General features: G+C 53.4%; 9 protein-coding genes across 11 annotated transcripts; 6 read left to right on the top strand and 3 right to left on the bottom strand.

Annotated features, from left to right (window-relative positions):
- Positions 1 to 1,753: 1,753 nt before the first annotated feature.
- On the top strand, positions 1,754 to 5,568 carry CTSW (cathepsin W). Its single transcript, XM_012462941.3, has 10 exons — positions 1,754 to 1,853; positions 2,102 to 2,186; positions 3,201 to 3,314; positions 3,994 to 4,148; positions 4,256 to 4,352; positions 4,435 to 4,515; positions 4,605 to 4,730; positions 4,904 to 4,968; positions 5,050 to 5,250; positions 5,333 to 5,568. The coding sequence occupies exons 1-10, from the start codon at positions 1,767 to 1,769 to the stop codon at positions 5,441 to 5,443; spliced, it is 1,122 nt and encodes a 373-aa protein (XP_012318364.1). The 5' UTR covers positions 1,754 to 1,766; the 3' UTR covers positions 5,444 to 5,568.
- A 179-nt stretch (positions 5,569 to 5,747) lies between these two features.
- FIBP (FGF1 intracellular binding protein) lies at positions 5,748 to 10,658 on the bottom strand. Its single transcript, XM_012462942.3, has 10 exons — positions 10,513 to 10,658; positions 10,113 to 10,311; positions 9,794 to 9,920; positions 8,490 to 8,590; positions 7,611 to 7,744; positions 7,168 to 7,276; positions 7,024 to 7,087; positions 6,662 to 6,748; positions 6,484 to 6,581; positions 5,748 to 5,870 (listed from the first exon to the last, which is right to left on the bottom strand). The coding sequence occupies exons 1-10, from the start codon at positions 10,595 to 10,597 to the stop codon at positions 5,801 to 5,803; spliced, it is 1,074 nt and encodes a 357-aa protein (XP_012318365.1). The 5' UTR covers positions 10,598 to 10,658; the 3' UTR covers positions 5,748 to 5,800.
- Positions 10,659 to 12,579: 1,921 nt separating this feature from the next.
- CCDC85B (coiled-coil domain containing 85B) lies at positions 12,580 to 13,551 on the top strand. The gene has a single exon (XM_012462945.3). It carries the CDS (start codon positions 12,701 to 12,703, stop codon positions 13,307 to 13,309), a length of 609 nt encoding a protein of 202 aa, XP_012318368.1. The 5' UTR covers positions 12,580 to 12,700; the 3' UTR covers positions 13,310 to 13,551.
- Positions 13,552 to 14,358: 807 nt separating this feature from the next.
- Positions 14,359 to 23,020, bottom strand: FOSL1 (FOS like 1, AP-1 transcription factor subunit). 2 transcript variants are annotated; one of them, XM_012462943.2, is made up of 4 exons: positions 22,922 to 23,020; positions 19,215 to 19,412; positions 16,370 to 16,477; positions 14,359 to 15,149 (listed from the first exon to the last, which is right to left on the bottom strand). In XM_012462943.2, the coding sequence occupies exons 1-4, from the start codon at positions 23,018 to 23,020 to the stop codon at positions 14,739 to 14,741; spliced, it is 816 nt and encodes a 271-aa protein (XP_012318366.1). In that variant the 3' UTR covers positions 14,359 to 14,738. The 2 variants fall into 2 exon arrangements, with proteins under 2 accessions (XP_012318366.1, XP_012318367.1); XM_012462944.2 differs by lacking the exon at positions 16,370 to 16,477.
- Positions 23,021 to 29,137: 6,117 nt separating this feature from the next.
- Positions 29,138 to 29,329, top strand: LOC110568740 (cytochrome c oxidase subunit 7C, mitochondrial-like). Its single transcript, XM_064365448.1, has one exon. The coding sequence runs from the start codon at positions 29,138 to 29,140 to the stop codon at positions 29,327 to 29,329; it is 192 nt and encodes a 63-aa protein (XP_064221518.1).
- A 12,053-nt stretch (positions 29,330 to 41,382) lies between these two features.
- CUNH11orf68 (chromosome unknown C11orf68 homolog) lies at positions 41,383 to 43,599 on the bottom strand. 2 transcript variants are annotated; one of them, XM_021673061.2, is made up of 2 exons: positions 43,458 to 43,599; positions 41,383 to 42,770 (listed from the first exon to the last, which is right to left on the bottom strand). In XM_021673061.2, the coding sequence occupies exons 1-2, from the start codon at positions 43,577 to 43,579 to the stop codon at positions 42,011 to 42,013; spliced, it is 882 nt and encodes a 293-aa protein (XP_021528736.2). In that variant the 5' UTR covers positions 43,580 to 43,599; the 3' UTR covers positions 41,383 to 42,010. The 2 variants fall into 2 exon arrangements, with proteins under 2 accessions (XP_021528736.2, XP_021528737.2); XM_021673062.2 differs by having other exon boundaries at positions 41,383 to 42,767.
- Positions 43,600 to 43,932: 333 nt separating this feature from the next.
- Positions 43,933 to 46,046, top strand: DRAP1 (DR1 associated protein 1). Its single transcript, XM_012462938.2, has 7 exons — positions 43,933 to 44,050; positions 44,287 to 44,359; positions 44,455 to 44,548; positions 44,830 to 44,949; positions 45,062 to 45,155; positions 45,376 to 45,464; positions 45,819 to 46,046. Exons 1-7 carry the CDS (start codon positions 44,009 to 44,011, stop codon positions 45,922 to 45,924), a joined length of 618 nt encoding a protein of 205 aa, XP_012318361.1. The 5' UTR covers positions 43,933 to 44,008; the 3' UTR covers positions 45,925 to 46,046.
- Positions 46,047 to 70,406: 24,360 nt separating this feature from the next.
- Positions 70,407 to 82,734, top strand: TSGA10IP (testis specific 10 interacting protein). The gene is given in 8 exon segments (XM_012462872.2): positions 70,407 to 70,562; positions 71,622 to 71,758; positions 71,852 to 72,573; positions 72,739 to 72,886; positions 76,715 to 76,885; positions 81,665 to 81,764; positions 81,964 to 82,088; positions 82,611 to 82,734. Coding segments are annotated over 8 exon segments (1,683 nt in total).
- A 1,535-nt stretch (positions 82,735 to 84,269) lies between these two features.
- On the top strand, positions 84,270 to 101,859 carry SART1 (spliceosome associated factor 1, recruiter of U4/U6.U5 tri-snRNP). Its single transcript, XM_012462937.3, has 20 exons — positions 84,270 to 84,597; positions 88,225 to 88,282; positions 88,672 to 88,727; positions 89,254 to 89,380; positions 89,499 to 89,604; positions 89,860 to 89,937; positions 90,052 to 90,151; positions 90,244 to 90,386; positions 90,510 to 90,716; positions 91,457 to 91,581; positions 91,669 to 91,784; positions 91,870 to 92,006; positions 99,178 to 99,351; positions 99,447 to 99,557; positions 99,824 to 99,911; positions 100,395 to 100,485; positions 100,584 to 100,719; positions 101,375 to 101,464; positions 101,568 to 101,689; positions 101,775 to 101,859. The coding sequence occupies exons 1-20, from the start codon at positions 84,285 to 84,287 to the stop codon at positions 101,791 to 101,793; spliced, it is 2,397 nt and encodes a 798-aa protein (XP_012318360.1). The 5' UTR covers positions 84,270 to 84,284; the 3' UTR covers positions 101,794 to 101,859.
- Positions 101,860 to 102,069: the final 210 nt, after the last annotated feature.

The raw sequence follows: 102,069 nt of genomic DNA, 5'->3' as shown, positions 1-102,069 counted from the left end.
TGTGACTGGTCTGGTTTTGTTTTTTCGACACAGGGTCTTGGACCCAGGCTAGAGTGCAGTGGCATGATCATAGCTCACTGCAGCCTTAATCTTCCAGGCTCAAGCAATCCCACTGGCCTCATCCTCCCCGGTAGCTGGGACTACAGGAGTGCACCACCAGGCTTGGCTAATTTTTTTTATTTTCAGTAGAGACGGGGCCTTGCTCTGTTGCCCAGGTTGATCTCCAACTCCTGCACTCAAATGATTCTCCTACCTCGGTCTCCCAAAGTGATGGGATTACAGGTGTGAGCCACTGTGCCTGGCCTGCTTTCCTGTTTAAAACTCATGATGATCAATTGTTCAGTCAACAAACACCTAGTGAGCCTGCCTCATGCCTAGCCCTGTACTGGGCACTGAGGACACAAGTGAACCAGACACTTCTGGTGTGGCTCGAGGCAGATGCCCAATGGGCACAGGTGCAGCTGGGCTCAAGGGGCTACAAAGCTTCTACCAGAGGTTGGGGAAGCAGGGAAGGCTTCTTGAAAGAGACAGCCCTGGGCTGGGAGTGGTGGCTCATGCCTGTAATCCAAGCACTTTGGAGGCCAAGGCGGGCTGATAACTTGAGGTCAGGAGTTCAAGACTAGCCTGACCAACATGGTGAAACCCCGTCTTGAAAAGGAAAAAAAAAAAAAGAAGAAGAAAGAGACAGCCCTTGACCTGACTGAGCTTTATAGGATGAGTAACAGTGGTTCCATTTGTCAGGTTCATGGCTCGCACCTGTTATCCCAGAACTTTGGGAGGGCGAGGTGGGTGGATTACCTGAGGTCAGGAGTTCGAGACCAGCCTGACCAACATGGTGAAACCCTGTCTTTACTGTAAATACCAAAGTTAGCCGGGCATGGTGGTGCACCCCTGTAGTCCCAGCTACTTGGGAGGCTGAGGCAGAATTGCTTGCAACCAGGAGGCAGAGGTTTCAGTGAGCCAAGATCACACCATTGCACTCCAGCCTGGGCGAAAGCAAAACTTCATCTCAGAAAAAAAAAAAAAAAAAGAGTGGTTCTGTAGTGGCTCCCTCCATCCCCACCCGATCATCAGGGGCCCGTGGCTCCTGCTGCCCCCTGGGATCCCCACTGATGTCACTGCCACTTAGCATCTATCTCACCTTCGTCTCCTTAAGGACAGATCCATCTCTGTAGCCGTAGAATTGCCCAGAACAGGGTGGGCCTAGAGCCTGTGCTGAATAAAGAAAAAGGAATGGACTGGGTGTGGTGGCTCACACCTGTAATCCCAGCATTTTGGGAGGCTGAGGTGGGTGGATCACGAGATCTGGAGATTGAGACCAGTCTGGCCAACATGGTGAAAACCCGTCTCTACTAAAAATACGAAAATTAGCCAGGTGTGGTGGCATGGGCCTGTAGTGCCAGCTACTCAGACAGGAGGCTGAGGCAGGAGAATCACTTGAACCCCAGAGGTGGAGGTTATAGTGAGCCGAGATTGTGCCACTGCACTCTAGCCTGGGTGACAGACAGAGGAAGACACTGTCTAAAAAAAAAAAAAAAACAATAAAACAAAACAAAAGAAAAGAATAAGAAAAAAGTAAAAGGAGTGGGGTGGGGAGCAGAGAGGCAGAGGACTGAAAGCCCGAAGGCCTGAGCAACCCATGCGCTCCAGGGGTCTGCCCACCCCCAGCCTGGCTTACCTCTCGTGGTTTCTCCAGCCCCGCCCTCACACCCTCTACCTTCATCTGCACGGCTTCCTGCCTCCACAGCACTTCAGACTGCACTGCCATGGCTCTGACTGCCCATCCCTCCTGCCTCCTGGCCCTGCTGGTGGCAGGCCTAGCCCAAGGCATCAGAGGCTCCCTTACTGCCCAGGTAAGTGCTCCCAAACCCTTACCTCTGCCAGTCCCACACCTGGTGTCACCCCTTCAGAAACAGCTGGCCTGTCATTCCCATTTTTCAGAGGGAGTCACTGAGGCTGGAGAGGGGGCTGATGTGCCCAAGGGCACATGGGAAGACAGAGAAAGCTAACTGGCTCCCCCTTGCACAGGTGGATGCTAAGGTGGGGTCCCCGAAATGATTCCTCTGCCCACTGCCCCTCTTCACCTTTGGCTCCTTGCCAGGACCTAGGTCCCCAGCCGTTGGAGCTGAAAGAGGCCTTCAAGTTTTTCCAGATCCAGTTCAACCGGAGTTACTTGACCCCAGAAGGTATCACAGGCCACGTACATCTCCAACCCCCACCTCCCAGGTTCAAGCGGGTCTCCTTCAGCCTCCGAGTAGCCCCGCTACTTTGTCATTTTTAGTGGAGACAGGGTTTCACCATGTTGGCCAGGCTGCTCTCGAACTCCTGACCTCAGGTGATCCGCCTGCCTCAGCCTCCCAAAGTGCTGGGATTACAGGCGTCAGCCACCGTGCCCATCCATCTCACTTTTTAATAGATGAAGAAATCGAAGCTCAAGGTGGAGAACAGGCATGGCCAAGGCCACTCAGCAGGACAGGGCAGGGCTGGGGGTGTACTCCCTGCTTTCCCAAGGGCATGAGTGGGTCCAGGATCATTCTTTGCTATGGATCTGGAGGGCAGTGGCAGGTGGTGGGGTCCTGCCCTAGTCCTGTGTGGTCCCCTGGCTCCACAGTCACTTCCCTGTGATTCTAGGCAGTGAGCAGGGGACCACCCCCTAGTCATGCACTCACTCAGCAAACACCCAAGGACACCCATTTTGTCCCCTAGTTGGGGACTTCTTCTCTATCCCATGATATAACCCCTGCCTCTGCCCTCTCGCTGTGCTGATCTCTCACAGGGGGCTGGTCTGTGTGTGCCTTTTAGCCCACGCTGCCTGTGCCCTGTCGTCTCCTACCCCCACCACGTTTCAGCTCTCCTCCTGTGGTCGGAGGTGTAAAGGAGGTAAAGGAGGTGGCCTGGCAGGAAGCTGGTCTCCAACCACAACCTCTTTCCTTGAGTCGCCGCCACCAGACCCCTTGCCTGGCTGCCCACCTAGGGTGACCAGAGATGGTCCTCTTGCTGCCTCTGGGGAAAACCTAACCCTAGGTGGGCTGGGTAACCACTTCCTTGGCCTGGGTGTCTGCAGTGGGGCCTTGTGGGGGCTACAGGAAAGGAGCCAGTGCTCAATTGGGTGGGTGTAGGTGGAAGGGTGCCCAGCCAGCGGCTACTTCCTGCCCCTGAGGGCCAGGGAGCCAGCCTAGGACAACTCCCTCTTGGTCCAGAGCACGCTCGCCGCCTGGATATCTTTGCTCACAACCTGGCCCAGGCTCAGCGGCTGCAGGAGGAGGACTTGGGCACAGCTGAGTTTGGGGTGACTCCATTCAGTGACCTCACAGGTACCATCAACCCTCCTGGCCCGTAGGTGGTGGGTGGGGAAAGGACTTTGGCAGCTGGACCGAGCGGACCTTCAACTTTCACTTCCCAGGGAAGGAAATTCATTTCCCTGACTACTGAGGGCTTAGGTGCAGGCATCAAATCACCCAGCGCAGGGGCAGAATCTCTGCAGCCCTGTGTTCCAACCCAGGCCAGCCCTGCCCTGGGGCCAGGGTAGCAGCTGCAGGGAAGCACCCAGCAGGGAGCCCAGCCCCTCTAGGCTCAGCACCCCTGCCTTTTTTGCCTTTTTTTTGAAGACAGGGTCTTTCTCTGTCTGTCGCCCAGGCTGGAGGGCAACAGTGCAATCTCAGCTCACTTAGTCTCCACCTCCTAGACTCACACGATTCTCCCCACCTCTTAGCCTTCTAAGTAGCTGGGACTACAAGCCTGCACAACCACAGCCAGCTAATATTTGTATTTTTTGTGGAGATGGGGTCTCGGACTCCTGACCTCAAGTGATCCGCCCACCTTGGCCTCCCAAAGTGCTGGGATTACAGGCGTGAGCCACCATGGCTGGCCCATCCTTGCCTTTTTGCCCCTTAGGGTATTATGGGACAAAAATGGCCAAGGGCTGGAGTGGGAGTGCGAGAACAGGAAGAAGCAGTCAAAACAGAGACCTCAGTGGCCCTGTCTGTTCCCCAGAGGAGGAGTTTGGCCAGCTCTATGGGCATCGGAGGGCAGCTGGAGGGGTCCCTGGCATGGGCAGAGTGGTAGGGTCTGAAGAGCCAGAGGAGTCAGTGCCTCACACCTGTGACTGGCGGAAGGTAGCCGGCGCCATCTCATCCATCAAGAACCAGGTATCTGCCCCTGGTTCTCACCCAGCTCACTCCAATTCGGCTTAGTGGTGGGAAGGAGGGGGACGTGGCCCGAACACCTAGCCCCGCCCTACCCTCTCGCCCTCCAGGGAAACTGCCAATGCTGCTGGGCCATGGCAGCAGCAGGCAACATCGAGGCACTGTGGGGCATCAATTTCTTGGAGTTCGTGAACGTCTCTGTACAGGGTAGGGCTGGGAGAGGGCTCGTGTGTGATAGAGGAGGGAGGCCTAGGGGCCTGGTCACCCACACTGTCCCTTCTTACACCAGAGCTGCTGGACTGTGGCCGCTGTGGGGATGGCTGCCATGGAGGCTACGTCTGGGAAGCGTTCTTAACTGTCCTCAACAACAGTGAGTGCACCACCCCTGCCACTCTGGACATCTGCCTGGGGAAGGGGTGGGCAGGATCGGATCCCCCTCCTTGTCTTGCTTATCTGCAGGCGGCGTGGCCAGTGAAAGGGACTACCCATTCCAGGCCAACTTCAGACCCCACAGGTGCCACGCCAAGACGTACAACAAGGTGGCTTGGATCATGGACTTCATCTTTCTGCCGGACAACGAGCAGAGTGCGGGCAGGGCGGAGACACGGGTGGATGGGAGGGACAGACACCAGTGCAGAGGCAGACATGCTGGGCTACCAGGCTACAGATAGAGACAAGATGGGGTGGACGGAGCAAAGGAGTGAGAGAGAGACCCACGTGCCCATGTGGCAAGGGTCTGATGATGCTCCCATCCTCAGGAATTGCCCAGTACCTGGCCACTTACGGCCCCATCACGGTGACCATCAACGCGAAATACCTGAAGGTAGGATGGGGAAGCTGATGGGAGAGGGGCATACAGGGGACTTGGTCCCACACTCAGCACCTTGGCCCCTACCCCCTGCAGCTATACCAGAAAGGTGTGATCAAGGCCAGGCCCACCACCTGTGACCCCCAGTTTGTGGACCACAGTGTCCTGCTGGTGGGTTTTGGCAGCGACAAGTCAGAGGGGATGGGGGCAGAGACAGTCTCATCCCAGTCTCGGCATCCACGCTCCACCCCATACTGGATCCTGAAGAACTCCTGGGGGGCCCAATGGGGAGAGGAGGTGAGTGTGATCTATTGGTGGAGGCGGGGCGCAGAACAGGGCTCTTCCCACCTGCCCACCCCCATGCCTCCTAACCTCCTAGGGCTATTTCCGGCTGCACCGAGGGAGCAATACGTGTGGCATCACCAAGTACCCAGTCACTGCCCGCGTGCAAAAACCGGATGTGAAGCCCCAATTCCCTTGCCCTCCCTAAACCCACCTGGCCTCTCAGCTCTGTCTTGTTAGGCCAACTGCCTCCTTGCCAGCCCCATGCCCAGGTTTTTGCCCATCCTCCCAATCTTCTCAATACGTCCTGAATAAACCAAGACAAGACCTCTGGCTTGTGAGTAGACTCTTCTAGTGGATGGGTCGAGCATAGACTCCATTCCCTGATAAATGTCCCAGTTCCCAAGAGGCTGCTGTGCATGTCCATCCTTGTACACGGACACCAGGTGCTCAGACACAGACACAGGCACATCTGCATGCCCCCCACCTGCTCCCCAGAGCAAAGACCAGTCTCCAAACTCAGGGCAACTTTATTGTCAGTGTGGGTGGGGTGGTGGGAGGGGTCTCAGTCATGATAGAGGCGCAGGAGGCATCCACGGAGGGTACCCATGTAGCGGTCCCAGAGGGTCTGGTGTCTGTAAGAACAGGAACAGTAACAGCTGAGTTTTCCCAATATTCACCATGGCGGGAGGCCCTGCCCTGAACAATTTCTACACCTTCATTCAATTTGCCCTCAGAAAATGCTTGTTCTTCCCATGATGAACCCCAGTTCACTGAGGAAGCTGAGGCATGGCGAGGTTAAGAAACCTGCCCCAAATCACACAGCTTTTTTTTTGTTTGTTTTTGAGATGGCATCTTGCTCTCTTGCCCAGGCTGGAGTGCAATGGTGTTATCTCGGCTCACTGTAACCTCCACCTCCCGGGTTTAAGCAATTCTCCTGCCTCAGCCTCCTGAGTAGCTGGAATTACAGGTGCCAGATGGGGTTTCACCATGTTGGTCAGGCTGGTCTCAAACTCCTGACCTCATGATCTGCCCGTCTCGGCCTCCCAAAGTGCTGGAATTACAGGCATGAGCCATCGCGCCCAGCAATCACACAGCTTCTAAGATGGGGAGCCAGAGCTTTGGTCCAGAGACTTCCCCCCACCCCTAGGGCAGCAGAATGGGGAACCCTGAGTCTGTAGGAGGCAAGTCCCTGGAGGTGGCTGGCTTGGGCAAGGCCAAGCTGGACAGGAGGCTAGGGTTGCTCACCGGAAGCCATCGAGGGAGTGGACAGACGCTGAATACTGATTTAGGAAGAACCGCACGTCGCTGAGTGGCCAGTGGTCGGAGCGGCAGGGTTCCACAAACTGTGGTCCCAAGGGAATACTTAGCACTGGTACAGGCCGGGGACAAGCCAGGTTGGGGGTCAGAGGGCATGACAGCTCACCTTCTCCACAAGGTCCACAAACAAGTCTCTGACATCCTTATTGTGGGTCAGCTTGGCGGCCACATTCACCAGCCCCCGGGATAGGTTCTGTGGGGCAGGGATCCTGGGAGTTCTGCTTTCTGCCCCAGAAGTTGGGAGCTGAGCACAGAAGCTGGGGGAGGAGCAGGTCCCTCCCCAGATCCATCCACCTCCCTCCATCAACCAAGTCCCCACTGTTTGTGAGCTGCTCCCCTCAGCGGCCGCCAGAGGGAGCAGTACCGCCACCTGCTGGCCAATCCCCTGCAGGGGCAGAGCTGCCTGGTAGGGGTGGTGATCTGGAGGCTGAAGATGCCAAGGGATAGAGGCTAGATGGGACCACAGACCTTGAAGTTGGCTTCCATCTCAGAGAAGACGCCCAGCTTTCCCCGGAGAGCAGTGCACACTAGGCTGCCGAGAGACAGGGTCAGGCCTACAGCCACTTGGGCCCCTACTGCAGGCCCTGCCCCAAGGACCCCCTACAAGGTCACCTCTTGTGCAGGTCCAGAAGGTCCTTGTCAGCCACCAGCACCTTGAGCTCCTTCAAGTCCTGGAGAAATTCCTTGTCTAAGTCCATGTCCATGTCATCCATCTGCGAGTCTGTGAGGCCAGGAAGGGAGTTGGGGTAGGTAATAAAAACCCCTCCCTCGATAGCCTCAGCCTTTCCTCACCAACCACCCCAGGGGGCAGAAGAGGAAATGGAGTGGCAGAGAGTGGGGAGTGACATGCCCTGGGCCACAGAGAGGCAATGGGACCTCTGTCTGCAGACAAGGTATGTGCAGGGAAAACATCCCATGAGCCAGGGGAGCCTGGTTGGGGGCTGTGAACACCAGCGGATGCCGGGAACTGGGGGCCTGTGGGAGAAACTATTGGTGGGGAACCAGGTCCTGAGGATGGGGAGGCGTCCAGGCACCTGGGACAGTGGGGGCCTCACCGACGGCTCCAAGGGTCCAGTTTTGGATCATGAGCTCAGCGCAGAAGGCAAAGTCGCCGAAGCTCAGATACTGCAGTTTTTTCTTCCCTGTCTCAAAGCGGTTGTTAGCAAAGAAGACAATGGCTGCATAGTCCCTGCACGGAAGAGAGGACAGTCCTCTCAGGGCTTGAAATTCCTTCTTATGAAGCAGCTCCCACCTGCAACCTCAGCTGGGTGTCGGAGTTCTGGTCTCTCTCTGCCTTAAGTCACTGTGTGATGTGTCTCAAGTCACCTCTCTATGCCCCTCCTCATCTATGCAAAGAGAAGTTTCCAGCCCAAGTTTTCTAATGGCAGCGTGAGACCATAAGGGTAACAGTTACCATTTACTGAGCACTCCCTAAGTGTGGCACCTCTCAACAGCCCAATTGGAAATTGCTGGACTATGCTTTGAATCCAGGTCAGTCTGGTCCAAAGATCAGACCAAGCTAGGTGCGGTGGCTCACGCCTGTAATCCCAGCACTTTGGGAGGCAAAGGCAGGTGGCTCACTTGAGGTCAGGAGTTCACGAGCAGCCTGGCCAACATGGTGAAACCCTGTCTCTACTAAAAATATAAAAATTAGCCAGGTGTGGTGGCACATGCCTGTAATCCCAGCTACTTAGGAGACTGGAGCAGGAAAACTGCTTGAACTGGGAGGTGGAGGTTGCAGTGAGCTAAGGTTGCACCATTGCACTCCAGTTTTACAAGAGTAAAACTCTATCTTAAAAAAAAGTAGAGGCCAAAAGTGAGATAATTATCCCCCCAGCATACTGAGGAGGTCAGAAGGGTTGGGGCAGGGAAACTGGACCAGCCTCAGGGCCCAGGGAAGTGGTGTGCAGGATGGGGAGGTGGCAGCTCCTCACCTGGCCAACCGGTCAGAGAGGAGGAAGTGCTGCTGAATATTGTCCACCAGGGAGCCCCGCATTTCCTCTACCACCTTGAAGACTCGCTTAAAGTTGTCAAACTGCAGGGCAGTTAGGGTAGGAGAGAGGATGAGTCAGAGTGCCCACCGTGTCGCTCACCCAATAAACCGCTTTTTGAACATCCCTCCCTTACCCACCCACGTATCCGTTCAGCAGAGACTGATTTAGCATTTGTCATTCCTTCAACCAACTATTAGTTATTAGTACTTGTTATCAACTCAAATGCTTATCATCTCCTGCTGTATCTTGCCCTGGATAAATGTTTACTCAATCTTGTCTCTAAATCCAACCCCATTTTAGCACCATGCTTTCTAGATCTTTAGGAGTTTGAATTGGAAGAGACTTTCCTGGCTAAGCCCCAGGAACTAAAAAATAAGCAAATGCTTATTTTTAAATTCCTATACACAGGAAGCTCACAGGAGTTACAAAAGAAAGGCATCAAAGGCCCAGAAGGGTTACTTCTTGCTGGTATTCCAAAAAGGCTGTGGAGAAGGTGGCATCTCACCTCCAGTCTTGGATTTCAAAGGGTAGATACTGCCATGAACAGTACCCTCCAGGTAGAAGCAATATGAGTAAAGGAAAGCCTGGGGCTGGAGAAATGTAAGCTTAGAAAGGTCTGCAGGGATGAGATCACAGGACAGTCCATAGGTTAAGGCCAAGGAGTGTAGCTGCCATGCAGGAGGCAGTGGGAGCCAATGGAAGTTTATAAGCCGGGGTCTGATAAACTTTCAGGTCAGATCTGGGCTTCTGAAAGATCACTCTGGCCATAGAGTACAGGATAGCTTAGAAGGGGCCAAAGGGAGCTGGGCACAGTGGCTCACACCTGTAATCCCAGCAGCACTTTGGGAGGCCAAGGCGGGTAATCACTTGAGGCCAGGAGTTCAAGATAAGCCTGGCCAACATGGTGAAACTCTGTGTCTACTAGCAATACAAAAATTAGCCAGGTGTGGTGGCAGGAGCCTATAATCTCAGCGACTGCAAAGGCTGAGGCATGAGAATCGCTTGAACTGGGGGCGGGGGAGGAGACTGGAGGTTGCAGTGAGCCGAGATTGTGCCACTGCACTCCAGCCTGGGCGACAGAGCAAGACACTGTCTCAAAACAAAAAGAAGGGGGAAAAAGGGAAAGGAGGAGAAGACCAGGTATGAAGCTGCTGCCACAATCAGAGGCTGGAGTTGCAGCAGTGGCCAAAGGGAGGGAGTGACGTGCAGATGGGATGCCGGGCCCGCGTGGGTGCAGTGCCCACCTGTCTCCGGCAGCTCTTGAGGGTGATGCCTGTTTTGGTGCTGATATCATCCAGGTCTTTCTTGGTGCCTTTGGACAGCTTCTTGCCCAGCACCTCCCGAACGAAGGCCTCGTCAAAGGCATAGTACCTTATGGAGTCAGAGAACACCACTAACCCTCCATAAAAGAGAGGAAAGGGGGCCTGGCAGGGCCTGGGTCTGACCCCTTCTGCTCTCAACTTTCTGATGGCTGGGTAAGTCTCATCCCTCCCTGGGCCTGTTTCAGCATGCAAAATACATGTCAGACTGGTTGACGTCCCCCCCATCCCACAGGGTGAGCACCTCTCGATGAGTAGCGCCTGCCGGGAGGGTGGGATCTGGAAGATGAGCTGGTGCAGTAGCTTGGGCGGTGCGTGCAGCAGCCGCTCCAGCATGTGGAAGGTGCGGTAGTGGTCCATAGTGTCGCTCTGCAGCACCGCTGCCGTGGCGCCCGTCTGCTCCAGGATTCCCGAGCGCACCCGCAGGGCCACCGCGTCGGTCACTGGAAAGTGGGGGCTTGCATCAGGCCCCGCCCCGCCGACGCCAGGGGCCCTTCAGGGATTCCATCCCCGATCATTATAAAACCCTTTATTCCCAGGCGGCTGCCCAGTTCCCTAAAGGATGCCCAAGTCCAAGCCCCGCCCTGTCTCCAATTCAAAACAACCGCTCCGCGTACGGGCTCCCCCACATGCTCCTCACGGACCCGAGTAACCATCTAGCCAGAGGCGATACACGTCCTCGTCGATAAGGGTCGTGTTCCCCACAAAGATGTCCAGCTCGCTAGTCATGGCCACGCCCGGGGCCGCAGCGCCCCGAGCAGGACAGAGTACTGCTGGGGCCTGGCGCGCCGCCTCCGGCCCACTTCCGGGAGCGCTGAGATTCCGCTCCCGGCACCCGGACCCAGCATAGGATCACTTCCGGGACACAGCCAGTGAGCGCGGGGACGCGGAGGGAGCGGTGAGGGAAGAGAGGGGGAGGCCTGCGCGGAGGAGCAGCGCCTCCTCCCGCCGGGAGGGGGAGTCCTGGGCTCCTGCGGGTTGTCGCCCCCAAGCCGTCTGCCGGAGCGCGAAGGGAGTGCCTCTTCATCGTCTCCACGGTCCCCGCAACTTCTCCCCTCACTTCCTCCTGGCTTTTCTCCCACCTCCTCTGCCCTTTTTGGGACCTCCTAAGTTTGACCTGTATCCTAAAATTAGGGGTTTCACAAGGCTCTATCCTAAATCTCTTCTCCGCAAAAGGGGTGTATGGCCCGACTTCCTCGGGCTCTTGCTGGAGACCCTTCTGTCCATCCTGTGCATGAGCACCTCTCCTGGGCTTGGGGCACCTGCTCCGACCTTGGTTTTAACCACACCCGCACCCCCAGGAGCTACTGACGTCTTTAATTCTGCCCCCCGGAGTTCTTCCTGGAAGTCCACATCCGGAGGGGCCGCCCATCGGCCAAGTCTGTCCACACTCTCTTCCCGTAAGCCCCTCAAAAGCTCAACATATTCTAGCCAGACCTCTCTCGCTGTCCCCATCTGTTTCTTTCCTGCATCCCTATCTCAGTGACAAGCCTAACATCCACCAGTTTTCATACGAGAAACCTGGGCGTTCTCCCAGACTCCTCTCTCTCCACATTCAGTTCGGCTGATTTGCCTCCTGAATATTTCTAGTATTTGTTTGTCCTCTCCACCGCCACTGACGCTGCCCCAGCCGTCTTTCTGCTTAGCTCTAATCTCCCTGCCTGTGTCCCCTCCCCGCAGGATCCGGCCCACACAGAGCAGCCCAATCTTTTTAAATGCATATTTTCAAATGTTACTCCCTTAACATCCTTACTGGCCTTTGGAAACGCTCCAACCTAGTACTGAAAGTTCTTAAGAATCTGGCTTTTGCGTACCCTTGAAGCCTCACTTTCTCAGCATTTTCTCCACACATCTGCTTTTCAAAAATCATCAAGCTATCCTCATTGTTCCTAAAGCAGCTAGGCTCTTTCAGGCACCGGTGTCTTTCACCATGCTGTTCTCTCTCCCTGAAATAGCTCTTTCCTTGGCAAAGTCCTGCGCATCTACCAGAGCCTCTTGGATAGAATCTCTTTTGAGAATCCACTTAAGGACCCTCAAACCATACTCCCCATCCCCCATTTGTTTCTTGCTTAACACAGCTTGTCTCCCCAGAAAGACTGCGATCTCCTTGAGGACGGAATCAGTATTTTGGTTAAATTTATTTTTGCATGGGGCTTGCACATAAAAAACGTTTATTGAGCAAACGAATCCTGTATGTTCCTCCCCCAAGGCAGGAAACGCTCCCTGGAAGGGAGAGTAGTCTAATGGTGAGCTAGGACGTTTGGACTCAGGGTTCCGAGGAACCGGGAGCGATCCTCAGTGAGCCAAGACTTCGGAATTTGACCAAAGGTAATGAGGGACTGGAGACCGGTCCATCTGACTTCCGTCGGGGATGGGCGGGAGTCAGGGGCAGACGCCTGCATGTTGGTTCTCACAAGAGCCGAGAGGCCTAGGCTCGAGCTTAGGGCTATCCGCAACTTGGAGGTTCGAAGCGCCCAGTTTCGGCTTCAGCCCAATTGCAGAGGGTGATGACGCGGGGGTTCCTTGGCATCGAGAGTCAGTAACACCCGGAGTGGGTGGGGAAGGGACCCTCTGAGCTCAGGCCCCGCCCCTTTCCGGGGGCGTTTCACCGGATTGGTTGTCCTTCCATAACGTCATGCGGCTCCGCCCCGGCGCGCGCGCCCCGCCGCGTGCCCAGCCCAGGTAGCTGCAGCAGCCTACGCTGCCTCGGCCACTGCCTGCCGCGCGAGGAGCCGGAGCCGGAGCCCAAGCCTGAGCGACGCCGGGCCCGACTTGGGGCTCTTGGGCCGCGGCGGCGGGCGGGCGGGCGATGCTCCAACTGCCTGACCAGCCATGGAGGCCGAGGCAAGCGGCCTGGAGGAGCTGACGGACGAGGAGATGGCGGCCCTAGGCAAGGAAGAGCTGGTGCGGCGCCTGCGGCGGGAGGAGGCGGCGCGCCTGGCGGCACTGGTGCAGCGCGGCCGCCTCATGCAGGAGGTGAATCGGCAGCTGCAGGGCCACCTGGGCGAGATCCGCGAGCTCAAGCAGCTCAACCGGCGCTTGCAGGCAGAAAACCGTGAGCTGCGCGACCTCTGCTGCTTCCTGGACTCGGAGCGCCAGCGCGGGCGGCGCGCCGCGCGCCAGTGGCAGCTCTTCGGGACCCAAGCATCCCGGGCCGTGCGCGAGGACCTGGGCGGCTGCTGGCAGAAGCTGGCCGAGCTGGAGGGCCGCCAGGAGGAGCTGCTGCGGGAGAACCTGGCGCTTAAGGAGCTCTGCCTGGCGTTGGGCGAGGAGTGGGGCCCCCGCGGCGGCCCTGGAGGCGCGGGGGGCTCAGGCGCCGGGCCAGCACCCGAGCTTGCCCTGCCCCCGTGTGGGCCCCGCGACCTAGGCGATGGAAGCTCCAGCACCGGCAGCGTGGGCAGTCCGGATCAGTTGCCGCTGGCCTGTTCCCCCGATGACTGAAGGCGCTGCTTCCTCCACGCCGACGCCCGACCGGATTGCTCCCCGAGCCCTGGGACTGCTGTGAACCTCGGGACCTGGACGCCGTCCTGGCTGCGCAGGAGGGGCCACTGGCATGGACTAAGAAATCCTGACACCGAGGAGGGCCCCTCGCTCTTGCAGGCAGGGCAGCAGGGGGACTGAAGGCTGGAGCGGAGGGACTTGCTGGGGGTTGGATTGGGGTAATAAACCGGGACGGAAGCGGAGCCCTTGGCCTGGGCAGCGTCTGTTTGGTATTCGCCGGGGTTGGGGCGAGGGTGGGGCACTGAAACAGGGTACCATTCCCATCCAGAGGGACTGCAGAACTAATGATCCCCTCATTACCTCGAGCCAGTGGTAAAAGACTTCCCCGATCGGGTGCTGGGACCCGCCATAATCCGGCCCCGAAGTGGCTCCAGCTCCCTTCCCGGCTCCTTCCTGTCCAAGACAATGGGACAGGAAGCAGGTGCTGGGGGCCTAGAACCACTCGGCTGCCTCCTCTGAGGCTGGAAGGGGCATAACAGCGCCCCCCGCCACGCCGCAGGAACAGGCAGCAGCACTATGGGCCCCGACGGGGAGAGGGACAAGCCTCTTCGCTTTTACCTCAGAGGACTCTCTCCTCTCAGTCCTGGAGATGGGGGCGAGCCAATGTAGCCCCACTTGTCAGATAAGACAAAGTCCAAAAATATCAAAGAATTTGTCCAAGGTCATGCAGTGAGTCTGTAGAGCTACGGCTGGGACCTAGGGCTCCAGATACTCTCCCGTTAGCCTCTGGGTCCAGTGAGGCACCCAAGCCACAGCTTCCAGCCTTTTATTCCATTTTGGTAGATTTGTATAAAAATACTCTCTTTAGGAAAATAAATAGCAGCTGCCCTCGCTGTGGAGGCTTGGATTCCCTGGAGCTAAAGGCTTCTCAGAGCTGAGATCTGCAGATCAGCTCATCACCGAAGCCTTGGGCGCCTCCTGAGCTGTGTGGTTCAGGAGGGGCCAGCAGAATGCCCTGGTCCAATCACCTGCTGCTGCTGGCAGTGGGGCTGGTGAGTTAGTGTTCTAGGTGGGTAAAATGGCACCTTCTGTCGGGGGTAGGATTGGGTGGATCACAGGAAGAGAGAGGGTGACGGAAAATGTGGCAGTGGTCTGGAGGGGTTAGGGCTCCAGAGGACCTCTAAGGATCTACAAAGTCTCTGGGCTGCCGGGATTCCTCTGGCACAAATGGGAAATACTTTGTCTCTGATTTAGTGCAAATTGTGCTCGAGAGGCCAGCTCTAGAGAAACAGTGGGCAAGTTGGCTCTACTGTGAAGCACAATATGGTCAGTCTCATTAGAGGGATGGAGAAGAAGCTGCTGGAGTTGGGTGTGGGATGCCGTCCAGGCCAGCTGGACTGGTGGGGGAAGGGGAGGAGACAATGGTGCTTCACAAAGCAAGGAGGGTTGGGGAGCCAAGGGGGTCAGAGGATGGGTCTCCGCTGCTGCTGCTACTCTTGCGATGAGCTGAGGCACAGGGCTCAGGAGTGCTGGGGTAGGTGAAGACCAGGCTGGGAGTAAAAGGAGTTAGGGAGGGTGTAGTCATGAGTGTGGGGGTGTGCAGTGCCTCAGGTTCAAGCACAGGCCCTGGGGAAAGGGAGATACAAGGTACAGGGCGGCAGGATGCTGGCGGGCTGCTGGTGCGCCTGGTACTGCCTGTGTCCCCCTCCTTGTCTCCTTCAGGGATTTTGCAGATGGGTCGGTGGGCTTCCAGCACCAGCTCCAGGCGCTCCTTCTGCTTCTGCAGCTCCTCAATCTCTCGCTGCAGCCCGGATTTCTCATCTTCCAGTTTATCAGTCTCCTGTAGATCAGGAGAGGAGTCAGGAAGGTGAGGGCTGAATACCTCAGAGCCTCAGATGTTTGAACTCAGGGTTCTGAGGAGCTAGGGTTGGCAGTGGGGGTGGGAGGTGATGGAGAGTCTCTAACAAGTCTGTACTGCAACTCCCATGAGCGCCTGGGAGAAAATGGGCACGACTCCCATCAGGCCCAGGCATTTTAGGAGATTGCTGGCACCAGGCGGTGGCTCAGGCCTGTAATCCCAGAACTTTGGGAGGCCAAGGTGGGCGGATCACTTGAGGCCAGTTCAAGACTAGCCTGGCCAACATGGCAAAATGCTGTCTCTACTGAAAATACAAAAAATAGCCGAGTGGGGCAGTGGGTGCCTGTAGTCCCAGGTACTCAGAAGGCTGAAGCAGGAGAAGTGCTTGAGCCTGAGAGGCAAATGTCACAGTGAGCCGAGATCACACCACTGCACTCCAGCCTGGGCAACAGAGCCAGACTGTCTCAAAAAATAAAAGGAGATTGCTGGCTGAGCTTCAGCTCTGCTCTGCTACAAGTGAGACCTGCTGCAGTCAATTTGTTTTTTCTTTTTTTTGAGATGGAGCCTCACTCTGTCACCCAGACTGGAGTGCAATCGCATGGTCTTGGCTCACTGCAACCTCCCCCTCCCTGGTTCAAGCAGTTCTTCTGCCTCAGCCTCCCAGTATCTGGCACTACAGGCACATGCCACCACACTCGGCTAATTTTTGTACTTTTAGTAGAGACAGGGTTTCACGATGTTGGCCAGGCTAGTCTCGCACTCCTGACCTCATGATCCGCCCACCTCGGTCTCCCAAAGTGCTGGGATTACAGGCATGAACCACTGCAACCTCTGCCTCCTGGGTTCAAGTGATTCTCCTGCCTCAGCCTCTGCCATCACGCCTGGCTAATTTTTTTTTTTTTTTTTTTTTTTTTTTTGGTAGAGATGGGGTTTCATCATGTTGTTCAAGCTGGTCTTGAACTCCTGACCTCAGGCTATCCACCCACCACGGGCTCCCAAAATGCTGGGATTACAGGGGTGAGCCACTGTGCCCAGCCCAACTGCAGCCAATTTTTAATTGATTTTTCCTCATCCTTTCCCCAGAGGGACTGCCCCTCGGACAAGGAGCAAGGATGGTGGGGAGGGGGCTACATATACTGGAGCTCTGGGGCCTCCAGGGAGACGGGTCCCTCTGAGCTTGGTGGGCCAGGGCCTGTGCTCACCGCCTGCAGGAAGTCGGTCAGTTCCTTCCTCCGGTTCCTGCACTTGGCTGCAGCCAACTTGTTCCTCTCGCGCCTTACTCGGCGGCGCTCCTCTTCCTCTGGACTGATCTGGGGGTGAGACCAGCAGTGAGGAGGACCCTGGGTGACTGGCTGCCCGGAACTCACCCCTCACAGTGGCCCAGTGGCAGGACCCTGGCAGAGGTCATGGCAACACAGGGGCCCCCTCCGCCTGTGATTTAGGGATCACTGCACCCAACCAGTTCCCTGCACTGAGGCACTGTCTTCTTGGATTGGTCAAATTTCCTCCTCACACTTAGCCTTAGTGCGCATTCCTCTCCCATAATGTCCTCCCCCTCCATAAACCATAACCCTCCTCATCTCCAAGGACTCAACTAAGATGCTCCTGCCTCCAGGAAGCCCTCTTATTCCCCAGCCAGAAGTGACCTTTCCTCCTCAAACCCCTCTTTGCAGCACCCTCATCCTTCTGCATCTCTGGACAACCAAGTCTCCTCTTACCCCATGAGTTGTAAGCACTAGGAGGGGCTAATGAGTGTTGCTGATTAAGTTGCAATTTGTTGGAAACCTACTATGTGCCAGCTAAGTACTTTACATAGATTCTTGTTTTTTCACTGAGAATATGCAGAACAGAAACTTTTTTTTTTGAGTCTTGCTTTGTTGCCCAGGCTGGAGTGCAGTGGCGTGACCTCGGCTCACTGGAACCTCTACCTCCTGGGTTCAAGCAATTCTCCTGCTTGCCTTAGCTTCCTGAGTAGCTGGGACTACAAATGTGCACCATGATTGTGGCTAATTTTTGAATTTTTGGTAGACACTGGGTTTCACCAGGTTGGCCAGGCTGGTCTCGAACTCCTGGCCTCAAGTGATCCACCAGCCTCAGCCTCCTAAAGTGCTGGAGTTACAGACACGAGCCACTGCACCCAGCCTTTTATTTTATTTTTTTTTTGAGACAGTCTCACGTTCTCCCAGGCTGGAGTACAGTGGCCTGATCTCAGCTCACTGCAACTTCCACCTACTGAATTCAACTGATTCTCGTGCTTCAGTCTCCCAAGTAGTTGGGACTGCAGGCATGTACCACCACATGTGGCTAAGTTTTGTATTTTTAGTGGAGACAGGGTTTCACCATATTGGCCAGGCTGGTCTCGAACTCCTGACCTCAGGTGATCCACCTGCCTTGGCCTCCCAAAGTGCTGGGATTACAGGCATGAGCCACTATGCTCGGCATTTTTTTCTTTTGTAGTGACGGGTCTTACTGTGTTGCCCAGGCTGGTCTGGAACTCCTGGGCTCAAGGGATCCTTCTGCCTCGGCCTCCCAGAATACTTGGATTACTGGTGGGAGCCACCATACCCAACCTTTTTTTTTTTTCTTTAACATAGATTCTTTTTTTTTAGAGACGGGGTTTCACCTTGTTGGTCAGGGTGGTTTTGAACTCCTGACCTCAGGTGATCCACTCACCTCGGCCTCCCAAAGTGTTGAGACTACAGGCATGAGCCACCATGCCTGGCCTTAACATAGATTCGTAACCCGACTTTCCATGAAAAACTGAAGCCCAGGGAGGATAACTTGCTCCTGGTTCCAGACCAGAACTTAGAACCCACTCACTCTATTCCACACTGAGTGACAAGCCAGATGAGGCAGACCATTTCGCCAAAAGGATCCAACTCACATCTCACAGACCTACTTGGGAGAACCCAGGATCAAAAGGTCACCCTCAGGACCAGGCTGAAAGAAGGACGTACAGGAAGGGTTACCCCTGGCCCGCTTCTGTGGTTCACACTACGGTCCCTTCTTACCACAAAGGTCAGACATTCTGTTCTGGGAAAGCTGTCCTTGGCTGATCTCTCATCTTTCCCAGGGCTCTAACCTCTCTCCCATCCTCTACCCAGCCTGCAGAGCAAGCTTTGTAACCACATCCCCTGGAGTCTCCTACACCAAAATGCCCCAGGAAGGTGAAAGACAAGCCACTCCTTTAAAGACTCTATCTCTTACTTATTTTGGTAAGGGCCTTGGGGAGCCAAGAGTTCTGTTACCTCTGCTTCGAGTCTTCTGTTAGCTCCCAGTGAGACTGAGTGGCTTGGTGATTTATTTTGGTTTTTTGGTAGAGACAGGGTCGCTCTATGTTGCCCAGCCTAGTCTTGAGCTCCTGGCCTCAAGCAATCCTCCTGCCTAGGTCTCTCAAAGTGCTGGGATTACAGGCATAAGCTACCGCGCCCAGCCCTGGCTTGGTGGTTTGTATCTGACTTCAGAGTTGGATAGACCTGGGGCCAAGACCGGTCCTATGTCATTACTCACTGTATGCCTTCATTTCCTTGGTGGAAGATGGGGAAAACCAGGTACATTCCCCAGAGGGATTTTGTGAGGATTAAATGAGACAGGGAAACTGAGACTAAGGGAGTAGCTGAAGGGAACCCTCTTATTCCTGTTCTCTTCCAGGCAACATAAGTGCCCCCTCTATGCATGTCAGCAGGTAGACACCCCCTCACCGTTCCATGTGCACATCTTACATGTTCTCACCTCCACCTCCATCCTTGATCCTGCCATCCCCTCTACCTGGAATGTCCTTTCCTTCATCTCTGCCTCTGCCAGTCCTACCCATCCTTCTAAACTCATATGCCACCTTTTCCAGGAAGCTTTCCCTAATCCAGAAGTGACTGATTTTACCCTCTGGGCCTCCGCTTGGGGCTCCGATCACTTTCAGCCTTGGGCAGTAGTCACCTGCAGCCTACCCTCCCCCCTCCTAAACCTGTACTCTTCTTTCCAGCAAGAGCTTCTCCACATCCTAGCACTCCCAGGAGCAGTTGGAACCACTGCAATGCCTCTGTGCCTTACCTGTTCACAAGGCCTTCGACGTAACCCTGGAGGCGGCCCCAGGGCCCGGATGACTCCTGGCCGGGGTTGTGGGGGGCTGTACTGAGGGTAGGTCAGAGGCCTGGGGTAACTGCTGGGCCCCAGGAAATGAGGCTGCACCATCCACTGCAGCTCCTGACTGCCACTCATGGTGTTGACGCTTGGCACGAGGTGGAACTTCTATGGGATAAGAAATGGAAGGCCACAGATGAGGTTCATGTGGATTGAGGGGCTCCCACTGGGCAGAGGCTACACCGCTGTCTACCTTCAATGTACTGGCTAGCTCTGGGAACAGAAAGAGCACAGCTTGGCAGTCAGAGTCTGACATGGTGGCAAATCCCTGCTCATAAGCTGTATGACTTTGGGCAGGTCACATAACCTCTCTGTGCCTCCATTTCCCCATCAGAGCTAACATCTATAAAGTATGAACTGCCAGGAACTGTCCTAACCACTGTACAAATACTCACTCACATAATTGGCATGATAGTGTCTTCATTTTTTTTTTTTAGAGTCTCACTCTGTTGCCCAGGCTGGAGTGCAGTGGCACAATCTCAGCTCACTGCAACCTCTGCCTCCCAGGTTCAAGCCATTCGCCTGCCCCAGCCTCTCAAGTAGCTAGTATTATAGGCATGCACCACCATGCCCAGTTAATTTTTGTATTTTTAGTAGAGACAGGATTTCACCATGTTTGCCAGGTTGGTCTTGAACTCCTGACCTCAGGTGATCCACCTGCCTCGGCCTCCCAAAGTGCTGGGATTACAGGTGTGAGCCACCACGCCTGGCATAGTATCTTCATTTTCAGATGGGAGAACAGCTGTCCACAGATACAGAGCCAGTGAGTAGGAAATGGGATTTGAGCCCAGCAGCTGGGCTCTTACCCACTCCTGCACTCATCCGCATGAAGAGGATAATTACAGCTCCCAACTCAGGGGAAGGCTGTGAGAATCAGATGTGAGAATATGTGTGACAGGCCGGGCATGGTGGCTCATGCCTGTAATCCCAGCACTATGGGAGGCCGAGGTGGGTGGATCACGAGGTCAAGAGATCGAGACTATCCTGGTCAACATGGTGAAACCCCATCTCTACTAAAAATACAAAAAAAAATAGCTGGGCATGGTGGCGCTTGCCTGTAGTTCCAGCTACTTGGGAGGCTGAGGCAGGAGAATTGCTTGAACCCAGGAGGCGGAGGTTGCGGTGAGCCGAGATTGCGCCATTGCATTCCAGCTTGGGTAACAAGAGCGAAACTCCGTCTCAAAAAAAAAAAAAAAAAAAAGAGAATATGTGTGACAGTCTGGTAAGTGGCAGGTGCCCAGTGCAGAGGGGCTGAGGCAGGAAAAATTCACTGCTCTGGGTTCAGGCTATCCCAATTTTTTTTTTCTTGAGACAGGGTCTCATTCACTCTGTCGCCCAGACTGGAGTGTAGTGAGCTGCAGTCTCAAGCAATCCTCCCACCTCAGCCTCCCAAATAGCTGGGACTAACAGTGTTCACCACCACATTTGGCTAATTTTTTTGTTTTTTTTTTTTGAGACAGAGTCTTGCTGTGTCACCCAGGTCGGAGTGCAGTGGCACAATCTCGGCTCACTGGAACCTCCACCTCCGGGGAACAAGCATTTCTCCTGCCTCAGCCTCCCAAGTAGCTGGGACTACAGGTGCCCATCACCACACCTGGTTAGTTTTTGTATTTTTAGTAGAGACAGGGTTTCACCATGTTAGCCAGGCTGATCTTGAACTCCTGGCCTCAGGTCATCTGCCTGCCTTGGCCTCCCAAAGTGCTGGGATTGCAGGTGTGAGCAATCGTGCCCAGCCTCACTAACTTCTTAAAATTTTTTGTAGAGACAGGGTCTCACTAGGTTGCCCAGGTGGTCTCAAGCTCCTGAGCTGAAGCAATCTTCCCACCTCAGCCTCCCAAAGTGGAGATGATAGGCATTCTGGCATGAGAGGCCGTCTCAATTCTAATCTCAGCTCTCAGCCACTTACTGGCTGTGTGACCACGGGCAAGTTACTTAACCTTCATGTACCTCAGTTTCCTCATTTTTAATAGTGTTACAGATGAGGATTACAGGATTTCATTGATGCTAAGAAGTACCCTTTAATAGGTGTGAAATCATAGCTTAATTGGCAATTTAAAAAATTTTAGTGGGCTAGGCATTGTGGCTCACACCCAGCACTTTGGGACACTGAGGTAGAAGGATCACTTGAGCTCAGGAGTTCCAGGTCACACTAGCCAACACAGTGAGACTTTATTTCTACAAAAAAATTAAAAAACTTAGTTGTGTGTAGTGGTGCGTGCCTGTGGCCAGGTTGCCTCCCAGCTAGGATCCCAGTAGGATCAGTTGAGCCCAGGAGGTTGAGGCTGCAATCAGCTGTGATTGTGCCTCTGCACTACAGCATGGGCAACAGAGAGGGAGTCCCTGTTAAAAAAAGAAAAAAAGAAAAAAGAAAAGTAAAAGAAAGAAAGAAAATTAGTGGCATAAAGTATTGGGGTCTTAAATCCATGAGGTCTTCGATTCTGTGAAACACGGCAAGTGATGTGGCAAGCAGCCAGCACGACGTCCCTGCGACCGTTCTATTAGCCAGCTATCTGAGGAGTGGGTTGGGATGGGACTCAGTGTTCTGGGAGAAGTGGGTTCGAGCTCTGCTGCTGGGCCCTGGGTGTGGGCGCCCGGTCGTCCGGGAAGCGCCCCACAAGCCCAGGCAAGTCCCGACAGCGGTAGCCCGAGCCCAAGCGCTGCGGGCCCGGCGGCCCAGTGACCCCAGTTCCGGGTCCGAGGCACTGCCGGCGGCATCTCCCGCTCCCGAGGTTGTCCGGGCCCGGGCCAGGAAGGGAGGGGCACCCCGGGTGACTCAGCCGCCGTGACTCGGCCGCCGTGACTCGGCGGAACGGACGCCCCTGTCGACACGTGCTCGCAGCCCCTCGATAGGAAACGGGCACCTGCAGCCTCCCGAGTACCCCCGGTGGTAGCGGACGCCGTTTTTCGGGGGCGAGAGTGGGTCGCGGGAGTCGCCCGCAGCCTGACCCCGCGCAAGTCCCGGAACCTCGCGGTCTCTATTAGCCGCATTCGGCAAAGGGGTCGAGGGCTGGTCTCCGGGGACCTGGGAGGTTCCACTGCCCCGGCCCGCTTAGGCTCCCCTGGCCCAGAAACGACAGGGACTTGGCGACGGAGAGGCGAAGGACAGACAGGAGGACGGACACGCGGACGGTCGCAGACGGGGCTGAGACTCCCACCCTGGCCCCGCTGCTCTCCCGACGGATCCCGCCTCCCTCCTGTGTGGGGACGTCTCCGCCCGGGCCCAGACTCCAGAGCCCAGGAATTCAGCGCGAGGCGGAGAGACCCTCAGACCCGTCGGGGCCGGGCCAACCCAAGTGCCCACGCCCCTTCCGAGGCAGAGGGGACGCAGGAGTCAGAGGCGGGCAGGAGGCGAGAAAGCGGGCGCGGAGACGGAGGGACGGACGCGCGCGCAGAGGGAGAAGGGGGAGGCTGGGAGAAGGGAGGCTCGCGGATCTCAGTGCCGCCGGCTGCGCGGTGGGGGAAACTGGCCCGGGACGGCGAAGGGGCAGGATCCTTGCCCCGGCCCCCAGCCCGGCCTAGACTCCTGTTCGCAGCTCCGGTCCCGGAGCGTGCGGGAGCTGACCCCGGCCTCCCACGCGCCGTCCTCCCGGGGACCCCAGGCGTCTGGCCCCACTCACCTGCTGGGCCGCCTGCCCTGCGGCCGGGGGCTGCGCCGGGGCGCCGTATCCGCTGCCGTTCCCGGAGCTCGGGCCGGGTTCCCCGAAGTCTCGGAACATGCCCGGGGCTGGTGGCTCCGTGGGGTCCGCGACTGCTGGGTTCTGACTCACCCGCGCTGTGCGGAGTCTTTTCTTTTTATGAATGAAAAGTTCTAGGGCTGAACCACTGCGACCGCGGGGGGTGGGGGCGTTGCAGCGGCGCGGTCACCTCCAGGCTCCACCCCTGAGACGCGCCGCCGAGGCCCGTCGGTCTCAAACTTGGCGACGCCTCCCATAGCCCTGCGGCCGCTTTTTCACAGGGTTGGGGACCGGCTCCGCGACCCCGACGGCGGCTGCGGGCCCGCCCCCCTGACGTAGCTGCCCATACATGGTGCAACTTCCTCGCCGCGCCCAGGTGGAGCCCCGGGTTCCCCCGCGGACTGACGCACCTGCCCTAGCCCGCGCCCCGCCCCAGCCCTCTCGCGGTCTGGGTTGGCCTCCGTTTCTGCTCCCACAAAATAGCACGAAATAATCACGTCTCCAGGAGCCACGCCAACCGCCACCCAAAGCATCGTGGAGATCTTTCCATTGGCCTTGTTTTAAGACTTCGAGTATATGAAAAGTGAATAAATGATAAACCAGGGTTACAAAAATGGTGACATATTTTATTTTACTTTATATTTTTGAGACAGGGTCTCTGTCACCCAGGCTGGAGTGCAGTGGTGCGATCTCCGCGCACTGCAGCTTCAACTTCCTGAGCTCAAGGGATCCTCCTGCCTCAGCGCCCTTTCCAAGTCAGTGTGACTACAGGCGCTCGCCACCATGCCCGGCTAATTTTTGTGTTTTTGTAGAGATGGGGTCTCTCAGTGTTGCCCAGGCTGGGTGGTGTATTTTTAATGTTTATGATAAGGTAATGCTTTGAACTAACCACACGTATAATGCAATATAATTGTATCACTCAGGATAATTTCAGGAGCTATGACAACTTTAATTCAGGACACTACAGGTGTCCCGAGGTCTGATAAACGCCATCTTCTTTACCGTCAGTGCCTTTCGGAGACTGTGTGGCCACCAGTTTCGTCTGGAGAGTATGTCAAAGGTGAGTGTGAATGTGAGGCCATGGCCAAATGTGCTTGGGAGGCAGGCACCATCCTCATCCCTGTTTTACAAGTGGGGAAACTGAGGCTGGGAGATGCTGAAATGAATTGTTCAAGGTCACTAAGTGAGTAGCTGACACAGGTTGCTAAATCACAGTAGTGGGAGCTCCAAGCCCAGGCTCAGCCAAGCCCTCGCAGCTTCACAGAAGCCTTGTCGCATGTGCAGAACGTCCGTGCTGAGCACCATCCAAAGCTGCTTCTCTGATTTCTTCCATCTAACAGATGAGGAAACCGGCCCAGATGGAGTACTGAGCTGCCAGTTTTCACACGACTACAGAAAGGGGGCTGGGGCCGGGTATGGTGGCTCATGCCTATAATCCTAACACTTTGGGAGGCCAAGGCGGGAGGACCATTTGAGACTCCATGTCTACCAAAAATTTAAAACTTTTCCAGACATGGTGGTGTGACTGCCTGTGGTCCCAACTATTCTAGAGGCCGAGGTGAGAGGATGGCTTGAGCCAGGGAGTTTGAGGCTGCAGTGAGCTGTGACTGTGCCACTTCACTCCAGACTAGGGGACAGAGCAAGACTTAAAGTAAATAAATCCAAAGGGCTGGGCTTTCCTGCTTCTCCATGGTCCTTCCATTTCATCAGCTCTAGCTCTGCCCTCTGGGCTACCTTCCTTGGGAACACAGGCCAGCAGTCCGTGGGTGCACTCAGGACTTTGAGCCAGGAAGGCCAGCTTGGGGCTGGGGTTCTAGTCCCAGAGCTACCATTTTCTGTGTGTGTGACACAGGGCAGGTCACCTTCCCTCACTTGGGTCTCCCTGCTGATCTCATGGAGCTGTTGTGGGATCAAATGAGATCACACATGTGAAAGTGCTTCGTAAGCTGTAAAGGGTTGTGCACTCAGAAAGTGGTTAGCAGTCTGGTGCATCTCCGTCGCCTTTGCTCTACCCAGTGTTCTTGTCATCCTCTTGTCGTCATCATCTGTGTGTGTGTGTGTGTGTGTGTGTGAGAGAGAGAGAGAGAGAGAGAGAGGAGAGTGTTTTTGAGGCAGTGTGACCCATGGACAGAACATACATGCTGGGGTCGGACAGCTCTGGGGTCCGGGTTTGAATGTGGTTAGGCTGCTCAGCAGTTGTGTGACCTAGATGAGGCACATAATCTCTTAGAGCCTCTGTTTCTTCATCTGTGAAATGGAGACGTAATGTAACTATCTCAGGATTGTTGGAAGACAGAAATCATGTTACATGCTTACCACAGCACAGAGTAAGAATTACCCTAGCTAGTTTTGGAATAAAAAGTCAGGGGCCAGGCACGGTGGCTCACGCCTGTAATCCCAGCACTTTGGGAGGTGGATCACGAGGTCAGGAGTTTGAGACCAGCCTGGCCAACATGGCGAAACCCCGTCTCTACTAAAAATTAGCACCTGTAGTCCCAACTGCTCAGGAGGCTGAGGCAGGAGAATCTCTTGAACCCGGGAGGCAGAGGTTGCAGTGAGCTGAGATCGTGCCACTGCACTACAGCCTGGGTGACAGAGTGAGACTCCATCTCAAAAAAAAAAAAAAAAAGAGACCAGCGCAGTGGCTCATGCCTGTAATTCCAGCACTTTAGGAGGCTGAGGCTGTAGCTGGGATTATAGGCATGTGCCACCACACAACCTCCGCCTCCTGGAATCGCTAGAATCCAGGAGGCAGAGGTTGTAGTGAACCAAGGTCATGCCATTGCACTCCAGCCTGGCCAACAAGAGCGAAACTCTGTCTCAAAATAAATAAATAAATAAAATAATTTGATAAATTGTAGTGAAAATGAATTCACATGTTAATAAAAAGTCCCAGGGGTGGGAGTCTTTGGGACTGACCACATGTGAAGGCACTCATACAGGACATATGCACACACATGTGCCCGTGCGCGCGCGCGTGCACACACACACACACACACACACACACACACACACTGATGTCCCAACTCCTCGGCAGAGCCCAGGCTGGACAGGTCAAGGGTGACACAGGTAGCCAGGGGAGGGGTGACACAGGTCAGCCTTGACTGCGTTCACTTGCCTGCTCCAGAAATATCACCCTGCACCTTAAGCAGTGGATGCTGGAGTCACTGGGGCAGCTCAGGGAACAGGGGCTCAGGTCTGGGTGTGTGTGTGATTACATGACTTTGAAAGTCTCTTCCTGCTCTAACCGTCGCTGGAGCCACAAGGAGGTCCTTTCAGAGGGAGCACATTCCAACCTCCTCAGTCACTAACCCCCGCCTTGTGGCCGTAGAAACGTTCCTGGCCTCTGACCTCACCATCTTCCACCCAGTGGAGGCCAAGAGAGAACCCCAGGGAGCCAGAGCCATCGCTGGAAGTTTGGGGGCAGGGAGGCCTGAGAGACCCTGCCACCATGCCTCGGTGGCCCTGTAAGACTGGCTCAGTCTCTTCCCCTTTCTGAGCCCCAGAGAATCCCCACCTTTTGGGACTGCAGTGAAGGAAAGGAGGCTTGACATCCCATGGGTTCTCAGTGTGGCCAGGGCATTGGAGGTGATATTTACGTTTATCCATTTCTATTCACTTTTTAATTGAAGTTTATGTTGTTTTTGTTTGTTTGTTTTGAGATAGGGTCTCACTCTGATGCCCAGGCTGGAGAGCAGTGGCAGGATCGCAACCCACTGCAGCCTCAATCTTCTGGGCTCAAGCGATCCTTCCTCCTCATTCTCCCGAGTAGCTGGGGCTACTGACGCGTGCCACCATGCCCAGCTAATTTTTTTAGGCTCAGGCAATCTGCCTGCCTCAGTCTCACCAAGTGCTGGGATTACAGGCATGAGCCACCACTCCTGGCCTTTGAAGTTTATGTTTTTACTTGAGATTACATTTATGTAACAAACAATTAACTACTTTAAAGTGTACACTTCAGTGGCATTTATTACATTCACAATGTTGTACAACCACCACCTTTCTTTAGTTTCAAAACTTCATGACTCCAGAAAAACGCCCCATACCTATGAAGCAATCACTCCCTATTTCCCCCTTCCCTCATCCCCTGGTATCCACTAATTTCTTTCCTGTCTCTATGGATTTGCCCATTCTGGGCATTTCAAGTAAATGGACTCATACATTATGTGGTCTTTTGTGTCTGACCTCTTTATTTAGCATAATATTTTCTCTCTGTCTTTTTTTTTCATTATTATTTTTTGAGATGGAGTCTCGCTCTGTCACCCAGACTGGAGTGCAGTGGCACAATCTCGGTTCATTGCAACCTCTGCCTCCTGGGTTTCAAGTGATCCTCCTGCCCCAGCCCCCTGAGTAGCTGGAATTACAGGTACCTGCCACCACATCTGGCTAATTTGTGTATTTTTAGTAGAGATGGGGTTTCACCAGGTTGGCCAGTCTGGTCTCAAACTCCTGACCTCAGGTGATCTTCCCGCCTCAGCTTCCTAAACTGTTGGGATTACAGGTGTGAGCCACTGCACCCGGCCAGCATAACATATGAAGGCTCATTCATGGTATAGTCTGTATCGGTACTTTGCTCATTTTTTTGGCTGAGTATATATAACTGTTTATTCATAAGTTCCTGGACATGGGATATTTGCGCTATTTGGCTATTATGAATAATGCTGTTATGGACATTTCTTTACAAGTTATTATGTGGATATGTTTTCCTTTCTTTTTTTTTTTTTGTTGTTTGTTTGTTTCTTTTTTGAGATGGAGTCTCACTCTGTTGCCCAGACTGGAGTGCGGTGGCACGATCTTGGCTCATTGCAACCTCCGCCTCCTGGGTTCAAGCGATTCTCCTGCCTTGGCCTCCCAAGTAGCTGGGATTACAGGTGGGTACCACCATGTCTGGCTAATTTTTGTATTTTTAGTAGAGATAGGGTTTCACCATATTGGTCAGGTTGGTCTTGAACTCCTGACCTCGTGATCCATCGGCCTCAGCCTCCCAAAGTGCTGGGATTACAGGCATGAGCCACCACACCTGGCATGTTTACCTTTACCTAAGAGTGGAATTGCTTCTGAGGAACTGCCAGACTGTTTTACAAAGTGACTATGCCATTTTACATTTCCACCAGCAATATGTGAAGGATCTAATTGCTCCAAATCTTTGCCCACCCTTGTTATTTTCCGTTTGCCTATTTATTTATTTATTTATTTATTTATTTTTGTAGAGACAGGGTTTCACCATGTTGACCAGGTTGGTCTTGAACTCCTGACCTCAAGTGATCCACCTGCCTCAGCTTCCCAAAGTGCTAGGATTACAGGTGTGAGCCACCGTGCCTGGCCTATTTTCCGTTTTTTATATTAAAGGCATCCTAGAGGTTATGCAGTGGTATCTCATTGTATTTTGATTTGATTTGCATGTCCTTAATGACCAATGAACATCTTTTCCTGTGTTGTTGCTTTCATCTGTATATTTTTAGACGGATATCTATTCAAGCCTTTACCATCCCCCCTTTTTTCATGTAGAAATGGGGTGTCAACATATTGCCCAGGTTGGTCTCAAATTCCTGGCCTCAAGTACTTCTGCCTTTATCTCCCTTCACGCTGAAATTACAGGCGTGAGACACTGCTCCCAGCCATTGCCCATTCTTTTTTTTTTTTTTTTTTTGATATGGAGTCTCATTCTGTCACTCAGGCTGGAGTGCAATGGCATGATCTTGGCTCACTGCAGCCTCCACCTCCTGAGTTCAAGTGATTCTCCTACCTCAGCTTCCCAAGTAGCTGGAATTACAGGCATGTGCCACCACGCCTGGCTGATTTTTATATTTTTAGTAGAGATGGGAGTTTCACCATGTTGGCCAGGCTGGTCTCGAACTCCTGACCTCAGGTAATCCACCTGCCTCAGCCTCCCAAAGTACTGGGATTATAGGCGTGAGCCATCGCACCTGGGCCTGAAAATTGTTCTTTGATGCACAAAAGCTTTACCATTTTTTCTTAAGTTCAGTGTGTCTTTTTCTTGTTGTTGCTCATGCTTTGGGTGTCTAATGTAAGAAGCCATTGCCAGCCTTTTAGTCCTTGCGCACAGGGAACAAGGTCGTGAGAAAAAGGTCTTGGTGAGGTGCCACCATTTCTTCCATCCTCGGTCTCTGTGCCTTTCGCAGAGCTTCCAGCAGCGCTATGTTGGGCCAGAGCATCCGGAGATTCACAGCCTCTTCGGTCTGTAGGTGCCCCTACAAGGAGGGTCGTGGGAAGAATTTGCCATTTTCAGTGGAAAACAAGCGGAGGTCACTAGCCATGATGTGCTTGTACTTTGGGTCTGGATTTGCTGCACCCTTCTTTATAGTAAGACGCCAACTGCTTAAAAAATAAGGCTGTTTCAGTTCATCCATTTAACAGATATGAAGAGCATTTTAAGAGGTGCAGTCTCTAGGCCGGGCGTGGTGGCTCACCCCTGTAATCCAAGCACTTTGGAGGCCAAGATGGGCGAATCACCTGAGGTTGGGAGTTCAAGACCAGCCTGACCAACATGGTGAAACCCCGTCTTTAAAAAAAAAAAAAAATAGGTGCAGTCTCTGGAAAATGCATCAAACTTGAACTCATACAGCATACTAGATATGTGTGTAGGTAAACTTATGACATGAAAAAAAACAGACTCCATGGCCAAATTCAAGGTCATAAAGATTTACTCCTATGATTTCTTCTAAGAGTTTTTATAGTTTTAGCTCTTAGATCTAAATCGTTTAAATTGAAGTTAAGATTTAAACATACAGTGAAGCACACACATCAGTATGTTCTGCTTAATGACTTTAAAAGAATTTATTATTTGTTATGATTTTTAAGACAAGGTCTTGCTCTATCTCCCAGGCTGGAGCGCAGTGGTGCAATCATAGCTCACTGCAACCTTGAACTCTTGGGTTCAAGCTCTCCTCCCACCTCGGCCTCCCGAGTAGCTGGGACTACAGGTCTGCCACCCATAAATAAATTACTTATTTATTTATTTTAGTAGAGAGGAAGCTGTTGCCCAAGCTAATCTCAAACTCCTGAGCTCAAGTGATCCTCCCACCTCAGCCTCTCAAAGTATTGGGATTACAAGTATGAGCCACCAGCTGGGCACGGTGGCTCACGCCTATAATCCCAGCACTTTGGGAGGCCGAGGCAGGCGGATCACGAGGTCAAGAGATCGAGACCATCCTGGTCAACATGGTGAAACCCCGTCTCTACAAAAAATAAAAATAAATAAATAAATAAAAAACAAGTATGAGCCCCCATGTTCAGCCTCAATGACTTTTTACATATATATAAACCCATGTGACTACCACCTTATCATGATGATGTTTTCAGCAACTGAGAAGGCTCCTTGTGACTCCTCCCAGTCATACCCCCACCCATAGGTAGCCACTATTCTGACTTCTGTCATCATAGATTAGTTTGGGTTGTTCTTGAACTTTGTATACATGGAACCATATGGTGTGTACTCTTTTGGGTCTGGCTTCTTTTACTCAACATGTCTGTGGGATTCTTCTGCATTACGGAGTGACCTGGTAGCTTGGTCTTTTCTGTTGCTGCATCCCACTGCACAAATCTCCCACAATCGGTCTCTCCATTCTCCATTCCCCTGCTGATGACATCGGGGGTGGGGGGCGCCTTCCAGTTTTGGACTTTTATGAATAAAGCTGCCGTGAATATTCTCGATACATCCTTTTGGGAGCCAGTTACGTTCATTTCTCTTGGCTATATGCCCAGGTGGGGAGGAATTATTGGGTCATATGGTTGGTGTCCATTTAGCTTCAATTGATTCTCTCCACCAGTGCTCCAACATGGCTGTACGATTTTACATCCCACCCACACTGTTCAATGGGTAAGAGTTCCAGTTGCTCCACATCTGGAGATGACTTTTTTTTTTTAGACAGAGTCTCACTCTGTCATCCAGGCTGGAGTGTGCAGTGGCGCAATCTCGGCTCACTACAACCTCCGCCCCCCAGTTCAAGCGATTCTCCTGCCTCAGCCACTCAAGGAGCTGAGACTATAGGCACCTGCCACCACCGCTGTCTAAATTTTGTATTTTTGTAGAGATGGGGTTTCACCATGTTGGCCAGGCTGGTCTCGAACTCCTGACCTCAGATGATCTACCCACCCTGGCCTCACAAAGTGCTGGGATTATAGGCATGAGCCACCGTTCCCAGACTGGAGATGACATTTTAATCCACTTCTACACACATTTATTTTCCTTGGTCCTGGCCCCATTCTTTCTCCCCTGAAGCCCTCCACAGCTTCCAGCTCAGCACTTCCCACCCACCAGCCTTAGGGATTATTTTAATCATGAAGAATTTTAAGAGTTCAAGACCAGCCTGGCCAACATAGCCAGCATTTCACCTTCAGACTTGGACCTGCCCCAGCTATGGCACCTTTGGCATTGCTACGCAGGAAGGCTTAAAGCCTGGGAAGGGGTGGGCTGAGGGTGCTTGGCGTACCCCATGTTCTTTTAGATTACATGCTGCTTGGGAGGTTTGAAGGGCTAAGAGGATAGTAGTTCTGGCTCATTGAACTCTGTTGAACCATTCCAAGTAATGTATTTAATCCTCCCAGCAACTCTGTGAGATAGATGGTATAATAATACTGTTTCTTTTTTTTTTTTGAGTCGGAGTTTTGCTCTTGTTGCCCAGGCTGGAGTGCAATGGTGTGATCTCTGCTCACAGCAACCTCCGCCTCCCAGGTTCAAGTGATTCTTCTGCCTCAGCCTCCTGAGTAGCTGGAATTACAGGCATGCATCACCATGCCTAGCTAATTTTGTATTTTTAGTAGGGAGGGGGTTTCTCCATGTTGGTCAGACTGGTCTCCAACTCCTGACCTCAGGTGATCCACCCACCTCAGCCTCCCAAAGTGCTGGGATTACAGGCTTGAGCCACCATGCTTGGCCAATAATACTTATTTTACAGATCAGGAAATGGAAGCACAGAGAAATTAAGCAACTTGCTGACAGCCACACAGTGAGGAGGAAAGTGTGTGGAATCAAGACCCTCACAAACCCGGCGGGGCTTGGCCGAATGCACAGGTTGTTTCTTTGTAGGCACCTGTTCACTCTCTGCACCAGGCTGCCAGATCAAGCCCCTCACCTTTGCACAGACGGTTTCCTCTGCCGAGGGACCTCCCTGGTCCCCTCACCTGGCTGACTGTCTCTTATCCTGCAGCTTTCTGTTTCCCCACTTCCTCAGCAAGGTCCGCCATGAGCCCCAGCCCAGGTGAAATCCCTTATGCAATACAGTCCCTAGTACAATGCAGGACAGTAACTTTTTACTTTTTTTTTGAGATGGAGTCTCACTCTGTCGCCCAGGCTGGAGTGTGGTGGTGCAATCTCGGCTCACTGCAACCTCCACCTCCCAGGTTCAAGTGATTCTCCTGCCTCAGCCTCCTGAGTAGCTGGGATTATAGGTGCAGGCCACCACAGCTGGCTGATTTGTTTTTAATATTTTTAGTAGAGACAGGGTTTCACCATGTTGGTCAGGCTGGTCTCGAACTCCTGATCTTGTGATCCACCCACCTCGGTCTCCCAAAGTGCTGGGATTACAGGTGTGAGCCACCACACCCGGCTGAGGATATTACCTTTTATTCTCCCCGCTTGGAATAATGTTTGAAGGTATTGCATTTTGGAGATGGATATGCATGTATCTATATGTATATATCTATCTGCATCTACCAAGTTGATGGCCATAAAAAGGGGATGTGGAGAAGAAATTATTTATTTATTATTAGTTTTTAAGACAGAGTCTTGCTCTATCACCCAGCCTAGAGTGCAGTGGCACGATCTCGGCTTACTACAACCTCCTCCTCCTGGGTTCAAGCAGTTCTCCTGCCTCAGCCTCCTGAGTAGCTGGCGCTGCAGGCACCTGCCACCACACTCGGCTATTTTTTTGTGTTATAATAGACACAGGGTTTCACCACGTTGCCCAGGGTGGTTTTGAGCTCCTGAGCTCAGGCAATCGGCCTAACTTGGCCTCCCAAACTGCTAGGATTATAGGCGTGAGCTACCACACCTGGCCTGGAGAAGAAATTATTTTTAAACATTGTTTTTAAAAGTTTTTTATGTAGCGTTACATTAAAAACATAATTGCATTTCTTTTTTGACTAGTTAATGCATTAAGATATTTTAAAATCCAAAGGTTACAAAAGGGGTAGCATGAGAAGCCTCCCCTCTACTGTAACCAGTTTCTTGTGTATTTGTTTTACCCAGTGGGTAGCTTATATACATCCTGTTTCCTTTCTTGCTTTTTGGTTTTTTTTTTTTTTTTTTTTGCTTTTTTGTTTTCTTATTATCTTGGAAGATCTTTCACTGAGCATATGTAGATCTGCCTTGATTAAAAGAAAAATCTGACAATCCATGAAAAAAAGAAAAAAAATTGTTTCCTATGATCTGTGAAAAAAAGAAAAAAGAAAAATCTGGCTGAGCACTGTGGCACAAGCCTATAATCCCAGCACTTTGAGAGGCTGAGGCAAGAGGATCACTTGAGCCCAGGCATTGGAAGCTGCAGTGAGCTGTGATCAGGCCACTGCATTCCAGCCTGGGCAGCAGAGTGAGACCCTGTCTCACAAAAACAAAAACAAAAGCTCCCTTGTTGAGGTGTATCTTACATTCAGTAAAATGCACGCTTTGTTAATGTGCCAGTCGTGTATACACCTGTGTAGCCACGTTCCAATCCAGATACAGAACATTTCCATCCCCCTAGAAAGTTCTGTCCCTTTGCGGTCGATTCCCCCACCCCAGGAGATCACTTAACTCATTTCTGTTGTCATCAATTAGTTTTGTCTCTTGCAGAATTTCACGTCAATGGAATCGTTCAGCACATGCCCTTTCATGCCTGGCTTCTATCTCCCATTGCACAGATGTGCCACCGTTTCTTTATCCATTCTTCTGAATTAACCAAACTAAAAGTTGAATGGAGCCAGATGTAGGGGAGGTAGGGACGATTAAAGACTTGGTCCCAGGCCAGGGACAGTGGCTCACGCCTGTAATTCCATCACTGGGAGGCTGAGGTGGGTGGATCACCTGAGGTCAGGAGTTCAAGACCAGCCTGCCCAACATGGTGAAACACTGTCTCTACGAAAAATCCAAATGTTATCTGGGTGTGGTGTTGGGCGCCTGTAATCCCAGCTACTGAGGAGGCTGAGGCACGAGAATTGCTTGAACCCAGGAGGTGGAGGTTTCAGTGAGCCAAGATCACGCACTCCAGGCTTCGTGACAGAGTGAGACTCTGACATAAAAAACCAACAAACAACAAAAAAAAAAACACTTGGTCCTCCTGGCCCTGCAAGGTACTTGCAGCCCAAAGAAGTGGTCAGACACTCAGAATAGTCCTGGTGCTAAGGAGACAGTGCTGGGGGTAGCCAGAGAGTGCCAGGACCATTACTGGAGCCCCAGGAAGGAAGAGTTCTTTCCAACTGTGGTGGTGGTGGGTGGGAGAAGCCTTCCTGGCAGAGGAGGATTTGGGGAAGACATTCATAAAAAGTGGGGCTCCCTTTCCCTCACCAGCCACCTCTCCAGCCCGGGTCTGTGGGGCGAAGTCGAAGCCATAGTCTGGCCTGGATGGGTCTCTAGTAGTTCGTTAAGTGACTTCGTTTTGTGACTTCGGGTCAGTCTTTTTCCTTCTGGGAGCCTCAGTTTCCCCTTCTTGCAGATCAGTGGTTTACGTACTGTGGACCCTGAAACTAGAGGTTTCCATGGAGATGGCAGGGGCTGGGATGGGGTTTTGGGCCCCTCATCCTTGCTTCAGTGAGCGCCGCTCAGCAGGCAGTAGCGGCTCTGGTGGTGGATGGGTGGGGTTTAAATTTCAGTTCAGCCACTTCCTGGCTGGGCAAGCTAGGCAATTCCCTAACTTCTCAATGCCTCAGTTTCCTCACTTGTAAAGAGGATATTGGCCAGGCACGGTGGCTTACGCCTGTAATCCAAACACTTTGGGAGGTGGATCACCTGAGGTTGGGAGTTCGAGACCAGTCTGACCAACACGGAGAAACTCCATCTCTACTAAAAATACAAAATTAGCCGGGCGTGGTGACGCATGCCTGTAATCCCACCTACTCAGGAGGCTGAGGCAGGAGAATCGCTTGAACCTGGAAGGCGGAGGTTGCAGTGAGCTGAGATCGTGCCATTGCACTCTAGCCTGGGCAACAAGAGCAAAACTCTATCTCAAAGAAGAAAAAAGGTAATAATCGGACCTGCTTTTCAGGGTTGTTGGGGAGTGCTGAGCCATGGCAAGGACAGTGCTGAGCGTGGATAAATGTTAGTGAGAATTTTCTTGCTGTTTCATTTTGGGCTTTATGGGCAATTTCCTCTGAAGGGAGAAGTCAGGGGCTCTGCTGTCAGTGCCCAGGAGGGATCTGCCTGTCAGCCTGGCCCCTGAAGTTTCTTTTTTTCTTTTTTTTTTTTCTTTTTGAGACGGAGTTTCACTCTTGTTACCCAGGCTGGAGTGCAATGGCGCGATCTCGGCTCACCGCAACCTCCGCCTCCTGGGTTCAGGCAATTCTCCTGCCTCAGCCTCCTGAGCAGTTGGGATCACAGGCACGCGCCACCATGCCCAGCTAATTTTTGTATTTTTAGTAGAGACGAGGTTTCACCATGTTGACCAGGATGGTCTCGATCTCTTGACCTCGTGATCCACCCTCCTCGGCCTCCCAAAGTGCTGGGATTACAGGCGTGAGCCACCATGCCCAGCCCCCCTGAAGTTTCTTGGAGTGGCTCCTGCTTCCTGCAGACCCAGGCTCAGACAAGTTGGAGCCTGTCACCCAGTTCTCAGGTTCCCCCTAACTCCTCAGACCTGGGACATACCCTGACCCCAGTACTCCATGTGTGCCAGCCACTACTCTAGGCCAGGAGTGGGATGAAACGCTCATCCTGGATGAAAGGCTGGCAGGCCTGGGCTGGGCCAATAAACTGCCCCACCCATCCTGGGAGGACCTCTGGGCAGCGGTGTAAACTGAGTCATGGGGGGTGAGGGGGTGAGTCACTCAGCCTAGGAGTGGGAGCCAAATGGGGCAGAGCTCGCCTGTGTGGGGTCCCTGGCCCCATCTCAAACAGCTGCAACACTCAGCCCAACTCCAACACCCACCAGGCCCCTGGCCCACGACAGATGGGAGCGGGGCCAGACCAGGTTCCCAGAGGGCAGGAGCCCAGAGGCTGGACTCCCAGTGCGCACGAATGTGTCTGTGTGTGAGTTTGTGTCATGTGTTGTGAGGGGCGGGTGGCAGACAGGAAAGGGAGGCTCTGACTCGGGAGGAAAGGATGGATTAGGGTTTGGAACAGAGTCAAAGCCCTAGAGAGATTTTGGCGGGAATGCTTCACCGCCCTCTCCTGGCCTCTGAGGGTTGGGCTGATTTTCCTGCCAGCTTTCTCCCTTTAGGGAGGGAGGAAGAGGAGCTGGGGCCTGGTGGGTGACCTGCCTGTCCCCTAGGGTCTCCAGAGGGCAGAGTCAGACGGTGGAGAGAAGATCCCCAGAAACCAATTTGGACTTCACCCCAGAAAGGCCTTTACCCTCAGGGGCCAGAGCTGCCCGGGGACCAGGGACTACCTCCCTGCGACACAGGCGCGTGCAAGGACTCCGGGGAGTCATGGAGGCCCCAGAGCACTTCTAGCCTTGACCCCAGCCAAGTTGCCGAGTTACTTAACTCTGCCTCGGTGGTCTGTGAGGACCACGATGAGTTAACGCATCTAAACTGCTTAGGGTGTGTCTGGCAGCGCAGAGTAGGTCTATATACATGTTTGCTTTTTTTTCTTTTTCCAGACAGGTTTGCCAGGCTGGAGTGCAATAGCTGGATCACAGCTCACTGAAGCCTTGACCTCCCAGGCTCAAGCAACCTTCCTCTCTTAGCCTCCTGAGTGGCTGGGAGCATAGGAATGCACCACCATGCCTGGCTTTTTCTTTTTATATTATGGTAGAGATGGGGGTCTCACTGTGTTGCCCAGGCTGGTCTTGAACTCCTGGGCTCAAGTAATCCTCTTGCCTTGGCCTCCCAAATTGCTGGGATTATAAATATGACTCACTGTGCCCAGCCCGTGTTTCCTTTTACTATTTGAGCTTGTTTTCTTATCTATAAAATGGGTGAGAAAGGATGCCTGAGGTGGCCCTTGTCCAGCTTTCTCTCTGGTCCCAGTCTCTGGTTTTATTCCCTGGGAAGTTGCCCCCTAAGCCTTGTCACCCTGCCTGACTCTGTCTCCCTGGGTTTTTTCCCCAGTAAGCAAAGAAAGATGGGGTTGGTGGGCTTCTCAGCTGTGTGTCCTCAGGTTTACCCCTGGGTGCCTGGGGGATGTGTGTCACAGGAGCAGGGAGTTTCCCTCCTCAGATGAATCAGCTGTGTGACCCGATCCTCATCCCTGCCAGAGCCCTTCCCAGCAGGCGGGAGTGGGGCGCAGCTGCCCCACTGGGAAAATCCCCCAAATCCTGCCAAAGCTCTTGCTGAAGCGTTCTCCTGAGTCAGCTGTTTCAGTCCTCTTTGAGTCTGCCCGAGTTCCAGCCGGAGTTAGGAGTCGGGCGGATTCTGTCCTTCCCTGGACAGACCCTCTGGAGCCTCCTCCCTGGGGTCTGGGGGTTTGCAGCATGTGGGAATGGGAGGAAAAGGAGTTGGCGGGGGGCCTCAGTCACCCTTCCCCTGGTTTTATAAAAGGAGCAGAGCTCAGGGCTTGTCCAAGTTTGCCCAGCGCCCCCTGGGCCGAAGGCACTTCCCTGCTCCAATGTAGGAAGGGGCCAGCCAAACAAGGCAGAACCCGCTGCCAGCCCGAGGGGGCGGGTTTTGGGGGGCCATTGACCTGGCAGGGGAGCAGTGCTCACTGTAGACCTGGAGACCCTTCCTGCCCAGTGTGCTTGGTCATTGCACTTTCTAGGCCTCAGTTTCATCATCAGTAAAAAAGGACTTTTGGCCACGCGCGGCGGCTCATGCCTGTAATCCCAGCACTTTGGGAACTTTGGGAGGCCGAGGCAGGCAGATCACCTGAGGTCAGGCCTTCAAGACCAGCCTGGCCAACATGGAGAAACTCCATCTCTACTCAAAATACAAAAAACTAGCTGGGCATGGTGGCACATGCCTGTAATCCCAGCTACTCGGGAGGCTGAGGCAGGAGAATGGCTTGAACCCGGGAGGAAGAGGTTGTGTGCCACTGCACTCCAGCCTGGGCAACAAAAGCGAAACTCTGTTTCAAAAAAAAAAAAAAAAAAAAAAAAAAACAGGACTTTTGGCTGGGAACGGTGGCTCACGCCTGTAATCCCAGCACTTTGGGAAGCCGAGGCGAGCAGATCAGCTGAGGTCAGGCATTCGAGACCAATGTGGTAAAATCCCATCACTCCTGAAAATACAAAAAAAATTAATGGGGCATGATGGCATGTACCTGTGGTCCCAGCTACTCAGGAGGCTGAGGCAGAATTGCTTGAACCCAGGAGGAGGTTGCGGTGAGCTGAGATCATGCCACTGCACTTCAGCCTCAGCCTTGGTGACAGGGTGAAACTCTGTCTCAAAAAAAGAAAAAAAAAGGGACTCAGTTTTGGCCCAGCTTCTCTCCCAGGTGGCTCTGAGGACCCAACCTCCCGTGTGCTTTAGAAACCAGACTCTGAGTCCTTGCATGGCTCATCTATGTTTGCAGCCTCACCCCAGGAGCACTTCGATAAAGTGGGGGTTCACCAGTGCATCAGGAGCCCTGGAGGTGGGTGACCTGGGTTTGAATCTTGGCTTTGCCACTCACTTGCTTTGGAACCTCGAGCCAATTATTGAACTTGTCTGGACCTCAGTGTCCTCTTCTGTAAAACAGCAATAATGATAGAGCCAAGTGAAACTTAGATGAAATCATGTAGGTAAACGCTTAGCACCGTGCCTGGCTCTTGTTATGAATAGAATGAGGAAACGGAGGCCCAAAGAGAGAGTGGTTTTAATTCACTCACTCATTTATTCAAGAATGTTCACTGGGTGCAGTGGCTCACGCCTGTAATCCCAGCACTTTGGGAGGCCGAGGCAGGTGGATCACGAGGTCAAGAGATCAAGACCACCCTGGTCAACATGGTGAAACCCCGTCTCTACTAAAAATACAAAAAATTAGCTGGGCATGGTGGCACGTGCCTGTAATCCCAGCTACTCAGGAGGCTGAGGCAGGAGAATTGCCTGAACCCAGGAGGCGGAGGTTGCGGTGAGCCGAGATCGCGCCATTGCACTCCAGCCTGGGTAACGAGCGAAACTCCGTCTCAAAAAAAAAAAAAAAAAGTTTACTTGGCATCTGCACTAGGCTGGGCCCTATGCCGGGGAGGATGAAGCATAGCCACTGTTCTGAAGGGACCTGACATGCAGATGAGAGAAGCAGGCGGGCAGGAGTTGTGGGAGCCTCGGGGACACTCCTGGGACAGGTAGGGTGAGGAAGTTTGCAGGAGGATCCTGGAGAATTACACCTGAGCCGGTGGGTCTGCGACATGGAACCAGGAAGGGAAGTGGGCGAGGGTAAGCCAAGCAGAGGCTATGGCACGAGCAAAGGCGTGAAAGTGAGAAAGGCCAGCGTGTGTGCAAGAAAGTCACACGCAGCTTAACGTTCTTGGACAAGGAGTGTGAAGCAGGGAGTGGAAATTGGATGAGGCAGAAGGGTCTGGCAGGGGCTGAACCTGAGTCACCAAGTACTTCATTCATTCGTGTAATAATTTATGGAGTCGTTGTTCTGGCCAAGCACTGTGCTAGGCTCTGGGGACAGGGCTGAGATCTAGACACTGTTCCTGCCTTCACAGAGCACAGTATGGGCATGGGCCTTAGGGGCCAGCAGGAGACGGACATCAATCAAGCCATTACACAAGTCACCACACACTCCTGCCACCAGGGCTGCAAGGCAGGTGTTCAAGCAGAAGGAACAGCCTGAGGCCCAGGGCTGCTCACCAGGTGGTGAAGGAAGTGCCAGACGGCTCCGGCGGGGTGAGCATGGGCAGAAAGGGGTGCCCGAGGGCAGCGGGGGCAGTCGATGGGCACCAGGTCATGTCCAGTGCAGGAGAGTGAACTCTATCCTGCAGGCTGCAGGGAGCCACAGAAGGGCTTTCGACAGAAGGACATGGCTACTCTGCAGGAGGGATCTGTTGACCTGGCTGTCGAGAATGGAGGGGGACAAGGGGAGAGTGGAGGTGGCTTGTGAGATGGTGGGTTGTGGGCTGGGGCAGGGCACGGGGATGGAGAGGGGCTGTGTGTGTGACACGATCAGCTACAGAAGAAGCCAGAGCTGTTGACCCCACTTGGGCATCTCTGCTGGATCCATGAGGTGCCTCGGCCCACTTTGGTCGAGTGCAAGGCACTGGTGGTCTGAGGGAGGCAGAGCACGAGGCTCCAACTCGGAGACCACCCAGCTCTGGGGACTTCCAAGGCTGGGCAGAGGGGGACTCAGACCTGGGTAAGCTCAGGGTGGGGAGGAAGCTGGAGAGAGCACTGAGCCAGCATCTCATGACTCAGCCACTTCCACCCAGTCAGCCCGGTGGCATCTCCGCTCCCCTGCTCTAAATTCCAATTCGGTGAGACTGCTGGAGGCTGAGTCAGCCCCGGCATGGCACGAGAGCTGTGTCCCAAGGGGCTCCCTGCCAGACACCCTGGCCCCCAACCAAGACCAGGACCAGACACAGGGCTGGAGAGGTGGAGGGGTGCAGGAGCCAGGCTCCGACAGCAAGTCCCAGCAGAGCAGGGCAGGCTAGTGAGATCACGTGGGTGAAAGCTGCTTCGTGCACTGTGAAAAGCTCACTGTGAGTTTTCCTTGGTGAGCGCAGGGACCTCACTGCCTGAGAAAGGGACTGGGATGCAAGCCTCACTCTGCCCACCTCATCATATGACACTGAGAACACTCCTTTCCCCTCTTGGCTTCAATTTCCTTGACCACGCAATGGGGCCAACGTCTCCTAAAGACGTTCTGAGAAATAATACATATGAAAGTGCTTTGCAAACTGTCCAGTGGGCCCTATAACAGTCAGGGTGGTAGGGAAGGAGCAATGGCAGGGCTTCCAAAGAGACCACTCAGGGTTGTGCAGGTTGTTCACTGCACAAGGATGTCCAGCCTAGGGTGTGGAAATCCAGCCCATCCTCTGCTCCCAAACCACATACCCCAGCCTAGGACTGCTCGGACTTACAGGGTTCCTTTCTCTAATATGCACATGTGCACCCTGAGGGCTAGCAGTGGCCCCTTAGACGTTCCTGGAGGAGTCAACCCCTGGAATTATGGGAAATCACTGAGAAATTGATTTGGGATGGAGGAGAAGTGGCGCTGCTTTTGCAGAGGTTCTAATGGCAGGGCCCAGCCTCAGCAGTGAGGCACATCTTATAGCTAGGGGCAGCTATGAGGACCTGGCTGGGTAAAAGGGGTAGTCTCTCCTGGCCCTGCCTCTCTCTAGCAACCAAAGCAGGTAACCACCAAGACAGTATTTTAAAAAACACTCAAGACACAGACCCAAGATGGGTTTTATTGAAATGCCAGGAGCAGGCACATGTCAAAGTAGGCAAGGAAGGCGGGACAGTGGTGGTGCAGGCTATGTGAGTTGGCAGGGATGGGCAGGTCTCATGTCCATGGCCCTGGCATTCCCTCTGCCAGGGGATGAGTAGGCACAACTACCCTCCCCCTAAAATGGCATGCTCAGGCCAGCGGGGCCCCTACCTTCTTGACCATGAAGACTCCAAGGACGGGGCTGGAAGCACTAAGTTTTCTCCCTTGTGAGGAGGAAGGAGAGAAGGGGAGATGCAGGAAGAAGGGGAGGTATACCGGGGATGAGCGTGGCCAAGGGAGGCTCTCCTAGGTGTCTGCACCCAAACCCTGGTCCTGGGCAGTGGAGAGGAGCAGCATTAAAAAGGGAGGCTGAGGGTTCGTCCCTCGGGAACCGGAGTGCCCCAGCCTGTGGGGGCTTGAGCCAGCCCTGAGCAGAGGGCAGAAGTTCAAGCAGACTGAAGATGCAGGTCGTTCCCAAGTGACCTAGTCCCCAGAGCTGGAGGGTTGGCCTTCATGGGACAAGGAGGAAGACAGGAGGATCCATCCCCAGCATGGAGGAGGCAGAGGGCAGTCTCCCCAGTTTGGCCCCTCTAGGTCAGTTCCACGTTGTTGGCACGGTCAAGCACTCGGGAGCCACGGGCACCACCCCCAAGCTGGAAACGGCTCTCATAGAGAGTGGGGCAGAGATGCCAGCGGTTGGCCCGGTAGATGCCCAGGTAGGTGTAGACGTCAGGCTTGTAGGTGAGCAGGCACTTAATGCCTGCTGCACGGATGGCTGAATCTGCCTCCAGTACACCCAATCGGTCCGTGAAGTCGTCCGTGTAAACACAGATGACCTGGCGCCCACCCTCCTTGGCCCGTGGGCTCACCTTGGCCACCTGAAGCCGGCCTTCAACCACGGCCCGGGCAATGCCAGCCCAGGCGTGGTCCAGCTTGAAGCCTGGTGCCAGATGCATCAGCCACTTGCCCGAGAGCACATGGTGGGTGATGGCCAGCTGTCGCAGGGTACCTGGAGTGATGGGCCGCCCGCTGGTCTGCAGAGCTTCCCAGGCTGCCTGCAGGCCCTGCACGTCCCCGGAGTTGGGGCTGTAGCCGTGCCCATACACTGCAATCCAGCCCACAGGCTCTGAGTTGGGTGAACCGGGGTCCCCATAGCGGGTAACTTGGGATGGTGGGTACTTGACCAGCCAGGCATCCAGCTCGGTGGCGGGCGTTGTTCGGGCATCAAACACTAGCCAGGGGTCCATGTCAGCTGCCATGGCCTCTGCAGCCAGGTGCTCAGCGGTGAAGCCATCCTCACGGCCACCTGGAGAGTCCTCCTCTTCTAGCTCCTCACCTGGTTCCATCCTGCTGTGAGGGAACCGAGACAAGGCGGAGTCAGAGACAATAACTACAGGTGCTACGCACGGGATTAAACTGTGGTCTTGGGTAAGAGTCACTGTCGATGCGCCTCAGTTGCCTCATCTTTACAACAGGCTAACAACTGTTCCTGTCCCGTAGATCCGTTGTGAAAATTAGATACCTGAGGAGTGAGCGCTCCAGAAGGGTTGCTACAGTTATTACTATTCTCCTTGACTTACAGGCAAGGAAACTGAGGCTCAGAGAAAAAGGACTTGCCCAAGGTCACACCCGTAGTGTGTGACAGAGCCGAAAGGTGAATCCAGGCGTGGGAGCATCGCCCCAGCTACACCTCCCGGCCCTGCCAAGGTCCCCTTTTCCGGCAGGTATCTGGAGCGCTAGCATTTAATGGAGGGAGACAGAGAAGCGCACGTTCGCGCAGCTCCCGAGGCCGGCTCTGTAGCGCCAGGCCTCCTGGGCAGGCGTCATCGGGCCCACTTAAAGACGACGACACTGAGGTCCAGAGAGGGCACGAGCCGGTCCGAGGCCAATGGGGCGATGCCCGGACTCGAACCTGGGCTTGTTAGAGCCTGCAGGAGCGCGGCTCCGGCCTTGCCGGGCCCGCCGCCATTAGCGCCCACGGCCCGAGCTACGCCCCCGCCCCGGCCCTACCCTGCCCCTCCCGCCGCCCGCAGTCACCTCCGGCCTTCGCTGCGTTCGACGCCGACCCAGCCTCGGGCCCGGCTCCGTTCCTGCCGGGGTTCCGCGCCACCGCCGCCGCGCCCCGCCCCCGCCACGGCCGTCGCTGCCGCCGCCGCCATCTTAGCGCCGCGCCGCCACAGGGCGGGGCCGCTGGCCACAGCGCCGCACCGCGGGGCGGGGCCGCCAGGGGAAGGGGCGGGGCCTGCTGGGAGCTGCTGCTCGGGGGGCGGGGCCATCGCGGGAACCCGGGGAGGGCCGGGCCGCGGGGGGCGGAGCCAACGTTCGCTCTTCTGGCCTTGCGGGCGGGCGGGAGCGGCGGTCCAGACCCGGGACGGACGCGCACCGTCCGGGAGGCTCCAAGGAGAGGGCACTAGGGCCCGGCGAGCGGCATCTTACCGGCGGCGCTAGGACCCCGCGGGAAGCAGCGGGGGCGGAGCGGGCGGCACCAGGACCCGGGGGAACCGCGGCGGGCGGGCGGCGAGCAGGCCCGGGAGCCGGGAGTCTGCGGGTGGCGGCGCTGGACCCGACGCGGAGAGAGAGGTCCCGAGATGCCGAGCAAGAAGAAGAAGTACAACGCGCGGTTTCCGCCGGTGAGCACGTGGCAGAGCCCGGCAGGAGTGGGCCCTGCTCCCGGGAGGCTTAGGCCCAGTTCCCGCTGGGGAGGGGGGCGAGCCGCGGTGTTCGGGGGCCTGGACGCCCCGCCCCCTCCGTGCCCTCCCCGCGTCCGCGTCCCCCGCCCCTTTTCTCCGGGGATGCCCCTTCCTCCCCCAGCATCCCCTTCGGGGACGGAGGCGACCGGGTCTGAACTCTGCTCCCCCACCTGCAGGCGCGGATCAAGAAGATCATGCAGACGGACGAAGAGATTGGGAAGGTGGCGGCGGCAGTGCCTGTCATCATCTGTATCCTGCCGGGGTCTGGCCGGGTCGAGGGGCGTGGGGGAGGGAGGCAGCAGGTCGCCCTCTCCCGCCCCCGCGTTCTCCTTGACGCCCCTCAGCCCGGGCGCTCGAGCTCTTCCTAGAGTCGTTGTTGAAGAAGGCCTGCCAGGTGACCCAGTCCCGAAACGCCAAGACCATGACCACATCCCATCTGTGAGCGGCGGGGCTGGCGCGGGGAGTTCACGCGCGGAGGGAGGCAGAGCCTGGATAGCGAGGGAGGTGGGCGGCGGCCGGGACACCAGCGAGGCCTCAGACTGGTGGAGGAGGGGCTGGGCGTCCCGGCAGAGGGAGCTACCCGAGCAAAGGAGGGCAGACCCGGGGGTGGTGATGGGGCCTCGGCTCCAGTCTGACATCCGGGGCCCCTTGCTGTCACTTGCTGAGGGTCTGGGTGTCTGGGCCCCTCTTGAGTGCCAGCCACTCCCCACCTCTTCCAGGAAGCAGTGCATCGAGCTGGAGCAGCAGTTTGACTTCTTGAAAGACTTGGTGGCATCTGTGCCTGACATGCAGGGAGACGGGGAGGACAACCACATGGATGGGGAAAAGGGCCCCCGCAGGTGCGGCCAGGGCCTAGCCTAGGGAAGGCCAAGGCCACAGGGCTTGGAGGTGGCTGGGGGGTGGCCGAGGAGTAGGGAGATCTCTGGGCAGATGGACTGTACCTTCCCAAAGGGGCCGGAAGCCAGGCAGTGGCAGCCGAAAGAACGGTGGGATGGGAACAAAAAGCAAGGACAAGAAGCTGTCCGGGACAGACTCGGAGCAGGAGGTGAGTGAGGCCCCAACCCTTCTGCCTGCCCTTGGTGATGGGACCGGCAGCCTCGCCTCAGACTGAACCAGCTGAAGGCCAGCTCTTGTCCTTTTCTGTGACCTCTTTGTACCCCAGTTTCTTTGTAAATTGGGGCTATGAGGTCTTCTGCTGTCTCTGCCACTCCTGGTGATGGGCTCATGCCTTTTCTTGTCAACTCTGACCTCTGCGGTGCTCACAGGATGAATCTGAGGACACAGATACTGATGGAGAAGAGGAGACATCGCAACCCCCACCCCAGGCCAGCCACCCCCCTGCCCACTTTCAGAGGTGAGCAGCCCAGAGGCACGGGAGGGCGCTGGCAGACTCCCCAGAGCCGGCTCACCCCTCCTGCTTTTCCTGGCTCCTTGGTCTTGCTGATTGTGGCAGATTTGGGGGTGGGAAGAGAATAACTGAGGAGGACTTGAAGGCAGGAGACTGTTATTCCGAAAGATCCTGTCCCACTCTGCCAGTGCCCATGGGTGGAGCCTGGGCCTGCCCTACCTGAACTGCCTTGAGCCTTGGTCCCATGCATCTGGAGGGTGGTGGTGGGAGGGAGGATGGGGGAGGGAAGGTCTTGGCAGCTGCCCCTGTGGAGGGCAGGTGGGGCTCAGGCCTGACTCCCCCTTGCCTTCTGCCCTGCAGCCCCCCGACACCCTTCCTGCCCTTCGCCTCTACTCTGCCTTTGCCCCCAGCGCCCCCAGGCCCCTCAGCACCAGACGCAGAGGATGAAGAGGATTACGACTCCTAGCGCCCTCCACCCCCCAGGCAATAGCCCCTTTTAGTTGGTTTTAGTTGCTCTGGGGGGAGGAGGGAAGGTAGAGCTGTTCTTGAATTTATTAAAAAAATTAATAAAAGGGAATCATCAGTGTCTGTCCCAGGCTCTCTGCAGGATGTCATGGTTGCTGTCCCATCCCCCCACCTGCCTTCCCCACATGAAACTGGGAGCTGGGCCTGGGTCAGTGGCAGGTGAAGCGGTAGCAAGGGAGGGAGGTGTCAGCTGGGGAGGCTGGAGGCCCCAGCTCTGCTGAGCAGCACCAGGGCTGCTGACCGACTGAAGGGAGGTGAGAGAACTTGCAGGTGCGGGCACTCGGGGGACATTGCTGACCCCTGGCAGGCTGCCGCCCTGCCCTGAGCAGCCTCTTGTCTCTGATGGAGACTGTTCTGCCCACTGTGGGCTGCTGTGAAGGGATAAGTGGGACAGGAAACAGGAACAGGTCTTGGATACTGTAGAGTCCTGCGCCCGGTGCAGTGAAGGGCATATGGGAAGGAGCAGACATACTGAGATTGTGCAGGGCCTTGAAGGTGGTTTTTGCACAGGGCAGTTTCACAGTCTGGTCATCCAGATATATTTCAGAGCGGACCCAGGAGCTGCACTGCCCGTAATGCAGAGGTACTGGGTGAGGCTGGAGTGGGCGCAGGTGGCCTATGTGGGGCCTCCTGGGGCCCGGGGGTACATTCAGTTTTAAAGTTCTACTGGCATGGTGGCACATGCCTGTGATCCCAGCTATTCGGGAGGCTGGGCCCAGAGTTCAAGGCAGCAGTGAGCCATGACTGCACCACTGCACTCCAGGCTGGGCAACAGAGCATTACCCCATCTCAAAAAAAAATGTATATATGTATAATCTATTTCTTAACAAACTCACTGGCTTTCTTGTGGGCACTGGTGGCAGCAGGGAACCAACAGAAGTCTGGGTGAAGGTAATGGCAGCTGGAGCAGGGTGAGGTAGGGGCACAGTGAGCGGTGGGCAGGCTTGGGTCTGTGCTGGCCTCAGCCTTGAGCGTGGAGATGGCTGACTGGACGTGGAGGTTGAGGGGATTGTTAAGGGTGACCCCCGGGTTTCTTTCTGCAGTGGTTTTGGTGGGTAGGGGCTCCTTCCCTGCTGGGGGACACAGGGAGAAGAACAGGGTTCGGCCTGAAGATCACAGTCTGGCTGTGATGGATCAGGGGTGCCTGTGAGGCCGCTGAGGGGAGGTACCTAGTAGATGCGTGAACATAGCGAGACAAAGATGCATGCGAGCCTCAAAAGCAGGTGACCTCGCTAAGCATGGGGTGCTGGAGCAGGCCACCCAAGGAGACGAGGGTGGCCAGAATCCGGGCCACCCAGGATCCACGGTGGTGCCTACCCAGGTGCGTGTGGAAGCAGGGAGAGGTCAATTATCAGACGCCGTGGACAGGAGGTGGTGCCTGCGAGCTGCCCCTCAGCTTTCCTGGAGCTTCCGCCAGTGCTGCTTGGGCCTTGGTAGTGGTTGGAGGGGGCAAGGGGAGACCCTGAGGCGTGTGAAAGCAGTACTTAGAGATTCCAGCCAGAGACCGCTCAGAGTAAGGGGCACGGGAGTGGGGGGCGGTTTGTTTATTTATATATATACATTTGCATTATATGTTACATATATATAAATTTCCCATACTATATGGATGTATGGGGGTGGTTTTTAGATGGCAGGAATGCAAGCCTTTAGAGAGAGTGGCTGCAGGGACAGGATGGGAGAGAATTGATAGGGTGAGGTAGGGGAACCTCAGGCCAGCCCCAACCTGCCAAGGGACAGGCAGTGAGTGGGTTTTGGGGAGAGGATTGAGGTAACATTTTTTTTTTTAATTTGAGATGGAGTCGCCCTTTCATCCAGGCTGGAGTGCAGTGGTGTGATCTTGGTTCACTGCAGCTTCCACTTCCCAGGTTCAAGAGATTCTCCTGTCTCAGCCTCCCAAGTAGCTGGGATTACAGGCACCCTCCACCACTCCTGCCTAATTTTTGTATTTTTACTAGAGACAGGGTTTAGCCATGTTGGCCAGGTTGGTCTCAAACTCCTGACCTCAAGTGATCCGCCTGACCTGGCCTCCCAAAGTGTTGGGATTACAGGCGTGAGCCACCTTGCCCAGCCAGAGGTAACACTTTTTTAATTTAAATTTGTTTGTTTTGTTTTGTTTTGGAGCCAGGGCCTCTCTTTGTTGCCAAGACTAGCATGATCATGGCTCACTGCAGCCTTCTGGGCTCAAGGAATCCTCTCACCTCATCCTCCAGAGTAGCTGGGACTATAGGCGTGTATTGTTTGTGTGTGTGTGCGTGTGTATAGAGATGAGGTCTCATTATGTTGCTCTGACTGGTCTCGAACTCCTGGTCTCAAGTGATCCTCCCACCTTGGCCTTCCAGCATGCCAGGCTTACAGGCGTGAGCCACTGCACCTGGCTGGTCTTTGCAGTTTTTTGTTTGTTTGTTTGTTTGTTTGTTTTTAGAGTCTCACTCCGTCACCAGGCGTCAGGCTGGAGTGTAGTGGCGCGACCTCGGCTCACTGCACCTTCCGCCTCCCAGGTTCAAGCAATTCTCCTGCCTCAGCCTCCCGAGTAGCTGGGACTACAGGCGCGTGCCACCACACTTAGCTAATTTTTTTGTATTTTTAGTAGAGACGAGGTTTCACCATGTTGGCCAGGATGGTCTCGATCTCTTGACCTCGTGATTCGCCCGCCTCGGCCTCCCAAAGTGCTGGGATTACAGGCCTGAGCCACCATGCAGGGGAGATACCATGATCATGCAGTTTTTAATCTTCCCAGGTGTTTGATTTCTCTGTGAAGCAGGGGGCAGGTCTCCTTCCCTGAGTGACGGGCCCAAAGAAGGAGAAGATGGGTTGAAACAGCCAAGGCTGATGAGAGGGTCAAGGATTTGAGGCATGGAGAGCGGACAGCCCTGGGGAGCTGGAGACTGGGGCATCTGCGGGCCTTGCCTGCCTCTTGGCGTCCGCTTTGGTCACAGTGCCTTTGGTTTCCTTTCCGGAACCACCTCTTCTCTGCTGGAACCTGTGCTTTGGGCAGCTGAGCCCCCTCCCTGGGGTGAGGGGTGTGAGTGGCGCACCAGCCTAGCCCCTCTCAGGGCCACCCACACTCCGCCACTGATTGGTGCAGAGGTGGGGTCCTGGGCCCCAGAACTTCAGGTGGGACCATCGGGAAAGAGTTTTGACAAGATCGCTGGTGAGATGACAGCGGCCACACTGGGGCAGCGGAGCTGGCGGAATGTGTGTGGGCCGGGAGCTGGTGGAAGCCGCTTATTACCCCAAGGGCCCATCCCGCCTGAGAACAAAGCCAGCACGGGGAGCAGAGCCAAGGGGTCCAGAGACAAGAGCTTTCTGATGCCATGTGGGCACTTGGGGCTGAGCTGGCCTGAGGCCTGTGCACCTTGGACTTCTTAGTCACATGAGCCAATAAACATTTCCCTCCTCTAAGCCAGTTTGCTTTCTGTCTTGTCACTGAAAAAGCTCTGGTTGACATAGGGCCTGTGGACAGGAGGTGGATCCCACTGACCCAGGGGCAGCTTTCTCTCAAAACAGATGGGGGCAGACCCAGGGAAGGTAGACCCTTGGGGTCACCAGAAGGAGGTTGTGCCAATCGTGTGTAAGGAATAGGAGAGGGAAAAACCCCTGGGACCCTATTGCCAGGTCCATCCAAGAGGTGAGGGTCAGAACAGGGAGGGTTCAAGGTGACACCTGGAAAGGCGAGGAGGCTGGGGTGCAGGGGGCACCTCTCACTGCATAGGGGTGAAAGGCCCAAGGAGGCCGAGGTGGGCGGGAGGAGCTGCTTGGAACAGCTGGCCTGCACCTCTGTATTCTTGGCCTGCTCGTTCGGCCTTGAGGCAGAGTGCTTAAGACTGGAATCTCTGGAGCCAGGCCCAGGGTTCAAATCCTGGCTCTTCCATTTACTAATCTCAGACAAATTCTCCAACTTCTCTGTGCATCAGTTTTCTCATCTGTAAAATCGGGCTAGTTGTTACTTATGCTAGTTATATGTACTATGTATTTTCTCTTTTTTAAATACATATGCTATATATTTAATAGTCACTCCTCCGTGTCCTGGGTGATTGGTTCCAGGACCCCCATGGATACCAAAATCCATGGAAGCCCAAGGCCCGAAGTTGGCTCTGCAGAACCTGCCAATAGGCAAAGCCAACCTTTCATATCCACAGGTTTTACATCCTGTGAATATTGTATTTTTCGTCTCCAGTTGGTTGAATCCACAGATGTGGGACCCACGGGTGTGGAGGGCCAACTGTACTGTATATACCTGTATGAGGGCAAAGCTTGCTGATGTCATAAAGCCCAGACATATAGGTTCAAATGCAGTGGGAGTTTGTATCTTGCCTATAGGAGGGTCATAATGGGATTTATCTGATCAGTGGGCAGCACTTCTCTAAGAGGGATTGCAGGGATGTGGCTCTGTTGGTGCCATCTTCCTCAGCCCATGACTTCCAAGGTTGTTGTGGAAGCGAGAGCTCAGAGCTCATGGAGGTTTTAATGGCCAGGATGGGAAGTGGCCCAGCGCCTCTGCTCACCTGCCACTGCTAGGAGTTTCTGCTGACCTCACAGGCCACGGGCAGGGCTTGGCCTAGCCTGTGCCAAGTGTTAGGATGCAGCCTCCTGAGACAGAGAGCGGGGGCTCAGGGGAGATGGTGTTCCTGACTGGGCGACGTGGCCCCTGGGTACCTCCTAGGAGTGGAGAAAGATGGCTTCTGCCCAGTGGATGCCACTGGACACCGGGAAGAGACCTCCTATCAGTGCTCTGTCTGCAGAGCTCTGCTGGGGAACCGATGATTTTCTCTGTCTTTTTTCTAGCTGTGGGAAGCCTTCAGCCGAGTCCGTCTGAATGTCTTAGTCTGATCTCAGCTGTGCCCAGGGTGTAGGTGTGACCAGCATGTGAAACGGGGAGCAGCTTCTGAGGCCAGCATGGCAGCCAATGACAGTGATACTCCCTGCCGGGTGGAGAGCCACTCTCTGTAGCCCACCACAGGGTTCCATCAGCAGATGTTTCCTGAGCACCCAGCATCATTACTCAGCAGGGAAATGAGGTAACAGTCACCCACCAAAAGTCTGACATTAAGAGTCTGACATCCCTGGCCAGGAGCAGCGGCTTATGCCTGTAATCCCAGCACTTTGGGAGGCCGACGTGGGCAGATTACCTGAGGCCTGGAGTTGGAGACAAGCCTGGCAAACAGAGTGAAACCCCATCTTTACTAAAAATATAAAAATTTAGCTGGGCGTGGTGGCAGGTGCCTGTATATCCCAGCTACTTGGGAGGCTGAGGCAGGAGAATCACTTGAACCCAGGAGGAGGAGGCTGCAGTGAGCTAAGATCACACCATTGCACTCCAGCCTGGGCAACAGGAACTAAACTCTGTCTCAAAAAAAAAAAAAAAAGGCTGGGCGTGGCGGCTCACGCCTGTAATCCCAGAACTTTGGGAGGCCAAGGCGGGCAGATCACCTGAGGTCAGGAGTTCAAGACCAGCCTGACCAATATGGTGAAACCCCATCTCTACTAAAACCACAGAAATTAGCAGGGCATGGCAACACATGCCTGTAATCCCAGCTACTCAGAAGGCTGAGGCAGCAGAATTGCTTGAACCTGGGAGGCAGAGGTTGCAGTGAGCTGAGATTGTGCCACTGCACTCCAGCCTGGGTGACAGAGTGAGACTCTGTCTCAAAAAAAAAAAAAAAAGAGTCTGACATCCCCAAATACTGGAGAGGAAGTGGCTACACAGCACTTACACATGGCTGGCAGAAGTGTCAGTAGGTACAACCACCTTGGAAAACCGTTCAGCAGTTTCTTACCAACACTCACACTTCCCCTATGACCCAGCAATTCCACTCCTAGGTAGCTACCCAAGAGAGATGGGGGCATAGGGCCACCGGAAGACATGTACAAGGCTGTAGCCCCAAACTGGAAACAGCTCGATGCCCGTCAACAAGAGCATGAATACATAAGTGGTGGAATATTGTATGGTAGAACAGCAGTCAAAGGAACCGCTGTCACAGGCAACACTGTGGGAAGATCTTGTAGACCTTATGTGGAGCAAAAGAAGCCAAACAAAAAAGTGCATGGACGAGGCCGGGCGCGGTGGCTCACGCCTGTAACGCCAGCAATTTGGGAGGCCGAGGCGGCCAGATCACAAGGTCAAGAGATGGAGACCATCCTGGCCAACGTGGTGAAACCCTGTCTCTACTAAAAATACGAAAATTAGCTGGACGTGGTGGTGCATGTGAGCTGTTCGGGAGGCTGAGGCAGGAGAATCACTTGAACCTGGGACGTAGAGGTGCGATAAGCTGAGATCGTGCCACTCCACGCCTAGTGACAGAGCGAGACTCCGTCTCAAAAAAAAAACATGAACCAGGTGCAGTGGCTCACACTTGTAGTCCCAGAACTTTTGGAAGCCAGGGTGGGCGGATCACTTGAGCTCAGGAGTTCAAGACCAGCTTAGGTAACATAGTGAGACCCCATCTCTACAGAAAAATACTGAAATCAGCTGGGCATAGTGGTACCTGCCTATAATCCCAGCTACTCAGGAGGCTGAGGTGGGAGGATGGCTTGAACCCAGGAGGTAGAGGCTGCAGTGAGCTGAGATTGCTCCACTGCACTCCAGCCTGGGTGAAAAACAGACCTGACCTCAAAAATTAATTACGTAAAATAAAAAAGTACACACTGATATAATTCGCTTAAGCCAAGTTCAGGAACAGTTAAAACTCATCAATGGTGACAGAAGTCAGTACATACATAAAGGGTGGGGATTGGCTGGGGGTGGGGTACAGGGAGCCTTCTGGAAGTGTTTTTTAACTTGAACTGGGTTACATATAAAACTATTAAGCTGTACACCTAAGACTAGTGCATTTCTTTGGTATCTTCATAAAAGTTTTACTTGGCTGAGTGCAGTGGCTCACTCCTGTAATCCCAGCACTTTGGGAGACCGAGGCAGGTGGATCACCTGACGTCAGGAGTTCAAGGCCAGCCTGACCAACGTGGAGAAACCCTGTCTCTACTAAAAATACAAAATTAGTCAGTGTGGTGGCACACGCCTGTGATCCCAGCTACTTGGGAAGCTGAGGCAGGAGAATCGCCTGAACCCAGGAGGCAGAGGTTTCGGTGAGCGGAGATCGTGCCATTGCACTCCAGCCTGGGCAATAAGAGTGAAACTCTGTCTCAAAAAAAAAAAGTTTTACTTTTTCTATCAAGACCCTATTGCATGCCAGACACTGTTCTAGGTAGTGGTGATTAAGTGAACAAAATGTTCTTGGAGTTTATTTCTGAAGGGGTGAGACAGACAATAAAGATGAATCATGCCAGGCACGGTGGCTCACGCCTGTAATCCCAGCACTTTGGGAGACTGAGGCAGGTGGATCACCTGAGATCAGGAGTTCGAGACCAGCCTGGCCAACATGATGAAACCTCTTCTCTACTACAAATACAAAAAATTAGCCAAGTGTGGTGGTGCATGCCTGTAATCCCAGCTACTCGGGAGGCTGAGGCAGGAGAATCGCTTGAACCTGGGAGGCGGAGGTTGCAGTGAGCCAAGACTGTGCCATTGTACTCCAGCCTGGGTGACAAGAGTGAAACTGTCTCAAAAAAGAGGAAAAAAAAGATGAATTGCATGTCAGATGGTGATCCATGCTCTGGGGAAAATAAAGCATAACGGGAGGAGCAGGCAGTCCAGGGTGAGAAGGGGTCAGCATTCTTTTTTGCTTATTTTTGAGATGGAGTCCCACACTGTCACTCGGGCTGGAGCGCAGTGGCAGAATCTAGGCTTGCTGCAACCTCCACCTCCCAGTTTCAAGCGATTCTCCTGCCTCAGCCTCCTGAGTAGCTGAGATTACAAGTGCACATGACCATGCCCAGTTAATTTTTTGTATTTTTAGTAGAGATGGGATTTCACCACGTTGGCCAAACTGGTCTCGAACTCCTGACCTCATGATTCGCTCGCCTCAGCCTCCCAAACTGCTGGAATTACAGGCGTGAGCCACCGTGCCCAGCCTGGGGAGCCAGCATTCTTTTTTTGTTCCAGGATAGAGTCTTGCTCTGTGACCCAGGCTGGAGAGCAATGGCGCGATCTTGGCTCACTGCAACCTCCGCCTCCCGGGTTCAAGTGATTCTCCTGCCTCAGCCGCTTGAGTAGCTGGGATTACAGGTGCCCGAAACCACACCCAGCTAACTTTTTGTATTTTTAGTAGAGACAGGGTTTCATTATGTTGGCCAGACTGATCTCGAATTCCTTACCTCATGATTCGCCCGCCTTGGCCTCCCAAAGTACTGGGATTACAGTCGTGAGCCACCGTGCCTGGCCTGGGGGGCCAGCGTTCTTTACTGGGTTCGGGGAAGACTCTGGTGACAGTGAGCATGGAGTGAGTGGGGCTCCCAGCCCTCTGTGGGGAGAGGGCTCCGGGAGGAGGGAATAACAAGGGCAAAGGCTGGGAGGATTAGATTTTATCTGTCAGGTTTCCCCGTGGTCTCCTCTGCTCCCACTGCCTCAGCCACCACCCAGGGCCTGACTCAGAGGCCACCAGCCCTGGACTCAGTCCACCTTAGCTGAGGGGTGTCCTCGTGGCACTGGCAGCCGCTCGGGCCCAAGAAGCTCGGTGCAAGGGGCAAAGGTGGAGGCGTGGGGTGCCTATCACATCCCTGCCCTGGGTGCTGCTGGACCTGGGGCCCCAGAGGCCAGGGAAAGAGGCAGTGGGGGAAGGAGAGTTGAATGACTGAGTGACCCTGCCTGTCCTCTCCTAGCCTGGTCCCTGGCCTGGTCGGAGAGCTGACGTGCTGTTGGCTTCGCCTTCCCTGCATCCCAGTCCTATTCCTGCTGCCTGCGCCATGACACCCCCTTGTCTAACACATGCCCTTCCAATCTGCTTTCCAGGCACTTCCATATATGTTCATAGCAGCAGGCACCATTTATTGGGTGCTTACTGTATGCTTACTGTATACAGTAAGCCTGTTGGATCTGTTGCCTTCCCCTTTTCCTCTCTGGGCTTTGCCCTCCACAGCCATGAAATAGGGCCACGGATGCCTCCTCCGTGGTTAATGGGGGGCAGGAGGCATTGCAGCAGTGTGTTGCTCTGTGTGAGGCCACTGTCAGTTCCCCTGCACCCCCGAGCCCTCCTCTAGGAGAGATGTCCTCATACCTCCACCTTATGGATGAGGAGACTGAGGCTCTAGAAGTGAGGTGGTGGCCCAGAGGTGGGCAGGGGCTTCATCCAGGCATGTGTGTGGTCCAGGGCATGGAGAGGTGGAGTTAATAGCTTACTCCCGAGTACACACCTGAGGGCCATCCGTTTCTCACGTGCAGGGACACTTAGCTCCAGGACACGGATGAGACCAAGTTCCCACTCTGCTAGCCTATGGGCCCTGAGACGGGACTGGCACCCATGATCTGGGCGATCTACCAGGGGCCTGGCCCCTCCTCCCGTTTTTGGTGCAGGGCCTTTGATGAGAGTGGGCCTGGACTTTCCTGGGGGCTCCTTGTAGCCAGGGAGTGACAGGGCTGCGTGACTGCCACCTCCCATCATCAGAGTGAACTATCTCTAATCTGAAATACGATTTTTTTCTATGTGTGTGTTCAAATGTCATTTAAAAAAATGGAATAAAGGGCTGGGTGTGGTGGCTCCCGCCTGTAATCCCAGCACTTTGGGAGGCTGAGGCAGGCAGATCACTGGGTCAGGAAGTTGAGACCAGCCTGGCCAACATAGTGAAACCCCGTCTCTACTAAAAAAAAAAAAAATTAGCCAGGTGTGGTGGCTCATGCCTGTAGTCCCAGCTACTTGGGAGGCTGGGGCAGTATAATCACTTGAACCCGGGAGGTGGAGGTTGCAGTGAGCCAAGACTGCACCACTGTACTCTTCAGCCTGGGAGACAGAGACTTTGTCTCAAAAAAAAAAAAGTATATATTCATATATATATATACACACACACATATAAACACACATATACATGTACACACATATAAATATATATTTGTGTATAGAGACATATACATATATGTTTGTATCTATATGGGGTTTCACTATGTTGGCCAGGCTGGTCTCGACCTCCTAACCTTGTGATCTACCTGTCTCAGCCTCCCAGAGTGCTGGGATTACTGGCATGAGCGACTACACCCAGCTATACATATATATATTTTTAGAGATGGGGTCTCACTTTGTTGCCCAGGCTGGTCTCAAACTCCTGACCTCAAGTGATCCACCTGCCTCAGCTTCTCAAAGTGCTGGGATTACAAGCATGAGCCACCCCACCTGGCCTCTAACTGTTTTCTTATCTGCAGAATGGGATCATAATAGCACCTCCTTTAGGGACATGTGATGGTTTCATGAGATCTGATACATAAGTTGCTCAGCACAGTGCCTGGATACCGTAAGCACCCAATAAATGGGGCCTGCTGTTATGGACCTTTATGGAAATAAGTGCCTGGAAAGCATTTTGGAAGGGCATGTGTTAGACAAGGAGGCGGCGTGGCTCAGAGCTGCAGGAATAGGACCGGGATGCAGGGAAGGGGAAAGTCCATTGAAAAGAGAAGCTTTAGGCCAGCAGCAGTGGCTCATGCCTGTAATCTCAGCACTTTGGATGGCCAAGGAGGGCGGATCACCTGAGGTCAGGAGTTCGAGACCAGCCTGACCAACATAGAGACACCCTGTCTCTACTAAAAATACAAAATTAGCTGGGTGTGGTGGCACATGCCTGTAATCCCAACTACTCAGGAGGCTGAGGCAGGAGAATTGTTTGAACCTGGGAGGCGGAGGTTGTGGTGAGCCAAGATCGCGCCATTGCATTCCAGCCTGGGCAACAAGAGTGAAACTCTATCTCAAAAAAAAAAGAAGCTTTTCAGGGCCCTGCGGCTGCGTGGAGTATCCCAAACTAAGGCACATGTCTGCTTGATTCTATGCACCCTGTGTTCAAAAACAGAAAAGATATTGCCAGATTGAGAATGGGCCCGACCTCATGGGACAGCATCACACAGGGCAGGGTAAATGTGGCCCTGCAGGCTGCAGGGGATCATACATTTTCTTCATTCAGTCACTCAACAGACATTTGCTGAACACCGACTCTGTGCCAGACCCTGTTCTGGTCTTGGGGAAGGTGAACTCAGAGAAAACACACAAAGCCCCTGCTCCTGAGTTCAGTGCAGTTGGGGGAAGGAGCAGCAGGTCGATGGTAAACAAATAGGCACACACGCCTCACCAGGGATACCAAGGAGAGGGGACACCGAGGAGGCCAGGATGCTGAAACTGCAGCAAGCGAGCGGGTAGGCAGGGCCTTGCTTCCTCTGGGGTGGTGGCTGCTCTGTTTCCAGCCACAGAAGGCTCTTCCACCCCAGCCTGGCGCCCAGAGTCAGTTTCACTTTCCCCTTACCCGTTTTCTTAGAGTTCAGTTTCTGCTTTGTGGAAAGCCCCCCTCTGCCTTTGTCTGGAGTTGCAGATTAGCCCAGTGGTTCTCAACCTTGGCTACACCTTAGACCCTGGGGAGCTTTGTTTGTTTGTTTGTTTGTTTTTTGGAGACAGGTTCTCATTCTGTCTCCCAGTCTGGAGTGCAGTGGCATGATCCTGGCTCACTGCAACCTCTCCCTCCCAGATTCAAGTGATTCTCCTCCCTGAGCCTCCCCAGTAGCTGGGATTACAGGCACCGCCACCATGCCTGGCTAATTTTTTGTATTTGCAGTAGAGACAAGGTTTCACCACCTTGACCAGGCTAGTCTCGAATTTCTGACCTCAAGTGATCCACCCGCCTCAGCCTCCCAAAATGCTGGGATTACAGACGTGAGCCACCACGCCCAGCCAACCCTGAGGAGCTTTAAAATACCCGTATCTGGACCCGTCTTCAGTTAGATCAGAAGCCCTGAAGATGAGCCTTCCCAAACTCTGGTCTCATCTTAACTCGGTGAGATCAATGGTCCCCTCCAAGAGCTGCGGTAGGTGAATCTCCTCTAGGCAGGTGGCAGGACCTAGACAGTGTCAGGGCTCCCCTCCTTAATTTCCCGTGTCTTAGGGACCGCAGCCCTGTGCTGCCTGTTGTCTAATATCGGTAAACAGTTGTCGCCTGTGCTTTGCCCAGTTTCTTAGCTGTTTGTGGAAAAACAGCAATTTCAGTCCACCTTACTTCTTCAAGACCAGTACCCAGAGTCCCTCCCCATCCTTTGAACTCCCCAGATCTTTCACCTGTCCCCTCTCCAAGTTCCTTTCCGTGCTCTGGCTGGGATTATAACTGTGTGTGCAGATTTCGCCTCCACTTCTGGAAAGTGCCCCTCTCAGGGGCACAGAGCCTGTCATATTCACATCTGTGTCTCCAGTATGTCTTACAGGGCCTGCTACATGGTAGGTATGTGGTGGGCATGTTTTTGTGCATGGGTCTGCCCTGCCCTTCTTCCTTCAGGCCGCCCCAAACATATCCGTATCCCTAGAGAACTGATGCCCACCCCACTCTAACCAGGTGGCGCCTCCAGGACTGCTGGTCAAGATACCCTCCCCACAGCCATTGGTTCGGGGTGGCCGTGAAGCTCAAGACAGTACATGTGGCCAGGCGTGGTGGCTCAGGCCTGTAATCCCAGCATTTTGGGAGGCTGAGCCAGGCAGATCACCTGAGGTCAGGAGTCCAAGACCAACCTGGCCAACATGGCCAAACCCCATCTCTACTAAAAATACAAAAATTAGCCGAGATCATGCCAGCTTGGGCGACAGAGTGAGACTCCATCTCAAAAAAAAAAAAAAAAATAGATAACATATGTCAGAGTCCTTCCCTGTTTTTATTTTTATTTTTTTAGCCTGGCTATGTGGGAAGAGTCCTCTCTATACTCTGGTGGCAAAGGTCCAAGGACTGCAAGATGGTGCTGCTGCCTGCAGCCAGCATTTCCATGGGAGAAAATGAAGCCAACAGAGAGAGAGAAATGAAGATGAAATGAGATACACACACACACACACACACACACACACACACACACACGCAGACAAAGGGACTTAAATCCCTCGATCCAGACAAAATTGACATCAGGAACGCCTCTGCTCTTGTTATGATTTGGTAAAATAAGCCAATGATTTCTTGCTGTGGCTTAAATATTTGTCTCCTCCAAATATCCCCAATGTGTCAGTATTGAGAGGTGGGGCCCGTAAGAGGTGACTGGGTCAAGAGGGGAGCTCTCATGAATGGGCGAATCCATCCTGGATGACTGGGCTAATGGGTTGATGGATGAATGGGTTATCATAGGAGTGGGACTGGTGGCTTTAGAAGAAGAGAGATCAGAAGCAGCATGCTCAGCCCCCTTGCCACATCCTGCCCTGTGCCACCTCGGGACTCTCAGAGAGTCCCCACTGGCAAGAAGGCTCTCAGATGTAACCCCCCAACCTTGCACTTCTCAGTCTCCACAACTGTAAGAAAGAAACTTTTTCAAAAAATAAATTACCCAGTTCTAGGTTTTCTGTCGTAAGCAACAGAAAATGGACGAAGACATTTATTTTTATCTGTATTGTTTTGGCCAATTGCATGCCAGAGAGACCTGCCTACTGCAAGACACCACTGTGTACTTGCTGCATGAATGAAATACCAGTGATTAATTTGCATGCCGCATTCCCAGTGCACCTGAGGTGGCTTCCAACAAGAACAAGGAAGATAAAATTTAAAAATCAGAAATGGAGATTCCAGAATGTGGGTGGGTGCAGTGGAATACACCCGTGCTACCAGTGGTGAATTTCCAGTTACTCTGGAGGCCGAGGAGGGTTGCGGTGAGCCAAGACCGTGCCATTGCACTTGAGCTCAGGAATGTGAGTCCAGCCTGGGCAACACAGCAAGATCTTGTCTCTAAAAATAAAAAATTGTAGGCCACATGGCATGGCTCATACCTGTAATCCCAGCACTTTGGGAGGCCAAGGCAGGAGGATCACCTGAGGCCAGGAGTTTGAGACCAGCCTAGGTAACATAGTGAGAGCCTGTCTCTAAAAAAATAATCTACAAAAATTTTAGCCAGGCATGCTGACTCATGCCTGTAATCCCAGCACTTTGGGAGGCTGAGGCAGGAAGATCACCTGAGGTTGGGAATTTGAGACCAGCCTGATCAACATGGAGAAATCCCGTCTCTACCAAAAATACAAAATTAGCTGGGCGTGGTGGTGCATGCCTGTAGTCCCAGCTACTTGGAAGGTTGAGGCAGGAGAATCCCTTGAACCCAGGAGGCAGAGATTTTGGTGAGCCGAGATTGTGCCATTGCACTCCAGGCTGGGCAACAAGAGTAAAACTCCATCTCAAATAATAATAATAAAATAAAATAATAAAATTAAAAATGTAAAAATATAGTTAAGAAGAAAAAATGAAGATCAGAAACAATAGCATAAATATATAAATATGCAGCCCATAAAGGCCTGCAAAAGTACTTTATTAATTAAATATCAAATTTAGCTCTGAGCCTTCTGGCAGCCAAAGCAAAAAGTGTTTTTTTCTTTTTTCCCAGAGAAAACTTCTTCAGTGGAAAGAAATTTTTTCCTAGACTTTAGCTCCAAAGGAACAGTTTCAGATGGGGCCCACCGTGTGATGTGGTAAAGGCCAGCCTCAGCCACATTCCCACAGTCGAGGCCTGTAATAATCCTCCCACAATGAGTCCTTGGAGAATGGGTCCGCTGGTTCAGTTGTTCTCATTTGGGCTCGCCTTGACCTCTCAGTGGCTCTTGTCATAGTTGGTCACTTTCCTCCTATTTGAAACACTTTGTTCACTTGGATGGGGGTCCTCGCTCTTGGCAATCTCCTTTCCCACTGTGGGCTCTGCTCTTCCCTCCATGGCCACATCTCCCTGACCTCTCTTGACCTCTGAAAGGTGGCAGGCCCAGGCTCAGACTCCTCCCTTGCCCTTCCCTTCCATTCCCTCCCCTCCCCTGCCCTCCCCTTCCCTTCCCTCCCCTCCCCTGCCCTCCACTCCCCCCCTCCCCTCCCCTTCCCTCTCCTCCCCTCCCCTCCACTCCCCCTCCACTCCCCCTCCCTCCCCTCCCCTTCCCTCCCCTCTCCTGCCCTCCCCTTCCCTTCCCTCCCCTCCCCTTCCCTCCACTCCCCCTCCCTCCCCTCCCCTGCCCTCCACTCCCTTGCCTCCCAGTCTTCTTCCTGGATGGCAGGCCACTGTTACCCCAGGCCCTCCAGTCTAATTTCTAGTCACAGCCAGAGGAAATGCAGCCATTAAATTTTATACCATTTCCTCACTGTCCTGTGATCACCTAAAGTTACTAAACAAATCTCTATTAAAAAGTGCCCAGTTGTGTGTAGTAACCAAATCCCAGAACTTGATTTAGAATGAAATAGTCTTGGGCAGGGCGTGGTGGTACACACCTGCAGTCCCAGCTGCTCGTGAGGCTGAGGCTGCAGGGACCTGAGATGGCACCACTGCACTCCAGCCTGGGCAACAGAGCAAGACCCTGTCTCAAAAAAAAAAAGGAATGAAGTATTTTCCACTTCTGGCCACTGCAGCCCCCACTGATAAGGAGTGGGGGAAGTCAGCTCTTCACCTCTCCCTGGCCCCACTCCCAGGCTTGAAAAGACCCTGGGGTACAGGGAGGAAAGGAGGGCAGTGGGTGCAGAGAGTGTGTGCTGGATTGGCAGTGGTGTAAGATGGCATCTCACTCCCTAGACGGCAGCTGTCTAAAGCTGGCTCCTGCCCTCCGAGGGGTTTGATGGGCTCCTGGAGTCTCCCTTCTGCACTGCCCCCTTGACTGAAACTCCTGGGAAATGGGCAGGGGTTCTCTGTTGGTAGCTCTGGCTTTCTTTCAAGTGGCATGCACTAACCCACTCTGTTGCATACCCTGTGCCAGAGAATACAAGCCCGCTGGGCCAGACCCCTTTTTCCATTCCCGCTGGCCCGTGCCCACCACAGTTCACCCCCTTTCTGGAGGCCTGACCTACCGATACCCACTGGGCCACCATGACTGCAGTGAGCCCACCACAAGCTCTCTGGGGGGCTTCCTTGAAGCGCTTCTCACCCGATTTGGGGTTAGAAGGCAGCTCCCCAGTTCCACCCCCTGCAGACTCAGTGCCATAGCAGCTGTTTCCAAATCAAATCACTGCAAACTGCCCCTTTCAAATCCACCCTTGATCGCTTTATACTCTTGAGGTGGATGAGGGGCTTCAACAGTGGCAATGTGGGTTTCTGCTTTCTTTAAAATTTTGCATTTTGGCCAGGAGCAAGCAATTCACCATGGCATTTCATGTCTATTCCACTCTGGAGCCTCAGTTGAATATTCTTTCATGCTGTTTATCATGCTTAGGACAAACCCAAAATTCCTTCCTACCAGGCCCCATGTGATCTGACTCTTGAGTCCCCTGTGGAGGTGTATATATATATATATACTTTTTTTTTTTTGGAGACAGAGTTTCACTCTTGTTGCCCAGTCTGGAGTGCAATGGTGTGATCTTGGCTCACCGCAACCTCCACCTCCCAGGTTCAAGTGATTCTCCTGCCTCAGCCTCCTGAGTAGCTGGGATTACAGTATGTGCCACCACGCCTGGCTTATTTTTGTATTTTTAGTAGAGACAGGGTTTCTCCATGTTAGTCAGGCTGGTCTCAAACTCCTAACCTCAGGTGATCTGCCCGCCTTGGCCTCCCAAAGTGCTGGGATTACAGGCGTTGGCCACTGCATCCAGCCTATTTATTTATATTTTTGAGACAGAGTCTCACTCTGTCACCCAGGCTGGAGTGCAGTGGCACAATCTCAGCTCACTGCAACCTCTGCCTCCCAGTTTCAAGCAATTCTCCTGCCTCAGCCTTCCAAGTAGCTGGGATTACAGGTGCCTGCCACCATGTCTGCATACATTTTTTGTATTTTTAGTAGAGATGGAGTTTCACCATATTGGCCAGGCTGGTCTCGAACCCCTCACCTCAGGTGATCCCCCACCTGCCCTTCCCGGCCTGCCAAAGTGCTGGGATTACAGGCGTGAGCCACCATGCCCGGCCTAACCTCAGCACTTTGGGAGGCTAAGGCAGAAGGATCCTTTAAGGACAGGAGTATAAGATCAGCCTGGGAAACATAACGAGACTCTGTCTCTTGAAAAAAAAAAACTAAACTAAAACTAAAATAGGCCAAATGCAGTGGCTCACACCTGTAATCTCAGCACTTCAGGAGGCCAAGGCGGGCCTATCACCTGAGGCCAGGAGTTCGAGACCAGTCTGGCCAACATGGTGAAACCCCGTCTCTACTAAAAAATACAAAAAAATGACCCATGTGTGGTGGCACACACCTGTAATCGCAGCTACTTGGGAGGATGAGGTACAAGAATCACTTGAACCCGGGAGGTGGAGGTTGCAGTGAATCGAGATCACACTACTGCACTCTAGGCTGGGCAACAGCAAGACTTTGTCTCACAAAAAAAAAAAAAAAAAAAAAAAAAAACCTAAAAGAAAAAGAAAATTGTAATCTGAGACTCCAGTGTGAAAGAGCCCATTGGAAATGTTTTTATAGGGCAGTTCTACCAGGCTTTCAGGGAACAGATGGTCCTTATCTCATACCAGTTGTTACAGAAGACAGAAAGAGAGAAGGCTGCCCAATTTTTTATGACCACCCCCCGCCGACCAAACGAGATAAGGACATTATCAGAAAAGGAAAGTCTGTACAGAGCATTGTATTATGGACACAGATGTTAAGCGTAAACTAATATAATAGAACATAGGAAAATACCCCACCTAGGGGTAGGAAAATAACTTCTTAAGACTCCCAAAATACAAAGCTCTATTCAAAACATTCATGAATCTAACTCCATCAAAATTAAAGATTTTTTGACTAGCCTTAAAAAAAATTGAGGATTTCTGGTCAGGTACAGTGGCTCATGCCTGTAATCCCAGCACTTTGGGAGGCCAAGGCGGGAGGATCACTTGAGGCCAGGAGTTCAAGAGCAGCCTGGCCAACATGGTGAAATCCCATCTCTACTACTTAAGTTAGCCAGGTGTGGTGGCACATGCTTGTAATCCTAGCTACTCAGGAGGCTGCAGCAGGAGAATTGCTTGAACCCAGGAGGCAGAGGTTTCAGTGAGCCGAGATTGCACCACTGTACTCCAGCAGGGGTGAAAAAAAAGGATTTCTGTTACATAAGAGCCCTCAGAGACAATGTTGACAGGTGACTGTGATCTAGCAAATAAATCCTTCAGCCGGGCGTGGTGGCTCACGCCTGTAATCCCAGCACTTTGGGAGGCCAAGGTGGGTGGATCATTTCAGGTCAGGAGTTCCAGACCAGCCTGGCCAACATGACGAAACCCCATTTCTGCTAAAAATACAAAAAATTAGCCGAGCATGGGTCATGTGCCCGTAATACCAGCTACTCTGGGGGTTGAGGCGGTAGAATCACTGGAACCCGGGAGGTAGAGGTTGCAGTGAGCTGAGATCGCACCACTGCACTCCAGCCCGGGAAACAGAACAAGATTCCGTCTTAAAAAAACAAACAAACAAAAAATTATGAGATATCATTCTGTGGCCACAGGGTTAGTCAAAATTCATAAGTTGAATAATGCCAACATTTGGTGAGAATGTGGGCAGACAGAAATTCTTGGTCCTCTGTAGGTACATAAACTGGCACAGCCCTTTTCTCAAGCAATCTGAAGTTGGGTGTATGTTTATGCCAAGACCTTACACTCTTAGTCCTTGATAAGTAGGCCAGAGAGATTCTCACGCAGGTGGACAAAGAGGCGTGTGCAGGGGTGTTGTGTCCCATGTGAGAACAGGAGTTGGGAGCCGCTTTGGCATCCGTCATCAGAAGGATGGATTAAGTAAAGGATACATAGGAAACTGCGGACACTATGCAACAGTCAGGATCGACAAGGCTTTTAAAACACAGCGTTTAAAAACACAGTGCTGGTTGGGTGCAGTGCCTCACACCTGTAGTCCCAGCACTGTGGGAGGCCGACGTGGGTAAATAGGTCAGGAGTTCAAACTAGCCTGGCCAACATGGCGAAACCTGGTCTCTACTAAAAAATATACAAAAATTAGCCAAGTATGGTGGCACACACCTGTAGTCCCAGCTGCTTGGGAGGCTGAAGCAGGAGAATTGCTTGAGCCCAGGAGGCAGAGGTTGCAGTGAGCCGAGATTGCCCCACTGCACTCCAGCCTGGGCAAAAGAGCGAGACTCTGTTTCAAAAAGCAAAACAAAACAAAAAACCACAGTGCTAGCAGGGGAGGGTGGCGTGTGCTCATAATCCAGATACTCGGGAGGCTGGAACGGTAGGATCTCTTGACCTCAGGAGTTTGAGGCCAGCATGGGCAATATGAGACCTTGTCTCTCAAAACAAAACACATGGTGCTTCATGCCTATAATTTCAGCATTTTTTTGAGACAGAGTATTGCTGTGTCACCCAGGGTGGAGTGCAGTGGCACGATCTCAGCTCACTGCAACCTCTGCCTCCCGGGTTCAAGCAATTCTCTTGCCTCAGCCTCCTGAGGAGCTGGGATTACAGGCGAGCACTACTACACCCGGCTGATTTTTGCATTTTTAGTAGATACAGGGTTTCATCATGTTGGCCAGGCTGGTTTTGAACTCCTGACCTTAAGTGATCCACCTGCCTCGGCCTCCCAAAGTACTAGGATTGCAGGTTTGGAGCCACCGTGCTCAGCCCAGACTAGACATTTCAATTTCTGAGGCTGTTCTTAGTGATCAAAGGACTTTTTATCACCTAAGATGACTTGAGGAGTCATAATGACTGCTCATGTTTTATCCAGGCCTGGGAACGGCTTGGCCCAAGGGGGAGTGGGTGGGTGGAGAAGGATGCAGCTGTCTCTGACCGAATGCTGGGTCCCCTTTGCTCAGGGTGTCAGTGCCACGTTTGTTTGTGTTCACAGGGGAAAAACACGGGCCAAATACACACCCAAGAGTTAACAGTAGTTCTACTGCACATATTTAAATTTTTGACAACATACATCTATAACTTCTATTATCTGAAGAATCAATAAAGATATGTTTTCTATCTGTACATTTATTTATTTATTATTTTATTTTATTTTTTGAGACAGAGTCTCCTTCCGTTGCCCAGGCTGGAGTGCAGTGGTGCAATCTCAGCTCACTGCAGCCTCCACCTCCTGGGTTCAAGCACTTCTCCCACCTCAGCTTCCTGAGTAGCTGAGACTACAGGCACACATCATCATGCCTGGTTCATTTTTTGTATTTTTAGTAGAGACAGGGTTTCCCCATGTTGCTCAGGCTGGTCTCAAACTCCTGGGCTCAAGCCATCCTCCTGGCTTGGACTCCCAAAGTGCTGGGATTACAGGCGTGAGCCACTAAATGCTGGGATTACAGGCGTGAGCCACTAAGTGCTGGGATTACAGGCGTGAGCCACTAAGTGCTGGGATTACAGGTGTGAGCCACTAAGTGCTGGGATTACAGGTGTGAGCCACTAAGTGCTGGGATTACAGGTGTGAGCCACTAAGTGCTGGGATTACAGGTGTGAGCCACTAAGTGCTGGGATTACAGGTGTGAGCCACTATACAGGCTCCCATTGCAGGTTTTAAGTAGAATCTTTAAAAATAGCTCAGGCTGCTGGGTTGGAAATTGACCATGAAGAAGCAGAAAGTCTATGTAGGAGACAACTGATGTTGAGAATGGTCCAAATGGGTGCTGGTGGGTGTTCAGATTCTGAACACACTTTGAAATCAGGAACAACTGCTGGATAGGACATAGCATGTCAGAGAAAGAGAAGAGCCTAGGTTTTTGGCTGGAGAAACAGGAAGGATAGCATAATCACTAGGCCTAGATGGAGGGGGCTGTGGGGAGGGTCAGGGGGTCAGTTTCAGATTTGTTAAATGTGAACTGCCTGTTAGACACCTAGTGGAGTGGGCCATTGGAGTTTGGGGGACAGGACTCACCTTCTATGTTTGAGGGAGAGGACTGGACTACAGATAAAAGTGGGGTTCATTGGCTGATAGATTTTATTTAAAACATGAGCCTGTCATGCCTGTAATCCCAGCACTTTGGGAGTCTGAAGTGGGAAAATCTCTCAAGTCCAGGGGTTTGAGACCAGCCTGGGCAACTTGGCAAAACCTCATCTCTACAAAAAATACAAAAAATTAACCAAGCATGGTGGTGCATGCTTTTAGTTCCAGCTACTTAGGAGGCTGAGGTAGGAGGAGCCCAGGAGGTTGAGACTGCAGTGAGCCATGATCATGCCACTGCACTCCAGTCTAGGCAACAGAGTGAAACCCTGTCTCAAAAAACAAAACAAAATGAAACAAAAACCCAAAACTCAAAACACAGAACCATGAGCCTAGTGAGTCCGGTAGGAGAGTAGATGTGGACAAAGAAGAGAGAAGGTGCAACTGTCCCTCTCCTGGAAGGGGAGGAGGAACTGGCAGAGGAGCTGGCCAGTGATCTTGGCCTGTGATCTTGGCAGGTGCAGGCTCACAGGGTGGTGGAGGTGACAGCCTGCCTGGAGTGGGTTCAAAAAAGAAGGCAAGGGGGAAATTAACCTTGTCCAGTGAAAACTCTTTCAGGAGGTTTTGCTGCAAAGGGAACAGAGAAATGAGACAGTATTGAAGAAGAGGAAGTGAGTTGAGAGAGAAGCAACAGTACGTTTATGCTGATGGAAATGCTCCCAGAGAGAGACGGGGAGGACAGCTGGAGGCCTGTCACTGAGCAGGCAATGAATGAATGCGTGCCAAGTGTGATAAATGAAGCAGAGTAAGGGGTGGGGCCTCTTAGGAACTTAGGAAATCTGGGCAGGGAGGGCTTCTTTGGCAAGTGTCATTTTAGCAGAAACCTGGAGGTCCTGAGAGAGTGAGCCATGTGGATTCTGGGGAGAGAGGCTTTCAGGAAGAAGAAACAGCCAGTGCAAAGGCCCTGAGGTGGGACTGGCTGATGTACTGAAGAGACAGTGTGGTTGGATCAGAGCAAGAAGGGGTCATGGTGGCACTTGCAGGTAGACATCTGTGCAACGTGTGAGACCTAGTGGGCCAGTAAGGACTTTGACTTTTAGCCAGTGAGAGCCAGGGCCCATGAGCAGGTTGTGAACACAGATGTGATGGACTCCATTCTTTTTTTGTGATGGATTCTGTTCTTTTTTTTTTTTAGTTAAGGTCTTGCTCTGTCACCCAAGCTGAAGTGCAGTCATGAAAATATCAACCTGAGAAATCCAGACCTGCCCTCTGCCAAGGAAGAAAGTGGCCCAGGCTTCTAGACTGTCCAGGAAATCAGCTGGGTTGAGGTCTGGAGGGGGCTCCATTTCTGAAAGTGGAGCTGCCTACACCTGTGCCTTCCACCGGGCTCCAGGTGTGGGAGAAGGATGGCAGCCCCCAGAAAGAACAGAGTTTGCATATTTTGGATGGCAAAAGAGCTTCACCTGGAGCAGCACTACGTAGGATATTTACACTGGACGTGCTCACTGTGAGGTGCTACTGGGATGGAGCCTGAGAGCAGAAGAGGGGCCACAGGGCCACAGGCAGGTCTGAGAAAAATTCTGCCTCTAGGGCAACTTCCAGGATAACCTACTGCACTGCGGGCGCATCATTGATGAATTAATAACAGCAATGTGGCCGGATGCAGTGGCTCATGTCTGTAATCCCAGCACTTTCGGAGGCCAAGGTGGGTGGATCACCTGAAGTCAGGAGTTCAAGACGAGCCTGGCCAACATAATGAAAATCCATCTCTACAAAAATTCAAAAAATTAGCCAAGTATGGTGCCACACACCTGTAATCCCAGTTATTCAGGAGGCTGAGGTGGGAGAATTGCTTGAACCCCAGGAAGCAGAGGTTGCAGTGAGCCGAGATTGCATCACCGCACTCCAGCCTGGGAGACAGAGTGAGATTCCATCTCAAAAAAATGACGATAATAATAGCAACATTAACATAGCAGTTCCCGTGAGTCATGAGGATGTTCTGTTTGTATCTGCATAGTGATTTAATCCTTACTACTACCCTGGGGGTAGATACGATTATAACCAGCCCCCACTTCCCATGAGAAAACAGGCACTGAGAGGGCACAGGATTTGCACCCAAGCGCTTCCTCTGCGCTCTTAGCCACTATGCTCTGCTGCCTCAAAAGAATGGTCAGTTAGTGTTAGTAATAATAACATTTACCCATTGCATTGTTTGGGGTTGCATGTAGTCCTTGCACAAACCTATGAGCTAGGGCCATGATTCCAGTTTTGCAGAGTGGGGAATCCGTCACAGAGCTAGTGAGAGGCCACACCAGGCCTCCGGTCCAGCTGGTCCATCTCTAGGGCCTCAGCTCAGCACCGTGTCCTCGTACTGCAGGCCTCAGTGGTCAGCACCAGGCGTCCCATGGGGACTTAAGATTCCGAGGCTTTTCAGCACTGCTTAGAAGTTTGGGGTAAGATCTTTTAATCCTTTTAAAATTTTATTTTATTTTTGAGATGGAGTCTCACTCATCCAGGCTGGAGCACAATGGTGCAGTCTCAGCTCACTGCAACCTCCACCTCCTGGGTTTAAGTGATTCTCGTGCCTCAGCCTCCCAGTAGCTGGGATTACAGGCACCTGCCACTATGCCCAGCTAATTTTTGTATTTTTAGTAGAGACGGGGTTTCACCATGTTGCCCAGGCTGGTCTTGAACTCCTGACCTCAGGTGATCCTCTGCCTCAGCCTCCCAACGTGCTGGGATTACAGGCATGAGCCACCGTGCCCAGCCTCGGGTGAGATTTAAATGTTGTAACTCCTTCCAGAACCTCATGGCCTATGAAGATGCCCTGTCTCCTGGACACAACATTCAACTTCCTGACTGGGGCTGGGAGTGCGAGGATTTGTTTATTTTTTCTTGAAACAGAGTCTTACTCTGTTGCCCTGGCTGGAGTGCAGTGGCACGATCTGGGCTTGCTGCAGCCTCTGCCTCCTGGGTTCAAGCGATTCTCGTGCCTCAGCCTTCCAAGTAGCTGGAGTTACAGGCCCGAGCCACTGGGCCTGGCTAATTTGTTTTGCATTTTTGGCAAAGATGGTATTTTGCCATTTTGGCCAGGCTGGTCTTGAACTCCTGGCCTCAGGTGATCCACCCACCTCAACCCCCCAAAGTGCTGGGATTACAGGTCTCAGTCACCGCACCCAGCCTGGGAGTGCGAGGATTTAAATAAAATCTTGTGAAAGTCCAGTTTGGCTCCTTCGGGGCCTCGGCTGGGCCTGGGGGGCAGTGCAGGAGACAGGCTGATGGAGAGGGCCTGCCTCAGGCACCGCCTGGGCATCTTCACGGGTGTGAGGACCCTGCGAGATGGCCGAGTCCGGAGGTCCCCTGTACAGACAGATGGGGAAACACAGGTGAAGTGGGGACAGGGACTTACATCAGGTCACACGGGGAGCCGGTGGCTGAGGCAGGAGCAGAGGCAGGACCTGGCCCTGGGTCTCTGCGCTGAACCATTCCTGGGCATCCTGCTGAATTTGCCCCCAGAAGGAAATGGGCCTCACATACCCCTCCTAGCATGCTTTTGTCCAGACCCCTTGGGACTGTCTGAGGACTGGTTGCCATAGAGATGGCCTGTTGGGCAGTTCCACAGTGGGGGTGGGGGATGGGGCAGGATGGGGAGGACACCGGTATGCTAAGTACCTACCAACAGTTGGTTAGGGCCCCGTTGGCCCGACCAGGGCAGGACACGCGGTTTTAGGCTCTGGGGAGCAGCTCTAGGCTGCTCAAGCTGCTGTTGACCATCTCTCGGGACATGCAGGTGAGGGAGGCCCAGTGGGGGCATTTCCAGGTGAGCCGCCTTGGATCAGGGAGGCCTGGGCTGGGGAGGCTCTTGAGAAGCCGTGATACCTGAGCTGAGGTCCAGGTGAAAGGGAGCAGGAGCGGGACAGGGACCACAGGGAGCCCTAAAGGCTTTGGGGGAAGCTGAGGGATGACGCCCAGGGGTGACTCCCAGGGATGATGGGGCAATTTAGGGAACACTGTGGGAGGAGCAGGGTTTCATGAAAGATGAAGACCACCTTAATGAAGACCACCTTGGTTTCCGCCTTGGCTGTAGCAGGTCCAGGGCCCAATGGGACATTTGGGAGTGCAGTCCAGGGCCCAGAGGTGATCTAGTGCAAAGGTGATGAATCTGGGCTCCACCACTTTCCAGCTGTGTGATCTCAGTTACTCAGCCTCTCTGAGCCTCAGCTTTCTCCTCCACATGAGGGGGGTGATCTCCTCCACATGATGGGGCCTCCTAGGGTCCTTGGGAAGGTAATGTGTGGTCATGCATGAAAGTCCTGAGCACATAGTAGGTGCTCAGGAGATGGCAGCTGCTGCTATTTTAATATGCAGAATGGAGGTGTTCAGTAGAGTTTTTTTGTTTTGTTTTGTTTTTTTGAGATGGAGTTTTGCCCTTGTAGCCCAGGCTGGAGTGCAATGGCACAATCTCAGCTCACTGCAGCCTCTGCCTCCCAGGTTCAAGCAATTCTCCTGCCTCAACCTCCCAAGTAGCTGGGATTACAGGCACAGGCCACCACATCTGGCTATTTTTCTTTTTTTTGTATTTTTAGTAGAGATGAGGTTTCACCATGTTGGCCAGGCTGGTCTCGAACTCCTGGCCTCAGATGATCTGCCCACCTCGGCCTTTCAAAGTGCTGGGATTACAGGCATGAGCACCGCGCTCGGCCGTGTTCCATTGGTTTTAATGGTAATGAGGGCCCAGAGGGGCCCAGTCAGGCCCAGCCAGGTGCACAGAAGAGGAGGGCACCCAGGCAAGGTGCAACACAGTCCGGGAGGCTGCTCCGAGCTGGCCTCCCCTACTGTCTGTGCCCAGGGCCGCCTGGGGAGTGGTGACGGTGTGCCAAATCAGGACCTGCAGCAGAGGTCTCCGAGCTCAAGGCAGACAGCAAAGAAGGACCGCAAGCCCAGGGGTCAGAGCAAGAAAGGACAGGGCTCTGAAGAGGCTGAGTTGTAAGGAGCAGTGGGATGGGTCAGGTGGGTGCTGGGGGTCAGGCCCCTCTGGGGGCTGGTGCGGAACCTGACCCCCTCCCTCTCCTCCTTCAGTCTCTTCACCCCTCCTGCTCGGAAGCCCTCCTTCCCCTTCCAGTGGGCCTGGGAGAGCATTGCCACAGATGTCCGGGCTGTGCTTCAGCCAAGCTCCCCAGCCTCTAGCCACCAAGCCCTGCCCCTGCCCTCCTCACTCTCCCAGCGCCAGTTCAGGCGCAAGTCCACGGGCAGCCTCCCAGAGACCCTTGGCTGCTGCCAGAAGACAGAGGCACAAAACCTAAAGGTGAGACAGCGGCTGAGAGCCTGGGGTGGTGTCTCCATCCTTCCTGGCAAAGGAGGGCAAGGACCAGAGCCCCGCTGTGAGTGTGGCCTCCAGCTGCCTGGGAGGAGGCCAGGATCAGGATCAGTGTCCAACGAGCAGGTCCAGCTGCCAGGCCCGGGTGCTGAGAAGGCCAAGAGGGGTCTGAGTTCTGCAGAGCTGCCCCGGCGCCCCAGGAGGGGGTCGATCTCAGAGGAGGAGCAATTCTCAGAAGCCCCAGAAGAGGCTGAGGAGGGGGAGCACAGGGCTACCTGCAGAAGGAGGGCTGCTTCTCAGAAAAAGGGGCAGATTTCTGGACAGGAGACCTCGGATGAGGGGCAACAGGGCCAGAGCCAGGGGAGCACCCCCAGCTTCAACAACCTCTGAAGGCCGCGGAGGAGGAAGACAAGGGCCAAGGAGCTGCAGGAGCCATGGGACCTGGAGAAGCTGTACAGGCAGCTCCAGAGAGACCTGGATTGTGGTGAGCACGCGGCTCAGAGCCTGGGTTCCCCGAAGCAACACCACCGGGAGAGCACTCAGGGAGGTAGGAGCTCAGGCAGGCTAGGCTGTGCTCTGGGTGCTGAGGGGATTGCCTGGCGGGCTGGGAGAAAGAGGGCAGTCCTTGACTTGATCTCACTGTGGACAGGTCCCCAAAAGCAGCCCTGGAAGGCTTTGAGAGATGCCTTCCAGGTCTCCAAACGGAGTGGAAAGGCCTATGCCTTGGGAGGCGATGAAACCTTCCTGTCTGCCAAACTGCCTAACCGCACCTTCCACAAACGACAGGAAGCCACCAGGTAAGAAGGTAGAGAAGGGAGTGGGAGGCAAGGGTGAGAAGTAGAGATGGAGCCAGTTCTCCAAGAGATGCTGAGGCATTTGAACTCTCATTCATTTCTTTGTTTATCCATTCACCAACCTTTTGGATCCTCCATCCATTCATCCACCCACCCATCCATCCATCCATCCATCCACCCATCCAACCACCCATCCACCCATCCATCCATCTATCCAAACATCATCCATCCAAACATCATCCATCCAAACATCCATCCATCCAAACATCCATCCATCCATCCACCCACCCACTCATCCATCCATCCATCCATCCACACATCCATCCACCCATTCATCCATCCATCCACCCACCCACCCATCCATCCATCCACCCAGCCACTCATCCATCCATCCATCCACATATCCATCCACCCAGCCACTCATCCATCCATCCATCCACATATCCATCCACCCATCCATCCACACATCCATCCACCCATCCATCCATCCATCCACCTACCCATCCACCCACCCATCCATCCATCCACCCACCCATCCACCCATCCAACCATCCATCCATCCATCCAAACATCATCTATCCAAACATCATCTATCCAAACATCATCCATCCAAACATCCATCCATCCACACATCCATCCACGCATCCATCCATCCATCCATCCAACCACCCACCCACCCACCCATCCATCCATCCATCCATCCATCCAGTTACTGATAACATCCATTCAACCATTTATCCATCTCTCTGAATACCTGGCCAATTATTTATTGACACAGCCACTTTTATTACCCATCTTTTCTTCTGTCCATCCACTAATCCATTAACTAAGTGATTAATGCAACATTTATTATCTACTCATGGGCCCTTAGGATATAACTATTACAAGACTCGGAGCTAGCTGGGCATGGTGACACGTGCTTGTAGTCCCAGCTACTCAGGAGGCTGAGGTAGGAGGATCTCTTGAGCTCAGGAGATTGAGACTGCAGTGAGCTATGATCCTGCCGCTGCACTCGGCATGGGCAACAGAGTGAGACACTGCTTCTAAAAAAGAAGTTAAGGGGCCAGGCACAGTGGTTCATATCTATAATCCCAGCACTTTGGGAGGCTGAGGTGTGTGGATTGCCTGAGTTCAGGAGTTCGAGACCAGCCTGGGCAACTAAAAATATAAAAAATTAGCCAGATGTGGTGGTGTGTGCCTGTAGTCCCATCTACTCAGGAGGCTGAGGCAGGAGAATTGCTTGAACCCGGGAGGTGGAGGCTGCAGTGAGTCATGATCACACCACTGCATTCCAGTCTGGGCAACAGAGCAAGACTCTGTTTCTAAAGCAAAGGAGACAGTGGGAGCTGAAGGGGAGACTATTGGCAACACTGGGATGAGGGACCATGAGGCCCTCAACCAGGAGGTCCTGTGGATGGAGGGAGGAGATCCATTTAAGAGACATTTAGAGACTGGTTCAGCAGGCCTTGGTGACTGGTGACAGGTGGGATGTGAGAGCAGGGGAGAGTTCATTCAGTATTCTTTTTTTTTTTTTTTTTGAGACAGAGTCTCACTCTGTTGCCAGGCTGGAGTGCAGTGGCTCACTGCAACCTCCACCTCCCAGATTCAAGCAATTCTCCTGCCTCAGCCTCCTGAGTAGCTGGGACTACAGGCGCGCACCACCATGCCCAGCTAATTTTTGTATTTTTAGTAGCAATGGGGTTTTACCATGTTGGCCAGGATAGTCTCGATCTCTTGACCTCGTGATCTGCCCACCTCAGCCTCCCAAACTGCTGGGATTACAGGCATGAGCCACTGTGCCCAGCTCATTGAGCATTCTTATAGCACCTCACAATTTTTTTTTTTTTTTTTGGAAACAGAGTCTCTCTGTGTCACCCAGGCTGAAGTGCAGTGGTGTGATCTTGGCTCACTGTAACCTCTGACTTCCAGGTTCAAGCGATTCTCCTGCTTCAGCCTCCCAAGTAGTTGGGACTACAGGCTCCTGCCACCATGCCTGGATAAGTTTTGAATTTTTAGTAAAGGCGGGGTTTCACTATGTTGGCCAGGCAGGTCTTGAACTCCTGACCTCATGATCTGCCTGCCTCAGCCTCCCAAAGTGCTGGGATTACAGGAGTGAGGCACCATGCCTGGCCATAATTCCTTTTTTAAAAAATTTATTTTATTTAATTGATAAAAATTGTATTCATGAACAACATGAGGTTTAGAAATATATATATATTATGGAATATCTAAATCAAACTAATTAACATATGCATTACCTCACTTTTTGAGACGGAATCTTGCTCTGTCCCCAGGCTGGAGTACAGTGGTATGATCTCGGCTCACTGCAACCTCTGCCTCCCGGGTTCAAACAATTCCTTCTCAGCCTCCCGAGTAGCTGGGATTACAGATATACACCACTGCGTCCAGCTAATTTTTTTCTATTTTTTAGTAGAGATGGGGTTTCACCATGTTGGCCAGACTAGTCTTGAACTCCAGATGTCAAATGATCCACCTGCCTCAGCCTCCCAAAATGCTGGGATTACAGGCATGAGCCACCATGCCCAGCCTTTGCCCATTTTTTAATTGAGTTATTTGCTTTCTTGTTACTGAGTTGAGTTCACATGCTTTGGAATATTAACTCCTTTTCTGATGTATGGCTTACAAATATTTTCTCCTGTTCTGTATGTCATCTCTGTTGACTGTTGCTGTTGCTGTGCAGAAGGTTTTTGGTTTGATGCAACCTCATTTGTCTATTTTTGCTTTTGTTGCCTGTGCTTTCTGGGTCATATCCAAAAAACCAAAGCCCAGACCAGTGTCACTAAGCCTCTTTTTCTTTTTTTTTTCGTGGCAGAGTCTCAATCTGTCTCCCAGACTGGAGTACAGTGGCTCAATCATGGCTCACAGCAGCCTTGACCTCCTGGGTTCAGGTGATTCTCTCACCTTAACCTCCTGAGTAGCTAGGACTACAGATGTGGGCCACCACACCTGGCTAATTTTTTGTATGTTTAGTTCAGAAGGGGTTTCATCATGTTGTTCAAGGTGGTCTCAAACTTCTGGGCTCAAGCGATCCACCTGCCTCAGCCTCCCAAAGTGCTGGGATTACAGGTGTGAGCCACTATGCCTGGCCTTTTTTTTTGGTTCGAGATTGCTTTGACTGTTTGAGGCCTTTTGTGGTTCTATATTAAAATTGTTTTTTCTATTTCTGAGAAAAATGTCATTGGAATTTTAATAGGATTGCACTGAATCTGTAAATTGCTTTGGATAATATGGACATTTTAATAATATTAACTCTTCCAAAACACCTTTCTTTCTTTTTTCTTTTTTTTTTTTTGAGATAGAGTTTTGCTCTTGTCATTCAGGCTGGAGTGTAATGGCATGGTCTCAGCTAACCACAACCTCTGCTTCCTGGGTTCAATTCTCCTGCCTCAGCCTCCCAAGTAGCTGGGATTATAGGCCTGTGCCACCACGCCTGCTAATTTTTGCATTTTTAGTAGAAACTAGGTTTCACCGTGTTGACCCGGCTGGTCTCGAACTCCTGACCTCAGGTGATCCGCGTGCTTCCGCCTCCCAAAGTGCTGGGATTACAGGCATGAGCCACTATGCCTGGCCTGGAAGCAGGAGAGTTCTAGAAAGAGTAGGGAAAGGCCTTGACCTGGGCCTGAGGGTTGAGCCTCTGTGGCAGCCTCGGTCATGGACTTCCATGACAAACCCTATTCCCAGAACACTGGCTCTGGACCCCGCAGTCCCTTTCCACAGGCTCCCATGTTGCCCTATTCAGCCCCTGGCCCTCCGTGAGGCTTCTGCTTCCCATAAACCTCTCATCCCCTTCCCTTCCCTCTCTCACCCAAGGAGCCTGCTGCAGGCCTGGGAGCAGCAGCGGCAGGAGGAGCGCCAGCAGGCCGAGCTGCGGCAGGCCCGCACACAGCACGTACAGCGGCAGGTGGCCCGCTGCCTGGCGGCCTATGCGCCTAGAGGGAGCGGGGGGCCCGGGACGGCCCAGCGCAAGCTGGAGGAGCTGAGGTAGAAAGCCCGGGCTTTGGGGGACCTGGTGGGGAGAGGGCAGGGAGGCCGTGCCAGGTCTCAGTCTACAGGACCGAGGGGCACCAGCCCTCGCCTTCCCCAGGGCTGGCCAGGCCACTTCGCCGTGTTTACAGATAAGGATACTGAGGCATGGGAGAAGGGGCCCGCCAAAGGCCACCAGTTAATATTATGACAATCTCTGCTGCTGTCGAATGCTCAAGGTTAAAATATTCTACATCTATGATCATACTTTCAAATCTCCATTTCCTGATTTCTAATGCCAGACATACTTGTTATAAAATTTCACAGAAATATTGACTGGAGAAGGTGAACAGCCCTGTGACCCCTCTCTGGGAGACAACCATTGTTCACAGTTGGCTGAAGAGTCATGTTTTATTCTCTTCCTATATTGTGAACATTTTCCTAAGAAGCAAATTTGTGGGTAAACCTTTTTTGGACTCCTAACAGGCCCGTGAAGCAGGCGGCACTGCTGCCGGTGGGCCGGGTCAGGTTCTTCCCTTGGCTGCACAAAGGAATTTGAGAGCAAGTCCAAAGGAAGGATAGGCAAAGAAGGTTATTGCAAAGCAAAGGCTACCCTGACCAACATGGTGAAACCTCATCTCTACTAAAAATACAAAAATTAGCTGGGCATGGCGGTGCATGCCTGTAATCCGAGCTATTCGGTAGGCGGAGGCAGGAGAATCACTTGAACCCAGGTGGAGGTTACAGAGAGCCAAGATTGCGCCACTACACTCCAGCCTGGGCGATAGAGCAAAAACTCCATCTCAAAAAAAAAAGAAAAAAGAAAAAAGAAAAAAAAAGGCTCACAGGAGGCTGAGGCAGGCAGATCACCTGAGGTCAGGCGTTCAAGACCAGCCTGACCGTCATGGAGAAACCTTGTCTCTATTAAAAATACAAAAAAAAAAAAAAAAAATCACCAGGTGTGGTGGCGCATGCGTGTAATCCCAGCTACTTGGGAGGCTAAGGCAGGAGAATTGCTTGAACCCAGGAGCAGAAGTTGCGGTGAGTGCCATTGCACTCTAGCCTGGGCAACAAGAGCGAAACTCCATCTCAAAACAAAAAAAACAAACAAAAAAACCAAACCCACCCTGAGGACTGCTCATAAGGAAAGACAGCAGCTTGTGCCTTAAAAGGAATTCCTTTCATAGGAGTTGTTCATACATATTCACAAAATACTGGTGAGGTCAGGTATGCAGAGGTGGACCTGTGATTGGCGCATGCGCTCAGTATCTGCATGCGTTGACGCACATCACATGTATCATTAGCATATAAAATCTCCACCTAGGGGTGTGTTTTTTACTATTAAAATGAGGAAAATGTTGCTATAAGCTAAACCTTGAGCCTAGCTGTGTATGCGGGACCCCGAGAAATCCTTAGCTCCCTCCAAGGAAGGAATTTGTAGCTAATAGCTTCCAGGGCTTTTGCTGATTGACTGGAGATTGGGGAAGCTACATTATGAATAAGGGGCTTTTGTTTTCTTTCCTGGGCTGTTCTAGGTATCAGGGAACTTGTAGCCATCTGGTATCCCCCAGAACTGCTATCCTGAAAAAGAGTTAGGTGCTCAGCCGGGCACAGTGGCTCATGCCTGTAATCCCAGCACCTGGGGAGACTGGGGCTGCTGGATTACCTGAGGTCAGGAGAGACCAGCCTGGCCAACATGGCAAAACTCCACTCTACTAAAAAAATACAAAAATTAAAAATTAGCCAGGCGTGGTGGTACACACCTGTAGTCCCAGCTACTTGGGAGGCTGAGGCAGGAAAATCGCTGAACCTGGGAGGCGGAGGTTGCAGTGAGCTGAGATCATGCCATTGCACTCCAGCCTGGGTGACAGAGCAAGACTCCATCTCAAAATAAATAAATAAAAATAGTTAGGTGCTAATGCACAAGCGCACAAGTGATGCAGAGCTACTGTGAAAGGAGCCCTGGGGCTTCACACAAGGGGACAAGTCAGTATGGCCTGCTCACCTTACTGTCCTTCCTCATATCTCCACCTTCATAACCCCGCCGGTGAGGAAACTGAGGTTCAGAGAGCTTAAAGAATTTGCTGAAGGTCACGGGTGGGTAGCAGAACTGAGTTCCAGCCGCCTTGCCTGCCTGAGTGCTCAAATTCTCCCTTTAGATGAAAGATACCAGGACCTTCCCACAAGAGCTCAACCTAGTCAAACAGGTAACAGGAATAAATGTGACCAAAACTAGTGCCATTGATTTGAGCACCTCCTGGGTGCAGTGAGCGCAGGGCATCTTTTTCTGCACCGTCTCCTCTGGTTCATGGAAAGTAGGGTGAGGATCCACAGAGGTTTCAGCGGGGTTCTGATCATCTACTCTTTGAGGTTCAATCTTAGTCACGCCAATTTTACAGATTTGGAAAGAGAGGCTCTGAGAGGTCAAGTGTGTTTTAGGGGACTGCTTGGGCCACTCCCTTCTTCTTCCCAATCTCACTCTGTCACCCAGGCTGGAGTGCAGTGGCGTGATCTCAGTTCACTGAAACCTCTGTCTCCTGGGCTCAAGCAATTCTCCTGCCTCAGCCTTCCAGGTGTGGTGTGCACCACCACACCTGGCTAGTTTTCTGTATTTTTGGTAGAGACAGGGTTTCACCATATTGCCCAGGCTGTCTCGAACTCCTGACCTCAAGTGATCCACCTGCCTCAGTCCCACAAATTTCTGGGATTACAGGCGTGAGCCACTGCGCCTGGCCAAATGTTTTGTTTTGATAGCAAGGCAGGAAGTGTAAGGTTCAGAACTCCAAGTGGCAGGTGCGGCAAAAGAGTGATTCAACCTCACTCCTTTCACTTTCTATTTGAGACTGTTAAGGCATAAGTTGATGTCTCCCACGTGGTCTCTCAGCCCTTACAGCCTGTGAACTTCACTGTCTGACCGGAACAGGAGACTCTGTCCTACCTAGGAAGGACGGGCACAAAAGAGGTTGTCCTGTGGCAGGGAGGATGTGTCTTCCTTCCATTCTGAGATGATGGACGGGGCTGATACCCACAGGCACTACTTCCCTTTCTGCTCAGGACTCCTGTCATTTTTAACAGATACAGCATAAAGTGGCTGGGCGCAATGGCCTGTAATCCCAGCACTTGGAGAGGCCAAGGCAGGCGGATCACCTGAGGTCAAGACCAGCCTGACCAACATGCAGAAACCCTGTCTCTACTAAAAATATAAAATTAGCCAGACATGGTGGCACATGCCTGTAATCCTAGCTACTTGGAAGGCTGAGGCAGGAGAATCGCTTGAACCTGGGAGGCAGAGGTTGCGGTGAGCCGAGATCGTGCCATTGCACTCCAGCCTGGGCAACAAGAGCAAAACTCCGTCTCAAAAAAAAAAAAGAAAGAAAGAAAGAAAAAGAAATAGCATAAAGTATCCAGCAGGAAAAGTGCACATGATATCACAAAAAGATAGAGACTGCCAGCTCATTTTCCACCTCCCCTTGTAACTGCGGTGAATTCCTTCCCAAATGGTGAAAACTCTTTTCATGGCAACTTATGTTCCTGGCCAAGGGTTTTCAAGTCCATGTCTTTTTCTCAGTGGAGGATGCTTCCTTCCCTGCCACAGGGCCAAGGGCGCATGACCTAGCAAGTGGCGTTTTTCCACGGGGCCAGCACACTCGCTGAGGTCCCGGCACAGGTCCTGAGGTCTTGTCTGCTTCTCCCCTCCCCTCCAGTCCACGGGTGCTGCCTCCACACCTCAAGGTCTCTTTTATGTGCTTCACAGAAGGATGTCTGGTCCCATTTGGGGTACAGCCTGAAGGACCCTCTTGCTGACAGGGTGCTCTTTTCATGAGGGAGAGTGACACTCGAGTTTGTCAAGCAGACACATTCTGAGAAGTGCACAAACTGGGTTTTGGGTTTTGAGACAGGGTCTCGCTCTGCTGCCCAGGCTGGAGTGCAGTGGCACAATCTCAGCTCACTGTAGCCTAGACCTCCCAGGCTCAAGGGATCCTTCCACCTCAGCCTCCCAGCTAGCCGGGACTACAGGTGCATACCATTACACCTGGCTAATTTTTGCATTATTTGTAGAAACAGGATTTCACCATTGTTGTCCAGCCTGGTCTCAATCTCTTGGGCTCAAGGATCCGCCCTCTTTGGCCTTCCAAAGTGCTCGGATTACAGGTGCTAGCCACCACACCCGGCCAAACTGGGTTTTTGTAAGTGAAAACTGTGCTTCCCCAATGGAACCCTGATCTCTCTGGGATGTGTCTTTTACATTTGCAACACTATTTTTTTTTTTTTTTTAGTTTCTCTGTCCCATTTTCCAAGCTGTCTGCTTATAAGAACCACAGAGAATGCCTCCCTGCTATAGCACAGTGAAATAAACTGAGCCCAAAGCCCAGAGAGAGGCCTTGCCCAAAGTCACACAACTAGCAACCACAGCTTCCCCTCAAAGGGAAGAGGACAGGGACAGGGAGGCTATGGAAGCAGGTGTCTGGAAGCTCAGAAGCCAGCACTGGCCCCTTTCCCACGGGGTGGCACAGAAGGATGGGAGGCCCTGGCTGCACAGGGCTCAGCCCCTCACTTCCCAGCTTCACACCTTTGGACAAACCCCTCAACCCTCCTGAGCCATCAGTAAATTGGTGAATAATGTCCACACTGGCTGACCTCACAAGGAATCCAGGGCCAGAATGGGCATGAAATCGCTTTGTAAAGGTGAGGATGAGGACATGAATATTAAGTCCTTAGTAAAGATGAGCAGGCTCAAGAGTGGGGATGAACAGTTGTGTCCATGGTTAGCTGCCCAAAAGCCTGTCTCCCCTGCAGGCATCAGCAGCGACAGCGCTTCGCTGAGTAGCAGGCAGAGCTGCAGGGCATCCAGCACAGGGTGCAGGCCCGGCCCTTCCTGTTCCAGCAGGCCATGCAGGTGAGGCTGGCACTTGAGCAAGCACACAGCTGCCCACTGCAAAGAGCTGGCTGAGTGGGTAGGGAAGCAGCATGGGCGTAGGTCCCTGCAGATAGGATCCCAGGGCTGGGGAATCTCTGGGACCCACTTAGTAACCAGAGCCCCAGCTTGCCCTCGGCAGCCCTGGTGCAGAGCAGGAAGCCCTTTTCTCTCTCCTCAGGCCAATGCCCGTCTCACTGTCACTTGGCGCTTCTCCCAGGTGCTGTCAGCACTGGGGCTAGATGAGGAGCAGCTGCTGGCTGAGGCAGGAAAGGGGGACACAGTGGGCACCCCCAGAAAACCCAGGTGAGTCCCCTGGCAGGTCAAGAACTGGCTCTGCCATGCTGCTGTGGGATGGGGCGCCCACACGAGCACTCTGGGCTCTGGAGGGCCTCCCCTAGGCCCTGTCCTCCATGTCACCCAAGGAAGTCTAGGCCAGGGTTGTCATTCCTACTTCTCAATGAGGAAATTAAGGACCTGATGGGCAGGGCCTTGCTTAAGGACACAGGAACGAACAAGCAGCAGAGTCAGTCTGGGAATCTGCAACCATCTGAGCTGCCGCACACCAAGTCCTCATTACAGGCTGGCACCACCACACTGGTTACTCCTTGGATACCTCCCTTATGCCTTAGAATAACCTGGTACAGAGCAGGGACTATGAAGCCCACTTGACAATCAGGAAAGTGAGACTTGAGAAGGGAGAGTCACTTGCCCAGGATCACACAGCAAGCCAGTATAGGAGCAGGGTTTGAAGCCACATTGTCAGTGGTTTCCTGAGGCATGGGGGTGGCAGCGGAAGAGCCAGGGGCCTCTATCTGTGTCTTGAAGGAGCCACAGGCCAATGGGGGTGAGAATGGAGCACTCTCCTCAGAGCCCCCCAAGGAAAGAACCTACCGGCAGCCAGCCTGACAGGCACCACACCCCCAGCCTGGACCCGGAGTGCAGTGCCTGAGATAAAAATTAAAGGCTTTATGGCAAACACAGCGTGGGATTTCTGGTGGTAGTGGTGGTGGTGGTGGTGGTGGAGGCTCCAGGTTGGAAGTGAGAGGTGGCAGCTGGGTGGGCAGCAGGCTTAGCTCTGTCCCCACATCCCCCCCAGGAGCTCTGGCTCTTTTGGTTCCCCCCACCCAGCACACACAGCCCCTTCTCTCCTCCTGAGGAGTGGGGACATCTCAAAGAGCAAGAACTGTGACTTCTCCACCCCATTCTCAATGTATATGCTGGGTCCTAGAAATTCAAGCATGAATAAGATGGAACGACTCCCGCCTCTGAGGACGCCCAGTGAGTGGGAGAGGGGGTGGACCCTCAGAGGGGTGCATACAACATACCCTAACACAGGCTGACTTGTGCCACACAGGGAGCCACAGACTGAGCAACCATTCGGTGGGGGGAGGGGTTTCAGGAGGGAATGTGTGCATTGGGCTTTTTAAGTTCCAGTAGTTTTAAGTTAGGGATCCTCTCCTCAAGAAAAAAAAATCATACACACAGATGTGCCATATTTTGCATTCAATTTCAGGGGTTCCACAGACACACTGACGCGCATGTGGAGCTCCTTAACAGTTCACAGGTTTAAAAAATCCAATCCAGGGCCGGGCAGAGTGGCACACGCCTGTAATCTCAGCACTTTGGGAGGCCAAGGCGGGTGGATCGCTTGAGCTCAGGACCAGCCTGGACAACATAGTGAGACCCCCGCCCCTATATCTACAAAAAAATACACAAATTAGAGAGGCGAGGTAGCGTGTGCTTGTAGTCCCAGCTACTGGGAAGGCTGAGGTGGGAGGATCACTTGAGCCCGGGAGGTCGAGGCTGCCGTGCACTGTGATCGCGCCACTGCACTCCAGCCTGAGGAACAGAGTGAGATCCTATCTCAAGAGAAAAACAACCCAGGGGACGTGGGAAGGCAGCGTTCCCTGAGGATCCGGGTTACAGGGAGTCGGAAGCTGGGCTATGTAATTGAGGTTCTCGGGAAAACAACGCCCATTGGAGCCACGACCCCAGGAGTCCAGGAAGCGAGCGCCCATTGTAGGAGGGAGGTGTCCACGGGAAGACCATGAGGTAGTGAACACCCCGTTGCCGGGGAAGTACAAGCGCAGGGAGGCCAAGGAGGAACTTCCAGCCTCGAAGACACTGGCTTAAGGTGTCTGAACACATTTGATGGTGTTCAGTAAAGTTATTTGCTGTTTGTGAGGTGGGTGAAGCAGGTCTAAATCCTTCCAGTTTTGGGATCCCATCTCCGGGGTTAATTCGGCGTCCCTTGAGGAGCGCATGCGCAACGGGACCACCGGCTCAGCGAACCCACCTGACACAAGACCGCGTGCATGCGCAGTGGAGCTCTGATCCCAGCCTTCCCATGAGCCTCTGGGGCAGGCGCCAAGGCGAGCGGCGGAAGCAGCCGCTCTTAGTTTCCCGCAACACGACAGCGGCTGCCGAGCGACCCGGAAGTGTTCCCATTTTGCGTTGTCTGGGCTCGGCGGCGGCCGGGCTCGGGGTGGACGTGCCACTATGGGGTCGTCCAAGAAGCACCGCGGAGAGAAAGAGGCAGCCGGGACGACGGCGGCGGCCGGCACTGGGGGCGCCACCGAGCAGCCGCCGCGGCACCGGGAGCACAAAAAACACAAGCACCGGAGTAGCGGCAGTGGCGGTAGCGGCGGCGAACGACGGAAGCGGAGCCGGGAACGTGGAGGCGAGCGCGGGAGCGGGCGGCGCGGGGCCGAAGCTGAGGCCCGGAGCAGCACGCACGGGCGGGAGCGCAGCCAGGCAGAGCCCTCAGAGCGGCGCGTGAAGCGGGAGAAGCGCGATGACGGCTATGAGGCCGGTGAGGAGGCGGGGTCTGCGGAGGGGGCGGGGCGGTCAGGGGTCCCGGAGCGGGCGGGTCTGGGTGTGCACGCAGTGTCTGCGTAGTTCTCCAGGCCGGGAAACCTCCAGGCTGTCTACGTCAACTCTTATTAAATAGTCTTTCTACGGCATCTCTCGAGCCCAAGAGTTATAGACTGCAGTGAGCTGCGATCGTGCCAGATGCACTCCAGTCTGGTCAAGAAAGCGAGACTCTGTCTCCAAAAAAAAGTATTTTCTATGGTTGTTTAGGATTAGAGATTGACTTTCTCCACATACCTCCTTGAGGACAGAGGGCTTCTGTTTTCCTCAGTTGTCTGGTACAATTACAGATCCTTAATAAATGTGTTGAATGAATGAATGAAGTAGTATCAGCGTATGCAGAGGCAAGAGAAACTTGGTATTGGACAAATCATGTAGGGCTCATGGTAGCGAAATGAGGGAGTAAGATAAAGATAGGGATGTGAACGCAAAGGACCGTGTATTGTAGGCTCCGTTAAGAAATATAGATTGTCTTGAGGGTGGTAGGGAGCCATGGATGTGAGTTGAGGAGTGAGTTGCTCAGTTCCATATTTTGTAAACATCGCTGGATTGAAAACTTAGTCAAAGGTAGTCAGGATTGGAGACCAGGAAATCAGGAGGGCTTATAGACCACGTGAGGGCTGATGGTAGCCTTCACCAAGGCAGCAGCAGTGGGATGGAGAGAAGTGGACAGATTGGAGAGGTGTTTTGGAGGAGGAATGAACAGAACTCAGCACTTGTATGAGGCTGGGAAGGAAAAGGCATTGAGAATGACTCCTTGAATTTTGGCTTGAGCAGCCAGATGGGTTGTGGGTGTCGTCTCTACTGAAACTGAGGAGTAGAGAAGAGAAGCAGATTTGGAGGAGGATGGATAATTCACTTTTGGGGTTGTCGAGGTTGATGTGCATGTGAAAAGCCGGAGTTTGGACTGGATAAAGCCATTGGGAGTCAGTATCTGAGTGGCCAGTGAAGCTTGTAGGGCTGAAGGCCCACAGGGTCGTGGGGTGAGCCTTATGCTGTGCTGAGGCACAGGATCCGAGGAATAAAGAGACAGGACACAGAAGTACAGGGAAAACGCAGCTGGGCTCGAGGGGCCACGCCCCTAAGAGCGGAGTCAGGTGAGGCCCCGAATGTCCAGAAGCGTGAGTATTTATTGTGTATAGGTTAGGGGGCAGGGCAGTGAGTGAAATCATCTTTAAGGATAGTGATGGGGTCGTGAGCAATAAAACATGGGGTCCACCCGCATTAGGTCACCTAGGCCAGGAGGTGGACAGTGTGCAAGGGGCCCGTTCCCATGAAGGCAAGGGCCGTGTGCAGTAAGGGGTCCACACGCATTAGGTCACCGAGGCTGGGAGGTGGACAGTGTGCAGCAAGGAGTCCATTCCCATTAGGCAAGGGCCTTGTGCAGTAAGGGGTCCACCCCCATTAGGTCACTGAGGCATGGAGGTGGGCCATGTGCAGTGAAGAGGGTGCAGTGTGCAATACCTCTATCTATGGGCAAGCTACTAAGAAGATTTATAGGAGGATGCTTTAAGTCATATAGCAGTGACAGAGCTGTCAGGATCTATGCCACCTGCTGGCAGCTTCCAATGAGTTCTATAGGGGAATGCTTTTCGAGCAGCACAGTAACAGCTGATAAAGTTCACCATCACCAAGGTGTGATTGCTGGTCTGAGGGGAGCCTTCCACAAGAACTGGAGCAAGGTCCTACAACTCCTTTATCAGGAGGAGTGGCTCTTACCCCAAGCCTGCCATACAGCGGGTATCTTTACAATACTGAACGCTGCCACCTAGGCCATGGATTCTTGTCCTGGTATAACTGTTTTTCCCTTAAATCATGCTGTGCACTGTGTCTGCTCTAGGCATTCCTCCGATTATAAGCTGCTTATTCCTGATTCATGCTCTGTACTGTATCTACTCTAGGCATTCCTCTAATTATAAACTTAGACATAGTTTTATATATATATATGGAAATAACTGAGTGGTAAGACATTCTTTAGGCACTCATTCCATGAACTAATGTGTGATCATATAGAGAGGATTGTATAAAGGGAGATAACTGAGTAGTAACACTATAAACAGATACTCTCCAAGCCCTAATTCTATAAACTAATATACTATTATATAAAGGATTATACAAAAGGAAATCACTGAGTAGTAACACTATAAACTGAGATATTCTCCAGGTCTTAATTGTGCCAGGATTCTGCTTAGCTCTCCTTCCTCGGTGCCTATATGGGGGGTTACCCACAAGGCTCCCAAAATAATGTGATATGAGAAGCCGGGGTCAGGAATAGAACCTGAGAAATGCTCTTATTTTAGTAGTAGGTAGAGAAAGATGTTACAAAAAAAAAGAGATAGGAACCAAAAAGGCAGGAAAACCTTTGTGTCATGGGATCTTTGGAAAGAGGGTATTGTTAGAAGGAGGGAGTGATCAACAGTCCCACACACTACGGGAGATCAAGCAAAACCAGAACCGAAAAGAGCCCATTAGATTTAGAAATGAGGAGGCTGGTGACCTTGGAGAGTGCCTGGAGAGATTGGGATCCAGGGCCCAGGTGGAGAGAGGAGGCTTTGAGATAAAGGAAAAGGTAAGATGCAGGATAGACATGCAGGAAAGGAAGAGCTCATGGTGGCAGCTGGTTGAAGGAGTTCATCTGAGGGTGTTCAGTAAGTTATTTGCTGTTTGTGAGGTGAGTGGAGCAGGTCTGTAGTGCTTATTTATCCGTGTCCTCAGCGTCCAGCACAGAGCAGGAACCAATAAGTGTTTCTTGACTCTTTGAGTCCCACAAAGGACAAGGTCATGCAGCAGCCACATTTCCTGTCCTGTTGGGAGAAACATACACAGAAATGACTTGATTGTGAATTCAGGGGAGAGCAGTTAATTCTGATCAGTCATTGAACAGGACTTCATGAAAAAGGTGGTGTTTCATTTTTGCATTTGGATAGGATTTTGCCGATGAGAACAAGGCCAGAGAGTACAGTTTAGGTTGAAGACACAGAATATATAAAAGTGGAGAGGTCCAGGCGCAGTGGCTCACACCTGGTACAATCCAAACACTTTGGGTGGCCCAGGTGGAGGATCACTCTAGCCCAGGAGTTTGAGACCAGCCTGGTCAACATAGTGAGACCCCATCTCTAAAAACAAAATAAACAAAATTAGCCAATTTTGGTGGCAGGCACCTGTAGTTCCAGCTACTCAGGAGGCTGAAGCAGGAGGATTGCTTGAGCCCGGGAGGTCAAGGCTGCACTGAGCCAAGATCATGCCACTGCACTCCAGCTTGGGCAACAAAGTGAGACCTTGTCTCAAAAAAAAAAAGAAAAAAAAGGAGAGGGCAGAGTGGGGGCTGCAGCAGTTTGGATCTCTTGGGTTAGGAAAGGAAGGTGTGCAGAAGAGGCAGGAGTCTGAGGCTAGACTTGGGCAGAGGAGCTGCTGGGGAGCTTGGGTGGAAGAAGCTGCTGTTTTCTGGTGTTTCAGCAGGCCCAGGTGCTGGTGAGGGGCCCTCATCTCTGATCCTGCAGCTGGAGCCAACGATGCTGGCTTCTTGGCCCTATGTTCAGCTCCTGAGCCATGCTTCTTCTTATTCCAGCTGCCAGCTCCAAAACTAGCTCAGGCGATGCCTCCTCACTCAGCATTGAGGAGACCAAGTGAGTACTGTCTCCCTTGTTTCTACTTTGTGTTTCTAAGAGAGGTGGCTCTGGGGCCAGCACTGGGGTGGCTTTCTCACACGAAAGTATGCTAATTGGAGTTGGAAAGGTCCTATAAATCATCTTAGCCAAGGTTTGAGTTATAGAAGAAAAAACTAAAACCTCAGAGGAAGGTAGCATTCACTGGTTAGACGCGGGCCAGGCTGGCGCCCATGTTTCCTGCTTTGGAGGCCAGGGCCCTTCCAGTGTCCTAGGCTGTGGGTCAGACCATGTGTTTGGGACCCATGGGACCACTCACTCCCACCCTATTTGGCCTCCTGTCTGTCTAGAAATGCACATGATGCCCTGTGTCTTTGATAGCCCCTAACACTTGTGTCTCTTGTTCTCAGTAAACTCCGGGCAAAGTTGGGGCTGAAACCGTTGGAGGTCAATGCCGTCAAAAAGGGTGAGTATAGGGCTAAGGTTGGGGTTTGGGTGGGGAAAGAGGCCATCTGAAGGGCTCTTTGAAGAAGGAGAGGTTAGAGGCAGATTCAGCACCATTTAGTGGTCTTACTCATGCATATTTGCCGGGAGGTATGAGGTCCTTCCTTGCTGTTATAATGGCGATCTGGGACTCTGCTTGGTCTCTGAGTTGGAGCCGTGGCCATTGCGTACTCACTGTGGCTGTGCGGTGTTGTTAGATGGACTGAAAGATGTGCACACTTGCTGTAGACTGGGCTGGGGAGAGGTGGGTTTGTTGTTTTTCTTCAAAGCACAATTCGATGGGCTTTGGAAGGCACAGAGGGTCCTATCGTGCTGCATGGGTTGGCCAGGAGTGTGGGGATGAAGTGGGAGCAGGGAGGTGAAGGATTCTTCCTTCCTGTCCTGACCCCTTCTGGCCCCCTGAGCTGGAAGGGGGCAGGGTGAGTGGCTCCCTCCTCTCCCCACCAGCCATGGGCGGGCATAGCCTCACGTCTGGGCCCCCATTCCAGAGGCGGGCACCAAGGAGGAGCCCGTGACAGCCGATGTCATCAACCCTATGGCCTTGCGACAGCGAGAGGAGCTGCGGGAGAAGCTGGCGGCTGCCAAGGAAAAGCGCCTGCTGAACCAAAAGCTGGGGTGAGGGGTCCTGGCCAGAGCAGGCAAGGGAAGGGCTAGGGAGGCCACCATCCTCGGCTGCCTCTTGGGTGGGGAGCAGGAGCTGGGCTCCTCCAGCATCACTATCTCCCCTCTTCAGGAAGATAAAGACCCTAGGAGAGGATGACCCCTGGCTGGACGACACTGCAGCCTGGATTGAGAGGAGCCGGCAGCTGCAGAAGGAGAAGGACCTGGCAGAGAAGAGGGTGAGCGCCGGACAGCATGAGGTGGTTGCCCAGTGCCTCTGGTGGCCCGACTGGGCACTGAGGCAGGAGCTGACCCCGGAGAAGTGAGATGGGGCTTGGAGAGGGGAAAGGCCACGGCTGCTAGCGTCCACTTTGGATTCTCAGCAGCTTGCCTGTAAGGCCTGCCCTTTTTACACTCTGCTCGGTAGAGCCCTGTGTGTTTTCTGGTGATGCCGAGTGGCCTGAGGTCCTAGGTCACCCCTCCCTGTTTCATAGGCCAAGCTACTGGAGGAGATGGACCAAGAGTTTGGTGTCAGCACTCTGGTGGAGGAGGAGTTTGGGCAGAGGCGGCAGGTGAGGCTACAACAACCGGGGCATGTGGCGCACAGGGGCACTGGCAGCCTTGCTGCTGGGATCCCAGGGTTGGGTGGGTGGAGGAGGTTCCTGACTCGCCGTTTCTTCCCTTAGGACCTGTACAGTGCCCGGGACCTGCAGGGCCTCACCGTGGAGCATGCCATTGATTCCTTCAGAGAAGGGGAGACCATGATCCTCACCCTCAAGGACAAAGGTGACATGAGCTGGGCGCCTGGCGGGGGGGGAGCACAGCCTCCGCTGAGTTGCGGGCAAGTGTGAATGGCCACTGCTCTGTGCTGCCCCCAGGCGTGCTGCAGGAGGAGGAAGATGTGCTGGTGAACGTGAACCTGGTGGATAAGGAGCGGGCAGAGAAAAATGTGGAGCTGCGGAAGAAGAAGCCCGACTACCTGCCCTATGTGGAGGATGAGAGCGTGGATGACCTGGCACAGGCACGTGGCGGGCAGGCTGGACGGCGGGGGATGGGGCGGAGAATGTCGGGCTCTGAGGAGGTGGTGGCTCGGTGGCTTTTCAGGAGCCAGCCTGGGTTCCAACCTGTACCTCTTGCCTTGCAGCAAAAACCTCACTCTATCCTGTCTAAGTACGACGAAGAGCTTGACGGGGAGCGGCTGCACTCCTTCCGCCTGGAGCAGGGTGGCACAGCTGATGGCCTGCGGGAGCGGGAGCTGGAGGAGATCCGGACCAAGCTGCGGCTGCAGGCTCAGTCCCTGAGCACGGTGGGGCCCCGTCTGGCCTCCGAGTACCTCACGCCTGAGGAGATGGTGAGCCCTCTCGCGCCTCGTACTTGGTGTCACAATTCTCCCTCCCTCGCGGCTCGTGCGCTGCCCACAGGCACTCAGAAGAGAGGGCGAGTGTTCATGTTCACAAAGTGCTTGGCCTTGTGGACGAGCAGTAAATGGCATCTGGGGGAGTACCGGGTGTGGACGGATCAGGGCTGCCGAGCCACGTGGGCCTCAGTCTGTGTTCAGGCTTTGCCATGCTGCCAGCCCGTGCCCTGGGTGAGCCATTTAACTGTGAGCTTGGGGCGCCCCATCTGGAGTGGCAGTGACAAGAGCTGCCTCCTGAGGTTGCTGTGAGGATGAGTGACAGCATGGGTGAGGGGGGACTGGAAAGGTGTGTGTGACTCTTGCCTGTGGAGTGACTGTGTAACATGAGGTAGACAGCCAGTGCAGCGGGCGTCTTGCTGAGCGGGTAAGAGCAGGACTTGAGCCAGACTGCCCCAGCTCCCTCACTTAGGAGTGGGCAACCTTGGCAAGGTACTTAACCTCTCTGTGCCCCAGTTTCCCCATCTCATGAGTGGATTGGAGATAGTAACCACCCCACGTGTTGCTCATGTGTGGGAAGCGCTCAGAAGACTGGCTAGCACAGCGGAACACCACAGAGATTCACCCTCGAGGGCTGCGGTGGCCCGCCTCTCCCCACCCCTGCTCTATGCCTCTCCCCGCCCCTGCTCCATGCCTCTCCCCGCCCCTGCTCTATGCCTCTCCTCTCTTCCCCTCAGGTGACCTTTAAAAAGACCAAGCGGAGGGTGAAGAAAATCCGAAAGAAGGAGAAGGAGGTAGTAGTGCGGGCGGATGACTTGCTGCCTCTCGGGGACCAGACTCAGGATGGGGACTTTGGTTCCAGGTGGGCTTGGACACGGTGGTAGGAGGAGAGGGCTGGGCTGGGGTGGCCTGGGGGCTGGTGCTCACCAGAGAGGCCTTCTTCCCTCAGACTGCGGGGCCGGGGTCGCCGCCGAGTGTCCGAGGTGGAGGAGGAGAAGGAGTCCACGCCTCAGCCCCCGCCATCAGACGACACCCGAGTGGAGAACATGGACATCAGTGATGAGGGTGAGGGCCCGTCACGGGCTGGAAGCGGGGCAGGGACGGGGCTGGGGAAGATGGTCTGAGCAGGCATCCCCTGTGTTTCTCCCAGAGGAGAATGGAGCTCCGCCGCCACCGGGGTCCCCACAGGCGCTGGAGGAGGACGAGGCAGAGCTGGAGCTGCAGAAGCAGCTGGAGAAGGGGCGCCGGCTACGACAGCTGCAGCAGCTGCGAGACAGCGGCGAGAAGGTGAGGCTGGGCGCGGGCAGGCCTGGGGCACCCAGTGCATTGGCACTCACCTGTCCTCACGAGTCCATGCCCCTGTGTCGTGGCAAACAGCCACATTCCCGTCTGAAGCCTCTTTTCTGTTTGTTTTTTGGGTGTTTTTTTTTTTTTTTGAGACAGTTTCGCTCTGTCACCCAGACTGAAGTGCACTGGCACGATCTCTGCTCACTGCAACCTCTGCCTCCTGGGTTCAAGTGATTCTCATGCCTCAGTCTCCCGAGTAGCTGAGATTACAGGCGCCCACCACCGAATCTGGCTAATTTTTGTATTTTTAGTAGAGATGGGGTTTCACCAGGCTAGTCTTGAACTCCTGACCTCAGGTGATCTGTCCACCTCAGCCTCCCAAAGTGCTGGGATTATAGGTGTGAGTCACTGCGCCCGACCCTCTTTGCTGTTTAAAGTCATGTTTTGTGCAGGTTTTGAGACGTCTGCAGTGTTTTCACTGCCAGATGCCTGCTTTAGTGGGGGATCCTTTCCTCTCCTTTCTCTTCCTATGTGTGTTTGTTGAATGCCTACTGTCAGTAGTGCATTATTCTTGGGCTCGGAGGGTCATTGCTGAACAGGACAGCCACAGGGCCCGGGGTTCATGGAGCTGGCTTTCTAGAGTGTGTGGGGGAGAGGGGTGGCAGCAGGTGGACAGGCTGGCGTTTAGGCCATAGACCAACCAGAAGGTATCTCAGAAGAATCAACCTTAGAGTGCCTGAGGACCAGGGAGGCTGAAGCAGAGAGTGAGAGGGTGGCGTGAGCTGAGATGGAGGGTCCGGGGGGCCAGCGCAGGGGGCGCCTCGAGCCCGTGGCCATCACCGCCTCACCGGCACAGTGTGCCGGGCACTGCTCTCGTGCTCTGTGTTTGTTCCTATGAGGAAGGTTCTGTCACCTCCATCATTGCCGAGGCCACATTTTTAGCCCTACCCCACACTTTTTACCTAGGAAGAAGCCAAGAAAGGGTATCCAGGAGAGGGAGTAAGGGAGGGAGGCTTCTGATACGACTGGGAGGTAAAGTGGGGACTGTTCGAACGGATTCAGGGCTGGGAGGGTGAGAGTTGAGAAGGTAAGGGCTGCGCCTGGGACGGAGGGCAGGCTTGGTGTTGAAGGGCTGCAGAGGACAGATTTGAGGTTTAAGGGTGTGTGGTCTCTGTCAGGCCCCTTGTGTGCTCTGCTATTGTAGGAAAAACAGCCAAGACAATCTGTGAGTGGACGTGGCTGGTTTCCAGTAACACTTTATTTCTAGGTAGTGGGACATAGTTTGCCCGGCCTGTCTGTAAAAAAGAACAGAGAAGGCCGGGCGAGGTGGCTCACGCCTGTAATCCCAGCACTTTGGGAGGCTGAGGCGGGTGGATCACGAGGTCAAGAGATCGAGACCATCCTGGCCAACATGGTGAAACCCCGTCTCTACTAAAAATACAAAAATTAGCTGGGCATTGTGGCACACGCCTGTAGTCCCAGCTACTTGGGAGGATGAGGCAGGAGAATTGATTGAACCCAGGAGGCGGAGGTTGCAGTGAGCCAAGATCATGCCACTGCACTCCAGCCTGGCGCCTGGCGATGGAGCAAGACTGTCTCAAAAAAAAAAAAACAGAACAGAGAAATAGGGCGATAGACTGACAGGGCTGTGCGTTTTATGACTGAAATGAACATAGGAGTTATTAGCCCCGAGGTTCTTAGCCTGCCTGCACGTTAGACACCTAGGAGGTTGATTTTGTTGTTGTTGTTTTAAGAAACAAGGTCTCGCTCTATTGCTTGGGCTGGAGTGCAGTGGTGTGGTCATAGCTCACTGCAGCCTTGAAATCCCAGGCTCAAGGGATCCTTCTGTCCTAGCCTCCCAAGTAGCTGAGACCACAGGCATACACCACCACACCTGGCAAATTTAAGGAAATTTTTTAGCAATAGGGTCTCCACCTTGTTGCCCAGGCTGGTCTCAGACTCCTGGGCTCAAACAATCCTCTCACCTCTACCTCCCAAAGGGCTGGGGTTACAGGCATGAGCCACCTGGCCTGGCCTAGCCTAGGAAGTTTTTAAAATATATGAGCCACACCCCACACACCATACCAGCAGAAACATGAAAGTGTCTCACAGTGAACACCTGTGTCTTCTAGAGTCAGTAATTATAAACATTGTTAAAGTTTTTCTTTTTTTCCTGAGCCACTGCAAGTTGCAGACCTGGTGACACTGTACCCTTAACTACTTCAGCGGGCATCTCACGAAATAGGGGCCTTCTCCTGCATAGCCACGCTGCCCTAACGAGTCCATAAATGCTGTAAAACAGTAGCTCACATGCCTCCATTTTCCAGTTATCCCCCAAAATGTCTTTAATTTTTTGTTTTAACCAGTATCCAATCAAGTTTCATACCCACAAAGGAGTCTTTTTCTGACTAATGGAGATTCTGGAGTATGTGGGAGAGACAAATTAATGATGGAAGAGGAAAAGGAGATTTTTGCAGGCATTGGTGGGGCCTAGAGTACAAGTGGAGGGTGGCCTTGAGCGAAGCCAGGTCGTGTCATTTATTTCAGGAGGGAAGGTGGGGAGGTTACAGCAGCTACAACCAAGGTGACCTTGGTTGGGGGAAGTCAAAGCAGCCCATGTCCGATTGTTCTGGTGTTTTCCAGTGAAGAGGTGGCAGGGGTGGCAGTTCAAGGAGACATGAGATGCTGTTTTGGAGAGTGGAGGGCAGGTACACCATGGAAGAGGAACAGACCTGCTGGGCGGTGTGGGCTGCTCAGCCGTTCCCCGTGGCCTTGGATGTGACGGGTTTTCTGTCCAGCTGCTCCATGCAGTCAGCTGAAGAGGAGGATGGTGGGATTAATGAGCTGAGGAGGAGGATGGGATTAATGGGGAGCTGAGGAGAAGGATGGTGGGATTGAGGATTGGGTTTTCTGGAGAGGAGAGGCAAGGCAGTTAAGGTTCTCACAAAGGGGAGGTTCTGTTGATGTCCCCCAACTCTAAACTGGGTAATTGGGGACAGAACAGAGTGATGGGTGTGAGGACTGGCCTGGAGTCATGATGTGGTTGAAGAATTACTGGATTGTGGTTAATACAGTCAGTGAACTAGAAAGAAAGGATGTAGAGAACAGAGAGGATCCTCGGAATTGAGGGGGTTTTTTTGTTTTAGTTTTGAGACAGTGTCTCACTCTCTCCCAGGCTAGGGTGCAGTGGTGCTATCTCGGCTCACTGCAATGTCCACTTCCCAGGTTCAAGTGATTCCTGCCTTAGCCTCCTGAGTAGCTGGGACTACAGGCGCGTGCCACCATGCCCAGCTAATTTTTCTGTATTTTTAGTAGAGATGGGGTTTCGCCATGTGGGCCAGGCTGGTCTCGAACTCCTGACCTCAGGTGATCTGCCCCACCCTCGGTCTTCCAAAGTGCTGGGATTACAGGTATGACCTTCCGTGCTGGCCTGGGTCCCAACCCTGATGACCTCATTTAACCTTAATTACCTCCCTAAAGCTGCTCTGTCCAAATACAGTCATTGGGGGGTTAGGGTTTCTCTGTATGAATTTGGGGGTACACAGTTCCTAGAAAGGACAATATTGTAAAGATGTCGTCTCATCTAATTCACTTCTAGGTTGAATGCAATTCCAGTAAAAATCCCAATGGGGACTTTTATGGAACCTGGCAAACTGATTCTGAAATTGGATAAAGTAGGGTAATTGTGGCAGTGTGGGATTGTGTAAGGACAGACTAATAGGACAGAGAGACCAGACGGGCCCCGAGACAGAATCGCGTCCCAGTGGAAGAGATGCTCATCAGTGCGACGAGTGTGCTTGGGACAGTCAGTTATCTATTTGCAGAATAAATGAAATTGGGTTTGTACGTCACACCTTGCAGGTAGATTAAGAACTTCAAAGTAAAAACCTAACATTTCAGAACCAAATTAAGGAAATTACATTTATGATTTTTTGGTAGAAAAGATTTAAGTTGTTAGCATAGCCAAGGCAGAAGAATTGCTTGAGGCTAGGAGTTTGAGACCAGCCTGGGCAACATAGCAAGACCCCCCCCCCCACCAACCCCATCTCTAAAAAATTGTTTTTAATTAACTGGGCGTGGTGGCATGTGTCTGAAGCCTCAGCTATGCTGGAGGCTAAGGCAGGAGGATTGCTCGGCTGTTGCTGCACCACTGCACTCCAACCTGGGTGATAGAACAGATCATGTCTCAAAAAACAAACACACCAACCAAGAAACCCACACGTTCCGTGGGTGGGTTTCTTCAAGAAACCATGAAAAAAAAAATGAACATGTTGGCCGGGTGTGGTGGCTCACGCCTATAATCACAGCACTTTGGGAGGCCAAGGCAGGTGGATCACAAGGTCAAGAGTTTGAGACCAGACTGGCCAATATGGTGAAACCCCGTCTCCACTAAAAATACAAAAATTAGCTGGGTGTGGTGGCACACGCCTATAATTCCAGCTACTCAGGAGGCTGAGGCAGGAGAATAGCTTGAACCTGGGAGGCGGAGGTTGCAGTGAGCCGAGATCATGCCACTGCTCTCCAGCCTGGGTGACAGAGCAAGACTCTGTCTGAAAAAAAAAAAAACAAAAAAACATGTAACTACATAGAAATTGAGAATGTAAGTTTTTTGTTTTTTTTTTTTGCTTTTTTTTGTTTTTTATAAAAGATATCATGAAGCATATAAAAAGGCAGACCAGAAGGGAAGATATTTGCCCACAAATACAACCAAGAATGGGTTGGTGTCAAGAGTATACAAACAGACAGAGCAGATGAACAACACGGAAAACTAGCTGAAAGATGTAGATAAGACAGGCGGTTCACAGAAGAGAAAGCCTGACTGACTGGGAAGGTACCCGGCAAGCCCAGCTTCAGGAGGGGTCACAGCAAGGTGGCACCTGCCACCCCCAAACAATTCCACAGAAAGGTCCAAGCCTGACAGTAGGGAGTAGGAATAAGGACATGGAGCAGCCAGAATCCTCGGCCACGCTGCTCACCGCCATGGCCATGAGGCTAATCAGACAAGAGAGGGAACGTGCGTGTACCCAGGCCACCCCCACCTCTCACTCCTGAGTGTGCCCCACATGCACCAGGAGACAGTGTCAGTGGCCTGCAGCCACAGTACTTGTTCCAACAGAAAAGAAATAGTCCATCCTCAGTGGGCTGGAGAGCCAGATCAGGGAGCATCCGGCTATGGGCTGATTCCATACTGTAAACTGATGAGCTACAGCCAGTTGCATCAGGGGTACTCTCAGAGGCATAGATTTTTTTACAAAAGAAATCATAGACTCTGAGTCATACAGTGTGGTTCAGGTTATATAACACTTAATATACAACACAATTAACTGTTCTGGGGCAGGTCCTTATGTGGTAAAGCCGTGAAGACAAGCCAGTGAGTCACGACCATGGATGGAGGGAACACTCAGGACTGGGCAGGGTGTTAGTGATGCTGCTCCAGCCCCGGGCAGAGGGATGTGTGTGTATGTTTAGTTACTGTTTTAAAGAGCATATCAGCTGGGCTTGGTGGCTCACACCTGTAATCCCAACACATTGGAAGGCCCAGGCAGGCGGATCACAAGGTCAGGGGTTCGAGACCAGCCTGGGCAACATGGTGAAACCCTGTCTCTACTAAAAATACAAAAATTAGTTGGGTGTGGTAGCACATGCCTGTAATCTCAGCTACTCAGGAGGCTGAGGCAGGAGAATCCCTTCAACCCAAGAGGCAGAGGTTGCAGTGAGCCGAGATCATACCATTGTGCTCCAGCATGGGTGACAGTGAGACTATCTCAAAAAATTAATAAATATCTGGGTCAACAGAACAAAATCTCATATAGAAAAAAGAAAAAAAGAGAAAATAAATAAATAAATAGCATATGATGAGTTAGATATGCCCCCTTTTATGTTTACGATGAAGTTCATTAAAAGATAAATGTTCCTGGATGTCCTGGAATATTTTTTTTTTTCGAGACAGGGTCTTGCTCTGTTGCCCAGGCTGGAGTGCAGTGGCAAGATCACAGCCTACCACAGCCCGACCTCCAGGCTTAAGTGATCCTCCCACCCCAGCCTCCCAAGTAGCTGAGACTGCAGGCGTATACCACCATGCCTGGTTGATGTTTATAGTTTTTGTAGAGATGGGGTTTCACCTTACTGCCCAGGCTGGTCTTGAACTTCTGGGCTCAAGTGATCCTCCAGCCTTGGCTTCCTAAAGTGCTAGGATTACAGATGTGAGCCACCGCAGCTGGCCCCTGGAAGAATTTTTTTTTTTGAGACAGGGTTTCACTCTGTTGCCCACACTTTGAGTGCAGTGCTATGATCTTGGCTCACTGCAGTCTCGGTCTCCCAGACTCAAGCAGTCCTCCCACCTCAGCCTCTCAAGTAGCTGGGACTATAGGCTAATTTTTATATTTTCTGTAGAGATGGGATTTGGGCGTGTTGCCCAGGCTGGTCTCAAACTCCCGAACTCGGACAATCCGCCCGCCTCAGGAGATTTTTTAAAATGGAAGAGGGTGCAGAAGTGGACATGGCAACTCGAGCCTTCACTGAGTTTGCTGTCAGGGCTTCGGGGTTGAGGGAGGAGTTTTTTAAAGAGGGGAGCTGGTGGGCAATTGTGTGTGTGGCCGGGCATCTACAACAGGAGGGAAAGCAGAGGGTGCTGGTGCCCATGTGGGGGTCCTGGATTTAGTGCTGGTAGCACGAGTGGGTTCTCTTAGCATGTCATGGCACTTGCTTTCTTGGTGGAGTGAGAAGCGAGAAGCTGGGCCGTGGGGAGTCGAAAGAGTGGGCCACCTCACCGCCCTGTGGGTTCTAGAAGTGCTGTCTACAGAGTCTTGAAACTGGAGTTTGTTGGGGGAGGGGCGGGTGGCAGGAGGGACCCTGGAGGAAGGTGCTTGAGGCTGAGGTAGTGTGCCAGGGGCTTTGGGGCAGGGTAGGCACAGGCCTGGTCAGGAAGGCCCTGTAGGATGTTGGGTGTTCATTCAAAGGGCAGCCAAACCCATTGACGGGTTGGGAGCAGAAGAGTGACCCCAGTGGAATAGGTGTAAAGTGGAGTCAGGAGGCAGAGATCAGCCAGGGCCCACATGGGCTGTGGGTGTGGCCTGTCTTGCTGCTGCCAGGGAGGACCCTTGGGTTCCTGGGTCTCAATGGCATCACCCCAGAAATTGCTGGGTTTGCCCACAGCTACTCCCTCCCCCAGGTGGTGGAGATTGTGAAGAAGCTGGAGTCTCGACAGCGGGGCTGGGAGGAGGATGAGGATCCTGAGCGAAAGGGGGCCATCGTGTTCAACGCCACGTCTGAGTTCTGCCGCACCTTGGGGGAGATCCCCACCTACGGGCTGGCCGGCAACCGTGAGGAGCAGGAGGAGCTCATGGTGCGTCTGGGGCAGCCCCACCCTAGGCTTCCCTTGGCTGGGCAGGCTGACTGGGGGCTGGGGGCTGGGGCTGACCCTGGTCTTTTGTGCCCCAGGACTTTGAACGGGATGAGGAGCGCTCGGCCAACGGCGGCTCTGAATCTGATGGGGAGGAGAACATTGGCTGGAGCACGGTGAACCTGGACGAGGAGAAGCAGCAGCAGGACGTGAGGGCTGCGCTGTCACTACGGGGGTAGGGGGCGTGGGGCGGGAGGGTGGAGCTGGAGATGAGTGCCCAGGCAAGTTGCTTGGTGTCCTCAGCCTCCTTATCCACAGAATGCGCTCTGCATTCCTCCAAGGGTGATCTGAGTATTACATGAGGAAATTGAATGAAGTTAAATGTTGTGGCTGGTGCCTGGTGGGGGGTAACTGGTGGGTGGGGGTGAGAAGAGGCAGTGTGGCTTGCTAACCACCCCTGCCATGTGCCCCCCAGTTCTCTGCTTCCTCCACCACCATCCTGGACGAGGAGCCGATCGTGAATAGGGGGCTGGCAGCTGCCCTGCTCCTGTGTCAGAACAAAGGTAGGGAGCTCAGGGCAGCTGTGGCTTGGGTGGGCTTGGGCACTTTGGCAGGAAAAAGGCTTGTGGGGGCTTCGGTGCAGCAGGTGCAGGCAGGGCTGCCTCCGTCCCCTCTGCTGCCTCTTTCAGTCCCTATGCTGGAGCCAGCTGCCCGGCCCAGAGCCGCTCCTTCCCCTCCCGCTGGCATCTGTCTCTGCCTTACAAGGCTCCACATCTGCTCCAGGAAGGAGAGGGGAGTTGAAACTGTTACAGCTATAGCACAGAGAAGCCCTGATGTTAGGACCCCAGCTCTGCCATTTCCTTGGCCAGTGGCCCTTGGCAAGGGGCTCATTTCTGCATCTTTGCTTTAGAATAGGCCTGATGGCTTTCCAGAGGCAAGGAGAGAGGTGCCCCCCACAGGGCCCACTCCACCTTCTCAGGAGGCCCTGGAGCGGTGCCTCTCACAGGGTTGGGCAGCCTGGAGTCTCACAAGCCCTCCATCCCTAGGGCTGCTGGAGACCACAGTGCAGAAGGTGGCCCGGGTGAAGGCCCCCAACAAGTCTCTGCCCTCAGCTGTGTACTGCATCGAGGATAAGATGTGAGTGTGCAGGGCCGGGGATCCTGTGCCAGCTTGGGGCTGCAGGAACACGGCAGGCAGCTGCTCCTCACACTAAGGCCACCTCTGTCTCGGGCCAGGGCCATCGATGACAAGTACAGCCGGCGGGAGGAGTACCGAGGCTTCACGCAGGACTTCAAGGAGAAGGACGGCTACAAACCCGATGTTAAAATTGAGTACGTGGATGAGACAGGCCGGAAACTCACACCCAAGGAGGTGAGTAGGGCCCTGTGCGGGCAGAACCCCAGCCTGCCAAAGGGAGGCTGAGCATGGGACTGCAGTGCCCCAGGGGCCTGGTGAAGTGCCACGGATCGGGAGGGGGCGCTCAGGGTTGGGGAGGGCTGTGCCTCAGTTTCTGTCTCTAGTGGGCACAGCAGTCCCTTGGCAGGCCTGGCAGGAGGGTCAGACAGGCACTCGGGACCTCTGCCCTCCTGTCTCTCACCTGAATGAGCCCTTCACCGGCTTTCCTGGCCCGCAGGGCCATTCCATCGTCCTGACCCTTCCAGTGCCCTTGTAGGCTGCCCGACCCTCCTGCCACCCCACTCAGCTGCCCCCATGCTCTCCTGAGTTTGTCCAGCCCCAGCCTCCAGACCTAGCCCCTGCGCGGCAGGTCTCACTCCAGGTTCCCTGTGCCCTGCCCCCATGGCAGCACATCTGTTAGCCAAGCTGGTCTCCTGGACTCTGCTGGGGCCCTGGAGGGTACCAGAGTCTGTGCCCTTTTCCCATCTCCTTCCCACTGCCTCCTAGGCCTGGCACTGGGTGAGGTGAGTCAACACCCGACCCCAGCTGCCCTGTTTCACACCTTGTGGGCACAGGTGGCTCTGGCCCCACCCAGGGCCCTGCAGCTCCCCCTCGTGCCCTGTGTCCCCAGGCCTTCCGGCAGCTGTCCCACCGTTTCCACGGCAAGGGCTCAGGCAAGATGAAGACAGAGCGGCGGATGAAGAAGCTGGACGAGGAGGCGGTGGGTGCCCTTGGGGACGTGGGGGGCCCTGCACCTGCCAGGGCAGGGGTGGCTGGTGTGGGGGGCCTGCTCCAGCCCTTGCTGAGTGTCCATGACCCCACAGCTCCTGAAGAAGATGAGCTCCAGCGACACGCCCTTGGGCACCGTGGCTCTGCTCCAGGAGAAGCAGAAGGCCCAGAAGACCCCCTACATCGTGCTCAGCGGCAGCGGCAAGAGCATGAACGCGTGAGTGGCTCGAGGCTGGTGGGGTGGTCCGGGGTGGCCTGGCCTGCACCTGCCTTAGTAGCCTCACGCCCCTTTCTCTCTGCAGGAACACCATCACTAAGTGACGGCGCCCTCCATCCCCCGCCCCGCCTCAACCTTGGTAGTAAATAAAGCTCCCTCCTTATTTTTTCCTCCCTGGTCGTGGTACAGATTCCAGGGTTAGATCCTTGGTTGGGTGTGGCCCAGAGTCTGGCTCCTGCTAGGTGAGACCTGGCCATCAGATTACACAAAGGAGAGAGCCCTGGTCCTCTACGGCTCCTTCTCCCCGGCTGTCAGTCACGCCTCTGCAGGGCCGACTCTCTTGATGGAAAGTGGAGGCAGTTTTAGAAACTCGTCACCCC

The sequence above is a fragment of the Aotus nancymaae genome, unplaced genomic scaffold, assembly GCF_030222135.1.
Source record: "Aotus nancymaae isolate 86718 unplaced genomic scaffold, 86718_ANA_hifiasm-v0.15.2.pri h1tg000059l, whole genome shotgun sequence".
NCBI lineage: Eukaryota > Metazoa > Chordata > Mammalia > Primates > Aotidae > Aotus > Aotus nancymaae.
This window is presented reverse-complemented; position numbering and strand designations above follow the sequence as displayed.

Excerpts from the sequence above, each read along its gene's own strand:
- DRAP1 (XM_012462938.2), top strand. The coding sequence starts at position 44,009 with ATGCCGAGCAAGAAGAAGAAGTACAACGCGCGGTTTCCGCCG. Across the intron at positions 44,051-44,286 it reads ACAACGCGCGGTTTCCGCCG|GCGCGGATCAAGAAGATCAT; the intron begins GTGAGCACGTGG and ends CCCCACCTGCAG. Across the intron at positions 44,950-45,061 it reads GGGGAAAAGGGCCCCCGCAG|GGGCCGGAAGCCAGGCAGTG; the intron begins GTGCGGCCAGGG and ends ACCTTCCCAAAG.
- CTSW (XM_012462941.3), top strand. The coding sequence starts at position 1,767 with ATGGCTCTGACTGCCCATCCCTCCTGCCTCCTGGCCCTGCTGGTGGCA. Across the intron at positions 3,315-3,993 it reads TCCATTCAGTGACCTCACAG|AGGAGGAGTTTGGCCAGCTC; the intron begins GTACCATCAACC and ends TCTGTTCCCCAG. Across the intron at positions 4,731-4,903 it reads TCTGCCGGACAACGAGCAGA|GAATTGCCCAGTACCTGGCC; the intron begins GTGCGGGCAGGG and ends TCCCATCCTCAG.
- CUNH11orf68 (XM_021673061.2), bottom strand. The coding sequence starts at position 43,579 with ATGGCGGCGGCGGCAGCGACGGCCGTGGCGGGGGCGGGGCGCGGCGGC. Across the intron at positions 42,771-43,457 it reads GAACGCAGCGAAGGCCGGAG|CAGGATGGAACCAGGTGAGG; the intron begins GTGACTGCGGGC and ends GTTCCCTCACAG.
- FIBP (XM_012462942.3), bottom strand. The coding sequence starts at position 10,597 with ATGACTAGCGAGCTGGACATCTTTGTGGGGAACACGACCCTTATCGAC. Across the intron at positions 7,745-8,489 it reads CTCTCTGACCGGTTGGCCAG|GGACTATGCAGCCATTGTCT; the intron begins GTGAGGAGCTGC and ends TCTTCCGTGCAG. Across the intron at positions 7,088-7,167 it reads CTTCTGGACCTGCACAAGAG|CCTAGTGTGCACTGCTCTCC; the intron begins GTGACCTTGTAG and ends GTCTCTCGGCAG.
- CCDC85B (XM_012462945.3), top strand. The coding sequence starts at position 12,701 with ATGGAGGCCGAGGCAAGCGGCCTGGAGGAGCTGACGGACGAGGAGATG.
- SART1 (XM_012462937.3), top strand. The coding sequence starts at position 84,285 with ATGGGGTCGTCCAAGAAGCACCGCGGAGAGAAAGAGGCAGCCGGGACG. Across the intron at positions 91,582-91,668 it reads GATGGGGACTTTGGTTCCAG|ACTGCGGGGCCGGGGTCGCC; the intron begins GTGGGCTTGGAC and ends TTCTTCCCTCAG. Across the intron at positions 92,007-99,177 it reads TGCGAGACAGCGGCGAGAAG|GTGGTGGAGATTGTGAAGAA; the intron begins GTGAGGCTGGGC and ends TCCCTCCCCCAG.
- FOSL1 (XM_012462943.2), bottom strand. The coding sequence starts at position 23,020 with ATGTTCCGAGACTTCGGGGAACCCGGCCCGAGCTCCGGGAACGGCAGC. Across the intron at positions 19,413-22,921 it reads CAGGGCAGGCGGCCCAGCAG|AAGTTCCACCTCGTGCCAAG; the intron begins GTGAGTGGGGCC and ends CTTATCCCATAG. Across the intron at positions 16,478-19,214 it reads GTCGAAGGCCTTGTGAACAG|ATCAGTCCAGAGGAAGAGGA; the intron begins GTAAGGCACAGA and ends TCTCACCCCCAG.
- LOC110568740 (XM_064365448.1), top strand. The coding sequence starts at position 29,138 with ATGTTGGGCCAGAGCATCCGGAGATTCACAGCCTCTTCGGTCTGTAGG.